Raw genomic sequence first — 130914 nt, 5'->3', positions numbered from 1 at the left:
TATTGTATAATAATACATAGTATTAAAGTGTAATGTTTAATACAATGTATAAGGTAATATATAGTTTCATAATTGTATAGTGAATATACAGCAGTGTGGTATACAGTTGGGTGGGTAGAATAATATATAGTGTAATATTACAATGTATAGTCTAAAATCATATTAGTTGCTGCGGCGCCATATTATTAACATTCCTTCCCTTTATTAATTCTAACCTTACTCCCTCCCTTTGATACTGCTAATCCTGCATAATGCATGGGCATAATGACTTTAAACCCCTCGCCAATCCTCCTACGCATTTCACAAGTAGTACTAATCGCATATCTGCATTTCCCATAAATATGCTAAATTCCTCTTGATATGCACTCTGCAGGGAATGGATTCTTTGCTCCGCTGCAAGCTTCCTATCACCACTCTCCCATTGACATATTTCGTTGCTTCCTCTTAGTACATTTCACACGACGGTTAATGGTATAGTGTATAGCATATTGTATAATAATAAATAGTATTAAAGTGTAATGTTTAATACAATGTATAAGGTAATATATAGTATCGTAATTTTATAGTGAATATATAGCAGTGTTGGTATACAGTTGGGTGGGTAGAATAAAACAGTGTAATATTACAATGTATAGTCTATAACCATATTAGTTGCTGTGGCGCCATATTATTAACATTCCTTCCCTTTATTAATTCTAACCTTACTCCCTCCCTTTGATACTGCTAATCCTGCATAATGCATGGTGTTGTATCTATGCCCTGTTTTCCGTTATTAATATTAAGAATAATTAAGAAAAAAATGTTTTTTTTTATCTATATATAAAATCGTTCATGTCTGTCTGTCTGTGTGTGTGGATTTCGGCCCATACGCACTTTCATTGGACGACGGTTGCCCCTGGCAACGGCTAGCCACGCCTTCGCCGCTTTCATTGGACCTGGCAACGGCTAGCGACGCCTTCGCCAAGGGCTGCAGTTTCATTGGACGGCGGTTGCCCCTGCCAACGGCTAGCCACGCCTTCGCCACTTTCATAAGCTCCGTATTTAATTAAATAATAGCCATTACACAGTATTGTTGGAGCGCTGAGGGGGGGGGGGGGGGAAGGCACGCCACCCGTACCCTGCCTCTTCCAAGCCGACAATTTTAGGCGAGGCCGCAGGCTTTGCACGCTACTAGGCCTCGACACCCACCACGCCACTCTGAGGTAAATTCATCAAAGTTTTTCCTACTCTTCACTACACCCCCACCACAATGTGTGCTATTAATATTACTTTTAAACCCAACGCGCCAACAATCGATTACTTTAATGTTCACTGTACAAATACTCATTAAGCTGGGTGAGCGTACTGCCAGTCTATCATGTACACTCTAGCCTGCTTATGAAGCTGAGTGCGTGTACTGGCAGTCTATAATGTGGACTCTTGCCTGGTTATTATAATCGATTCTTTATATGTTCTTTGTACAAACAGTCATTAAGCTGCTTGAGCGACCCCAGTTCGATTCCAACTCACGCCCACCACCGCTGACGATTATTTGAAACGGACCTGGCCCTCCCCTAGGTCCACTCAGCCTCAAACGCGTAACTGCTGTCGTGTGTGAACATCGTCACTGGGGAGACAAAGGCGGCCGGGCATCGTGGATCCAAGTCCCGGGCGAAGCCGGGTCATGTGTATGTGTGTTTATGTGTATGTCTGTGTGTCTCTATGTATGTGTGTATGTATGTGTATGTATGTGTTTGTGTGTATGTGTGTGTGTATGTATGTGGGTTTTTTTGTATGTCTTTATGTGTATGTCTGCGTGTCTCTATGTATGTGTGTATGTACGTGTGTGCATGTGTTTGTGTGTGTGTATGTATGTGTGTGTATGTGTGTGTATGTGTTTGTGTGTATGTGTGTGTATGTATGTATTTGTATGTGTTTGTGTGTTTACGCTCGCATTACACAAATGTGTTGCAGGTCTAAGGCGTTCCTCGCGCAGCATTGCCGCTTTATTATTGCAGTCGTTTACTGCCGTGCGCACCCTGAAAGTCGTGTGTGTCTGCAGCAAGCGCGTGTATGTGTTCCTATGGACGCGCGCGCGTGTGTTGTGTAGGGGGAACGGTAGTGTAGTGCTTAGCGTGCTGTCTGTGTCTGTGTGTGTGTGTCTGTGTGTGTGTGTGTGCGTGTGTGGTGTGTGGGGAGCGATAGTGTAGTGCTTAGCGTGCTGTCTGTGTGTCTGTGTGTGTGTGTGTCTGTCTGTGTCTGTCTGTGTGTGTCTGCGTGTGTCTGTGTGTGTGTCTGTGTGTGTGTCTGTGCGTGTGTGGTGTGTGAGGAGCGGTGGGTGTAGTGCTTAACGCTACGCTGCGCTACCAACCCGGCGAACCGAGTTCGATTCCCGCTCACGGCCACCACCGGTGACGATTATTTGAACCTCCCCTAGGTCCACTCAGCCTCAAACGAGTAACTGGTGTTACGTATTAACATCGGCACTGGGGAGACAAAGGCGGCCGGGCTTGGTGGATCCAAGTCCCGGGCGAAGCCGGGTCATGTGTATGTGTGTATGTGTTTATGTGTATGTCTGTGTGTCTGTATGCATGTGTGTATGTATGTGTGTGCATGTGTTTGTGTGTATGTATGTGTGTGTGTATGTATGTGGGTTTTTTTGTATGTGTTTATGTGTATGTCTGCGTGCCTGTATGTATGTGTGTATGTACGTCTGTGGATGTGTTTGTGTGTATGTATGTGTGTGTCTATGTATGTGTGTGTATGTGTTTCTGTGTTTGTATGTGTGTGTATGTATGTGTGTTATGTGTCTGTCTGTGTGTCTGCATGTATGTGTGTGTGTATTGTGTATGTGTTTGTGTGTGTTTGTGTGTTTACGCTCGCATTACACAAATGTGTAATGCGGGTCTAAGGCGTTCCTTACACAGCATTGCCGCTTTATTATTTCAGTCGTTTACTGCCGTACGCACCCTGAAAGTCGTGTGTGTCTGCAGCAAGCGCGTGTATGTGTACCTATGGACGCGCGCGCGTGTGTTGTGTAGGGGGAACGGTAGTGTAGTGCTTAGCGTGCTGCCTGTGTCTGTGTGTGTGTGTCTGTGTGTGTGTGTCTGTGTGTGTGTCTGTGTGTGTGTCTGTGTGTGTGCGTGTGTGGTGTGTGGGGAGCGGTAGTGTAGTGGTTAGCGTGCTGTCTGTGTGTCTGTGTGTCTCTGTCTGTGTGTGTCTGCGTGTGTCTGTGTGTGTGTCTGTGTGTGTGTCTGTGCGTGTGTGGTGTGTGAGGAGCGGTGGGTGTAGTGCTTAACGCTACGCTGCGCTACCAACCCGGCGAACCCAGTTCGATTCCCGCTCACGGCCACCACCGGTGACGATTATTTGAACCTCCCCTAGGTCGACTCTGCCTCAAACGAGTAACTGCTGTAGCGTATTAACATCGCCACTGGGGAGACAAAGGCGGCCGGCCGTGGTAGATACAAGTCCCGGGCGAAGCCGGGTAGTACAGCTAGTATCTATATATATTTTTTAATTAAATAATGAAAACAATCCACTACTCTTCACAAGCACACCAGGAATCTATGAAACATGGAGGGCCATTAAAACGGTAAGAATTCGGTCACAGAGAGGTCAAAGACATCCAGATGGACAAAAGATCGATGGACCAACCTCCCAAGACATCTGGAGATGCACAGATAAGGTGCAGAGTAAAGGATAACAACGGTTGCAACTCGCGTTTTCCTTAACGTTTTCCTTACCGAAAAGTAGAAACTTAACAAAAAGAATTAACCAACAAACAATAGGGGCTTTTTATTAGTAATTCCCTTATATTACTCGTATTCACCGCATACATATTATTTAGAATTATATGTTTTCTATCTATATGACCTTCCTAAAAACTAAAGAGTACGAATTCCAGAAAGCTTAAGTGGAAACTTAGTTACACTTAACCTCAGGACATTAAAATATAACTCAGAATAAAACACCAATCTCTGGAGAACTAAACTTGGCGAAGCCCTCAAAATAATGATGTAACGAGGATCATTACGAATATTCATTAAACATAGACGAATAATAACCACGATACTAAGACCGAGGGAACTCATAAGAAATATCAAGAATAAATGTAACACACAGGACCACATAAAGTATTGCATAAATCTCCTCGACCACCTTTGTCTTCCAACGGGGTCTGGCCTCGGGATGACCCACGCAGGACAAGCAAGGAGGGAGCCAAAAGGTCACAGGGGGGAGTCTGTGCTGACATTCCGAGGACATCTGTTTTTTTTGGTTTGTTGTTCCTCTCGCAAGAGATGCGCAGAGAGGGGAGTCAAGTTTTGAGTTTAAGCACAAGCGCACATCACGAATGAGCAGTCTGGTTCGAGTCGTGCTCAGTCTTGCAACTCAGCTTGCGACGCGGCGTTGCGATGGGGCTCGCAAGAGAGCTGGGGCAGATTGTGCCTCGAGGAGAGATGGGACGACGAGGGGTCGTTAAAGTGACAGTCTGAGTGCAGTCTGTTCGAGTCGCGCTTAGTCTCGCGACTCGGCTTGCGACGCAGCGTTGCGACGGGGCTCGCAAGGGAGCTGGGGCGCGTCGTGCCTCGAGAAGTGATGGAACGAGGAGGGGTCGTTCGAGTCGCAGAAGTCTGAGTTCAACCTGGGTCGAGGCTGGGTTTCAGCCGTGCTCCGGCTGGCGGAGCGTCGTGAGGGAGCAAACACCGATGCCGATAGCAGGTGTCGCTTCTCGCAGAACGAAGTTAAGTGCGAGTGAAGCTGGCAGCTGCACGAACAAAGGAAAGCACGGAGAAGAGAGAGTGACGAGTGACGACAAGCAATCAACCTGTAAAAGGGCGGAAATCGCCAAGCGTCGACCAAGCAAGCATCGAAAAGGACGAGCAGCAGCGGATGAGCAACAAGAGCCATCGTTCATCGCCAGAGCGCTCCAAGCCAGTGAGCGCGCACAGCCGCGTTGTCCAGAGCTCGAGCCAACACCGCCTGAAGGGCGAGTGTCTGTGTGAAGCGGGCAGCGATCAAGGAGAGAGCGACGACGAAATCATCGCGCACCACGACGGCGAGCATCGTGCCGACGCCACTCATCTAGCAGTAGAGAGAGAGAGAGCGCACGAGCAGCACGACTCGGACGTCACCGAGCGTCGTGCCGACTCGTGGAGGAGCTGCGCGCTATCCGACGACGGAATCATCGCGCATCACGCCGGCGAGCGTCGTGCCAACTCGTCGTCCAGCAGTGGAGAGTGAGAGCGCACGAGCAGAGACACGCCCGAGCGAGGGAGCAGCACGGTCTTGCTGCGGCCACGCCCATGCCAGAGAGAACCTGGCCGCTGTTTGTATATTCCCTTCCACACCCCACAAGCTAACGACACAACTCCCGGCTCTAAGAAAAATATAATTAATATTACAAGGGGACAACGCACACACAACACGCACACGAATAAGACTTTCAAAAAGTTATTTTTGCGTTTCAAAAAGGGTTGCCATTTCAAGGTGGTGCGTTCAATATCAACTGATCGTGCAAAGCAGTTGCTGCCGTCGAGTTACATGAATAAGAAAGGTTTTAGTCATTTATTTTCGTTAATTGTATAATCTTGCCCATAGATTTATTGACCTATGCTTTCGCCTTTGCATACTAGAGTGTCATGTGTTTGTTTAGAATTAAAATTGCTTAACACCAACTGTTCGAGTGTTTCTTTCCAAATCCATGCAAAACTGTTTTATTCCTAAGAACTGTATCCTGTGATGAGATATGAAACTGGAGACCTAAAATAACATAACACACACTAAGATAATCAGTAAATGTTTAATCAATGATAATCCTGTTATCCCGATTGATACAACTCTGGATAAACGAAACTAAGCTTAATTATCATAACTGCACACATTAACATAATCGCAAGCGTCCGCATAAATTACTACGATTATCTCCGCGATTATCATAATTTATGCATATAATTACACACATTAACATAATTTATGCGATTTGCGCATTTTTTGGAAAATTGTTAATTTTTATCATTTTTATCAAAATTTCATAATCCAACACATACAACAATGGGCATAATGACTTTAAACCCCTCGCCAAACCTCCTACGCATTTCACAAGTAGTACTAATCGCATATCTGCATTTCCCATAAATATGCCAAATTCCTCTTGATATGCAAATTATTTTGTCAAGGCGCTCTTCGCCCCTCCATCCCAGCATAAATAGTCGCTCCAAGCCTGGGGCGTGCCATTCAGACTCTGTCTTCTTGACAGACCTGTTCTCCACCTGAAGACGGCTGCTTGCGTTGTGGCCGAAACGTCGTGAGAATAATTTTATTATGTTTTATTTTTTTATTATTTTCCTTCCACGTGACTTTACCGAAAGAACCAAGACGATGAATCCCTGCAGTCACGAAAGCTTTAAATCGAAATTTAGCCTCTGCATCCGTCCACTTGGCGGAGCAGACAGCCGATTCAAAGCGCCAAGCGAATGCGCTCCAATCCCCTCCGACAGTAAATTCTTTAATAGTCGTCAGACGGTGGCTGCGAGTCCCCCCGCTGCTGTCACCCGAAGCGGGCGCCCCACGTGGCGGTGACAAGATGGAGGCTTCCCGCCAGTCAGTTGTGGCCGCGCCCAAGATAGCGTTATCCTGCCCCATGTCGGGGAAGGCGGGAAGCCTCGCAGAGGCCGCAATGGCGGATGTCTCGGCCCCACCCGAAGTTTCCCCCCGGAGAGTCCCGACACGTGGCTGTCCCGTCATCGTCGCTGGCGCGACCAGGGTGACCAAATCCAGCAAAACGGCCCGTAGCAAATCAATTTGCTCCACTACGAGCCGCCAGCCGTCCTTGGCGCCCGAAGATGCAGACAGCCCGGCTCCCGCGATGAGATCTTGAACACCTGTCGTGTCGCTCACCACCGTCCCGCCCGCACCCTCCGTGTTCGGGATCGCCACCGCTGGAGGAAGGTCCTCGTCGTCCTCTGAAGAAGAGGGAGGTTGATTTTTCTTCTTGAGATGTTTTGACATCTCGAAGCACTTCTGACCCCAATGTAATAAAAGGCTTCGTCACACACTGCTGGTCTCCATTGCTCTTTTATTTAGCTTCTTGCTCGCACCCCGCTGGTCCTGACAGCGGACCAGCGTCTCCTCACGCGCGCCCCACACGCGCTTCCTCGTCAGTCCTTCCACTCCCCCACTCCGCACACCGCTGGCCGACGGTGTGCCGAAGCTCCTCCAGCCACGTGGCTGATGGCGCGGATCCCCTCCGACCACCCAACGTGGTTCAGCTTCTTCACTCCAACAACTGACCTGGAACCCTTCCGGGCTCCCATCTATATCCCCTTTACCACGTGATCCTGTCTCCGCCCCTTCCAGACCGTCAGATCCGGCCTTCCCATAGCGCCCTGCTGGCTCCACCCCCATTCACCTCGCTTCCGATTGGACCCGAGATGAACGGCGGGCCCTCCCATATGCCCCCATACTGGGCTCCGCCCCCCAATACCCTGGGCCGTATGATTCGGCCAGAGCCCAGCAGCGAACCCCGTTTACGCTCGCATTACAAATTTCTGAAATTATAACACACGCGAGTCATTGGTGAATAATTATCACGTATGAATCTGCCAATATAAAATAACTACGATAAAATGTAAATCCATATGGTAACATAGAACAATATCAAAAAAACCTTTGTAAACTCATGGATCGTAAACAATGTGTGTTTCCAAGAGTAACCAGCGAGCGCGAACAAATTACGTCACGCGTGCAGAGCATCCGTTGCTTGTTTTGTTCGTTTGCAGTTACTAGATAATTAGGAATCATCACAAAATTGACAATTTATTAAAATATTGATGTTCATTATTCATGCATTTGTAGCACCGTAGATGGGCCGCACTTACCTGCAATGGTGGAGAGGGCCCATCAAGGACGGTACCTCGTACCGCCAGGGGAGGGGCTGCATTGCCCAGCCCAAGAGCGGGAGGGGCTGCGGGGGTTCCAGGAACCCACGCAGCCCCACCCCTCGATGGCAAGGTATATGAAGGGGAACCTCCCCAGTAGCTCAGGGCCAGTCGCAGACAGAAGCCAGAAGGCCAGCCAGCTTAGGACCCTGGATCCTGTCACCCCGCTGTCCTTGTAAAGGCCAGGCCGCTGTGCAGGCCAGTGGTGAAACTCTGAGACTCCCGGCCCGACGCCCTTGTAAGGGCAAGGTCCGAGGAAGCCAGTAGTCTAGACCCGCACCTTGGCTGGGTCGGGTCGGATAGCCTCCCCTAGGATATTCAGAGCCGGAGGACCTGGGAACGTAGACGAGGCTAGGCACGCTACGTAGATAGGCATAACCAGAAGACCCATGGGAGTAGGCTAGAGTAACTGTGTAATAAAGGTCATGGAAGCGACTTCTGGAATCCGGTCTTTATTTGTCTTTCGTTCACAACACTCCTATCTTACGCCTTCACGCTGCTGACAGACAGCGTGAGAGGGAGAGAGAGAGACACGCGCGGCCACGTGGCAGCCTGGACCCCGCTCCAGCGTGGCCTCACCCTCCGTTCATTTCAGATCTGACCACGTGTTGTCCGTCTCCACCCCTTTTAATACCCGGGTCACGTGGTACCTTTCCACCAATCCTGGTTAACCTCTATGGAATCTTTTAGACTCCATCGTGCGTTCCCAAGACCACGCCCCTGACTCATCCCCCCATTGGCTGTGGCTAAAGCCAGCAGATCCAATCCTCTACTTACAGATGTCACCTTCCCATTACGTTAGGGCCACGCCCCTAGACTTTCCCCCATTGGCTATGGGCCAGGACCGGTAGAGCCAATCATCGTAACGAGGTGCGTTCCATCAGCAACCTGGATATATCCTCACATTAAATCACCCCCCCCCCCCCCGGTGTAAAAAGTCAGCCGTCTCGGCTGGGAAAAGAGTGACAGCCCGAATCCCTTTGAATAACATCTTAGGGCGTCCATGACGCATTAGCAAAGTAAGGGGAGTAGGCGCCAACGCGCAGATGAATTAAAACATTAAAACAACCGACACACATTAGGGCGCCCCTGTAGCGTAGTAACACCAGGGCGACAGACCGCAAGGACAACAGTATTAGCGAAATGGGAGAGACTTCGACCGCGTACGCGACGCCGGACCCTCTCCTCCCCTCGCGCATGGTTGCCTCGCCGACTGTTCAGCAGGAGGTGGTTGCAGTGGAGAAGAAGAATTTTCGGTTTCCGTTGTGTCTGGGACAGGCCCCGCTGGAGGTGGAACGTCTGGGCTCTCGTCGTCCTTCAAAACCTGTGCGTCTGCGGGTGGTAGAACACAGCCCCGCTGGGGATTAATCGACGAGGCAAGTGGCACAATCGGCACGCCAGACCCCGGCAGGTCAACAAGTGGGGATGAAGGGCCAGCACGCAGGTCAACATAGGGCTTGAGCCGCGAGGAATGAACATACCAACGACGTTGGCCGTACTGGATGCGAACAATCTGGGGATTCCGAATGTCCACCAGCCTCACAGGCCCCCGCCAAGGCCTGTGCAGTTTAGGGGACGTACCCACTGGCATCTGAGGGTAATGGAGCCATGCCATATCGCCCACCGACCAAGGCATGTCAGTTCCCGATCGACGCGCACACCTCTCGTTCCTTGCCTGTGTACGGGCCGTTGCACATCTGGCGGCCTCTCGCGCCTCCGTAACCTGTTTAAGCGAGTCCCGCACGTGGTTAGGCAAGGAAGGGGATGGTTGTTTCCCTGCTGCACCAAGTTGCACATCAATCGGGGGTACATTCTCACGGCCAAACATCAGGAAAAATGGCGAATTTCCTGTGGACGCGTGCGGAACCATGCGGTATACCGCCAGGACGCCCGGTATGTGCAAGTCCCAATCGGTTTGTTTTTCACTCACCGTGTGACAAAGCATGGCCGAAAGGGTGCGGTTAAATCGTTCCACCATGCCATCCGTTTGCGGATGGTAAGTGGAAGTGCGGATTTTCTTTGTACCCAAGGCAGAGCACACATCTTTGAGCAATTTAGAGGAGAAGTTACGTCCTTGATCCGTGAGCAGCCCTTCAGGTGCTCACTTATCCATGACGTACCCATTCAAGAAAGCCTCAGTGATGGATGAGGCCGTTTGGTCAGGTAGAGGCCAGGCCATAGGCCAGCGAAAAAAGTATTCGACCCCGACCAAAAGGTATTTATTTCCACTAGCCGATGGAGGGAACGGGCCCAGGATATCCAGAGCAACCAGCTCATTAATACGGGACACCTCGATCGATCATAGGGGCGGGACATAATTTTGACAGGGCGGTTTCCGCTTCGCACAATCATGGCATCACCGGATAAAGTTAGTGACATCCGCTGTCATGCCTGGCCAAAAGAAATCCTGCTGCATCAGTTTGTCGGCGTGTAGCACCGCGGATCAGATCGTGGCGAAGGGATGTCGGCACAACCAGGCATGAACAGTCCGACAACCCATCCATACACATCAGTAATCCCGCCTGGCCCCGAAACAACTGCCATTTCCATCCTGCCAAATGAGATCTCGGTTTCCCGACCAATTCCCGCAGTGGAGCCAAAGAGGCATCAGCCTCTTGCTCGCGTAGCCACACCGAGTGCGGCAAATGCAGCATATTGTCGGCGCCAACGGGTACATCCTGGCCTTCATCCTTTGACATCGCCCCCATGACCGGACAGGGCGGGGTAGGCAGCACCGCACAGCGATGCATACTCGTCAGACAGGCGCAGGGAGGAGTCGCGGGCAACCTAAAGAGAGCGTCCGCGTTGCCATGGCGAGTACCCTTGCGGTACGTGATATTGAAGGAAAACTCCTGCAGCGATTCTAACCACCGAGCCAATTGACCGGACGGTTGTTCCAATTTCAAAGAATATTGCAAGGCAGCATGGTCAGTGCGCACGAGAATTTTCCTTCCATACAGGTACGGCAGGTACTGGCGAACAAAATGGACGATTGCCAGCAATTCCCATCGTGTCACGCAATTGCGCGTCTCGGCAGGAGACAGAACCCTGCTGCCGTATGCCACCACTCGCTCGACCCCGTCTTTCCGTTGCGACAAAACGGCCCCTATGCCGATGTCACTAGCATCCGTGTCAAGGATGAACGGCTGAGAAAAGTCTGGGTAGTCGAGTGTCGGAGCGGTGGCCAGGCGATCCCGGAGAGATTGAAAAGAGCGCTTCTCTTCCGGGCCCCATTTAAATCTCTGATTCTTCCCTCTCAGAACATGCAGCGGCTTAGCCAGCGTCGCGAAATTCTTAACAAATCGGCGATAGTAGGATGCGAACCCTATAAACCGCCGTATGTCGCCCACTGAAGTGGGCGTGGGCCACTCTCAGACACACGACGTTTTCTGAGGGTCCGTGGACACACTGTCAGAGCTGACAATGTGTCCCAGGTAGCGGACAGATTGTTGCAAAAGGTGGCACTTCTTTAGTTTCAATTTAAGGTCAGCCGACCGCATCCTCTGAAAGACAGTCTCCAGTCGTTGGAGGTGTTCTTCGAAGGTGCGACTGAATACGATGATATCGTCCAAATATATGAGGCACATTTCGCCACTGCAGCCCCGCTAGCACCAGTTCCATCAGGCATTGGAACGTCGCCGGTGCTGCATTCAAGCCCATAGGTAGGCGGTTAAACTCAAAGAGGCCCTGCGGCGTGCGGAATGCCGTTTTGGGTTTGGACGCGTCATCGAGGGGGAGCTGCCAAAACCCAGAAGACAGGTCGAGGGTAGAGAAGAAATTTGCCCCCGACAAAGCGTCCAACAAGTCGTCCATCCATGGCAAGGAGTATGCGTCTGCCACGGATATCTTATTCAATCGGCGGAAGTCTACAAAAAACCTCGTTCCGCCATCTTTTTAACCAACACCACCGGCGTGCCCCAAGGACTCTTGGACGGCGAAATTATATCGGCCGCCAACATGTCGTTCACCGCACCACGCACGTGTTCCCTTTCTGAAGGGCTCATGCGATGCGGGTGCATACAAATCGGTCCCGCCGCACCGGTGTCGATATGGTGCGACAAGAGCGAGGGGTATGGCCCAAATCCAAATCGTTTTTACTGAAAACGTCAGCATACTCCGACAATAGTGAATGCAAGGCGCTCCGCTGCATGGCCGACAAGGACGTATTTTCCCCGCACAATTCTGCGATCCATCGATCGTCCGAACGATCGGATCGTGGCACGCCAGCGGCCATTTTTGTGGGTTGGTCGCTCTCAAAGCTGGTGAAATCGGTAGTGGCGTGAGCCAACACCGAGCCAGCCGGGAGGACGACCCGGTCTGGGCCCCCATTTAACACTTGTATAAACGGGGCCTGACCAGGCTGAACGATAGTTTGAGCCGCCACTAGGGAAAAGGATTTTGCCACAGAGTTCGACGGGGACAACAACACGCCCGTCGCATCGTCCGCGGCTTCCAACCGCTTTCGGTAACGCAGCTGAATAAGCATTTGTGAGCCTGATGGTACCTTCTACCGTGACAGCAACAATCGCGTTAACAGCGTTTCCTGGGGGCGAACGGCCCAGCAGGGACGGCAGGAAGGACATTCTATGGCCCCTTGGCATTTCCAAGCAACCTTGATCGACGAGTATTTTAACGGGCATCCGACGAAGGAAATCGGTGCCCAATAAGCATGGGACGGCCAATGAACGCGAGATCAAAACTGGTCCCACTGCGGTGATATTCCCTATAGCAATGCGCACATCTACTCGCCCCAAAATACCCATGCTACCCCCATTTGCAGCAATGCATGAATCGTTAGCCGGTCGGATCCGCGACGTAGGAATGAACAGGAGATGAAAAATAACATCGGAAATGATGGTTGTAGACGCGCCGGTGTCCACCAAAATATGGACATCGATCCCATCGATAGTACCCCGTACCGTCGAAGACCCCGACGCGGCTGCCACCACCCTTCGAGCCAATTTTTTCCATTGTGTAACTGAGTGTGGCATCGACCCAGGTGACCCACAATTCCCTTCAGGAGTGCAAACATGGGTGCGAGTGGATGCGTGATATGTCAAGACCTGCCGGGTGTCCGATATGTGCCGACTTGCCCGAGGGTGCCGTGGATCCGCGTCCGGTGGAAGAGATGGAAGTCGGCCCAATGGGAGCTGAGGAGGTTGAAGTCGGCAGCGGCAATCCCGGGTGAAATGGCCTCGTCGGCCACACTGAAAATATGTGGCCGTCGCCGCCCGGCGGACGGCCGCCCCGGTCCCTGCTCGTGGACGTCCGGCCCCGTCACGCTGGTCACGCTGGTCGTGCGGCCGGCGTTTCGGGGCCCAGCGAGGAACGGCTTCCATCATCTCGTCGTCGCTGGAGTCGTTGGAGCCGTGGACGACACGACATGGGGCCCATCCCAACGGTGGCCCGTCTATCCCAGGATCTCCCGCCCATGCAGCCATCTGGTCCCAGCGTTTGAGGTTGAACTTGGCATCCAAACAGCGCGCCGCCCATCGAGACATTAGCGGTTCATGGCCGCACACCGGTAATGATATGTTAAGTTCCTGGGACAACTAAATCATTCTAGAAAGGATGAGAGGATCCAGGAGATCAGCTGACGAATCGGGGTAGGCGGCCATGGCAAGCGCCAACAGCACCCCTCGGTAGGCCAAGGGCGATTCATCCGCTCCTCGACACCGCTGCATGAATTTCCTGGTAGCCGCCATCGGCGGCTTGTAGAACTCCGCCATTTCCGCGAAAGCATCACGCAGCGTCTTTTTCTTACTCGCCGGGATGGAGCGGAAGACTGCCAAGGAGACGTCGTCCAATAGCGTGGGCAGAGCCTCCAGCGCTTCTGCCTCCGTCCATCGCACCGACCGAAAGGCTGACTCGAACCGCCACGTGAACACGCTCCAGTCGCCCCCGGCGACAATTTCTTTAACTTGAGGAAGGCGATGGCCGCGGTAAAATCCGAGGCCTCGGGCGTGTCAGATCCCGCTCCCCACGCAGCACGCGGCTCCGTCAAGATGGCGTCCGGCGGCCGCATGGCAGCAGCCCCGCCCAAGATGGCGTCCGGTGGCCCCCCAAGATGGAGGCCTCCCCCTCCGCGGCAGGAGTAATGATGGACGACGTTTCCCGCTGAAGATCTTGGTCATCGGCCCTTGGGTGAGTTTCACGCGGCCGACCGAGGGCCGCTGATGACGTGACCGCCGTTGCAAGATTTAGCAGGATCGCATGGAGCGACTCTATCCACTCCGCCACCCGACGCCACCCCTCGTCCACAGCCGGAGACGTCGCCTCGCCGGCCTGTCGTCGATGCGCGGCATCGGGGAGAGCGGCAGACGGTGGTAGAGGACCCGTGGCTCCCAGCAGCTCGTCCTCGTCCGCCTCGACATCTTCATCCGACGGAGGATCCGGTGGGTTTCTTTTCTTGAGGTGCTTGGGCATTTTATAATAATTGTCCAAACGGTCTCAAGAAGCACTTCTGTCACCAATGTAATAAAGGTCGTGGAAGCGACTTCTGGAATCCGGTCTTTATTTGTTTTTCGTTCACAAGACATCTATCTTACTCCTTCATGCTGCTGACAGACAGCGTGAAAGGGAGGGAGAAAGAGAGAGACACGCGCGGCCACGTGGAAGCCTGGACCCCGCTCCAGCGTGGCCTCACCCTCTGTTCGTTCCAGATCTGACCACGTGTTGTCCGTCTCCACCCCTTTTAATACCGGGGTCACGTGGTACCTTTCCACCAATCCTGGTTAACCTCTATGGAATCTTCTAGACTCCATCGTACGTTCCCAGGATCGCGCCCCTGACTTGTCCCCCCATTGGCTGTGGCTAAAGCCAGCAGATCCAATCCTCTACTTACAAATGTCACCTTCCCATTACGTCAGGGCCTCGCCCCTAGACTTCCCCCCATTGGCTATGGCCCAGGACCGGTAGAGCTAATCATCGTAATGAGATGTGATCCATCAGCAACCCGGATATATCCTCACATTACAACTGTATAAGAAGTCAGTGTCTGGAAGTATATGGTGTGTGGAAATAAAGACGTATCCTCTACAAATGTCTCTAGAACCCGTTACACATTCATTTCTCAGAGCCATGTTGGGTGAAGTAAGGGGGTATATTCGGTTGAAACAAAATTCAACAAAAGGGGGTTAGCCAGCAAAGAGGTTCACAGAACCACTGCACTAAACTCACGTTCCTAAATGTGGAGTGAAAACCCGCAGGACCCGGAGAAAAATACACGCGACTAAGGAGACACACACAAACTTCTAATATACAGCAGGCGTCAGGGTAGGGATTGGAAACGTTTGCTTTTTTTTCTGTAGCCCCGATGTGTAACAGTCTCTGGAAACTGAAGTCCAGTTGGAGTGACAACCGGTGCTCTTAAGATCAGACTAAAACATTTATTTTCTCTTATGGGCCACGCAGAAGCGGCCCTGCTCATTCTCGCGCGGCCAGAGCGCAATGAATATGTGATGCCGCCGCCACGAAGCCGTTCGGCAGGCACCAAATCCCCGACCTCGCCACCACCAAGCAACGGAGCCGACCCCGCGTCCCCCTCACCTCACCTCACATGAACACACCCGCACTCATTTCCCCCCCCCCCATAGAGCTCCGAGGGGAGGTCGCCTGGCCGACCGGTTTTTATCCGAGAGACCCTTATCGGGATTAATTCTCACGGTTTCCGGCGATCAGGGGATTGGATGACCTCCCCCGTGCTACGTGGCACCGCGGCGCTGCGGCCGGCCTTAATATGGTGTGGTCGCGGCGTGGGGCATTCGGCCACCGCGGTTGAAGCGCATCTCCCCCCACACACACTCCCACGGGTCGACGGGGCGAGCAGGGGAGGCACGGGACAGCATGAATAGGGGGGTCACAGGGGCTGTTGCGCATAGTCATGGAGGGTTGGGATAATTGCGCTTGAGCGCGCAGGCCCCATTGTTAGGGAGGGTAAGGGATTAAGTAGGATTTACGCCTTGCACGCAGCACACTGATTAGCATATCAACAGCGCCCAGAACCGCCGTGCGCGTGCCAGAGGATCGCGAGCCCATTGTTTAGCGCAGCATCCCCTTTGAGGTAGGGAGGATAAATAGAGGGGCGCAGAGGGAAAATAGCTCTCTTCTCTCCAGCGCCAGGCGACAGGACGCTCTCCAGTCCAGCGACCCGATCGTCCGTGAGACGCATCGAGGTGCGCTGCGAGCACGGGATCAACGAACCGCCGTGGGCATCCAGCAGGAAGTAAGTAGGTGAATTAGAATCATAGCAGATAAATCGGGAATAGGTATAAAGGTATCAGCGTAGGCCAGCCTCGTCGACTCACTGATTTAACATTAAATTACCAGGTATCAGATAATAAATCATTAATAGCGAAGCGTGGTCTCGCGTGATATTGTCGTGCAGTGTGAGCGTGTGGGTGCGCGTGTGTACACTGTGGTTCACCACGTGAGTGAGCTCTGCGTAGAGCGGCGCACGAGTGGGTGTCGCGTGTGTGCAGGTGTGTGCGCTCGTAGTGTGGGTGAAGGGGTCGGTGCGTCCGCAGGTCCCCGATCCGTCTGTCGCCGCCGGGACTCGCGCAGTGTGAGGGCAGCACCGTTCGCCCCCGACCCCCGTTTTAATAGCGCGTGATCCGTGGAGAGACAACGCAGCGTCTGCAGGTGAACGAGGGCGTGCGGCGAGCTATGCCTCTCACACGAGCTCGCGGAGGGACGGACCAGGGAGGGGAGCCGTCGGGCGATGAGCCCAGCGACGGCAGCAGCTGCTCGCAGAGCAGCGAGGGGTCGGCGCACGGCGGAGCCCCTGCCATAGGCACGGAGCAGGGAGGGACTCCGGGGACCAGCGGCCCCAACAACTTGGTGCCAGAAGTGGGACGAACCCTCACATCTTCACGGGAAGGTGGCGCGCTACTCCACGCAAAGGTAAGGCATGTGTTCACCGGCCAGGGGACCCCTACATGGAAAGCGTTTTCCCGTAATATCATAGGGGCTAAAGAGCTTAATGGCTGGTCGGACGCGCAGGCGTTGCGACATCTTACGTTAAACTTAGACGGGCGGGCAGCCGACTTTGTAGAGGCACTACCCGAAAGCGCGCAAACCCAACTAGAAGAACTAATGCGTAGATTAGACATGCGTTTCGGCATGCGCAACGTGATACGGGCGAAGACCGCCTTAGAGGCGCGCCGACGCCAAACTGGCGAGGACTTCCGAGACTACGCTGAGGACGTGCGATCACTAACCCGGATCGCCCGTCCAGAGTTCTCGAAGGAGGTCATTGACGCGCTAGCTGCAGACAAGCTACTCAGGTACCTAGCTCGCACCGCGTGGTGGCAGCCCAAAAAGAGTAGCGCAGGCCTCCCTTTCGATACCCTAGTCGAGCAAGCGCTGGAGTGTGAGGAGCTCTCCAGCGAACGCGCGCAGCTCCGAGGGTCGGGACAGGAGTACACCGTGGCGAGCCTGATCCCTGACGAGGAGGAGGATGAGGATGAGCCCGCCAGCCCCATGGGGAGACGGGCAAGAGAGGCCCAGAAACCCCGCGAGACAACCCCGGGTTGGGTAGCTGGGTTACAGACCGGCATGGGAGATATTGCTGGCCGAGTAGACCGAATGGACGGTAAGGTAACCCAAGTAGGGGAGAGGGTAACCCACGTAGGTGAGAGGGTAACCCAGGTACGCGAGGAAGCGAATAAAAATATGAAGACCCTCCAGTCTGAGATGGGGGAACTACGCTCGACCGTAGGGGGGCTGGCCGGGAGAGTAGCCCAATTAGAGTCCGATGTGGGACAACTGCGTACTGGGGGAGGGAGAGGGAGCGGACAGGGGACCCGCTACGGAGCCGCCCCCCCTCCCCGGGCATGTTATATGTGCGACCGCCGAGGACATCTAGTGAGAGACTGTCCTGAAATCACCCGAGCTAGGCAGACGCGGGGGTTAAACTCCAACGCCCCCTAGAAAGCGGACCAACTAGGGGTGCAATCGACGCGGTCCCGATACAAATAGACGATAATGAGAATAATGGCGAGCGAGTGATCTCCACACAGGTTCCAGCAACAACGCCCACAGAAACGGTGACTCCTGGCGACTGGCTGCGGGAGCTGGTGGCGGGGATCACGGGGGCCACGTCGCTGGTGGAAGGGGAGGTAAACGGAGTGCGTACCCGAATCCTGCTGGACACGGGGGCGGTGGCCTCGCTCGTGAGCGCAGCGCACTGCAGCGCGATCGGGGTCGACGTGCGTCACCTGCAGGCCCCGGACCGCGCGCTGCACACTGCGAGCGGAGCCGGAATGGGACTGCTGGGGAGAGCCACCCTAGAGGTCCGCATAGGCAGCCAGGTGTGCACGCAGGAGTTCTACGTGTCGAGTGCGTTGTGTCACGAGTGTATCGCAGGCACCGACCTCCTAGAACGGTTGGGACTCAACGTGCAACCCCGCCAGCGATGCGCCACCATGGAGAGCAACGGCGAGCGGATACCGTTCCTGGGACGAGAACCAACGCGCCGCCGCTTTGCACCTGTGGCCGCTATCCTGGCGACGACAGTCACCATCGGCCCGCTCACCGAGATGCTGGTGCCGGTGGCAACATCCCCCACCGACCCCGCGCTCCGACCATCAGGGGAGGTAATGCTAACTCCTCACCCGGAGTTGGCAAAACGGTATGGGGTTGTGGGATCCGCCACGTTGGTAAACGCAGATGGGGACCGATTGTTTATGCGGATGTTTAACCCCCACAATACCCCAGCGATACTGCGACGGCGCACCCCGATAGCCACAGTACACCCCCTGCACGCACGCCACTCTAACGACTCGGTGTTCGCACTCTGGGCTGAGGACCCCGGGCATCCTGAGGGTGACCAGGACCTGGCCTGGCGAGTCGGCCCGACTCCCCGAGCCGAGGTCGTTCCCCTGCTCGACGCGTTACATGTACCATGGGCGGATTTACCTAAGGGAGGGGCCGATCGGCTGCGCGAGTTACTGCGGGAGTATGCCGACGTATTCAGTGAACACGACTCGGACGTGGGTCGGACCGATCTTGTTAAGCACCAAATTGACACCGGTGCAGCCCGACCCATCAAACTCCCTGCGTACCGAGTGGGCGCACCCGAACGCGCCCAAATCAAAGAGGCAGTTGGGGACATGCTTCGCGATAACATAATTCAGCCCTCGGCGAGCCCCTGGTCAGCCCCGGTGGTACTAGTAACGAAAAAGGATGGGTCAACACGGTTCTGCGTCGATTACCGTAAACTAAATGCAGTCACGCTCGGCGATGCCTTCCCTATACCCCGCATCGACGACACCTTCGACAGCCTCGCCGGAGCGCGATATTTTTCCACCCTCGATCTCGCGTCCGGGTACTGGCAGGTGGAGATGGCGGAGGAGGATCGGCCGAAAACCGCATTCACCACCCCGATGGGGCTATTCGAGTTTCGAGTACTCCCGTTCGGACTCACCAATGCGCCCGCGACGTTCCAGCGGCTGATGGAGTTGGTGATGCGGGGCTTGCAATGGGAACAGTGCCTGATTTACTTGGACGATGTGATAGTGTTCAGTAGATCTTTGTCTGAGCATTGGTCCAGGCTTCGAGAGGTGTTCCAGCGACTGCGAGCGGCTCATCTCAAGCTCAAGCCACGTAAGTGTTACATCGCACAACGCGAGGTGGGGTACCTCGGGCATCGCGTCAGCGAGGCAGGCGTGCACACCGATCCGGAGAAGGTACGCGCCGTAGTGGAGTGGCCACGGCCAAGGAATCTGACGGAGATCAGATCATTTTTGGGGCTTGCCACCTATTATCGTCGATTTGTAAAGGGATTCAGCGAGATTGCACGCCCCCTCACCCAACTCACTTCCCCTAAGCACCCCTATCAGTGGACGGGGGCCTGCCAGACGGCCTTCACCACTCTCAAAGACCACCTCACCCACGCCCCCACCCTCGCTTTCCCCGATTTTACCACCGATTTTATTTTGGACACCGACGCCTGCAGCAGCGGGCTGGGCGCGGTGTTGTCACAGGTACAGGATGGGACGGAACGAGTCATCGCGTACGCCAGCCGGACCTTGAGTGGGGCCGAGCTGAACTATTGCGTGACCCGCCAAGAGTTGTACGCCGTGATTTTCGCATGTAAGCAGTTCCGGCCGTATTTGTACGGCAGGAGATGTCGCGTACGCACTGACCATTATGCTCTTCAGTTCCTTCTTACATTCAAGGAGCCGCGGGGGCAGATGGCCCGTTGGTTGGCGCAGTTGCAGGAGTACAACCTGCAAATCGAGTATCGGGCTGGCCGGACGCATGCAAACGCGGACGCCTTGTCGAGGCGGCCCACGGTGTACGCCGAGACAAGGGCGGAGGAGGCCTGCCCCTGTTTCACGGGGGGACGCTGCCGGCAGGCAACGGACCCCCGAGAGGCCGCGGCCACTGACCCCCCCCCAGCGAGAGAGAGTGCAGTGTGCGCCACAGAGACCCTCACAGGTGGCACCGAGGATCCCGTCGACCGCCCGGCAAGCGCGGGACCCGCGGCTCGGGACCCGATTGGACGGATCCAGGAGGACGTCGGCTGCGCCTTCCCGGGCCTGAACGACGAGCAGCTGAGACAGACCCAGCAGCGAGATCCGGATCTGGCGGCCGTGGAGGCGGCACTGCGGGAGGAAAAGAGCGCCCTACCAGGACCCTGGAGCGGTTTGTATGCCCGGTTGTGTGTGCAGAACGGAGTGGTACGGGAGTTAACCGAGGCCGGCCAGCCAGGGTGCATCTGTGTTCCTGCCCAGGTGCGACCCCAGCTGCTACGGCTGGTGCATGACCACCCACTCGGGGGCCACGATGGGGAACGACGCACTCGAGAGACCCTGCGTCGCCAGTATCTCTGGCCCAAATTGGCACAAGACGTGGCGGCCTGGGTACAGGGCTGCCGCGCCTGTCAGCAGTGCGGGCCGAAACCGGCACGATACCAGGTACCCCTAAGGCCGTTCCGCGTCAGCCGCACAAATCAGCTGGTCGGGATCGATCTACAGGGGCCATTCCCACGATCCCATCGAGGCAACCGGTATATTCTAGTCGCAGTAGAGTATTTCACCCGCTACCCCGTGGCAGTGGCCATCCCTGATAAAACGGCCTTGGTGGTGGCCCGGGCATTCGTAGAACATTACGTACTCAAGCACGGGATCCCGGAACGAGTCCTCACCGACCAGGGTAGCGAGTTCGAGGCCGAGCTGTTCCAGGCACTGTGCCGAGAATTCGGAATCCAGAAGGACCGAACCACAGCGTATCACCCCCAAGCGAACGGTATGGTAGAGCGCATGAATCAGACCCTAGCGGGGAAACTCAAACGTATGGCGGCCGCAAATCAACGGGATTGGGACGAACACCTCCCCTACGCCCTTTTCGCCTACGCCACCACCGTACACACGTCGACGGGACAAACCCCGTTTTTAATGATGTTCGGCCGTGAGTCTCGTTTACCCGCAGATCTGCTATTCGGCGTCCCTTCCCCCCAGCCGGAGGAGGGAAGCCGCCCCGTGGAACACCTGTTGGAGACCCTGCGAGAAGCCCGAGGCCGAGCATACCCGCAAGGGGAAGCCGCGCATCGGCGGCAGGAACAGGGCACCCGACCCCGCATGGAACCCCCCTTATTCCTGACAGGCGCTAAGGTGTGGCTACACACCCCTCGCGTCGGGGCCGGGCAGGTGGGGAAACTGACGACCTACTGGCGGGGACCCTGGACCGTGGTGCGGCAGATATCCCCCTGGACGGTACTAATTTACGGCGGGGAGAGGGGTCGAGAGACGGTGGTCAATGTCCGCCGCTTAAAACCATGGAAAGCGGCCCCGGCGAGAGAGGACTCCGTCACCCGAAAGCCCCGAAATCCCGGAGTACCCGCACCCCTCGTGTTGGGGGGCCTCGCACACTACATGGGCCCCGCCTGGTCCCCGAGACGCCCCGATCCAGTCCGGAGACGGCGCGGACGACGGCCACTAAACCCTTCCGCTGCTGAGTTTGTGCCCCAGCCCACAGGTGCCGGGGGACGGGGAGAGCCGCTGGAGTGGAGGAGGAGACCGCCGCAGGAGCTACAGAGGACGGAACCACCCGCCCCGAGGCCAGCCACCAGGTCCGGACGGATCCCCCGGACCCCGCAACGTTTCCTCGTGGGCGCGGCCCAAGCGAGGTGCTCCAGTCAACCCGGGACGGGGACTGGCACCTCGGGGGGCTATGTGATGCCGCCGCCACGAAGCCGTTCGGCAGGCACCAAATCCCCGACCTCGCCACCACCAAGCAACGGAGCCGACCCCGCGTCCCCCTCACCTCACCTCACATGAACACACCCGCACTCATTTCCCCCCCCCCCCATAGAGCTCCGAGGGGAGGTCGCCTGGCCGACCGGTTTTTATCCGAGAGACCCTTATCGGGATTAATTCTCACGGTTTCCGGCGATCAGGGGATTGGATGACCTCCCCCGTGCTACGTGGCACCGCGGCGCTGCGGCCGGCCTTAATATGGTGTGGTCGCGGCGTGGGGCATTCGGCCACCGCGGTTGAAGCGCATCTCCCCCCACACACACTCCCACGGGTCGACGGGGCGAGCAGGGGAGGCACGGGACAGCATGAATAGGGGGGTCACAGGGGCTGTTGCGCATAGTCATGGAGGGTTGGGATAATTGCGCTTGAGCGCGCAGGCCCCATTGTTAGGGAGGGTAAGGGATTAAGTAGGATTTACGCCTTGCACGCAGCACACTGATTAGCATATCAACAGCGCCCAGAACCGCCGTGCGCGTGCCAGAGGATCGCGAGCCCATTGTTTAGCGCAGCATCCCCTTTGAGGTAGGGAGGATAAATAGAGGGGCGCAGAGGGAAAATAGCTCTCTTCTCTCCAGCGCCAGGCGACAGGACGCTCTCCAGTCCAGCGACCCGATCGTCCGTGAGACGCATCGAGGTGCGCTGCGAGCACGGGATCAACGAACCGCCGTGGGCATCCAGCAGGAAGTAAGTAGGTGAATTAGAATCATAGCAGATAAATCGGGAATAGGTATAAAGGTATCAGCGTAGGCCAGCCTCGTCGACTCACTGATTTAACATTAAATTACCAGGTATCAGATAATAAATCATTAATAGCGAAGCGTGGTCTCGCGTGATATTGTCGTGCAGTGTGAGCGTGTGGGTGCGCGTGTGTACACTGTGGTTCACCACGTGAGTGAGCTCTGCGTAGAGCGGCGCACGAGTGGGTGTCGCGTGTGTGCAGGTGTGTGCGCTCGTAGTGTGGGTGAAGGGGTCGGTGCGTCCGCAGGTCCCCGATCCGTCTGTCGCCGCCGGGACTCGCGCAGTGTGAGGGCAGCGCCGTTCGCCCCCGACCCCCGTTTTAATAGCGCGTGATCCGTGGAGAGACAACGCAGCGTCTGCAGGTGAACGAGGGCGTGCGGCGAGCTATGCCTCTCACACGAGCTCGCGGAGGGACGGACCAGGGAGGGGAGCCGTCGGGCGATGAGCCCAGCGACGGCAGCAGCTGCTCGCAGAGCAGCGAGGGGTCGGCGCACGGCGGAGCCCCTGCCATAGGCACGGAGCAGGGAGGGACTCCGGGGACCAGCGGCCCCAACAAATAGTCGAGACGGAAGATATAGTAGTAGCAGCAGCACAGTGCTCACGCCGTGAGATGCGACGACTCGGAGATGGCTCGGTGAGTTTCACGTGTGACAGGCGTCTCAGTCTCACGCCGTGACAGATGGAGCTACTCACTTTAGGGGGGGGGGGTCACTGATTGGAAGTGATGGTCATTTCACTTCGCAGTGATGCGCGTAAAGTGCACCTGTGCCAGGTGCACAAACAAAGGCAAAGATCCCCCGTGTAGCCCTGACAGACTGTTGGGGCAAGTGCTGCTAGCAAGCACCCAAGACCGGTTAAGATAATCGTAATTATTCGCAAAGCGCTTTCTCCAACCATGGAGAAACTACCCCCTGAGAACCCGATCAAAACCATAGCGTTACCATACATAGCAGGTGTTACCATAAAGATTTCCAAAATCTTAAACAAACACAAGATCCAGGTTCGATTCAATACAATACACAAAATACGTGATTTAATCCCATCTGTGAAGGATGTCATTCCTGACATGCAATATCCTAGAGTCGACAAACTGAGTTGTACCTGCGGTAGCAGTTACATTGGGAAAATGAAATGACATGTCTCGGACCGTGTTCGCGAACACAAGGCAGATCTGAAACACGGCAGAACCAATACCTCTGCCGTAGTTGACCATTGTTATAACGCTGTGGGCTCGCATGATATTGTTTTTTCCGAGACCAAGGTACTCTGCAAACCTTCGGGCTACTATCAAAGGTTTGTTCATGAAGCCATCCAGATATATAAACATAGACATAAATTCAACCAAGAAGATGGATACAAATTGAGCAATCATTGCAAGGATGTTATTAACCAGGTAAAACCTTAACTCTTTATGGTTGTTCCATCATATCTGCCGGGTACTAGTCTAATTTTCCTAGTTAATTTCCCCCCGCATCCCCAGCGTTTGGCATTGCTGCTGCATTGGCATTGTTGCTTCATTGGCATTGTTGCTGCATTAGCATTGTTGCTGCATTGGCACTCGTGCACCGCCCGTGTTTCTGGTGTTTGTTGATACACTTGAGCTATGCCTGATGACGACCGCTTGTGTTGCGATTAAATCGTCGTGATTTATTTTATTTTATTTCTAACTACGTGACTTTACCGAAAGAACCAAAGAGTATGGATTCCTACAGTCACGAAAGCTTCAAATAAAGATTATACATATACAAGTATTTATTTTAAAGTGCACATTGCTTTAGAGTATTATTCCAGGGGAATTACGATACAGTATTTAATAGAACTGGGACCTTTTTGCCAGTATCAAAGCATGAAAAAATAAGAATCGATGTTACCCTTTCTAGCAATAAAATTGTTTGCATGTTCACCACAAGTGCGTGTGGTTAATGCAGACTTGCTTACTTGCAAACGGTATATATTAGTTGTTTGAACATCTTAACACCTGTTTTATTGCCAAAAAGGGTAAAACCTATTCTTATTTTTTCATAATTTAATAGAACTGTTCTCACCTGATGACAACTTCAGACTTCGTTACTTTAAAATATTTGCAAATAAACTTACTTGAAAATATCCCATCCTGTTTGCATATGTGAATCATGAGATTTCAGAAAGGTCATGGAGCTGTCAACTATCAATCCTCTCAGGGCCATAATAATAATGATACTAATTCATAACTAACACAATTTTGCCCACGCTCCGTCAGGGTGAGAGCGGCGAGACTGCGCCCGCAGCTACTCCAGCACCCGTACCGCCTCGTCCAGCGCCTCCTGGCGGGCACGCAGCAACCCCTGGAGCTCCATCACATGATGCTGGCACTCGAAGACACAAGCCAGTGGCACACACGCAGAATAAGAGACATGGGGATGCATTAGAGCGCCCGGTATACAGAGGTTGTGGGTTTGATCCCGACCCTGATATATGTTTATTTGGAGTTTGCATGGCTCTCTCTCCTTGGTCACGTGGATTTTTCTCCGGGTCCTCCGGTTTTTCCCTCCACATTTAGAATTATGCATTTAAAGTATTTGGCTGGTTTACATTTCCACGTGATAAGGCACTTCACATTGAGTTATCATTTGTGGTCACTAATAAAAAAAGAGCTATATAGCTCAGTGGGCCTTACCTGGTAAATGAATGAGTGAGTGGGTGAGTGGGTGGGTGAGTGGGTGGGTGAGTGAGTGGGTGGGTGGGTGAGTGGGTGGGTGGGTGAGTGGGTGGGTGAGTGAGTGGGTGAGTGAGTGGGTGTGCGGGTAGGTGAGTGAGTAGGTATATAAGTGGGTAGGCGAGTGAGTGCGTAGGTGAGTGGGTAGATGAGCGAGTGGGTAGGTGAGCAAGTGGATAGGTAAGTGGGTAGGTGAGTGGGTAGGTGAGTGAGTGGGTATGTCAGTGGGTAGGTGAGCGAGTGGGTACATAAGTGGGTAGGTGAGCAAGTGGGAGGGGTGATTCTCTGAGTGAGTAGTTTAGTGAGTGAGTGGCTGAATGTGTGAGTGGCTGAGTCAGTGAGTGGCTGAGTGAGGGAGTGGCTGAATGAGTGAATGGTTGAGTGAGTGAGTGGCTCAGTACATGAATGATTCGCTGAGTGAGTAGTTGAGTGAGTGAGGGGCTGAGTCAGTGAGGGAGTGTCTGAGTGAGAGAGTGGCTGAATGAGTGAATGGTTGAGTGAGTGAGTGGCTGAGTCAGTGAGTGAGTAGCTGGCACCTTAGCTGTGTTGTCCAGCGCGTCCTGCTGGTGCCGCCCTACTGCGGCGCGTCCCGCTACGTCAGGGTCAGAGCAGCGGGGTAGCTGGTCCAGTGACTGCGCCGTCTCACCCAGCCCCTCCTGGCGGTCACGCAGCACCCCCTAGAGCTCCGTCACGTGGCGCTGGCAATCGCAGACACGCATCGGTGGCACGCACGCAGAAGAGACATTGGGATGTCTCTTGGGTGGCGAGATGATAACTACCTCGCCTTAGTCGCATGGATTTTTCTTTGGCTCCTTCGGCTTTTCCCTCCACATTTAGAAATATGCATTGAGAATATTTGACTGCTTTACATTTCCACATGATATGCCACTTCATTTGGCTATCATTTGTGGCCAGGTCATTTTTGAAAAAGACCTATAGAGCTCAGTGGGCCTTACCTGGTAAAAAAAAAAAGTCGAATGGGTCGGGGAGTGAGTGCATAGGTAAGTGGGTAGGTGAGTGGGTAGGTGAGTTAGTGGGTAGCTGAATGGGTAGGTCAGTGAGTGGGTGGGTTAGTAGGTACGTCAGAGAGTGGGTAGGTGAGCAAATGGATAGGTGAGCGAGTGGGTAGATGAGCGAGTGGGTGGTTGAGTGAGTGAGTGGTTGAGTAGGTGAGTGGTTGAGTGTTTTAATGGATGAGTGAGTGGGTTAGTGAGCGAGTGGTTGATTGAGTGAGTGGTTGAGTGAGTAAGAGGTTATGTGAGTGAGAGGTTGAGTGTGTAAGTGAGTGGTTGAGTGAGTGACTGAGTCGTTAAGTGAGTACTTGAGTGAGTGAATGGTTGAGTGAGTCAGTGGTTGAGTGAGTGTTGAGTGAGTGAGTGCTTGGTTGAGTGAGTGGTTGAGTGAGTGATTGAGTGAGTGCTTGAGTCAGTGGTTCAGTGAGTGATTAAGTGAGTGGATGAGTGAGTGCATGGTTGAATAGTTGAGTGAGTGATTGGTTTGAGTGAGTGGTTGTGTGAGCGGTGGTTGAGTGAGCGAGTGGGTAGGTAAGCAGGTGGGTTGGTGAGCGAGTGGGTAGGTGAGCGAGTGCATAGGTGAGCAGGTGGGTGGGTGAGCGAGTTAGTAGGTTAGCAAGTATTTGAGTGAGTGAATGGTTGAGTAAGTGAGCGAGAGGTTGAGTGATTGAGCGAGTGAGTGAGTGGGTGGCTGAGTGAGGGAGTGGATGAATGAGTGAATGGTTGAGTTAGTGAGTGGCTCAGTGCGTGATTGATTCGCTGAGTGAGTAGTTGAGTGAGTAGCTGAGTCAGTGAGTGATTGGCTGAGTCAGTGAGTGGCTGAGTGAGAGAGTGGCTGAATGAGTGAATGGTTGAGTGAGGGAGTGAGTAGCTGAGTCAGTGAGTGAGTGGCGGGATACCTTAGCTGTGTTGTCCAGCGCGTCCTGCTGGTGCCGCCCCACTACGGCGCGTCCTGCTACGTCAGGGTCAGAGCAGCGGGGCAGCTGGCTCTGTCTGTCCCTTTGCACAGCAGAATGTCCGGGCTGCCTCCTCTGCGCGGGCCGAGGGTTCATCCAGCATCGACCGACCAAGGAGCGCAGCCACACCTAGCTCTTACGCTGGCCTCTCCACAGACTCCTATCCCCTTACCCCTGGCCCTAACTTCTACCCTTCTTCGTCCCTTGTCTCCCGCAATGACCCCATTGATGTCACGGGCTCCCACTTTTATCCCCTTGCGAGACATGACGTCATCCCGCCGGCAGGCGCGCATGATATCACATCCAGTGACGTCACCACACCTGGAAGCGAGCCCGACGTCATGTCCGCAACTAGTCCTCTACATTACCCCCCCCCCCCCCCCGTGAAAAAAAAACAGCCGACCCGGCTGCAACCATTACTAAAGCGGAGCCCGGTTTCGGACGGAAGGCGCAACAACCCAAAGAACGCATGTGCACGAAGGCTGAACCGGCTGCCAGAACCGGAACCCAACATAAGGACAGCACGGCACAACAACAACAAAAAAGAGAGTCCGAAGGCCTCCCTCGCACGGCAGCACCGAGCTGGTGCCGGGGGCTGGGGCCCGATGAACGGCCGTCCAGGCCATCACCAGAGCCGCATAGCCCTCGAGTGGGTATGCGCTGCTGGCCCGCTCCCTCGTGCGGCGTCAGGTGATGGGCACAGGTGGCTCGCCGGGGCCTCCGGTGGCCGAGGAGCCTTTGCAGGCGTCACTGGCGAGGGCTCTGGGGGCACACACACAGGCCGAATGTCGCTTCCGTCATCACGACCCGGGCGGTCAGGCGTGTCGGACGCATCACTCACCGGCCGCTCCGGAAGTGGGGATGGATCCACATAATGTTTGAGCCGGGAAGGGTGCACTATCCACTGCCGGCGACCGAACTGAATCTGAACGCACTGCGGCCGTTGGACCTCCACAACCTAAATGGGGCCCTGCCAAGGGCGATGTAATTTGGGAGATGTGCCAACGGGAACCTGGGGACAATGCAGCCACGCCTTCTGCTACTACACCGTAGTGTTATTATAACTAGTATAACTACTACTGTTACTAATACTGTCACTGTTACTATCACACGGAAGTGTTATTATAACTAGTATACCTATTACTGTTAATACCACACTGTAGTGTTATTATAACTAGTATAACAACTACTGTTACTAATACTGCTACTGTGACTATCACATGGTAGTGTAGTGTTGTACAGACGGACTCTTCAACGTCTTTTGTAGCACACACTTTTATTCGTCTTATGAACACAGTCCCTATGCACTGAGGGGTATACGGTCCCCTCACCCGTTACACTCAGAACGTACAAGCCTCCGCGCCCTACAGGCTACTTAATATCCCGTTCTTTCAATATCCTCTGACTGGACCTAGGGGAGGTCTCCCCGACCACTGGTTACTCTGAACCCTAGCCCTTATAAGGGCTGGAGGGCTTGGTCCAGGGTCCTAGGCTTCTTCCGCCATCTTGGGTCTTCGTGTAGTCGAACTCCCCCAGAGCTCTGAGCGCTCTGGCTTTATACTTGTTCGTGGCCGGGTTGTCCAATCCCCGGCCACCTTGTGGAACCCTGTGATTGGTCGTTCCCAATCTGCTTTTCGATCCCAATTCACCCTATCTGACCCTGACCCGTTTGGTCGCGCGGGAAAACCTTGTTTACGGTCAGCTCTCACAGCTTGTGAGACCCTGACCGTTAGTTTGAGCGGGAAAACCTTGTTAACGATTTGCTCTCCCAGTTTGTGAACATCGAGTAGTTAACGCTACTACATCACCCTCCCCTTCGAAAGCCTCAGCCGTCCTGGCTGTTAAAAGCAGAAAATCCCCATCAATGAATCAAAGTGTGTGTGCCACAACCAACAAGAACAGGAACACCCAACAAGAACAGGAACACCCACCATAAATACCCCCCCTATCAACAACGCAACATATGTACATGGTCAGAACCAATCACAAATAACGACATTCGCGACGCACAACGCATGCAGCATTCAGCTGCCGCAAAAAAAAAAGGGCAATCAAGAAAACCGACGCGATCTAGCCCGTGTGTATTTCGCGGGCCCGTCGTAGGGGATGGGTGCACTTTTCCGAGCTGCAGGCTGACCAGGCATCCTGGCAAAAATGTCAGCAGGGGCAGGAGGCCTCTCTGCGGAGACCCTCGGAGCAGACGGGTCGGGCAGCCTGGCAAACATGTTGGGCGGGTCAGGCATCCTGGCAAACATGTTGGGTGGGTCAGAAGGTCTCTTTGCAGAGACTCTTGGTGTAGATGGGTCAGGCATCCTGGCAAACATGTTAGGTGGGTCGGGCATCCTGGCAAACATGTTGGGTGGGCCCAGAGGCCTTTTTGCAGAGACTCGTGGCTCGCCCGGCTCCCTCAGTCCCGCATCATCTGCCGGAGGAATGACACGTCTGCGCTGTGGGTTAGGTACTAACGGGGCGACATCCTGCTCGTCGGGCATATCACACGCTCGGCCCTCATGTTTTGAGTGTGACGCAGAGCCGCGCGGAGCAACAAATGGCTTCAGACGAGAGGGGTGCACGAACCAGCGACGTCGTCCCCAACGGATTTTAACACATTGTGGGCGCATTATCTCGACCACCTCAACCGGACCCCGCCATGGTTTAAGGAGTTTAGCCGATGTGGACACCGGCACCTGGGGGCAATAAAGCCACGCCATATCACCTGGAGCCCACTAATGCACGGACGTGCGAGGGGCTTGCAACCTTGAATTAGCCCGCTGGCGGGAGGCGGAATTTTCGATCGCCGCATCACGAGCCTCAGACAACTTTTGCAGGTTGAACCGCAAATGGTCAGTGAGCTTCGATGACTGTGGAAGCTGCTCTATCCCAAGCCGCACATCAGCGGGGGGAATGGCCTCCCTGCCATACATTAGGAAAAATGGGGAGAACCCTGTCGCTGCATGTGGCGCCATGCGGTAAGCAGCGAGGACCCCTGGGATCTGCAGGTCCCAGTCTACGTGGGATTCGTCAACCTGATGGCATAGCATAGAGGTGAGGGTTCTATGCAACCACTCCACCATGCCATCTGTTTGGGGGTGATAGGGCGAAGTGCGCACCTTCTTAGTGCCCAACAAGCGGCATAGCTCACTCAGCAGGGTACTTGAAAAATTTCTTCCCTGATCGGTCAGCAACCGTTCTGGAGCGCCCTTGTCCAGCACATAGCCTTGAACAAAGGCGTCCACCACGGCTGCTGCCGACTGGTTGGGGAGGGCCCAGGCCATAGGCCACCGTGTAAAATACTCCACCCCAACCAGAAGGTACTTGTTACCACAAGGCGTTGTAGGGAAAGGCCCCAAAATGTCGAGAGCAACCAGCTCGTTCACACGGGATACCGTGATGGGCTGCAGCGGTGGGCATGCCGGCTTCGCTGGCGGTTTACGTTGCGCACATTGGGTGCAGCCCGTTAAAATATCAGTTACGTCGTGAAGCATGCCTGGCCAGTAAAATTGTAATCTTAGCAACCCAATGGTTTTATGCACACCCAGGTGCGACAATCGCTCGTGTGCCGCGCACACAGCCGAACACCGTAAAGCCGATGGCACTACAATTTTGTACTGGCAAGAATCAGCATCCCAATGCATGAGCAGACCGCGGCGCATGGCAAAAGAGTTCGATTTATTTGAACGTGAGGACGAATCACATGCGCGACGACGCAGAGGCAACAATGACGCATCGTTCATTTGGTGCCGACCCCATTCGTCCAACGTTATCCCCAGCAAGTCGTCACTTGCTGGTGGATTTTCGTGGTCCGCACCCGGCGCAGGATCGGAAGGAAGGGCAGCAGAAACCGTTTCAGGAGGTGCAACCGGGCGTACTATTTGCGGTTTGCACTGGCCGGAACCCGTGAAACAGGCGCATTGTTCTGACGGGTGGCGAGATAGCGTGTCCGCATTACTGTGCTGTGTACCCTTACGGTAAATCACCATAAAATTGTAGTCCTGGAGGACTTCAAGCCATCGGGAGAGCTGACCAGACGGTTGGTCAATGCGCAAAGCGTATTGTAACGCAGAGTGATCGGAGCGCACGGTAAACCGTTGACCGTACAGGTATGGCCTGTATTGTTGTATAAAGTAAACATTGGCCAGCAGCTCGCGTCGGGTTACGCAATAACGTTGCTCTGCAGGGGACAAAACCCTGCTTCCATAGGCAAACCACCCTCTCAACGCCATCAACGATTTGGGACAGCACCCCACCGATCCCGGTGTTACTGGCATCGGTGTCCAGAATAAACGGCTTTGCGAAATCGGGGTAAGCCAGGGGCGGTGCTGTTACAAGAGCGTTCCGTAAGAAGTCAAACGCGGCCTGTTCCGCGTCTCCCCAATGAAATTTCAGCCCTTTCGCTGTAAGAGTGTGTAGTGGCTTGGCGATTGTAGCGAAACCAGCCACAAAGCGTCGGTAGTACGACGCGAACCCGATAAAACTGCGAACATCCCCAGCAGAGGTGGGGGTAGGCCATTGGCTGATACATTTAGTCTTTTCAGGGTCTGTGGAAATATCCGAGTGGCTGACTATGTGGCCTAGATAGTGCACAGACTCACGCAGAAGGTGGCACTTCTGCAGTTAGAATTTTAGGTCTGCAGCTCGCATCTTTTCAAAAACAGCGCGTAACCGTTCAATGTGTTCGTTGAACGTGCGGCCAAAGATGATAACGTCATCAAGATAGATAAGGCATGAGTCCCACTGGAGCCCAGCGAGGACCAGCTCCATGAGCCTCTGAAACGTCGCTGGAGCCGAGTGGAGCCCCATGGGCAATCTATTAAACTCGAAAAGGCCCTGTGGTGTCCGAAAAGCAGTCTTTGGTTTTTGACGCTTCGTCGAGGGGAAGTTGCCAAAACCCCGACAGAAGGTCCAAAGTGGAAAAATAACGCGCCCCTGCCAGAGCATCCAATGACTCATCCATATGTGGAAGAGGATATGCGTCAGCCACGGAAATTTTATTTAGGCGCCGAAAATCTACACAGAATCGAAGACTGCCATCGTGCTTTTTGACCAGCACTATCGGCGCGCTCCAGGGGCTGTTGGAAGGAGAAATAATATCAGCCGCCAGTATGTCGTCAACTGCCCATTTAACATGCTGTTTCTCCGCAAGGCTGAGCCGAAACTGGTTTTGGCGGATAGGGGCAGCGTCACCAGTGTCAATGTGGTGACGAAGCAGCTTGGTGCAGCCAATATCAAATTGTAATTTGCTGAACACATCCGAGAATTCCCGCAAAAGAGCTCGCAATTTACTCTGCTGTGACATGGATAAATCGCCGGCATCTGCGCAAAGAGCGTCAATCCATCCCTCGTCTACGTTACGAGGGCGAGGCTGTTGACTGTTTGCTACGTGTCCAACAAACCCGGTCCCCAGGGGCGCCACCGTTGCATGAGCGAGCACTGTCCCCTGCGGAATGACGGTGTCGGACAGACCGACATTCAAAACTTGCATAAATGGCTCCCTGTCGCCCCCTACAAGAGTCTGTGCGGCCACCAACGATAGGCTCTTAACTGCTGTGTTGGAGGGTCCCAATAAAATGCCATTTACCGAGGCGGTGGGAGCGAACGGTTTCTTTAACCGCAAGGGTACGAGCATTTGTGCCCCTGGCGGAATGCGTACGGCGCAAGCCGCAAAAGCCTGCACGGAGGCATTTTCCGTCCGTGAATGCGTGGTTGCGGGTAAAAATGCCATCCGCCGGCCCGACGGAAGTTCAATACATCCCTGACCGATAAGAATTTTAATGGGCATTTTGGCAAGAAAATCGGTTCCCAGAAGGCATGGTACCGCAAGGGAAGAAGATACAAAAACAGGGCCGGCCAATTTAATATCACCAATGGCAATTTGCGCCAGAATTTGCCCGAGAATCCCCAGCGAACTTCCATTTGTGGCAAAAAAACGGAACGGAAACCTTTTCCAATGATCGACATCGCACGGGCAGTATGTTGTAAATTAACTCGGAGATGATAGTGGCCGATGCACCGGTATCGACAAGCACGCGCACTTCTACCCCCTCGATCGAACCAACAACCACCGAGGAACCCGCCGTCGCTGCAACCACTCTATGGGCCAGCTCTGACCACTGCCCGGGTCGTAGTGGTCGCGAAAAGTCGCCCGAACGCCGCGCATCATATGCCGTATTTCGAGCGAAGTCAATGGTGTGTTGTGGTGTGTATGAGGACCGAGCGTGAGGGGTGGCGCGACTCGCCTGGTTATGCTGCGCCGCCCTGGAAGCTCTGTAGTCCCGGTCTCGGGATCCGGAGAAGCGGCGGCGAGGTGCACGGCAGTCGGAAGAAACGTGGCCTCGGCACCACAGTTGAAGCACGTCACGTCTCCGCGGGGGAAGGCGTCCGATGCGATCCGGTGATCGCTGGAGCGTCGTGCTGAACGTCAAGAAGACTCGATCTGGAGAGCGAGCGTTTTCCCTGCTGGCAGGCCCCACTGTCGTAGCTGATGCGGTGATGGTCTCGTCCTGGTCAAGCATCAAGTGAGCATGAATGCTCCGGGCAGCTCGCAGTGAGGACATATCTTCATCATCCACAGCCTGGATGACAAGGCGCAGTCCCCTCGCCATCTCCAACAGCTTCTGTAGGACGAGTGCGTCGATAGCCTCATCGTCCATGCGGGGGTAAGCCGCTCTTGCCATGGCGAGTAGCGCGGTGCGGAACGCCAATGGCGACTCCCTTGGCTTGCACCGTCTCTCGTAGAACTGGTGGCGTGTGGCGGAAGAAGGTCCGTAGACATCAGACAGCCGCCGAAGTGCTGCTTGTAGTGTCGCCCTTTGTCGCTTGGGAATGGAGATGAGTGCAGCGAGAGAGTCGTCGTCCAAGGTGGCTGGCAGAGCACGAAGTGCTTGTGCATCCGACCAGCCCACCATCTCCTGGTGGCTGAGGAAGCGACACTGAAATGCTGCCCGGTCGCCCCCTGTGGACGAGAATTCGCGAAAGACAGGCAGTCGTTGCTGTAGAGCAGCTGTGTCGTCATCTTCATCAAGGTCGGACTCGGTTCCAAACGCAGCGATCGCCTGGTCGACAACATGTACTGTACGGCTTCACAGCCGTGATGACGCGGTGTTGATGGAGGGTCCTGCAGAGGCAGCGTCGCTCTCTGATGACGCGGTGTGTCGTGATTGGCCCCCGGAGGTCCCAGCATGCACTTGGCTTCCACCTCCACGTGACCCATCGGCGGGAAGGACGACCTCTTCCGGGTTTGCGATGGCGGAAACGTTTGCTGTCGGCCGTTCCTCTCCGCCCGCAGCCCCCAGGGTAAGTTGCTCCAGGATGGCTGCTGCAGCATGCAGCAGCTGGGCGAGACGGGCGTGAGCAGCCTGGGTGACATCGTTCGCGGCGGTCGGCTGCACTGCTGGTGGTGGGACGGCTGGAGACACGCCAGCGTCTTCAGTGCCGCCCTCAGCACCCATGGGTGAGTCGGAGCTTGCATCTTCGGGACTTCGCGTGCGGTTCGTTCGTCTTGTTTCCATCTTCTGATACCAAATGTAGTGTTGTACAGACGGACTCTTCAACGTCTTTTGTAGCACACACTTTTATTCGTCTTATGAACACAGTCCCTATGCACTGAGGGGTATACGGTCCCCTCACCCGTTACACTCAGAACGTACAAGCCTCCGCGCCCTACAGGCTACTTAATATCCCGTTCTTTCAATGTCCTCTGACTGGACCAAGTGGAGGTCTCCCCGACCACTGGTTACTCTGAACCCTAGCCCTTATAAGGGCTGGAGGGCTTGGTCCAGGGTCCTAGGCTTCTTCCGCCATCTTGGGTCTTCGTGTAGTCGAACTCCCCCAGAGCTCTGAGCGCTCTGGCTTTATACTTGTTCGTGGCCAGGTTGTCCAATCCCCGGCCACCTTGTGGAACCCTGATTGGTCGTTCCCAATCTGCTTTTCAATCCCAATTCACCCTATCTGACCCTGACCATTTGGTCGCGTGGGAAAACCTTGTTTACGGTCAGCTCTCACACCTTGTGAGACCCTGACCGTTAGTTTGAACGGGAAAACCTGTTAACGATTTGCTCTCCCAGTTTGTGAACATCGAGTAGTTGACTCTACTACAGTAGTGTTATTACTATTATTACTGTTACTAATAGTACTTATGTTACTACCACAATGTAGTATTATTACTGTGGTTTTTTTTGTGAGCACCGCTCCTTTGCCCTGAGTTGTTGTTGAAGGGCGACTGCCTTCAACTGCTCAGTAGCGTCTTTGACGAGCCTCCTCCATAGAGGTCGATCTTGACACCGCTGGGGCCGGTCTTCAGCAAGTCCACTCAGCTCCACATCCTCCCATAGTACTGCATCAGTCCATCTCTACTCCAGCCCGTTTCTTGCCCTTTAAACCTCTCTAACTGGACAAACAGAAACAGTTTGGGCATGAGATGGTTGGGGCATGAGGGCTACATGACCTAGTGAGTGCAGCGTTGCCTGCCGGAGGAGCTCATTGATGGGACTGTCGCGGTCTTTCACGGATTTGTGAGCTCTTCACACAATCCAGCCTAGTTAAACCAAGGATGGATCGTAGGCAGGCCAGCCTAAATGTTTCTAACCAGTGCAGATGTTCCATGAGGGGTCAACATTTCACAAGTATAAAGACGATCCAAAGCTTCGTGTGGAGTGACAGATCAGGTAGCTTCCACACAGCATTACACAGCCAATGAATAGATAATGCCGCCTCAGCTGTCAAACCGGAGCTGGTCTTGAGTGCACTGCCCAGATATGGGAAAACTTTCCACTTTCCACTCTACAAATGCTCCATTGTAAATAACACAACCGCCATTCGCCACTAAGTGGCGGTGACGTCACCACGACGCTTGTGCCCAAGCACACATGTGTTGGAGCTGCTGGCCCCCGCGGTCCCTCCTGACTGCTCAAATATGTGGGGGTCGTTGGCCCCCGGGGTCTCTCTCTCACGCATCCCCTATTCCGTTCGCGTTGCCACACCGCCCTAATACCCACTAGGGTGTCGCCGGCATTCGAACGCGACGCCCCTACTCATCCAGCCTCACGCAGCGCTCCCCCGCTGTGAGCATACGTACGCACAGCCACACACACACACGCAGCTCCGTGCACTCCAACTCAACACTGACTACTCACGTTATGATCGCGCACCTGTATCATACACGAAATGAACGCACGCGCACACACGCAGCTCCACACGCGACACCCACTCTCGCGCCGCTCTGCGCAGCGCTCCCACGAGGCGAGCCGCTATATACGCAGCACTACACACGTTCACACTGCTCAACGAGATCACACGAGGCCACGATCAGCTATTAATGATTTATTGTTTGCTACCTGGAACTGGTTGTTGAGTCAGTATGAATCGACGAGGCTGGCCTATTCTACTACCCCTGGACCTATTCCCTATTCATCGGCTATGATCCTAATTCACCTTCTTACTCACTGTTAGGTGTCCGTTGATCCCGTGCTCGCAGCGTACCTCGATGCGTCGCATGGACGTCCGGGTCGCTGGGCTGGAGAGCGTCTTGTGGTCTGATGCTGGAGTAAGAGAGAGATCTCCCCTTTGCGCCCCCTTTTTATCCTTCCTACATCAAAGGGATGTGGCTCCGAGTGTGGTGGCGGCCCCCTCCCAGTTTTTCTTTAACAATGGGCGCATGCCCGTCAGCGCGCGTGCGGCGGTTCCGGGCGCCCTTGCTATGCTAATCAGATGCGCTGCGTGTGTGGCGTTAATTCTAATTAATCCCTTTCTCATGCATGGCGCCTTGGTCATGCACATTATGCAGCGGCGTCCATCACAACGGCCTGCTGTGGAAGTTAAGCGCGGAGCCTCCGCATGTCTCCACCACCTGCCCCATCAATTGCGCACTATGCGCCCGAGTCGCCTCTTTGATTATTTGCAATTCCAGCTTTATCCTTTAATTTCCCTAACAATGGCCCCTACGCACTCGAGCCCGCTTTGGCACGCTAAACTATGCCGCCCCGTCCCTCCTCTGCCTGTCTCGTCGACCCGTGGGGGTGTGTGTGGGGGGATGCGTTTCAACCGCGGTGGCCGAATGCCCTTCGCCGCGACCATACCATCTTAAGGCCGGTCGCAGCGCCGCGGTGCAAAGTAGCGTCGGGGGAGATCGTCCAATTTCCTGGTCGCCGGAAACCGTGAAAGTTAATCCCGATAAGGGCTTCTCGGATAAAAACCGGTCGGCCGGGTGACCTCCCCTCGGAGCTCTATGGGGGGGGGGGAAATGCGTGCGGGTGTGTTTATGTGAGGTGAGGTGAGGGGGATGCGGGGTCGGCTCCGTCGCTTGGTGGTGGCGAGGTCGCAGATGGGGCGCCTGCTGAACGGCTTCGTGGCGGCGGCATCACACCACACATGTACACAGAATATTAGGTCAAGTGCGCACCTATCAAGGACGGCACTGCACACAAAGGGAGGTGGTGTGATCAGCACCATGGCCGGACGCCTTCGTCTCCCCCGTGCTGACGTCCACTAAACACCACAACAGGTTCTCGTATTCATCTGAATCTAAATAAGTTGGTAAATTTGTAAATTCGCAACTATTATAAGCCAGGTGAACACGAGGAGCGCACAGGGAGATGGGAAATCGGTTCTGATGTTTGCTGTCGCCATTCTTAACCGCGAGTTTGACTCGAACTCGGCTCGCCGAGTCAGTAGACCCCCGCCCGACCACCAGCCCACGGTCGGGCGGCGGTCATCGAGTAAATGACCCGACACGCATCATCCATTCTCCGCCTTTCTGGCCTTAGTGACGGAATATGGAGGTGCTTCGGGATACAAATTAAATGTAACTAAATCGGAGTTGATTCCCCAATCATCTGTGTCCCCCCAGTCCCTGGATGTCTTAGTGCCCTTCAAGTGGTCTCCAGCTCACATCAAATACCTGGGCGTGATGATTCCTTCCTCCTTGTCGTTGCTTTTCCAGAAGAATCCGCCCCCTTGCTCCAGTAGATCAGTGTTTCCCTGTCCACCTGGGTAGATGACTTTCTCATTTCATAACACGGTGCATCTAATTAAGAAGCTGAGTCTCTCTGAACTCCTTTATTACCAAAGGATGATTCCTTCCCGCATTATTTTTTGTATTGTGTGGCCCAAAAGTCAGAACACAGAGTTATTGTACAGGGTATGGGGTGGCCCCAAAGTCAGGACATAGAGGGTTATTGTATAGGGTGGCCCAAAAGGCAGGATACAAGGTTATTATTTTACAGGTTGTTGGACAGGATGGCTCAAAGTCAATACACATCGAGTTATTGTACAGGATGGCCCAAAGTCAGGACACGTAGAGTTATTGTATAGGGTGGCTCAAAAGTCAAAAGACAATTGGTTATTATACAGGGTCGCCCAAAAGTCAAGACAAGCCTCACACAGACACAAACTCACACTCAAACCCACTCATAGCCTCACACAGAGACCCATCGAAACACAGAGAGAATATACTTACACAAAGACACATAGACTCACAAAGAGACTCATATACTCACACAGAGACTCATAGACACAGTGACTCATCCACTCGCTCACCCACTTATTCACTGCTTTTGCGCCCACCCACTTACCAACTCAGGCTTACTCGCTCACTCGATCTCTCACCGACTCGCATATCCACTCAGCCACTCACGCACTAACTCACTTATAGACTATCTCAGAAATGCTCACTCACCCAATCATTCACCCACTCACTCATCTACTTGCTCAACCACACGCGTCCAGACTCACTCATGCCCAGACTCATTCGCTCCCAGACTTATTCGCTCCCAGACTCACTTGCTCCCAGACTCACTCGCCCACAGACTTGCTCAGAAGCTCACTCACCCACTAATTCAGAAACTAACTCAACCACCAAACCACCGACTCAAATAACTCCATCACTCATCCGCACAACCTCACTGACCTATTTCTTCATACATTCATTCAGCCACTCACTGGCCGACTCACTCACTCATCCACTCACTCAAACTCCTACTTCACTCAAAAACTCACATTCTCACCCACCCATTCACCCACTCATCCCATAACTCACTCATTAAAGTACTCACTTACTCACCCACGTTTTCAGCCACTCAATCGGAAACTCACTTACCCACTTGCTCAGAAACTCACTTACTCAGAAAAGTCGGACCTTCTCACTCACCCACTCACTCAATTACCCGCTCCTTCACTCAGAAAACGACTCAACCTCTCAGTCACTTACTCACTCATCCATTTGCTCAAGCAGTCACTCGCCCACTAAATATTTTTTTCATTATTCCCTCCGTCACTCAATCATTCAGCAACTCAGCCAATCATTAAATAATTATTTACTCACAAACTCAGTTAACCACCCACCCTCTCACTTAAAAAACTAAATTATCCAATCATTCACCTACCCACTCATCCACTCTACTCGCTCACTCCCTCACCCACTCATCCACTCACTCACGGGCTCACAAATTCACTCTGTCACTCACTCAGAAACTCACTCATCCATGTGTAACAACCCCAGAGGAGACCGTTGATCGCGCGGTTTCCACCACGCGGACAACTGCGGCTGTTGATCGCGCAGTTCCCGCCGCGACAATCCCCCTCCACGCTGTCCGTGGCTCCCCCTCTCGCCGCAGCCTTGCCCAACCGCAAGGTGAGCTGTGCGACTGCTGGCAATAGTTGGTCAGCCATCCCGTCACCTCGCTCCACCCCTCCATGCTTTGTAGCTGCTGTCGGTCGCCCCCCCACCCCCCTCCTCGTTCATGCCGCAGCTTCCTCTTCACCTACGGGGTTGTTGCCCCTAAGTCCCCGCCTCCCGGGGCTGACTGAAGGGGGGCCTCCTCCTCGTCCTCTCCTTCGTCAAAGGTCGTTTCGGGTGGGTCCTTCCCTCGGTCATACCGTGACATGATGGTACCACACTTCTGACACCAGTTGTAATGACCCCAGGATACATGTTTCTTGTCGATGATCTTCATTGAAGGCATGAACACTTGACAGGCGAAGACACCGGCGTCAGAAGCCCCGAGCCTCTTGTTTTCGACATCTTTTATCCTATGGATGGCCATCCCTTAACCCGTGACCACACCCCTCTCTAGAACCTTCTCGATGTCTCTTGGTCCCTGATCCACACCTGCTCCCTTCTGTCCTTCTTATAGACCACAGATCGTTCACCCTGTCTGTCCATTAACCTGTCATTACCCCTTGTGGCCCCTAGTCTCTTCCCATGCTAATTCACCTGTCATTACCCCCTGTGACCACTAGTCCCCTGTACTGTCTTTACATGTGTTGAGTAGTTCCGACGGACGTACTCGTAGACGGAGGTAAGTTAAGGGCTTCCGCCAGGGTTTATTAAAGCTTATCAATATTACACAGGGTACACAACTCCCAGGGGCTAGCGGTCCTACTCTGAGTCTGGGTCCCTGCCGGCGAGCTCCGATCTCTCTCGTGTCAGATCGTGGACTCTGCCGACTCCACTGAATGGAGAGAAGCACCTCTACGGCTACCACCGGCTTCTCCCCAGACTCCCTATTCGATCCCTCTCTCTACCCCTGGTTCCCTCTTCACCCTGTTTACTCTACCCGTTCCCACAGTGACCCCCGCTTACGTCACGGGGTATCCCTTAAGTACCCTAGGAGACGTGACGTCATGTGCACTGTCCAGCGCGCGTGACCCCACGTCCCGTGACGTCATCGCACTGGACAGAGCACACGACGCCACTACTCTCCTCTACTCCTCTACACATGCACCCATCCACCCAATCACAAAAAAACCCCAATTAACAACTCCCTCACCTACTCACTCATACACTCACTCAGCCACTCGCTCAACTACTCACACTCTCTCATCCACCCATCATCACTCATTCACCCATTCTTCTACTCAATAATTAACTCACAGACTCACTCACCCACAAATGCCCGCATAAAAAACCACCCACAAACACAAAGACACGCACACGAACACACACATACAAAGACCCCCGTATCGCCTTAACAGATTGTTGGGGGCAAGTGCTGTTAACGAGCACCTATGAATGCCAGCACGGAACACGAGATGGTGGGTGGCCAGCACCACGCACGGCCGCCTTTGTCTCACTAGTGGCAATGTTTTCACACCATTCCAGATACTCATTAAAGACTAGTGTTGACTGAGAGGGAATCAAACCCGGGTCACCAGTTTCGAAGCGCAGCACACTCACCGCTATACTACACTCACTCTCGCAAACTTACTTACTCTCACAAACTCAATTGCGCACACAAACTCACTCGCACACGCAAACTCCCTCATAAACTCACTCTCACAAACTCACTCGCACACAAAGACATACATTCCGTGTATGGGATTCACCGTATAGCGTGAAGAGACTGTTGTGGTAAGTGCTGTTAGAAATCACCTATGAAGACCGAATCGGCACACTAGGGAGTAGGTGGCTTTAGAGTTCAGTTTTATTCACTGGGTCTCCCGTAGGGTTCAGTGTTACTCACTGGCTCTCCCATAGGGTTCAGTGTTACTCACTGACGCTCCCATGGGTTCAGATTTACTCACTGACGCACCTATAGGGGTCAGTGTTACTGACACTCCAATAGGGTTCGGTATTACTCACTGACACTCCAATAGTGTTCAGTGTTACTCACTGGAGCTCCCATAGAGTTCAGAATTACTCACTGACGCTCCCTTAGGGTTCAGTGTTACTCACTGACACTCCTATAGGGTTCAGTGTTTCTCACTGACGCTCCCATAGGGTTCAGTGTTACTCACTGAGGCTCCCATAAGGTTCCCATAGGGTTCATTGTTCATCACTGGGTGTTCCATAGGGTTATTATCACATTATAAGTAGACGTAATTATTATTGTTATTAACAAGTTATAAGTAGAAGTTATTATTGTTATTATCAAGTTACAAGTAAATTTATTTTATGCTGTAAGTAGAAGTAATTATTGTTGTCACATTATAAATAGAGATGAGTATTATTGTTATCCCTTTATAAATTATTATTGTTCTTATCATTCGCCGGGTGTTAGTGGCACACTCCTGTAATCTAGCACTGTGGAAGGTAGAGAGGGTTGGTGGATCCCCGCACAGTGAATGTTGTGAAACCCTCTTCCCTTGGGCGTCTAGATGCCATAACCTGTCTCGCCAGAAGAAGACAGTACAGCAAGTGGGATGATCGCCATCTTCGCCTAAACGGTTTACAGTGTTTCTCCCTCGTAAGCGTGGAATTTCTCTGGTGCTCCGGTTTCCCCCCACTTGTGTAAGCGCTCGTCCTTCATTTGGCGAAATATCTTAAAATAAAAACTCAATTCAGGGCCTTACTATGACTCAGTGTGGCTTTCCTGGAGTAAGTCTATTATTCTAAAACATTACAGGAACTTAATATTCAATTCTGATTCCGCACCCCTCAATGCCCTTTTTAAGTTCAATTTGTGTATGTCTAATGACGTGATGACACCTACCTGCTGGTTAGTAAAGGGAAGCACGGGTAGAGGCACCGCTGAAACAACATCCAATCCGAGAGGTATCTGGGCCAAAGGTAATGGGTGGGGCTGGCCGGCATGCTCTGGGAACCCCCTCGAAGGTTCCACGATAGGGCATGGCCAGATGTGGAGCCTAGCCACACTTGCGGCGATATAAACGGGGGGGGGGGGGGGCGGAGGAGGACTCGGGGGTTCATGTGTGGAGTCTTGGGTCCGGACTGCGTCGCTGCTCACAGTCATCTCTCTCCGTCCGACCACGTGGAAGATCTCCTGCGGCCTTCTATCACCCACCCCAGCACGCCGCCAGCCAGTGGCGTGGCCGAGTGCAGATTTTGGAACCACGCTGAGTGATCGACCGTGTGTGTGTAGCCCGTAGAGATGCTAACATCCAGTGTTGTACTCAGAGTGAGAGATAAGCTGTTGTGCCTGTATATGAATAAAATAAGTACCCTCTACACGACGTGTCACGGAAGTCGCTCATTGCACATGTAAGACTCACACAAACATCCATACTCAGAAACCCATAGATTCCAACAGACATCCATCGACTCCAACACACAGACACAGACTTGCATAGCGCCTTATAGACTCACGCAGAGACCCATAGCCTCACACAGAGATCCATACATTCAAAGAGACCCAAAAACTCACATCGAAATCCATAGACTCGCACAGAGGCCAATAAAAAAAAATGTATAATAAAAAAAAGATTTATTTTGTACTGAAGGAATCTAACGAGCGATAAAGATCTTTTTCACAGATGTTCAGTCAGGCGGGTCAAAATGTAACAACAAAAATAGAATATAAAACACGACAGGAGAGGTAAACAAATTATATACAAATATACAAATGAAACTAAACAATGTGTTATGTTACCACAGACCCTTTAGACTCAAAGAAACCTAAACTCCGAAATTACTAACCCTCTAAACCTCTAGAATCGAAACCCATAAACCGGCGAAACCTCAAAACACCTAACCCTCTAAACCTATAACCCTCTAAACCCATAACCTAAACCATAAAACTCTACCCTTAACCCTCTCATCCTAAAAACCGTAACTTTCTAAAACCCTCAATCCCTAACCTTCTAAATCCCAAACCATATAAATCCCGACCCTCTTAAACACCTAACCTTCTAAACCCCTAACTCTCTAAACCCGTATTACCCTAAAATACTAACCCTCTCAACATCTAACTCTCTAAACCCTCTAAACACCTAACCCTCTAATCCCATAATATAGGGTTTTTGGGTTAAGTCAATGTAAATGTCAATGTGTTGTTACACCCGCCACCAGACGACAGCCAATTAATACATTTTATCACGTGACCAAAAAATGCCAATTTGTTTCTACTTTAGGACACCGGTGTGTTGGAGACTAACCCAAAAAAAACCTTTATTACGGATAATATTAAGTGTAGGTGTTAAACCCTCTGGCCGTCTAAAGCCTTCATCCTTTAAACCCTTAACCCTTGAAATTCCTCAAACCCATAACTTTCTAAATCCCTAATCCCCTAAACACCCCAAAATCTCTAAGCACCTAAACCCATAACCTTATAAATAACTAAACTCCTAACCCTCTAAACCACTAAACCTCTAACAATCGAAATCCATAAACCCTCTACACCTCTAAACACCTAACTTTCTATACCCCTAACCATCTAAACACCTCACCATCTAAAACCCTAACCCATAAACTCCCAAAACCCGACCTTCAAAACACCTAACCCTCTAAACCCCTAACCTTCTAAACCTTTAAAAACCAACCCTCTAAATACCTAACTATCTAAACCCCTAACCTTATAACCTAAATGTTGTGTCTATACCCTTTTTTTATTAAGAACAATAAAAAAAAGTATATATATTTTTTATTATATCTCTATTTTTTATTTATTAAATAATGAAAAAACCCACTTCTCCACCGGCTATACCAGGAATCTATGAAACATAAAGGACCATTAGGCCGGTGGGAGTTCGGTCACAGAGAGGTCAGAAACATCCAGATGGACAAAAAGATCGATGGACTAACTTCCCAAGACATCTTGAGATGCACGGAGGGGGTGCAGAGCAGAGAAAAAGAACTTTTGCAACTCGCGTTTTCCTTAAACGTTTTCCGTACCGAAAAGTAGAAACTTAACAAAAAGAATTAACCAACAAACAATAGGGGCTTTTTATTAGTAATTCCCTTGTATTACTCGTATTCACCGTATATATATTATTTTGTATTGTATGCTTCTATCTTCCTGACAAAAAATAATAATAATAATTACGAATTCCAACGGTTAAGGAAGCGTAAGTGGAAACTTAGTTGCACTTAACCTCTGGACATTAAAAGAAATATCAAGAATAAATGTAACACACAAGACCACATAAGGTATTGCATACATCTCCTCGACCACCTTTGTCTTCCAGCGGGGTCTGGCAAGCAAGGAGGGAGCAAAAAGGTCACAGGGGGGAGTCGGTGCCTGATATTCCAAAGACATCTGTTTTTTTTGTTTGTTTTCTCTCGCAAGGGATGCGCAGAGAGGGGAGTAACGTTTTGAATTAAGCACAAGCGCACATAGCGAATGAGCAGTCTGTCCGAGTCGCGCTCAGTCTCGCAACTCGGCTTGCGACGCGGCGTTGCGACGGGGCTCGCAAGGGAGCTGAGGCGCATCGTGCCTCGAGGAGAGATGGGACGACGAGGGGTCGTTATGGTAACAGCCTGAGTGCAGTCTGTCCAAGTCGCGCTCAGTCTTGCAACTCGGCGTGCGACACGGCGTTGCGACGGGGCTCGCAAGGGAGCTGTGGCAGTCGTGCCTCGAGGAGAGATGGGACGACGAGACATCGTTAAGGTGACAGTCTGAGTGCAGTCTGGTTCGAGTTGCGCTCAGTCTCGCAACTCGGCTTGCGACGCAGCGTTGCGACGGGGCTCGCAAGGGAGCTGGGGCGCGTCGTGCCTCAAGAAGTGATGGAACGAGGAGGGGTCGTTCGAGTCGCAGAAGTCTGAGTTCAACCTGGGTCGAGGCTGGGTTTCAGCCGTGCTCCGGCTGGCGGAGCGTCGTGAGGGAGCAAACACCGATGCCGATAGCAGGTGTCGCTTCTCGCAGAACGAAGTTAAGTGCGAGTGAAGCTGGCAGTTGCACGAACAAGGGAAGCACGGAGAAGAGAGAGTGACGAGTGACGACAAGCAATCAACCTGTAAAAGGGCGGAAATCGCCGAGCGTCGACCAAGCGAGCAAAGCAGAGAGCGCGAAGCAGTGGAGAAAGCCTGATCAAACGGCTGTGAGGAAGAGGACAGCGCCAACGCATGCGCCGTGTGTTTGAGGCACACAACCGACCAACGACCAGTGAGAACAGACCAGACGTCCAGAGCGACGGCGAGCATCGTGTCGACTCAACAATCAATCGAGCAGTGGAGAAGCCGGGGGCTGCCACCAAGAGAGAGAAAGCGCCATCGAATGCGCAGTGTGTTTGATACTCAGACCAACCAACACCCAGTGAGCACAGCCGCGTCGTCCAGAGCCACAAGCCAACACAGCCTGAAGCAAGGGCGAGTGTCCGTGTGAAGTTGGCAGCGATCAAGGAGAGAGCGACAGCTGCAGCACGACCCGGGCGTCACCGAGCGTCGTGCCAACTCGTCATCTAGCAGTAGAGGGAGAGAGAGCGCAAGAGCAGCACGACTCGGACGTCACCGAGCGTTGTGCCGACTCGTGGAGGAGCTGCGCGCTATCCGACGACGGAATCATCGCGCACCACGACGGCGAACATCGTGCAAACTCAATCGAGCAGTGGAGAGAGAGAGAGCGCACAAGCAGAGACACGCCCGAGCGAGGGAGCAGCACGGCTCGCTGCGGCCACGCCCAACCCAGAGAGAACCTCTGGCCGCTGTTTGTATCCTCCCACACCACACAAGCTAACGACACAACTCCCGATTCTAAGAATTAATTAATTTTACAAGGGGACAACGCACACACAGCACGCACACGAATAAGACTTTAAAAAAAATTATCTTTGCGTTTCAAAAAGGGTTGCCATTTCGAGGTGGTGCGTTCAATATCAACTGATCGTGCAAAGAAGTTGCTGCCGTCGAGTTACATGAATAAGAAATGTTTTAGTCATTCATTTTCGTTAATTGCATAATCTTGCCCATGAATTTATTGACGTATACTTGCTTTTGCATACTAGAGTGTTATGTGTTTGTTTAGAATTAAAATTGCTTAACACCAAGTCTCGAGTGCTTCTTTCCAAGTCCATGCAAAACTGTCTTATTCATAAGAGCTGTTACCTGCGATGAGATATGAAAATGGAGACCTAATATAACATAACACACACTAAGATAATCGAAAAATGTTTAATCAAAGATAATCGTGTTATACTGATTGATACAACTCTGGATAAACGAAACTAAGCTTAATTATCATAACTGCACACATTAACATAATCGCAAGCATCCGCATTAATTACTACGATTATCTCCGTGGTTATCATAATTTATGCATATAATTACACACACTAACATAATTTATGCGATTTGCGCATTTTTCGGAAATTATTTATATTTATTATTTTTATCAAAATTTCATAATCCAACACATTAACATAATGGGGTGGCGTCGTCCGGGATCTCTCGCAGACAGTGTTTTGCATGGATGAAGGAATGAATCACTACGTGTTAACTAGAATATCGTGATCGAACATTGCATGGTGATTGTAAACGGGCGTAAAACCAAAAAAAAAAACGCCCTCTGAGGTTAAAACCCAGAATAGCAGGTTGAAACAAAGACAGTGGAATTAAGATAATATCGTATCGAACCGATTGCATCCTGTGATAAATGGTGTTAGAGGTACGCACTCTGAATCGGAAAATAACAGAATAGCTCGAGTCAAACTGACTACACTCTGTGAGATAATTGTTTTATATGCACTCTGAAAGGAAATGTCAAAGTAACTCCTGCCATACTTGAGATGCTAGGATTAAGAATAATATTTGAATGGATTACGGGATACTGGGAGCTCGTATTAAAACGTACCGACCGATCTGTTACAAAGCAGTACAGTCAGAGAGACATATGTGAAGGGAGCTGTATCGATAACACGAACACACCCCGAGGGAAACTAAGTGACTGGATATAATGTAACAAAGGCGAACACGATGTAAAAACTGCAGGAAAGGCAGGACAGGACTCATTCCTTTTCACACAGGCATACAGAGAGGGATTGTGGAATGAGGAAAATTTTGGAAAGGAAACAGGAGAGAAATCGTCTCTAATAAACGAGGAGAAATGTCCTCACACCCTCGAGAGGGAGGAGAAATCAGTGCTCGCGACACCAGCGAAACTCACAGACGTTGATCCACAGAACAAATATGGAAGTAACATTAAATCACACTCTTGGGTACGTGGACAAAGTCCAGGGACTGATCGCACAAAAGTTAAAGTAAAGTCGCCAGGAGATACTTCACTAAGGGCAGAGGCAAAAACTGCAGGGAAATGGCAACACGAGCGACACAGCCTAGAGCGCTCACACAAAAAATTCACGCCGCTAAAACACGCCCGACACAGCACAGATCAAAGTGACAGATTGCCTGATGATAACTTGTTTAATGATGACGCTGACGGCGATCAACTTTCGGAATACCTATTCAACAGTAAAACCCTTAAATTGATGGACAAAGCTCTAGTCAGAATTCCCGATTTTGACCCACACAATCAGACCAGGGATATACACACACATATCGCAACAGTAGAAGAGGCAATGATTAGAGGGCTGATGAGACGGGATGAAAAAGCGAGTTTGTTGAAACGGAGCTTACATAGAGAATCTATACCATGGGTAAAGTCGCTACCATACCAGGTTAGAAATTATTTTAAACAACTGAGCCTGGCAGTGATTTGGAAGTTTGGAGAATATTCGACACTCACTGAGAGGTTTTATGCGGTAAAATCGATGACCCAGGGCATGGACCAAGACCCACGTGACTACCTTTTACAATTTAAAAGAGCGTATTACGCAGGCGATGTGAATCGATACCACAAAGGAGATAACATGTTCAAAATTATGTTTTTTGAATCCTTGAGCCCAGAGATTACAGAAAGGGTGAGAATGGTTTTGAATCCGGAAACCGCATCCTTACGCCGCATAGAGAGCAAGGCGTACATGGCATGGTTATACAGAGCTAAGAATCATAATTCGGATCCAAAACACAGGGAGAGGGATAAGGAACCCAGCCTCTCAGAGAGAAATAAAAATCACCGATCAGTCCCACAATGCAGGGAGGAGCCAACACGCACGCACCTATGGCAAAATAAACCAGAGAGAGGTTGGCACGAGAATGAGAGCGGCACAAAGCCGAACATTCAGGAGAATTGCAGAATGTGGAGACCAAGGGCAGAACCATATCAACACCCCATGCCACGACACACGCAAGGCCAAAGTTACACACAAAGATGGCGAGATAACCATCTAGCGGGAAGGTGGTACACAGACTGCGGAGGTACGGAGGCGAACATTCAGGAGAATCGCAGAATGTGGAGACCAAGGGCAGAATCATATCAGCAACCCATGCCCCGACATACGCAAGGTCAAAATTACACACAAAGATGGCGAGATAACCATCTAGCGGGAAAGTGGTACATAGACTGCGGAGGTACGGAGGCGAACATTCAGGGGAATCGCAGGATGGGAGGTCAAACACAATCGGTCCAATTCCGACCAATTTCTCCACCGGCTATACCAGGAAGGAATAGAGGAATAACACAGAATGCGGTCCAAATACATGATGAACCACCCACAGTGAGTGAGAGCGAGCGGCCCACACGCGCCCCACCCGCCGAGGTTTTGTTAAACCCTGAGCTCAATGGGAAATGCAAGCAGGCTGCAAGTGACAGGGCGGACAAATACCACCACGATCGGGAGACGTTAAATGCATACGATGCGGTAAGAAACGCGGACAGTGCTCCCGTAAATGACGCGCAGATCGAATACAAGGACAGGGCTGAATTGAAGTGTGATCGGACAGTAGATAACAGACAGCAGAGACAAAGAGGAAAACCAGAGCGCACAGGAAAAACAGTACCACACGTCGCAGGAGCGCGCGATGGTGGTGCAGAGAGAGAGAACACAGAGACACGCCCTGAGGAGTGCAGGCGTGAGCCTTTGAATGAAAAATATCCAAGGGAAACCAAAATTAAGGTGGATCGGAGTGCTAAAATGGAGATGAATGTTCATGACATATCGGGAATGGTGTTGGAATCTAACACACTCGTAAAAACAAAGAGGGCAACATTACGAGGCACAGAATTAAATGGACACGCTGACTCGGTAAATGTGGATGTAATCGCAGAGAGTGCGAGAGCCACGAACAAAGTGTCAAAGTTGGTTGTGTGCGCGAGTTCTGGTTATGTGCAACCCAATTTCACACCACACACTCCCACGACGCGAGAGAGTGAGAGGGGAAATTATAAAAACGAACCGGAAAACCGTGATCGAATGATCAAAGTGATAAGTGGTAAACCAGACACTCGGAGCTTGGAAAAATTATGGCGACGAGGTAACATGAGGAAGGTAACGCATACATGCGTTCGAAACCGCTACCTAGCGTTTCCCAGGATTTAACAAAAACTAAAAAATGTATATCCGCCGTAGTTGTGATGGATGAGAATCGATGTAACTTGTGGTATTGATGTTTAACGTTTTGTTGTATTTTCCTTGCTTATATCAAATGTAACCATGTGAAGATTGATACGTACGCGCGCACATTGTAAGGAATGCGTTATGGATTAGTACCGATGTTTAAAGTTTTGTTTTATTTTCTTTGCTTATTTTAAATGTAACCATGTTAAGATTGTGATACGTACGCGCGCACGTTGTAAGGAATGCGTTATGGATTAGTACCGATGTTTAACGTTTTGTTTTATTTTCTTTGCTTATTTCAAATGTAACCATGTTAAGATTGTGATACGTACGCGCGCGTTGTGAGAAATAACCGCCGAGAGTGAGGGCGGCTGATGGATTTATAACGAAAAAAAAAGGACATTTACTTGTTTAAAAAGACGCCAGTGGCCGAATCAACCACTGATAATTTTCAAAAGGGCGGATTGTTGTGTCTATACCCTTTTTTTATTAAGAACAATTCAAAAAAATAAAATTATATATATTTTTTTAATATATCTATATATTTTTTAAAATTAAATAATGAAAACAACCCACTTCTCCACCGGCTATACCAGGAATCTATGAAACATAAAGGACCATTAGGCCGGTGGGAGTTCGGTCACAGAGAGGTCAGAGACATCCAGATGGACAAAAAGATCGATGGACTAACCTCCCAAGACATCTTGAGATGCACGGAGGGGGTGCAGAGCAGAGAAAAACAACTTTTGCAACTCGCGTTTTCCTTAAACGTTTTCCGTACCGAAAAGTAGAAACTTAACAAAAAGAATTAACCAACAAACAATAGGGGCTTTTAATCAGTAATTCCCTTGTATTACTCGTATTCACCATATATATTATTTTGTATTGTATGTTTCTATCTACCTGACCAAAAAAAATAATAATAATTACGAATTCCAACAGTTAAGGAAGCGTAAGTGGAAACTTAGTTGCACTTAACCTCAGGACATTAAAAGAAATATCAAGAATAAATGTAACACACAAGACCACATAAGGTATTGCATACATCTCCTCGACCACCTTTGTCTTCCAGCGGGGTCTGGCAAGCAAGGAGGGAGCAAAAAGGTCACAGAGGGGAGTCGGTGCCTGACATTCCAAAGACATCTTGTTTTTTTTGTTTGTTTTCTCTCGCAAGGGATGCGCAGAGAGGGGAGTCACGTTTTGAGTTAAGCACAAGCGCACATAGCGAATGAGCAGTCTGTCCGAGTCACGCTCAGTCTCGCAACTCGGCTTGCGACGCGGCGTAGCGACGGGGCTCGCAAGGGAGCTGAGGCGCGTCGTGCCTCGAGGAGAGATGGGACGACGAGGGGTCGTTATGGTAACAGCCTGAGTGCAGTCTGTCCAAGTCGGGCTCAGTCTTGCAACTCGGCGTGCGACGCGGCGTTGCGACGGGGCTCGCAAGGGAGCTGGGGCGCGTCGTGCCTCGAGAAGTGATGGAACGAGGAGGGGTCGTTCGAGTCGCAGAAGCCTGAGTTCAACCTGGGTCGAGGCTGGGTTTCAGCCGTGCTCCGGCTGGCGGAGCGTCGTGAGGGAGCAAACACCGATGCCGATAGCAGGTGTCGCTTCTCGCAGAACGAAGTTAAGTGCGAGTGAAGCTGGCAGTTGCACGAACAAGGGAAGCACGGAGAAGAGAGAGTGACGAGTGACGACAAGCAATCATCCTGTAAAAGGGCGGAAATCGCCGAGCGTCGACCAAGCGAGCAAAGCAGAGAGCGCGAAGCAGTGGAGAAAGCCTGATTAAACGGCTGTGAGGAAGAGGACAGCGCCAACGCATGCGCCGTGTGTTTGAGGCACACAACCGACCAACGACCAGTGAGAACAGACCAGACGTCCAGAGCGACGGCGAGCATCGTGCCGACTCAACAATCAATCGAGCAGTGGAGAAGCCGGGGGCTGCCACCAAGAGAGAGAAAGCGCCATCGAATGCGCAGTGTGTTTGATACTCAGACCGACCAACACCCAGTGAGCACAGCCGCGTCGTCCAGAGCCACAAGCCAACACAGCCTGAAGCAAGGGCGAGTGTCCGTGTGAAGTTGGCAGCGATCAAGGAGAGAGCGACAGCTGCAGCACGACCCGGGCGTCACCGAGCGTCGTGCCAACTCGTCATCTAGCAGTAGAGGGAGAGAGAGCGCAAGAGCAGCACGACTCGGACGTCACCGAGCGTCGTGCCGACTCGTGGAGGAGCTGCGCGCTATCCGACGACAGAATCATCGCGCACCACGACGGCGAGCATCGTGCAAACTCAATCGAGCAGTGGAGAGAGAGAGAGAGCGCACAAGCAGAGACACGCCCGAGCGAGGGAGCAGCACGGCTCGCTGCGGCCACGCCCAACCCAGAGAGAACCTCTGGCCGCTGTTTGTATCCTCCCACACCACACAAGCTAACGACACAACTCCCGGCTCTAAGAATTAATTAATTTTACAAGGGGACAACGCACACACAGCACGCACACGAATAAGACTTTAAAAAAAATTATCTTTGCGTTTCAAAAAGGGTTGCCATTTCGAGGTGGTGCGTTCAATATCAACTGATCGTGCAAAGCAGTTGCTGCCGTCGAGTTACATGAATAAGAAATGTTTTAGTCATTCATTTTTGTTGAATTAAAATTGCTTAACACCAAGTCTCGAGTGCTTCTTTCCAAGTCCATGCAAAACTGTCTTATTCATAAGAGCTGTTACCTGCGATGAGATATGGAAATGGAGACCTAATATAACATAACACACACTAAGATAATCGATAAATGTTTAATCAATGATAATCGTGTTATCCTGATTGATACAACTCTGGATAAACGAAACTAAGCTTAATTATCATAACTGCACACATTAACATAATCGCAAGCATCCGCATAAATTACTACGATTATCTCCGTGGTTATCATAATTTATGCATATAATTACACACACTAACATAATTTATGCGATTTGCGCATTTTTTGGAAATAATTAATTTTTATTATTTTCATCAAAATTCCATAACCCAACACATACAACATAAATCCCCAATCTTCTAAATCCCAACCCATCTAAACTCCAACCCTCTAAACCAGGGGTCCCCAACACCCGGGCCGCAGACCGGTACTGGTCCGTGGCCTGTTCGGAACCGGGCCGCACAACAGGAGGTGAGCGGTGGGTGAGCGAGCGAAGCTTCATCTTTATTTACAGCCACTTCCCATCGCTCGTATTACCGTCTGAGCTCCGCCTTCTGTCAGATCAGCGGCGACAGATTCTCATCGGAGCGAGGGATCTAGGTTGTGCGCTCCTCATGAGAAGTCAGAATCCGACACTTATTTTAGTCTGCGAGTGGCCCGCCCATTTTATTTACCACTTCCGTCCGCACCTATTTCCTGCACTGCGCACTTGTCTCAGTCACAGTTTTGGTAAGCCCACAAGCTAACCCTAGCCAAAATGAGTAAAAAACAAATGTAGCTGGAGAGCTTATTTGAAAAGGGGGAAAGACCCAATGATGAATACCCCCCCCCCTCCCCGGTCCGTGAAAAAATTGTCTTCCACAAAACCGGTCGCTGGTGCAAAAAAGGTTGGGGACCGCTGCTCTAAACAACTCACCCTCCAAACCCCTAACCATCTAAACCCCTGTATTTCTCTAAAACCCTAACCCTCTAATACCATAATAAAGGTTTGTTGGGTTAGATTGTGTAAATATTAATTTGTCGTTAAACCTGCCACCATCCGACACAGCCAATTAGTAACTCTTGATTTTAAGCTTTTTGACTGCAGGAATCCATACTCTTTGGTTCTTTCGGTAAAGTCACGTAGTTAGAAATAAAATAAAACAAATCACGACGTTTCGATTGCAACACAAAGCGGTCGCCAACAGGCAAAGGAGTCAACCTCTAAAGGCAAACTGTTTATAAGGGTTTGAGGATGGGCACAGCCCAAGTGTATCAACAGCACCAGGAGCATGGGCGGTGCACGAGTGCCAATGCAGCAACAATGCTAATGCAGCAACAATCTAACTACGTGACTTTACCGAAAGAAAGTACAATTAGTAAAGTTTGACACATGAACAAAAAGTTAGTCATTCTTTGGTTTTTTCGGTAAAGTCACGTATAAAAATAAAATAATAAATGTATGCTATTATTTAATTTATTATTTTATTTTTATACGTGACTTTACCGAAAAAACCAAAGAATAATTCCTGCAGTCACGAAAGCTCCAAAATTAAGATTAAAAAGTTAGTCTCCAACACACCGGTGTGTGGGCCACATTAATCCAGGTACTTCACACACTCCACTAGGTACTCAGTTGAGGCTGAGTCGAACTAGAGGAGGCCCAAGACCAGTTCAGATAATCGTCACTGGTGTTGGCAATGAGCTGGAATCGAATTCAGTTTCTAGCACAGCAGGCTAACCGCTACACTATCGCTCCCCCATACATACAAGACCACGACTCTAAGGAAAGAGAGGGGGATCACGAGCGGATAGACGCCCTGTGGGAAATACCTCTATGCAGCGCGGGAGATGATCTTCGTGGCTGTCGGACCGGAATAATTCCCTGCCCGTCGCCAACTCCGCCACCGTGCAGCCCAGCGCCCACATACCCACTCCACATGTCAAGCTATAGCCCAGCAACAGCTCTGGAGCCAAATATTCCAGGATCCCACCAACATTCATAGCTGCACAATAATCACAAGAACAACAAACATATGTAAGTGTGTACACATTGTGTCCTAAACAGTATCATCATCACACACATAAACAGTAACATGTACAGACACTCAGATACTGACAGACAAACACACTCAGACAGACACAGACGAATACTTCCACAGACACAGAGATACCCATACACAATGACACCTACACAGACACCTACAACACAGACACCAACACAGACACCCAAATACTCACACACAGACACTCACACACCAAGGTGAGGTCACTCACGTTGACTTTCCACAAAAAAGCTTGTCCCAAAGTCCGTGACCCTCACAGTGCCAGTCACGGTGTCTTTGACTAAAACATTTTCCTGGAGGAGCGGTAGAATGAATTCAAACTCAGAGGTTATGCCGATATCATTCAGCCAACAGTGGATCAATCACGTACCACGACACCTGCTAAACAGGGGAAGTAGATGAGGCATAGCGCTGTCAACAAGCTTCAGTCAAGTGCAATATGCGCTGTTTTCTGACAGGTGTCACTGGGGGGTGCCCCTTTCAAATGCGTCAAGATTGGAGATGTGAGTAGAGGCGTATCACGTTCAAAGCATTCTCAGCCACCATCAAAGTAAAGGGGGGTGGGCTCTATTGACAACCGATTGCCATTACTCCAAGAGGAGAGCTGCATAGAGCTCACAGCTGGATGAGCGCCCATTAACGGGTTACAGACAAAAAGCCACGCACGAGAGTGCGCGGATTCCGTGACGCTTTCCACTGCACGTTTGTCTTCGGACGTTTTCAATTTGCAGATTGGAATTCGATAACGAGCAGTCGTCAGGCCAAAACGTGCATTTCGCACATTTTGAAAACTGTTCTTTTCGACTCCGGTTCGTGTCTCCCAAGGTTTGGGGCAACGCTGATTAACATTGCCGGTTTTCTCTCCGGTGAGTCCCCAAGAGCGACACGACTCTACACTTTAGTTTAATTCATACTGGATCATCTTCACCAGAGGTAGCGTGACCCTGCCTCCTTCCAGTGAGATGGGCAGAGCTAACGTATCGATCCTGTGACCAAAATGGCCGGTTTTCACTGTGGAACGAGTCCCCAATAAAGATACACCTCTGCACCAAAGTGAAAGCTGAACGCTGTGTCCACTCACAGGCTTGATGTCCGCGTGGACGATTTTCCTGGAATTGATGTGGCACAAGAACTTCAGGATGCCCCTGGTGTAGGTTTTCACCATCGCCATGTCCAACCGCCGGAGCCCCACATTTCTAATCACTTCATGAAGGCTCTCCCTGTGACAGAGGCAGAAGCAGCAACAAAAAACACAGCATCAGTGTCATCCCCTGCAATGCTGCACTGATTCTGATAATCATTCTTAGGTTCTTTCGGTAAAGTCACGTAGAAAAAAATTTAATTAAATAATAGAATACAACTTTTCGATTGCAACACAAGCAACCGTCATCAGGTAGAACTTCATTTTAGAGAGAGACAAAACACAGACACGGAGACACAGACAGACACACACGCAGAGAGAGACAACACAGACACACAGAGAACCAATGCCTCTCTGTCGAGGCCTTAATCTACCTGATGACGGTTGCTTGTGTTGCAATCGAAACGTCGTCTTCTATTATTTTATTTATTTTCTTTCTACATGACTTTATCGAAAGAACCAAAGAGTAATTCCTGCAGTCACGAAAGCTTAAAATCAATTATAATCACGTTAATATTGTACGTTCATGTGCACGTTCATGACCAATATTAAGAGTCATAGTTCCGTGTGGGTTGAGGTCGTCGATTTGCCGATAAACAAAATCAGTTGGCATATCTGCCCACTTGGCAACTTGATTTCATTGGCTTTGTTGCCGGGTGGTGGAGGGTTATCCATTGGGAGAAGATAAAAACTACACACAAAAAAGGATTCTCGCTGAGAGGCACAAGCATCACCACTGCCATGCAGCCACCCTGCTGATTGAGTGGAGGCATGGCTAGGTAAAAGTGGCAGGGCTAATGGGGAAAAGAGAAGTGGCCTCCAACGCACCCGTGACACATGGCAGCTTCACAGTATTACAATGCATGGGTGGCGTGGGCATCTCAGCTTGCCGCGGTGGCGAGATGACGTCTCTCATGGAGGAGGTCGTAGGTTTGATCTCGACCGTGACGCCTGTACAATTGGAGTTTGCATGTTCTCCTCGTGGGCTCATGGATTTTTATGTGGGTCCACTGGTTTTCCCCTCCACATTTAGAACGAACATGCTAATTTGTTAAGCTTTCATTTGTGGCCAGGTTACTTCTAAAAAATAACGAAAGTTTGTTCAGTTAGTTAACCACATTATTGGTGGAGGGGGGCGGGGGCAGGGGGCGGCACGCAGTACATACTTCAACAGCTCCAGGACGATACAGTGGTGTCCTCTGAAATAAAATCTGTTCAGGACTTTGATGACGTTGAAATATTCATCACTGCCCTCGCCCTGAAGTTCCAGAGCTATCTGGAGCTCCATCTTCTGGTATGTTTCTTGCTTGGAGCTGCACAGAGGAAGTACACAAATGAAAAACCTACACTTGCTTAAGGGATATCCAAAGCCAAATTCTATTCAGAATAAAATAATTAAATATGAATTCACCAGGTCTAACGGCACCATGAGTTCCAGTAGTACACTCGCCTACCATTGGTGAGGAGCTACCACAGAGGCAGCAGGAGCCGACGTAGAGTACCCAATAGGATTTGGAAGTGAAGAGCCATTCAAATCGGATTGGTCATTTGAGAAATCGAAATGCAAACGCATGTTAACACAATGCGTTTTCGCTTCAATGTGGCTCTTGCACAACGCGGAATGTGCCCGTAATAACACAAACGCGCCCATTGCAACACGGAATGCTTCTTGTTTTCAAATGAAACGCACTCGTTATAACGTGGAACATGCCTGTTAAAGCGCGGAACCCGCCCGTTATAACACGATTTGTGAGTAGTCGACAATTTCTTGAGCTGCAATGATACATTACTCGCAATGATAAAGTAACATGAGGGCATACCCTCAGTTATTGGTCTCGTCATCTCAAGGTGTATGTGTGCATTGTATATCGCCAAACATTATTATTACATTATTTCTGGGGAAATTGTTTTCACTCAATACTTTTTTGCTGGACGCGGAACTTTTCCGGAATGTATCTACAGCATTAAATGAGGAATTACCGTAATGTGCAGGTAATCTTTCAGCAATGGGATGTTTTGCCCCAATACTAATTTACACTGTGTGTGTGTGTGTATTTTAAGCTTGAGGGAGGAAAAATCTGAGAACCCAGAAGGAACTGATGCAGAACAGGGGTAGAACATGTAAACTCCATACAGGAGGGCACCCGAATCAGGAGTCAAACCCAGGCCCCCCTTCTCGCTTTGAGGCACGAGTGCCACCACTGCATCGCACGGCCGCCTGTGGCAATGAACTTAACGTCGGCCTGGTTACGGCATGGCTCTGAAGTCTTACCTCAATGGTGACACCAGGATCTTAATGGCCACCAGGGTGTTCCCTTTGTGATCAAGGCACTGGATCACCTGGCCTTGACCTCCTTCTCCAATCTTCTTTAGCACCTCATAGCGGTAGTGAAGGTGCTCATGCCGGAACTGCACAAAAGGTACAATCATTTAAAGTGATTAAAATAACAAAGTTTAAGAAGTGAGAATGTATATTCTTTAGGTCTTTAGGTAAAGTCACGTAGATAGGTTCAAAGAAAATAACAAAAAACAATCAAAGGGCTGCCAGGTGAAAATTAGCAATGCTACAAGGCGCATTTCCCCCCCCCCCCTCCAACCCAGCTTAAATAGACGCTCCAAGCGTGGTGGTGTTTCATTTAGACGCTGTCGCCTCGACAGACCTGGTCTTCACCTGAGGATGGCTGCTTGTGTTGTGGCCGAAACGTTGTGAGAATTATTTTATGTTTTATTTGTATTATTTTATTACTTCCCTTCTACGTGACTTTACCGAAAAAAACAAGAAGAAGAAGATGTTAATGAGAGATTAGCATGTTAATGAGAGATCGCAGAGCCGCAACCGAGGGGTCGGCATGTGAAGTGGCTGTGTTCCTGTGAATCCTGTGAAAGCGCAAGTTTGAATTGGGCATAAAGCACAAATAACATCCGAAGGTGGTAGGATGGGAACATAATAGCCAGTTATGACTTAAACTGGTTGATGACATCCTTCCAATGATTGATCGGTTGAAATTGTGTCTGTGTATGTATAAATGAATGTCTTCATGAACGAATCTTTGTTGATAGCCAGTGGGCTTGTAAAGTACCTTCGTCTTGGAGAAATACATTTCGTGTGAGCCCACCGTAATAAAACAATGATCAGCCACGGCTGAGGTATTGGTCCTACCGTGTTTCAGATCCCACCAAGTTTCAGATCTGCCTTATGTTCACAAACATAAGGCAGATCTGAAACCGTCAGGTTGGCTGCCCACCACTTGCATTCATATTGGCTGCTGACATTTGGGCTACGCCCATTTCAAACCCTTATAAACAGTTTGCCTTTGGAAGCCAAGCCCCCTTTTCCTGAAGACGACCAATTGTTTTGTGATCGAAACGTCGTAATTTTTGTTGTTATTTTATTTGAACCTATCTACGTGACTTTACCGAAAGACCCAAAGAATGTGAATTCCCGCAGTCACGAAAGCTTTAAGTCAAGATTTAAGTGAGAATGTAATTTTCTAAAATATTTTCTGTAATTATTACGTTTTTTTTATCTGTCATTGTGGAATGTTCTGATGTCTGCTGGCTCAAGTCACCGTAAAAAATACTATCTTCTTAGCTCAATGGGCTTTCCTCGTGAAGGATGCGATTTACACCGCTGATATCAGTCTTCTGCAAGTCCCTTCAGCTCCACATCCTCCCATACAGCATCAGTCCATATTTTCGACATCCCATGTCGTGCCCGTTTAGCCCCCTTTATGCGGCCAAAAAAACTGCTTGGGTATGCGGGCTACAAGACCCAGCCAACGCAGCCTTGCCTGCCGGAGGAGCTTTCAAGCATTTGTGAGCCCCTCACACAATCCAGCTAGGTTAAACCCAGGATGGATCGTAGGAACCACCACCAACACCACCACCAACACCACTAACACCACCACCAACAGCACCACCACCACCACCAACAAGAATATCACCACCATCAACACCATCACCAAAACCATCACCACCAACACCACCCGCATCAACACCACCTCATTCAACACCACCCCCATCAACACCACAACCAACACCATCCCCATCAACACCTACAACACCATCACCATCAACACCACCACCAACACTACTAACACCACCTCCATCAATACCACTACCAACACATCCTCTTTGGTCTTTTCGGTAAAGTCAAGAAGGTAGAAAACAAAATAAAATTAATAAATAAACACAACTAATTGTTTACATTTATTATATTTAGTTTTTTACCTACGTGACTTTACAGAAAAAAACCAAAGAGTATGAATCCTTGCAGTCACCAAAACTTCAAATCTAGAACCACCAACACAACCACCACCAACAACACAACAATCAACACCACCAACACCATCAACACAACCACCGCCAGCAACACAACAATCAACACCACGAACAACACCACCACCAACACAACCACCACCAACAACACAACAATCAACACCACAACCAACACCATCAACACCACCAACACCACCACTAACACAAAAGAAAAAAATCTCCCTTATAGCTGAAATAGACTGTTGGGGCAAGTGATGTTAGCCAGCATCACCTATGAGGGCCAGAACGGCACACGAGGGCGTGAGCAGCCAACACCACGCCCGGCGGCCTTTGTCTCCCTAGTGGCGATGTTTACACACCAGGTACTCATTTGAAGCTGAGTCGACCTAGAGGAGGCCCAGGACCGGTTCATATAATCGTCACTGGTGTTGGCCTTGAGCGGGAGTCCAACTCGGGGACACTGGGTTCATAGCGCGGCACCTTAACCACTACACACACACAGACTCACACACACACGGACACAAACATACGGACTCACACCACGCACACAGACTCAGGCACACAGACTCGCACCACACACACCACCCACCCACAGCTCGGATCCACTCTTCACCTTCGCCAGTCTCTTCCCCGCCTCTCTAACGGACAAACTGCCCAGCGAAAGTGCGTGGCGCGAGACGAGGGGGCGGTACCAGGTGACCACGCCCGCTGAGACGTAACAGCCCTGAGCTCCTCCCCCCCACCGGAGCTCCTCCCCCCCAAGCCCACCCCCTCACCCCCCTCGCCTCGCCCCCTCCCACCCGCCCCTCCCCCCGCCGAGGCCGGGGCGAGTGGAGGCGGCGCTGTGGATTGTGGGAGGCGAGCGGCCGATTTGGATTTCCGTTCACGGCCACCGTCGGTGGCTCGCGAGCTTCTGAAGCGGCGGCTCGCTGGCTGGGCCTCCTCTACGTCGACTCAGCCCGAAGAAGGTGAGAACCTTGCACGGTGTGGACACATCAGCAGTGGCGGTGGTGCGGGGAGGGGCAGAGGAGGCGTCTGGCTCACAGCCGTCACGCGTTCGGCGCCTGCTGAGTTCACGGCCCTGCTGCTGCTGATGATGAGGAGAGGCACTGCCAGATTGTGGCTGATGGGATGAGTTACATTTCGTTTTTTGTATCTCTGGAGGGACGGATTTGTTATCGTGACAGAAATGGCCTCCACTAGAGGCCGCGATGTAGAGTATTCGGTCTACTCTTCCACGCTGGGCGTACCAACACTTTAACCTTCCACACGCGGGGCGTGAGCTCACTGTACAGTACTTGCAATGCAGAGGTGTAGGTTCGAATCCATTTCACACTCAGCCAGCCACTCACCCACAGAGGGATAACGACCCTTCATGCAGTGGTTGTGTAGTATCTCCGTCAATGTTTTTGTTGTTTGGTTATGGTGGTTATGGTGGTTGTGGTTATAATCGTGACTTTAGTTTTGGTTGTGTCGAGTCTTGCTTCGTGATTACAGACTCAGACGGAGACCAGGGTAGAATGTTCAGGGCTGCTTGCCGTTTATTCACACCGACATCCGCACTCCTCTTCTGTCTCAAGTACCCCCTACTCCCTGACTCTCGCTCTCTTTCTCCTGACTCCCTCGACCTTCGCCCGCGCTACCCCGTACTCATCCACCCGTAGCCTCCTTTGTCTCTCCGGCCCAGGAGCCTTTCTCCCTGCTACCTGGCTCCTCTCTCACTCCACTTCCTCACTCTCCCCTTCCGTCTAGGTTCCCCTTTTATCCCCTTAGCCCGGCTCCTCCCTTTTACCTGGGGTCTTTCTACTTGCCCTCCTCTCTCTCTGCCTTCTGGCACTCCCCTTTCTGCGTGGACCCCTTCCCGCGGTTGCCCCTCGTTGGGTCCCCGCAGTACTCCTCTACAGTTGTTTAGGTGGTTGTAGTGGTGTTGGAGGTTACGCTTGTGGTGTAGGTGGTTATGTTGGTTGTTATGGTAATTGTGGCTCTAGTTGTGGTGCTTGTGGTGGTTTTGGTTGTGGTTATAATTGTGGTTGTGTAGGTTGTGGTTATATGTGCGGTTGTGGTGCTTGTGGTTATATTTGTTATAATTGTGTAGGTGGTGGTTGTAATGGTCATAGTTGTGGCCACACATACGCACAGTAGGTGTATGTATTTTGAACTTCTATCGCACCCTACCCAGCCAACCGTGCTAATTGGAGGTGTGGTTATAGTTGTGGTTATTTTATGGTTGTTTCGGTTATAGTTGTGGTGATTGTGGTTTGCGCAGGTGCTGGGATGAAGGATGCATTCCATGTCCTCTGCCCATGTGACTCCAACAGCGATGGCTCCAGCCAGCACTGCCACCCCTGTGTCGCGTTGGTTACATGACCTTGCCTCCCAGAATACCTTGCAGTCGTCATTGATTCTGGGCCATCTTTACCTCCTGCATCTCTAGAGGAGCTCTCGCTTCCTCTACGCACTCTACTCTTACCTCTGCTCTCTCTCCCCGTGTGTCCCTCCTCTCTCTCCCCGTGTCTCTGTGGGGGTCGCTGGCCCCCGAGATCCCTCCCTCGATAATGCTAACAGCCGGGCTAACATCATTACTCGCCCCCCCGCTGCTAGGCGAACCGCTGCTGGGTTCCTCACCCATGGGGTGGGAGCCGTCGCTCGATGATTCCTCTCCACCGCGGGTCCGCGTTAGTAGGCATGGCTAGTTAGTTACCGAGTAGTATTACGTCCCCTTCACACTACCACGATACTTCCCTTTCCTAATCGCGCATCTGTATCCTCCACATAGCGAACGTACGCCCACACCCACACACAGCTCCACACGCGACACCCTCTCTTGCGCCGCTCTGCGCAGCGCTTCCACGTGGCGAACCACTGTGTACACAGTACCACACGCATTCACACTTCTCAACGAGATCACACGAGGCCACGATCAGCTATTAATGATTTATTTTCGGCTACCTGGGAATTGATGTTAAATCAGTAAGAATCGACGAAGCTGGCCTATTCTACTACCCCTGTACCTATTCCCTATTTATCGGCTTATGATACTAATTCACCTTCTTACTCACGGTTAGGTGCCCACGGCTGTCCGTTGATCCCGTGCTCGCAGCGTACCTCAATGTGGCTCGCATGGACGTCCGGGTCGCTGGGCTGGAGAGCGTCTCGTGGCCTGATGCTGGAGCAAGAGAGAGCTCTACCCGTTTTCGCCCCCCCCCCCCCCCTTTATCATCCCTACATCAAAGAGATGCTGCTCCGCCTGTTGCGGTGCTCTCCCAGTTTTTCTTTAACAATGGGCGCGCGCCAGTCAGGGCGCGTGCGGCGGTTCCGGGCCCCTTTGCTATGCTAATAAGATGCGCTGCATGTTGCGGCGTTTATTCTAATTAATCCCTTTCTCATGCATGGTGCCTTGGTTATGCACATTATGCAGCGGCGTCCATCACAACGGCCTGCCGTGGGAAGTTATGCGCGGAGCCTCTGCTTATTTGTAATTCTAGCTTTTACCCTTTAACTTCCCTAATTTCCCTAATCTTGGTGCCCACGCGCTCAAGCGTAACCATCCCAACCATCAGCGACTACGCGCAAAAGCCCCTGCGGTCATGCTAACCATGCCGTCCCGTCCCTCCCCTGCCTGCCTCGTCGATACGTGTGTGGGCGTGGGGGGTGCGCTTCAACCGCAGTGGCCGAGTGGCCCCTCGCTGCGACCTTGCAATCTTAATGCCGGTCGCAGCGCCGCGAAGTAGCATCGGGGGAGGTCGTCCAATTCCCTGGTCACCGGAAACCATGAAAGTTATCCCGATAAGGGCTTCTCGGATTAAAACCGGTCGGCCAGGTGACTTCCCCTCGGAGCTCTATGGGGGGGGGGGGAATGCGTGCGGGTGTGTTCATGTGAGGTGAGGTGGGGGGACGCGGGGGTCGGCTCCTTCACTTGGTGGTGGCGAGGTCGGGGATGGGGCGCCCGCCGAGCGGCTTCGTGGCGGCGGCATCACATAGCCCCCCGAGGTGCCAGTCCCCGTCCAGGGTTGACTGGAGCACCTTGCTTGGGCCGCGCCTACGAGGAAACGCTGCGGGGTCCGGGGGATCCGTCCGGACCTTGTGGTTGGTCTCGGGGCGGGTGGCTCTGTCCTCTGTAGCTCCTGCGGCGGCCTCCTCCTCCACTCCAGCGGCTCTCCCCGTCCTCCGGCACCTGTGGGCTGGGGCACAAACTCAGCAGCGGAAAGGTTTAGGGGCCGTCGTCCCCGCCGTCTCCTGACTGGATCGGGGCGTCTCGGAATCGGAGGCCCGGCGGGGCCCATGTAGCGTGCGAGGCCCCCAAACATGGGGGGTGCGGGTGCCCCGGGATTCCGGGGCCTTCGGGTGACAGGGTTCTCTCTCGCCGGGGCCGCTTTCCATGGTTTTAAGCGGCGGACGTTGACCACTGTCTCTCGACCCCTCTCCCCGCCATAGATTAGTACCATCCAGGGGGAGATCTGCCGCACCACGGTCCAGGGTCCCCACCAGTAGGTCGTCAGTTTCCCCACCTGCCCAGCCCCGATGCGAGGGGTGTGTAGCCATACCTTAGCGCCGGTCAGGAATAAGGGGGGTTCCATGCGGGGTCGGGCGCCATGTTCTTGCCGCCGATGCGCGGCTTCCCCTTGCGGGCATGCTCGGCCTCGGGCTTCTCGCAGGGTCTTCATCAGGTGTTCCACGGGGCGGCTTCCCTCCTCCGGCTGCGGGGAAGGAACGCCGAACAGCAGGTCTGCGGGTAAACGAGACTCACGGCCGAACATCATTAAAAACGGGGTTTGTCCCGTCGACGTGTGTACGGTGGTGGCGTAGGCGAAAAGGGCGTAGGGGAGGTGTTCGTCCCAATCCCGTTGATTTGCGGCCGCCATACGTTTGAGTTTCCCCGCTAAGGTCTGATTCATGAGCTCCACCATACCGTTCGCTTGGGGGTGGTACGCTGTGGTTCGGTCCTTCTGGATTCCGAATTCTCGGCACAGTGCCTGGAACAGCTCGGCCTCGAACTCGCTACCCTGGTCGGTGAGGACTCGTTCTGGGATTCCATGCTTAAGTACGTAATGCTCCACGAATGCCCGGGCCACCACCAGGGCCGTTTTATCAGGGATGGCCACTGCCACGGGGTAGCGGGTGAAATACTCTACTGCGACTAGGATATACCGGTTGCCTCGATGGGATCGTGGGAATGGCCCCTGTAGGTCGATCCCGACCAGCTGGTTCGTGCGGCTGACGCGGAACGGCCTTAGGGGTACCTGATATCGTGCCGGCTTCGGCCCGCACTGCTGACAGGCGCGGCAGCCCTGTACCCAGGCGGCCACGTCTTGTGCCAATTTGGGCCAGAGATACTGGCGACGCAGGGTCTCTCGAGTGCGTCGTTCCCCATCGTGGCCCCCGAGTGGGTGGCTCATGCACCAGCCGTAGCAGCTGGGGTCGCACCTGGGCAGGAACACAGATGCACCCCGGCTGGCCGGCCTCGGTTAACTCCCGTACCACCCCGTTCTGCACACACAACCGGCCATACAAACCGCTCCAGGGTCCTGGTAGGGCGCTCTTTTTCTCCTGTAGTGCTGCCTCCACCGCCGCCAGATCTGGATCCCGCTGCTGGGTCTGCCTCAGCTGCTCATCGTTCAGGCCCGGGAAGGCGCAGCCGACGTCCTCCTGGATCTGTCCGATCGGGACGGGGTGATCCGCCGGGTCCCGAGCCGTGGGTTCCGCGCTTGCCGGGTGGTCGACGGGATCCTCGGTGCCACCTGTGAGGGTCTCTGTGGCGCACACTGCACTCTTCTCTCGCTGGGGGGGGGTCAGTGGCCGCGGCCTCTCGGGGGTCCGTTGCCTGCCGGCAGCGTCCCCCCGTGAAACACGGGCAGGCCTCCTCCGCCCTTGTCTCGGCGTACACCGTGGGCCGCCTCGACAAGGCGTCCGCGTTTGCATGCGTCCGGCCAGCCCGATATTCGATTTGCAGGTTGTACTCCTGCAACTGCGCCAGCCACCGGGCCATCTGCCCCCGCGGCTCCTTGAATGTAAGAAGAAACTGCAGAGCATAATGGTCAGTGCGTACACGACATTTCCTGGCGTACAAATACGGCCGGAACTGCTTACATGCGAAAATCACGGTGTACAACTCTTGGCGGGTCACGCAATAGTTCAGCTCGGCCCCACTCAAGGTCCGGCTGGCGTACGCGATGACTCGTTCCGTCCCATCCTGCACCTGTGACAACACCGCGCCCAGCCCGCTGCTACAGGCGTCGGTGTCCAAAATAAAATCGGTGGTAAAATCGGGGAAAGCGAGAGTGGGGGCGTGGGTGAGGTGGTCTTTGAGAGTGGTGAAGGCCGTCTGGCAGGCCCCCGTCCACTGATAGGGGTGCTTAGGGGAGGTGAGTTGGGTGAGGGGGCGTGCAATCTCGCTGAATCCCCGTACAAATCGACGATAATAGGTGGCAAGCCCCAAAAATGATCTGATCTCCGTCAAGATTCTTTGGCCGTGGCCACTCCACTACGGCGCGTACCTTCTCCGGATCGGTGCGCACGCCTGCCTCGCTGACGCGATGCCCGAGGTACCCCACCTCGCGTTGTGCGATGTAACACTTACGTGGCTTGAGCTTGAGATGAGCCGCTCGCAGTCGCTGGGACACCTCTCGTAACCTGGACCAGTGCTCAGACAAAGATCTACTGAAGACTATCACGTCATCCAAGTAAATCAGGCACTGTTCCCATTGCAAGCCCCGCATCACCAACTCCATCAGCCGCTGGAACGTCGCGGGCGCATTGGTGAGTCCGAACGGGAGTACTCGAAACTCGAATAGTCCCATCGGGGTGGTGAATGCGGTTTTCGGCCGATCCTCCCCCGCCATCTCCACCTGCCAGTACCCGGACGCGAGATCGAGGGTGGAAAAATATCACGCTCCGGCGAGGTTGTCAAAAGTGTCGTCGATGCGGGGTATGGGGAAGGCGTTGCCGAGCGTGACTGCGTTCAATTTACGGTAATCGACGCAGAACCGGGTTGACCCATCCTTTTTCGTTACTAGTACCACCGGGGCTGACCAGGGGCTCGCCGAGGGCTGAATTATGTTATCGCGAAGCATGTCCCCAACCGCCTCTTTGATCTGGGCGTGTTCGGGTGCGCCCACTCGGTACGCAGGGAGTTTGATGGGTCGGGCTGCACCGGTGTCAATTTGGTGCTTAACAAGGTCGGTCCGACCTACGTCCGAGTCATGTTCACTGAACACGTCGGCATACTCCTGCAGTAACTCGCGCAGCCGATCGGCCTCTCCCTCAAGTAAATCTGCCCATGGTACATGTAACGCGTCGAGCAGGGGAACGACCTCGGCTCGGGGAGTCGGGCCGACTCGCCAGGCCAGGTCCTGGTCACCCTCAGGACGACCGGGGTCCTCAGCCCAGAGTGCGAACACCGAGTCATCAGAGTGGCGTGCGTGCAGAGGGTGTACGGTGGCTATCAGGGTGCGCCGTCGCAGTATCGCTGGGGTACTGTGAGGGTTAAACATCCGCATAAACAATCGGTCCTCATCTGCGTTTACCAACGTGGCGGATCCCACAACCCCATACCGTTTTGCCAACTCCGGGTGAGGAGTTAGCATTACCTCCCCTGATGGTCGGAGCGCGGGGTCGGTGAGGGATGTTGCCACCGGCACCAGCATCTCGGTGAGCGGCCCGATGGTGACTGCCGTCGCCAGGGTAGCGGCCACAGGTGCGAAGTGGGGACGCGTCGGCTCTCGTCCCAGGAACGGAATCCGCTCGCCGTTGCTCTCCATGGTGGCGCATCGCTGGCGGGGTTGCACGTTGAGTCCCAGCTGTTCTAGGAGGTCGGTACCTGCAATACACTCGTGACACAACGCACTCGACACGTAGAACTCCTGGGTGCACACCTGGCTGCCTATGCGGACCTCTAGGGTGGCTCTCCCCAGCAACCCCATTCCGGCTCCGCTCGCCGTGTGCAGCACGCGGTCCGGGGCCTGCAGGTGACGCACGTCGACCCCGATCGCGCTGCAGTGCGCTGCGCTCACGAGCGAGGCCACCGCCCCCGTGTCCAGCAGGATTCGGGTACGCATTCCGTTTACCTCCCCTTCCACCAGCGACGTGGCCCCCGTGATCCCCGCCACCAGCTCCCGTAGCCAGTCGCCAGGAGTCACCGTTTCCGTGGGCGTTGTTGCTGGAACCTGTGTGGAGATCACTCGCTCGCCATTATTCTCATCGTCTATTTGTATCGGGACCGCGTCGATTGCACCCCTAGTTGGTCCACGCTCTAGGGGGCGTTGGAGTTTAACCCCCGCGTCTGCCTAGCTCGGGTGAGTTCAGGACAGTCTCTCATTAGATGCCCTCGGCGATCGCACATATAACATGTCCGGGGAGGGGGGGCGGCTCCGCAGTGGGCCCCCTGCCCACTCCCTCCCCCCCCATTACGCCGCTGTCCACCCTCCGCCTCTAGTCGGGCTACCCTTCCAGATAACCCTCCTACCGTGGCGCGTAGGTCCCCCATTTCGGATCGGATGGTCTCAACGGAGGATTGCAGTTTGGTCATATTTTTATTCGTTTCCTCGCGTACTTGGGTTACCTGGCCGGCTATATCTCCCATGCCGGTCTGTAACCCGGCTACCCACCCAGGGGTTGTTTCGCTGGGTCTCTGGGGCTTCCTTGCCCGTCCCCTTACTGCGATGGTGAGCTCCTCCTCCTCGTCGGAGAGTAGGCTCGCTACGGCGCACTCTCGTCCCCTACCTCGAGGCTGGGCGCGCTCACCCGAGTTTCTCGCATTTGCGCGCGCGCTCAACGAGGGTGTTGAAGGAGAGGCGTGCACCGTCTACATTTGGCTGCCACCACGGGGTGCGTGCCAAATATCGCTGGATTTTACCGGCGGCGAGGCCCTCAATTATCTTTTCCTCGTACTCCGGGTACGCGAGCTGGGTCAGCGTGCGTACATCCTTGGCGTAATCTCGCAGATCCTCGCCGGGTTGGCGGCAGCGTGCCTCTAAGGCCGCCTGCGCCTCCTCGTCATAGGTGCCGAAGCGCCGTTCGAGTTGGCACATTAATTCTTCCCACTGAGTTTGTGCGCTTGCGGGCAAAGCTTCCACAAAGTCAGCTGCCCGCCCATCTAAATGTAGCTCTAACTGCTGCAACGCCTCCTCATCTGACCACCCATTAACCTTTTTAGCCCCCCTGATGCTGCGGGCAAACGATTTCCATGATGGAATCCCTTTGCCCGTAAATGTGCATTTCACTTTAACCTGGGTTGGGGGGCCTCTCTCCCTTGGGGCTGCGGCGGATCGTCCCGTTTCTGACACCACTATGTGGGGGTCGCTGGCCCCCGAGATCCCTCCCTCGATAATGCTAACGGCCGGGCTAACATCATTACTCGCCACCCCGCTGCTAGGCGAACCGCTGCTGGGTTCCTCACCCATGGGGTGGGAGCCGTCGCTCGAGGATTCCCCTCCACCTCGGGTCCGCGTAGTAGGCATGGCTAGTTAGTTACCGAGTAGTATTACGTCCCCTTCACACTACCACGATACTTCCCTTTCCTAATCGCGCACCTGTATCCTCCCTCCACGTAGCGAACGTACGCCCACACCCACACACAGCTCCACACGCGACACCCTCTCTTGCGCCGCTCTGCGCAGCGCTCCCACATGGCGAACCACTGTGTACACAGTACCACACGCGTTCACACTTCTCAACGAGATCACACGAGGCCACGATCAGCTATTAATGATTTATTTTCGGCTACCTGGGAATTGATGTTAAATCAGTAAGAATCGACGAAGCTGGCCTATTCTACTACCCCTGGACCTATTCCCTATTTATCGGCTTATGATACTAATTCACCTTCTTACTCACGGTTAGGTGCCCACGGCGGTCCGTTGATCCCGTGCTCGCAGCGTACCTCGATGCGTCACATGGACGTCCGGGTCGCTGGGCTGGAGAGCGTCTCGTGGCCTGATGCTGGAGCAAGAGAGAGCTCTACCCGTTTTCGCCCCCCCCCTTTTATCGTCCCTACATCAAAGAGATGCTGCTCCGCCTGTTGCCGTGCTCTCCCAGTTTTTCTTTAACAATGGGCGCGCGCCAGTCAGGGCCCGTCCGGCGGTTCCGGGCGCCTTTGCTATGCTAATAAAATGTGCTGCGTGTTGTGGCGTTTATTCTAATTAATCCCTTTCTCATGCATGGTGCCTTAGTTATGCACATTATGCAGCGGCGTCCATCACAATGGCCTGCCGTGGGAAGTTATGCGCGGAGCTTCCGCGTACCTCTGCTTATTTGTAATTCTAGCTTTTACCCTTTAACTTCCCTAATTTCCCTAATCTTGGTGCCCACGCGCTCAAGCGTAACCATCCCAACCATCAGCGACTACGCGCAAGAGCCCCTGCGGTCATGCTAACCATGCCGTCCCGTCCCTCCCCTGCCTGCCTCGTCGATACGTGTGTGGGCGTGGGGGGTGCGCTTCAACCGCAGTGGCCGAGTGGCCCCTCGCTGCGACCTTGCAATCTTAATGCCGGTCGCAGCGCCGCGAAGTAGCATCAGGGAGGTCGTCCAATTTCCTGGTCACCGGAAACCGTGAAAGTTATCCCGATAAGGGCTTCTCGGATTAAAACCGGTCGGCCAGGTGACTTCTCCTCGGAGCTCTGTGGGGGGGGGGGGAAATGCGTGCGGGTGTGTTCATGTGAGGTGAGGTGGGGGTACGCGGGGGTCGGCTCCTTCACTTGGTGGTGGCGAGGTCGGGGATGGGGCGCCCGCCGAGTGGCTTCGTGGCGGCGGCATCACATCTCCATCCCCCCTCTTCTTTCTGGGTGGTCCAGGTTCAGGGGTCAGGAGTTTACTGGCTGCACTCCGACCTTTGACCTTGGCTGTCACCCGAGTGAGATTGTCGCACAGCAGTCAACCCATGGCACCTGGGTCTGTCCCATGACCTCCTCCTGCACCTAGCATGGCACAGCAGTTAACCCATGTCACCTGGTTTCTTGTTATGACATTACCGCCACATAGTGGTGAATGGCGGCCATTGTCGCTGTGAGTTTGTGGGCTTGTGTGTGAGTAATGGTGATTGAGTGTGTGACTATCATGTCGTGTATGTGTGAGTTGGATGGTAGGGGTGTGTTTATGAGGGTGAGTGTGTGTGGGTGGGTGAGTATCGTGGCGAGTATGTGAGTGATGGTATGTGACAGTGTGAGTTTGATGGTGATTGTATCATGGTGAGTGCAAGCAATACTGTGAGCTTGACTTATTTCCCCCCCTCCCTTTACCCACTCTTCCTCCCTCTCCCTCTCTCCCCCCACTCTCCCCCACCCCCTCTACCTCCCTCTCCTTCCTTGCCTCTCTCCCTCTCCTTTCTCCCGTAACTACATCGCCTGTTAGTAGTAATAATCAAATTTCAGAAGAAACATTGGCGCATATCTTGCAAAAATGTGATCGTAGCCATTATGCAAGAATTGCAAGACACGATACTATAGTGCAATTTCTTGCAACATCCGCACAAAAACTAAACTGGCAAATTATCAGAGAACCCATATCTAAAAACTATATATCCTGACAAAGAAATTAGAACAGAGGCATTAATTATATCCGCACGTGGGGGTTGGTGTGTTTTAAATAATATAGTGACAAAAAAGGTGGGATTGTCAAGTGCATGGGTGAAATTAGCGATGATCAAGGTCATGGAGGGTTCTGTAAAGATATGGCGCTCCTGGAGCAAAGGATAATTTAAGATAAAATTATTGGATCGTTAAGATGGCAATCTGCCTAGTCGCGGCCTACCCTTTCATGTATGCAGCAGAACCATCCATAAAACAAACCTCCGAATATTTTACCTTCCATATGGGTACCCGACCCAACCAACTTTCGGGGAACTAGAAGAAGAAATAGCCAAATGCCTCCTCATCTAATTAGTGACACGCATGAATGGATGAACGAGATTCCCACTGTCCCTATCTACTATCCAGCGAAACCACAGCCAAGGGAACGGGCTTGGCGGAATCAGCGGGGAAAGAAGACCCTGTTGAGCTTGACTCTAGCCTGGCACGGTGAAAAGGCATAAGAGGTGTAGGATAAGTGGGAGGTGCTCGTCCCTCGTGGCTCTGGGTGCCGGCGGTGAAATACCACTACTCTGATCGTTTTTTCACTTACCCGGTGAGGCGGGGAGGCGAGCCCCGCGGGGGGCTCTCGCTTCTGGCTCCAAGTGCCTCTGGCGCCTGAACACCGTTCGTGGTGCCGGGCACGACCCGCTCCGGGGACAGTGTCTGGTGGGGAGTTTGACTGGGGCGGTACACCTGTCAAACGGTAACGCAGGTGTCCTAAGGCGCGCTCAGGGAGGACAGAAACCTCCCGTGGAGCAGAAGGGCAAAAGCTCACTTGATCTTGATTTTCAGTACGAGTACAGACCGTGAAAGCGGGGCCTCACGATCCTTTTGACTTTTTGGGTTTTAAGCAAGAGGTGTCAGAAAAGTTACCACAGGGATAATTGGCTTGTGGCGGCCTAGCGTTCATAGCGACGTCGCTTTTTGATCCTTCGATGTCGGCTTTTCCTATCATTGTGAAGCAGAATTCACCAAGCGTTGGATTGTTCACCCACTAATAGGGAACGTGAGCTGGGTTTAGACCGTCGTGAGACAGGTTAGTTTTACCCTACTGATGCTGTGTCGTCGCAATAGTAATCCTGCTCAGTACAAGAGGAACCGCAGGTTCAGACATTTGGCGCGTGCGCTTGGCTGAGGAGCCAACGGTGCGACGCTACCATCTGAGGGATTATGACTGAACGCCTCTAAGTCCGAATCCCCCCTAGACGCGACGATACTGTTGCGCCCGGATCTTCGGTTGGCCTATCATAGCCGGGTGGACTCCTGCCCGGTGCGGAATGCCGTAGGACCCTGGATCGAGGTGCCGCCGCAAGCGTTCGGTGGCCCTCTCCTCAGTCGCTCGACAGCATGCTCGCGGGCAAGCTGGGTGCCAAATCATTCGTAAACGACCTGGTTCTTGCTCGGGGTTTCGTAAGTAGCAGAGCAGCTTCCTCGCTGCGATCTACTGAAAGTCAGCCCTTGAGACAAGGCTTTGTCCTGGTGCCACCCATGGGCACCGCGGCTCCTAAAAGGACCGTACGCACTCATGCGACTTCTTTTCGAGCGTCTTATTCCGACACTCCTGAAACAGCAGCGAGATACCGGTGGGGACTCGGCTGACTTTGTTAGGTGAGCCGCCTAGGTCGGTCGGTGTCTGACAAAGTGACATTTTTTAAACCTGCAATTCCTATGCTATTTTAATGTACGCGTCTGTCGGGGGGGTAGCAACGCATTTTGCCAGCCCGAGGGAATTCGATGCGAGAGAAACGAGGCCCCGTGACGCACAAGAGAGCAATCCCCGCCAATTCCTCCCATTTGATTGGGTCTATCAGTAAAAACTTTTTTTGACTTTCTTTTTTTTTACTTTCTTTTTTTTACTTACTTTTTTTGACTTTTTTTACTTTCTTTTTTTTACTTTCTTTTTTTACTTACTTTTTTTATTACTTTTTTTTACACTTTCTTTTTACATTTTTTTTACTCTTTTTTTTACTCTATTTTATACTTTTTTTTTACTTTTTTGTTACTTTTTTACTCTTTTACTCTTTTTACTTTTTTTTTACTTTTTCACTCTTTTTTTTACACTTTTTATTAAAAACTTTTTGTTACTCTTTTTTGTACTTTTTTACACTTTACTTCTTTTTTTTAGTGCACGTGCAAATCTGCTGGAAAAGCCTGCGGAAGTCTCGTGGCGTTCGTACGCTATTTGGCAACACTGAAAGGAGCGTTTTGCCAGCCCGAGGGAATTCGGTGCGAGAGAAACGATGCCCCGTGACACACAAGAGAGCAATCCCCGCCAATTTCTCCCATTTGATGGGGTCTATCAGTAAAAACTTTTTTTTACTTTTTTTTACTTTGTTTTACTTTGTTTTTTACTTTCTTTTTTTTAAACTCTTTTTTACACTATATAGTCGGTAGATAATACTGTAGGCCCAGTAAATACTACTATGGTCAGTAATTACTACAGTCACTAAATACTATGGTACAGTCAGTAGATACTACTGGCTCAGTAGATACTATGGTACAGTCAGTAGATACTACTGGCCCAGTAGATACTACGGTACAGTCAGTAGTTACTACTGGCTCAGTAGATACTACGGTACAGTCAGTAGATACTACTGGCCCAGTAGATACTACGGTACAGTCAGTAGATACTACTGGCTCAGTAGATACTACGGTACAGTCAGTAGATACTACTGGCTCAGTAGATACTACGGTACAGTCAGTAGATACTACTGGCTCAGTAGATACTACGGTACAGTCAGTAGATACTACTGGCTCAGTAGATACTACGGTACAGTCAGTAGATACTACTGGCTCAGTAGATACTACGGTACAGTCAGTAGATACTACTGGCTCAGTAGATACTACGGTACAGTCAGTAGATACTACTGGCTCAGTAGATACTACGGTACAGTCAGTAGATACTATTGGCTCAATAGATATTACAGTACAGTCAGTAGATACTACTGTAGTAGAGTTCATGACTCTTGGACGCCGGAGTTGGAGGCACACGGGTTTATTACACACAGCACGGTTGTGACATACAACACTAGAGGGGGTGTCGGCCCCCTCACCCAGCTAGCTGGGGATACACGCGCTAGCTACTTCTAGCCTGCCTTCTAGTCCTCCTCTAACGGGCTAGGGGAGGCTGTCTGGCCCGACACTGGTAAGTCGGGCCCGGTACCCTGAGTCCCAGACCAGCTCTGACAAGAGCACCGGCTCTGGACCTCGGGACCACGCCGCTGGCTCGGTCCTGTTCAGCCCTGATAAGGACGGCGAACCAGGGGAGTCCAGGGCTCTAGCTAAGACGTCTTCAGTCTTCACTGGTTAGCTTAACATGACTCCCGAGCCCTTTGATACATCCCCTTTTATACCCAACCCCTCGCTGAGGGGTGGGGCCCCGGGGGATCATAACGTCCGAATCAGCCCCCCCCAGGGTGCCTGGCGCGGACGTCGTAGAGAGCACCTCCCCGTGCACTCACGTAGCCCCGCCCACTGTGTTTGTTTGCCATAAGCTGCCATGCATAACGGGCTCTCTCTCTAACACCCCTACACTACTACAGAGTCAATAGATACTACTTCCTCTGTTGTATGTAGGGTGTGTAGGTATATATACCTACGAGGGGTAAAGATATTTTTTGAGGGGGGGGGGGGGATCCACAATTTTCAGAAACCTTTTACATCAACTATTTACCCCACACTTTCTACAACTTTTTGGACTTGTGCAAGCCTCTTATATATTTGTTGGTGGAGAAATGTACAAACGGCCTACTGGGCTTTGACAATACCTTAGTATCTGTGTATATATTAAGGTTTTACTTCCGCTAGTATACTATAAACGCATGTTTCTGACGTACTCAGAGGAAATCCCCCAAGGCTTTAAGAGGGGATAGCAAGCAATAGTCTGCACAGACCGGTTCATAAACCCACATAAGTCTTCTCACCTGGCTCGACTCCAGTTGATATATTTCAATTCCTCGTATTCCAGAATGAGATGCGCGCGTCCTGCTGGGTTCATTTCAGTCGAATCTTTGTAATGAAAAGTAGAAGGCCTCAAATGAATGTATTTTACATCAACACAGCCCCTCGCACTGACAGAAAAAACAATGCTGTCCGATTCGGTAAAAAAAATCTCCCAAGCAATCGAGCGGCGAGGGGGCAAAAGTGCAGGGAGAAGGCGCGACAAACCGAACGAAGGTAAATTACTGGAACAGCAATGGCACTGCGCTCAGGTCGTCGCAGCCTTAAATGAGTACCCGGTATGGTGTGGAAATACCAGCACTGGGGAGACAAAGGCAGCCGGGCCTGGTGTTTGCCACACGACTCCCCGTCCGCTGTGTGGGCCTTAAAAAGGTAACAAGACTTGCACCAACAATCTTTTAAAGGCTACCCGGGGTTATTTGCAGCCGCAACTGCCTGCTTAGCTCGGCACGTTCAGTAGCGCAGTACGAGAACCGCTCCACCACCGCTCGCCTATAGTAAAGATAATCAATTCTAATTGCATGGAACATAATTGCATGGATTCATACCCTTTGTTTTTTTCGGTAAAGTCACGTAGGTAAAAAAAATGAAAACAACTAAATTAAATCACGACATTTCAGAGGGAACACAAGCTTCCATCTTCAGATGGAATCGTTACCTACGTGACTTTACCGAAAAAACCAAAGAGTATGAATCCTTGCAGTCACGAAAGCTTCAAATCTAGAAATAATTGCATGGAACATGTTATTTCTGCTGCTTGAGTTGTTCGTGATTTTCCGTTATGGGTGGGGCCATCGTCAGAGAAAATAATTAGGGAGGCAGAGTCCTTGCATTAATTGTTAACAGCTTCAATTACTGTCGCTTTAAAGCTTAGCGATTTATAACGTTCCATCATCTCAATTACACGCGGTAACTGTGAATGGGTAGTGATGCTGTGATGGATGGGAAACGTGCGTAGAGTGGAGAATAGGGTAAGCAACTTGAAGGTTGGGAATAGCATGTGGCAGGGAAGTCTTGTGGGAAGGATCAGGTGGTGGAGGTTGAGATGGGTGGGACACGGGTGGAGGACGAGGGCCGAGCCGGGCATTGGAGTGGCACCCAAAGGTGAGTGATCATCAAGCAGTCATCCTCACTTACCTGCTTCCGCTCCTCCCCTACAACCCGTCTCTTCTCCCGAGACCAGGGCAACCTGCGGCTCTGGAGCCACATGCAGCTCTTTAGGGACAGCTTTGTAACGTTCACTTACTCATTCACCTACTCACTCACATCACTTACCCAAATACCAACCGACGCATGTGTAAACCCACCCACTAACTCACCCAGCCACTTCCTCCATGTCGAACCCACCCACTCCCTGACCGACTCACTCACCTGCCCACCCACCGACCCGACTCACTCAACAACCCACCCACCCAACCACTCATTCACTAAACCACTCACTCACTTACCCACCTATTCACCAACCCACCCACTCACTCACCAAACTACACACCTGATCACTAACTCACTCACCCACCCACTTACTCACCCACTACCTCACCCACCCATCTTCTCCTGCATTCAGCCAGCCACCCGCTCAATCATGTAGCCACTAGCCCACTCACACACTCGCCTACCCACCCACTTACTCACTAACGCACTAACTCACTTTACCAAACCACTAACTGACCCACTCACCCACCCACCCACCCATACACTCAATCACCTACCCATTCACTCACCTCACTCAACAACCGACCAACTCACCCACCCGCTCACCACCCACTACCCATACAATCACTCAACCACTCACTCACTGTCTCATTCAGTCACCCCACTCACTCAACCCATACACTCACTCAACAACCCACCCAATCACCCACTCACCCAATCCCTAACTCACCCAATCCCTAACTCACCCACTCACCTACTACCCACGCAATCACTCAACCACTCACTCATCATCTCATTCACTCACCCCACTCACTCAACAACTCACCCACCCATCACTCAACCACCCAATAATTCAACCACCCATTAAATCAACCATGCGATGGACACCTTACAGCCTAGGCAGTGCAGTTTGTTGCTGTGGAACTTTTAGTGTTATCTCCTTCATCTGTAGGAGTTTCTTCAGGTACTCCAGTTTACCGTCACGTGCATACCACACAACAACAAAGGAACTCGAAAAACTATTAAAAACGATGTTATTGTTTGATATCCCGTGTTTCATGAGTGTGGTATACAATTATTTACAGCCCCTTGTTAATCCACTGCTGGTTGAAGAAGGGCCCTTCTATGCTGTGTCAGTTATGGGCGCTGCTTGACCATACTTCACGCTGGCTAGAGTTGTTGAAGCGAGGGTTCAGGACCAGTTCAGAAAACATTCACTGCTGATGTGAGCAGTTTAGTTGGAAGCATATTATATTTTTTGCGACGTAGAATTGTCATTTATTACTTACTGTTAGTAGCTCAGCTTATTGGAGAGTATATTTAGTATACTGATGATACTATGTAGTTTATACTTTAGTTTTTTACGTGGTTGTTTAGTTACTGCAGCTACATACTATTAACATTCCTTCCCTTTATTAATGCTACCCCTATCCCCTCCCTTTGATGCTGCTAATCCTGCATAATGCACGGGCATAATATGACTTTGAAACCCCCCGCCCACCTACTACGAATTTCACAAGTAGTACTAATCACATACCTGCATTTCCCATAAAAATGCTAAATTCCTCGTGATATGCAAATTCTTTTGTCAAGGCACCCTTCCAACCCAGCTTAAATATACGCTCCAAGCGTGGTGGTGTTTCATTCAGACGCTGTCTCCCCGACAGACCTGGTCTTCACCTGAGAACGGCTGCTTGCGTTGTGGCCGAAACGTCGTGAGAATTATTTTATTATGTTTTATTTTTATTATTTTATTACTTCCCTTTTTCGTGACTTTACCGAAAGAACCAAGAAGATGACACTGGCATTATTTATGTAAATCATTGTTTTTTCAGACATTAAAAAAATATTACTATTTAAGGGAGCCGATTTAACTAAAATGTAAAAATTTTATTCGACCAGGTAAGGCCAACTGAGCTACATAACTCTTATTTAGAAGTGACCTGGCCACAAATTATAGCCCAATGAAGTAGCTTATTGAGTGTAAATTTATACCAGACAAATACTTTAAATGCATGTTTTTAAATGTGGAGGGAAAAACCGGAGGACCTGCAGTAAAATCCATGCGACCACGGCGAGAGAGACATGCAAACTCCAATATACAGCCATCAGGGTCTGGATCGAACCCACAGCCTCTTGTATACTAGGCGAGGTATTTAACATCTTGTCACCATCTCGATTATCGTAACCATCATCATACTCTTTAGATCTTTCGGTGAAGTCACGTAGGTATAAAATATAATAAATCACGATGTTTCGGGCGCAACACAAGCGTCCGTCATCAGGTGGGAAAGCATGGTCTGCTGCTGAGGCAGACTGTTGTAAAAGGTTTGCAATGGGTGTAGCCCAAGGGTCATAAAGAAGTGGTCGGGGCTAGTAATGTTAATGTGAAAAATTAGCATGTAACTGTAAGATAGGAGAGCTGCCTCCTCGACGAGGGCACGAAATTGATTTTTCCAAGACGGAGGTACTCTGCAAACCTACCGGCTACCTTCAGAGATTTGTTTATGAAGCCATCCAGATATATAAACACAGACACACTTCAACCGAGAGGATGGGTACAAACTGAGAAATCATTTGGAGGCCGTTATTAACCAGGTAAAGTATTAACTGACTGTGATGTTTCCATGTCAGCTGTTATTTCCAGCCCCCTCATACCGCCCCTGCCCCCCCCCCCCGCTCCCCCCACCATCGTGACCCCCCGCCCCCCCCTCGCGACCACCCTTGCCCCCCATTGCTCCCCCATAATCCCCCATGCCCCCGTACCCCCCCCTCGTGACCCCCCTTGCCCCCATGCCCCTCCCCCTCACAACCCCCCATGCCCCTCCCTCACGACTCCCTCCCCATGCCCCCCCAGCCCCCCCTCGTGACTCCCACCATGCCCCCCCTCGCGACCCCCCCATGACCCCCGCGCGCCCCCTCGCAACCCCCCCATGCCCCTCCTCACGACCCCCCTCATGCCCCCCCTGCCCCTTCCCTTCCTGACCCCCCATGCCCCCCCACCCTCCCCCTCGCGGTCCCCCTCATGCCCCTCCTGCGCCCTCCCTCGTGACCCCCATGCCGCCCCGCCACCCCCTCGCGACCCCCCTTGCCCCCCCATGCTCCCCCTCAACCCGCAATGCCCCCCTACCCTCCCCCACGCGACCCCCCCTGCCCCCTCACAATTCCAACCATGCCTCCCCATGCCCCTCCCTCACGACTCCCTCCCCATGCCCCCCCAGCCCCCCCCCCTCATGACTCCCACCATGCCCCCCCTCGCGACCCCCCCATGACCCCCGCGCGCCCCCTCGCGACCCCCCCCATGCCCCCCCTGCCCCTCCCCTTCGTGACCCCCCTTTGCCCCCCGCCCTCCCCCTCGCAGCCCCCTCATGCCCCCTGTGCCCCCCCTTGCCCCCCTCAAACCCCATGCCCCCCTACCCTCCCCCTCTCGACCCCCTTGCCCCCCCCTGGTGACTAACACCATGCCCAGCCTCGTGACCCACCCCATGCCCGCTCCTGCCCCCCTCGTGACCCCCCCATGCCCCCCACTCGCGACTCCCCCCATGCCCCCGCCCTCCCCACCATCGTGACCCCCCTTTTGCCCCCCATGCCCCCCGTCCCGCCGTCGCGACCCCACCCCCCTTTCCCCCCTTCCTGGCAACCCCCGCCCATGCCCCTCCCCCTCGCGACCCGCCCCCTCACCCCCCATGTCCCACCCCCCTCCCCCCGCTGCTACTTCCGCTTAGGCCTTGGCCGAGTGGAGGCGGCGCGCGCTGTGGATTGTGGGTGGCGAGCGGCTGATTTGAATTCCCGCTCACGGCCACTGTCAGTGGCTCGCGAAAGCTTCTGAAGCGGCGGCTCGCTGGGCCTCCTCTACGTTGACTCAGCCTGAAGGTGAGAACCTCGCGCGGTGTGTCCACATCAGCAGTGGCGGCGGCGGTGGGAGGAGACAGAGGAGGCGCCTGGCCCACAGCCGTCATGTTCTGCTGAGTTCACGGCGCAGCTTCAAGCAGAGCTCGGCCCTGCTGCTGCTGAGAGGCACTCCCAGACGGCCGCGTGGCTGGTGGGAATTATAGTTGTGGTTACATTATAGTTGTGGTTACAGTTGTTGGTCGTGGTTATTGTTGTGATTATAATTGTGTGGTTGTTATTGTGGTGGTTGTGCAGGTGGTGGCACACGAGTTAACCCATAGCACCAGGGTCTAGCCCTCCTCTTGCAGTCAACCCATGGTACCTGAGTCTGGCCCATGACCTCCTCCTGCACTTAGCCTGGCACAGCCGTCAAACCATGGCATCTGAGTTATTGTGGTGACGTCACCACCACATAATGGTGAATGGCGACTGTTGATGTGTGTGGGCTTGTGTGTGAGTATGATGGTGAATGTGTGAGTATGATGGTATCATGGTAAGTGTATCATGGTTAGTGAGTAATATTGAGTGTGAGTTTGACTAATTCTCCCCCCTCTCGCTGTCTCTGCTTTCCCCCCTAACTTCCTCGCCTGGTATACAGGAGTTTGGGTTCGATCCCGACCTTGATGCCTGCTGTATATTTGGAGTTTGCGTGTCTCTGTCTCTCCCCGTGGTCGCGTGGATTTTTCTCCGGGTCCTCCGGGTCCTCTTCCCTCCACATTTAGAAACATTCGTTTAAAGTTTTGACTTGACTGCAGGAATTAATATTCTTGGTTCTTTTGGTAAAGTCACGTAAATAGAAAAAAAAATATTTGTTTTAAATATATTTTTTAATAAAAATACAAAATAATATATATTGAAAATAATAAAAGCAATATATTATATTTATTTTATTAATATATATTTTTATGTTTTGGTTTTCTATTTACTTGACTTTTCCGAAAGAACCAAGAATATGAATATTCGTTTAAAGTATTTGGCTGCTGTAATTTACACGTGATGATGAACCACTTCGTTGAGCTATCATTGGTGCCAAGTCGCTTCTGAATAAGTAATATTTAAAAGTACTTTTTTTTTAAACTCGCTTTAATGAAATGTACCGTACGAGTAATGGCAGAACTCCACGACTCCAGGAAGTTGCCCCGAGGCTTGCCATAACGTAAGGGACCGTGGTGATTTACAGCCAACGTCAGTTGAGCGTGGACAATTAGACCCAAGCCGAATCATAACATATAAAAATGAATGTTTAAAAATACTTTTTTTATATAATCTAGTTTTGTCATCAGTATGACATAAGTATACCAAGTTTGCAGTCGATACCACATTGGGAAGTGGGTTAAAATTGAGTTACAAGATTTGAGGATACGACAACAACAGAGTCAGTTAAATAAAAGCGTGTAATAAAATGAGATGTTCAGCTCAGTGGACCTTACTTGGTAAAATGAAAATCGTTGAGATTTTAGTCTAGTTTTGTCTCTCCTTCCCGAGCACAACAACAAGCAGGAGCAGGGGGAGGAGCATTCTCCACTAAGTGGTGGTGACGACACCACGGCACTTGTGCCAGGATATGTGCACCACATATATCCATCACATAGAGACCCATAGAGTCATCACACATAGACCTATACACTCACCACGCACAGACCCTCAGACTTGCACAGAGAACCATAGACTCACCATAAAAACCCATATACTCATCAGACAGAGAACCACAGACTCAAACAGATCCACAGACTCGCACAGAGCCCTATAGACTCACCAAACAGACACATAGACTCACCAGACAGATACCCATAGACTCAATCGTACCCATACTCACATAGAGACCCACAGACTCGCCACACAGAGACCCATATAATCACCACACAGAGACCCATAGACTTACACAAAGGCGCATAGACTCATCACACAGAACCACAGACTCAAACACACCCACGGACTCGCAGAGTAAGACTCGCAGAGGTCTATGGGCTCATCACACAAACACATAGACTCACCACAGAGACCCGTAGACTCACCACATAGATTCTAGATTTGAAGCTTTCGTGACTGCAAGGATTCATTATCTTAGGTTTTTTTCGGTAAAGTCACGTAGGTAAAAAATTTAAATTAATAAAAGTAAAATAAAAATAAAAATCACGACGTTTCGGAGGCAACACAAGCTTCCGTCTTCACGTGGAACCGTCACAGCACGATAGCTGTATCAAGTGAGAGAAATTCCTCTCTCACTTGGTAGGCCCTGAATATTATTTTTGTGAGGTTCGTTGCGGCTGAAGCACGCTGTTAGGAATGGGCCTTTGTTGTGTAAACTAGGTGCGGATGATGTAAAGGTGCGTGTAAAAGGGACTGAGCCTTTTTGTTATGTAGAGATGATGCGGCTGAAATCGCTGCCAGGAAATGAGTCTTTGTTGTGTAGAATGATTGACTGAGCCTATTATTATGTAGAGGTGGTGCGGCTTACATCGCTGTCAGGAAATGAGTCTTTGTTGTGTAGAATGGTTGACTGAGCCTATTATTATGTACGGTGATGCGGCTTAACTTGCTGTCAGGAATAGAGTCTTTGTTGTGTAGAATGGTTGACAGCCTATTATTATGTAGAGGTGGTGCGGCTTAACTCGCTGCCAAGAAATGAGTCTTTGTTGTGTAGAATGGTTGACTGAGCCTATTATTATGTAGGGGTGGTGCAGCTGAAATCGCTGCCAGGTATGCTCCAAATATGGGAAGTTAAATATTTTTTGCATGATTATTAACATCTTTCCAATGATTACTAAGTTTGTACCCATCATCACGGTTGAAATTATGTCTGTGTTTGTATATTTGGATGGCCTCGTGTACAAACTTTTGATGGTAGCCAGGAGGCTTGCAGAGCAGCTTAGTCTCAGAAAAGACAATTTCATGAGAGCCCACAGCATTGTAGCAATGACTCTATGGTCTTCCCAAGATCCATAAAGAAGGCACCCCGCTACGACCCATCGTGTCGACGATCAACTCTCCTATGTACAAACTGGCCCGGTTTCTATCAGATACTCTGCTTCCCTTCACAGGCAAGACCTCTTCGGCAGTACTCAATTCAACCCAATTAGTCTCTATGGTCAAGGACATGGTACTATCTCCTGATGATATCCTCGTCAGTTTTGATGTAGTATCTCTGTTTACCAAGGTCCCAGTACCTGACACCCTAACAATAATTGAGGACTTGGTCCAACATGGATTGAATTCGGATGTACCTGCGCTGGTTAGGCATTGCCTCACCAACACATATTTTACTTGGTATGGGACCTTCTACAAACAGAATGAGGGTACCCCTATGGGCTCCCCCTTGTCACCAGTGATAGCCAACATGTTCATGGAAAAGTTTGAATCAGACGCCATCCAGACATCCACCCTGCGTCCTTCCCTGTGGAAGAGGTATGTGGATGACACTTTCGTCATTTGGCCACATGGCCTCCCAGCATTGAACCACTTCTTGGACCACATCAATTCCAGACACCCATCCATCAGATTCACCATGGAAGTGGAGAAAGATGGTAAACTACCATTCTTAGATATTCTGTTTGAGAGAAGACCTGACGAATCCTTGGGACATTCTGTCGACAGGAAAGCCACCCACACAGATTCCTACTTGAAACCCGATTCCCACCACCACCCATCTCAAAAGAATTCTCTCATCAAAACGCTATACCACAGAGCTCATGGCATTTCTGACCAACACCACCTGGCCAGTGAATTAAGACATGTACATCGGGCCCTCAGGATGAACGGATACTCTGACCGCACCATCCGCCAAGCTGTTTCTCCCACCATACAGAAACAGCCACAAGAAACTCCAATCAAAACTATCACGTTACCATACATATAAGGCGTGACCAAAAAGATCTCTAAATTTCTAAACAAACATAAGATTCAAGTCCGATTCAGTACAGTACATAAAATCCGTGACCTAATTCCATCTGTGAAAGATGTCATTCCTGACTTACAATACCCTGGAGTCTACAAACTGAGTTGCAGTTGTGGTGATTGCTACATTGGATAAACGAAACGTCATATCTCTGATCGTGTCCGCGAGCACAAGTCAGATCTGAAACACGGCAAAACTGATTCTTCCGCCATTGCCGATCATTGCTACAACGCTGTGGGCTCTCATTAAATTGTCTTTTCCGAGACTAAGGTGCTCTGCAAGCCTCCTGGCTACCATCAAAGGTTTGTACACGAGGCCATCCAAATATGCAAATACAGACATAATTTCAACCGTGATGATGGGTACAAACTTAGTAATCATTGGAAAGATGTTATTAATCATGCAAAAAATATTTAACTTCCCATATTTGGAGCATACCTGGCAGCGATTTCAGCCGCACCACACCCCAACATAATAATAGGCTCCGTCAACCATTCTACACTGTTGTATTTGTTGTGTTATGAAATTTTGATGAAAATAATAAAAATTAATAATTTTCCGAAAAATGCGCAAATCGCATTAATTATGTTAATGTGTGTATTAACGTGCATAAATTATGATAATGTGTGTAATTATATGCATAAATTATGATAATCGCGGAGATAATCGTAGTAATTTATGCGGACGCTTGCGATTATGTTAATGTGTGCAGTTGTGATAATTAGGCTTAGTTTCGTTTATCCAGAGTTATATCGATCAGGATAACACGATTATCATCGATTAAACGTTTACCGATTATCTTAGTGTGTTTATGTTATTTTAGGTCTCCAGTTTCAGATCTCATCACAGGATACAGTTATCAAGAATAAGATAGTTTTGCATGGACTTGGAAAGAAGCACTCGAACAGTTGGTGTTAAGCAATTTTAATTCTAAACAAGCACATGACACTCTCTTATGCGAAAGCAGGTATACGTCAATAAATTCATGGGCAAGATTATGCAATTAACGAAAATGAATGACTAAAAATACTTCTTCATTGGCGAGATCATGCAGTTAACGAAAATGAATGACTAAAACATTTCTTATTCATGTAACTCGACGGCAGCAACTGCTTTGCACGATCCGTTGATATTGAACGCACCACCTCGAAATGGCAAGCCTTTTTGAAACGCAAAGACAATTTTTTTTTAAGTCTTATTCGTGTGCGTGCTGTGTGTGCGTTGTCCCCTCGTAATATTAATTGTGTCGTTAGCTTGTGTGGTGTAGGAGGATACAAACAGCGGCCAGAAGTTTTCTCTGGGTTGGGCGTGGCCGCCGCGAGCCCCCGCTGCTCCCTCTCTCTTGCGTGTCTCTGCTTGTGCACTCTCTCTCTCTCCACTGCTGGATGACGAGTTGGCACGACGCTCGGTGACGCCCGGTGACGTCCGAGTCGTGCTGCTCTTGCGCTCTCTCTCTCTCTCCACTGCTGGATGACGAGTTGGCACGACGCTCGGTGACGCCCGGTGACGTCCGAGTCGTGCTGCTCTTGCGCTCTCTCTCTCTCCACTGCTGGATGACGAGTTGGCACGACGTTCGGTGACGCCCGGTGACGTCCGAGTCGTGCTGCTCTTGCGCTCTCTCTCTCTCCACTGCTGGATGACGAGTTGGCACGACGCTCGGTGACGCCCGGTGACGTCCGAGTCGTGCTGCTCTTGCGCTCTCTCTCTCTCCACTGCTGGATGACGAGTTGGCACGACGCTCGGTGACGCCCGGTGACGTCCGAGTCGTGCTGTTCTTGCGCTCTCTCTGCTTTGCACGCTTGGTCGACGCTTGGCGATCTCCGCCCTTTTACAGGTTGATTGCTTGTCGTCACTCGTCACTCTCTCTGCTCCGTGCTTCCCTTGTTCGTGCAGCTGCCAGCTTCACTCGCACTTAACTTCGTTCTGCGAGAAGCGACACCGGCTATCGGCATCGGTGTTTCGTTTCCTCACGACGCTCCGCCAGCCGGAGCACGGCTGAAACCCAGCCCCGACCCAGGTTGAACTCAGACTTCTGCGACTCGAACGACCCCTCCTCGTTCCATCTCTCCTCGAGGCAGGATCTGCCCCTGCTCTCTTGCGAGCCCCGTCGCAACGCTGAGCGCGACTCGGACAGACTGCTCTCAGACTGTCACTTTAACGATGTCTCGTCGTCCCATCTCTCCTCTCTGTGCATTCCTTGCGAGCGGGCGACAAAACACAAACAGAGCGAGAAAAAGCAGACACCCCCGCGACCCCTCCTCGCGACCTTTCCTAACCCTCCAAGCATTCATGGGCCATCTGTTTGTGCTGCGGGGAGACAAAGACGGCCGTGTTTAACTCAAAACGTGAGCACCCTCTCCTCTCTCCGCGTCTCTTGTGAGAGAAAACAAACAGAATAAAAAAACAGATATCTTTGGAATGTCAGGCACCGATTCCCCCCTGTGACCTTTTTGCTCCCTCCTTGCTTGCCAGACCCCGCTGGAAGACAAAGGTGGCTGAGGAGATGTTTGCAATACATTTATGTGGTCCTGTGTTACATTTATTCTTGAATTATATTTTATGAGTTCCTTCGGTCTTAGTATCTTATGTTGTATCCTAACCCTTCTTCCATAATTGAGATTAATAATATTTGATGATTTTTATATATTATCTTTTTACTTGTTTTTTTAATGAATGAAACACACCAAAAGCGCAGCAAACTGCAAAACACCAGGTGTTGTTAAGTAATGAACTGGAGGAGGGCTAGGATGGCAGAATTTGCAACCTTGCTTCAAGGAAAGATAAGGCCTGATGAACGGGCACATGTCACCCTGCAGGCGGCAGAGACAGTGGGAGTGTCAGCCAGACATAGTTAAGGCAAAAAGCCCAACCATCCTGCATGGTTTTAAAGTAACGTCAAAATTCGAAATTCAACAACAGAGTAGGCTAAATTATCGATCCTCGCGCTCGCTCAAATTGGAGACCAGGCTGCGAGCTACATAAATGAACCATTGCCCATTTGCTAATCCAATACTGAATGTTAATATTACTGAAGTCAAAACGAATTCTATGACCTCAGCACATGGGCAAATAATAGGGCAGTGTCGACTCAAAGGCAATGGAAGAAACAGAGGCGCCTTTGTCTAAATCACAACCACAGAAAGCCAGGAATCATCACTGATTGTGTGTTCAGGGATTCCGAGCTAGTTAGAACACGTGCACAGGGGGGGAGCTGATGTAAACAACCCTGCACGTCTGAACGTGAGGGGGCCTTTGACCTGAAAGTAAGAATAACACTCCCAGAGCAGAAGGTTGGATGACCACAGTGAGACGAGAATAAGAGTGGTGTATATCTCTCAAGGAGGCAGACCCAGCTGAACAACAAGGCTGCGGGGTCACCAGAAGTTCGCATTCGCCTAGTTAAGACAAAAAGCTCAATTATTCTGTATTGCTATTAAAGTAACGTTAAAGTCGGAATTTAACAACAGAGTAGGCTAAAGTTATTGATATTCACACCCACTCCAATTAAACCAGGTCACAAGTTACGCCTACTGAACCATCACCATCATTAAGTCAATATGAAATGCTATTTCCATACTTCAATACTTTCTATACAACTCGACCCGAAGCATATGACAATCAGAACCTTCCTAAGTCAAAATTGAATCGCACCCAGACAGGAGCGAATAGTCGATATAAGGTTGACGAGGGAAGGAAATTAAGAGCACGGCGAACTGCAAACGTAAGCAAAAAGCCGGGAACAACACCAGCCCAGCAACAGCGAGTGGGGCTTCGACAGGCCATAAAGTAGAATAATAACTCCCGGGGTCAGGGGACACAAGAAGAAGCAGGCAGACAAAAACCAGAACTGACTCCAAGGTTCAACCGCCCTCACCTACTCAGGAGGGACGGAAATTAATGAGGCCTTGAATTAACGGCAGGCAACAACAACGGCGAGCAGAGATAGGGTGGGGCAAAGACTGCGGACCATGGAATGCAACTTCGTGTCAGTAAAGCCCTGACAAACAAGTTAAGTTAAAGACATCACAATACATAGTATCGCACATAACATCAATGTTAACTCTATTCACCATAAACTATATTCCGCTTATATAACCATCCAGGCACCAAGGAATACGAATTCCTAGGATCAAGAAACTTACCCCTTAACCTAAGATATCGGAAATAAATTTATAGTAATAAGTATATGCATGAAAGACAAAAGTAAAACTTATGGAAAAGCCAGGATAACGGGATGAATCACAACCAGGTCGAATATAATACATAATAAAAAAAAAACGATGTTAAACCCAGGGTCGGAGAGAAAGGGAGATCCCGGCCGTCTTTGTATCCCCGCAGCGCGGGATAGGAGTGTGTGTACGCTCGGGGAAACACCTACACTTGGGTCGGGAACCACGATGGGAAACGACAGACCTTAGGTTACATACAGAATCATAACTGTGAAATAGTAAGGGACAAATGTTAACTTAAAACTTTTAACCATTTCTTTGTGCGCCGGGTCGGAGAGAGTGTTGCCCCTCCCTCCAGGTTGTGCAACACGAACAAAGACGCCTATGAGACGATTTGTAACGTCTGTGTTTTGGGTTCATGAAGAAGGCCAGACAAGAGATAATATTGCACCCAGACAGAGAGACGACTTCGAGGCAATTTGTAACATCTGATTGTTTGCTCGTGGGTTTTATGGAGGGAGTGTGACAACGAATATACCGTCAGTAATGCACACAAGGACACACGGACATACGGACAGACACATGGACACACCTGCCTACGGACAGATCCTGACACAGCAAAAATCGGAAGAAGCCCCGCCTTGTGGGCGGGATCCAGGGGGAATTTTCGGCATAAAGTAAAGGATCCTGAGCATTGGAAACCAGTGCGACGGGAGGGTCCACTCAGAAGCTCGACCGGGAGGGTCGACTCAGGAACGAGTGCGACGGGAGGGTCCACTCAGAAGCTCGACCGGGAGGGTCGACTCAGGAACGAGTGCGACCAGAGCGGGTCCACTCAGGAGTGCGACCAGAGAGTCGACTCAGGAGCGAGGGCGACCAGCGGGTCGACCCAGGAGCGAGCTCGACCGGGAGGGTCGACTCAGGAGCGAGCTGCGACCAGCGGGTCGGCTCGACTCATCTTCAGCTCGTCAATCTCTGCTGCCGCCGGAGATCTCCGCTGCCGCCGGTGGTGAGCGTCGCGACTTGGCGACGATCCAGCGCTGCACGCTACGAGCGAGTTGTGGGCGCCACCTACCGACCGGGTTCCGAACTGCGACAGCGTATCAACAGCCATCCGAGCCAATTCACCACGGTGACAGGGGAGCGCCTGATACGTATGACGCGCACCGCCCCCTCACCACACGACCACCAGGCGTCTGTTTGACATAAAGAATCGACTCCGAACACTGACTATTCAAGACAACTCTTACCACTCAAAAACACTCGAACCCATAAGCCATCCGTGGCTGGAAAGCATCACAACGAGACCGAAGGATAGCCCTCCGTCGTTTATAAGAGTATTCTTAATTTTTATCTTTAATATTTAGTGGGCTGTACTCTTAATCGCATAAATTCCCAACAGATCCATCAATACGAACTGATTCTTGGCACCTCCTTCCGCCGAGCCACGCTCACGTGGGGAGTGGTGGCCCACCGGATCCTTATCAGGTGATCTGGTCCCCAATTAGTAAACTTGGTATAAGATAACAATCTTCGGAAAAGGAGCACCGTCGCAGGCCCTTACTCCGAGCCGTTCTGAGATAACCTGCCGATGTATCTGTTGAGATTGGTGCCTTTAAGAATAATAACTGTTTTTGATTGTGTTTTTTTTTATCGCCGTATAATCTTTCAAGTATCTTTCAGTCATAATCGCCGCACGTACTCGCATCCTCTACAGAATATTCAACTGTTCCGTGACCCAAGGTGCTAACAACGTGATAAGGGTTGCGTATGATCAATAAGGAGTGCGGTACTGCGTGAACAATATTGAGTATAATCATTCATTAACGTTAAGGTTTTCTTAGCATAGTATTTGCATGTTTTAACGACTCTCTCTCTCACTAACAACCATCGCGTTATGCGGGATCCATGTGCCGTTGTCAAAGTGAAATCAGACAATCGTTGATGATACTGTATTGATGCCGTATTGACGTTCAGGGATTGAGAGTTCGCATACTATATCATAGTTAAGGTTGAATTAGTAATAAATTGATCAATACAGAAGTGGTTGTGTGATTCTTTCCTGAAATCTATGCATAAGATCTGCTTCTGCGTTGAGATTTGAACTTGGTGACCTTAATAAACACACTAATACATACTCAGTAAATGTTAAAGCGATAACGGGGTGAACCGGGGTCTGGTTATCATAACGACTTGCGTTATCATAATTACACCCACTCGCATAATTAATACGATTACCTCTCGAATTGGCATAATTAAAATGTGCGTAATTACATAAATTAACATATTTCCGGATAATTACACATTTGGCCAAATTTCATTTAATTATTATTATTTCCACTGAATATTCATAACCCACATATACAACATAATAATTTCACCCACGCACGCATACAACATAACAAATTTTCATACCCAACATATACAACATAATGGGGGCTCGTCTTCCGGGATCTCTCGCAGACAGTTTATGCATGAATTCAGGAACGAATCACTGATGTGTTAATCAAAGTGTTGTGAACTAACGTTGCCTTGTGATTGTAAACGGGGGTATACAAACAAACGCGCTCTGAAGGGAAATACCAGAGTAGCAGAGTATAACAAAGACAGCTGGGCTGAGATTATTTGCTCGAGTTGAACTGACGCATCCTGTGATACAATTGTTTATATGCACTCTGAAAAGAAATATTAAGGTAACTCTTGCCATACTTAAGATGCTAGGATTAAGAATAATATTTGAATGGGTTATGGGATACGGGGAGCTCGTATTTAAACGTACCGACCAATCTGTTACAAAGCAGTACAGTCAGAGAGACATATGGGAAGGGAGCTGTATCGATAACACGAACACACCTTGGGGGAAACTAATTGACTGGATAAAAAGTAACGAAGGCAAACACGATGCAAAAACTGCAGAGAAGGCAGGACAGGACTCATACCTTCTCACACAGGCATACAGACAGGGATTGTGGAATGAAGGAAAATTTGGAAAGGAAACGGGAGAGAAATCGTCTCTAATAAACGACGAGAAATGTCCTCACACCCTCGAGAGGGAGGAGAAATCAAAGCTCGCGACACCAGCGAAACTCACAGACGTTGAGCCACAGAATAAATATGGAAGTAACATCAAATCACTCTCTTGGGTACGTGGACAGAGTCCAGGGATTGATCGCACAAAAGTTAAAGTAAAATCGCCAGGACATGGTACACTAAGGGCAGAGGCAAAAACTGAAGGGAAATGGCAACACGAGCGACACGGCCCTGGGCGCGCACACAGAAAATGCACACCACTTAAACACAAGAGACACAGCACAGACCAAAGTGACAGATTGCCTGATGATAACTTGTTTGATGACGACGCTGTCAGCAATCAACTTTCGGAATACCTGTTCACCAGTAAAACCCTTAAGTTGATGGACAAGGCTCTAGTCAGAATTCCCGATTTTGACCCCCACAATAAGACTATGGATATCCACACACATATCGCGACAGTGGAAGAGGAGGCAATGATTAGAGGGCTGAGGAGACGGGATGAAAAAGCGAGTTTGTTGAAACGGACCTTACATAAAGAATCTATTCCATGGGTAAAGTCACTACCACACAAGGTTAGAAATGATTTTAAACAATTGAGCCTGGCAGTGATTCGGAAGTTTGGAGAATATTCGACACTCACTGAGGGGTTTTATGCTGTAAAATCGATGACCCAGGGCATGACCAAGATCCACGTGACTACCTCGTCCAATTTAAAAGAGCGTATTACGCAGGCGATGTGAATCAATACCACGAAGGGGATAAAATGTTCAAAATTATGTTTTTTGAATCCTTGAGCCCAGAGATTACAGAAAGGGTGAGAATGGTTTTGAATCCAGAAACCGCATCCTTACGCCGCATAGAGAGCAAGGCGTACATGGCATGGTTATACAGAGCTAAGAATCATAATTCGGATCCAGAACACAGGGAGAGGGATGAGGAACCCAGCCTCTCAGAGAGGAATAAAAATCACCGAGCAGTCCCACCATGCAGAGAGCAGCAGAAACGCACGCACACATGGCAAAATAAACCAGAGAGAGGTTGGCACGAGAATGAGAGCGGCACAAAGCCGAACATTCAGGAGAATCGCAGGAGGGGGAGGTTCAGAATAGAACCATACCAACACCCCATGCCCCGACATGCGCAAGGTCAAGATTACCCACAGGGATGGCGAAGTAACAATCCAGGAAAAATTTGGCACCCAAATGGGAAAAACACTGGGCCAAGGGTGCAGGAGAATCGTAGGAGGGAGAGGTTCAGAGCAGAACCATATCAACACCCCATCCCACGACACACGCAAGGTTCAAATTACGCACAGAGATGGGAAGATAACCACCTAGCGGGAAGGTGTTACACATACCGCGGAGGTATGGATGCGAACATTCACGAGAATCGCAGGATGGGAGGTCAAACACAATCGATCCAATTCCGACCAATTCCTCCACCGGCTATACCAGGAGGGAATAGAGGAATACACAGAATACGGTCCAAATACGTGATGAACCATCCACAGTGATTGAGAGCGGGCAGCCCATACGCGCCACACCCGCCGAGGTGTTAAACCCGGCGCTCAATGTGAAATACAGGCAGGCTGCAAGTGACAGGGCGGGCAAAAACGTGGACAGTGCTCCCGTAAATGACGCGCGGATCGAATACAAGGACAGGGTTGCATTGAAGCGTGATCGGACAGTACAAAAACAGACAGCAGGGACACGCCCTGAGGAGCGCAGGCATGAGCCTTTGAATGGAAAATATCCAAGGGAAACCAAAAATTATGTGGATCGGAGTGCTAAAATGGAGACGAATGTCCATGACGTACCGGGAATGGTGTTGAAATCCAACACACTAGTAAAAACAAAGAGGGCAACATTACGAGGGACAGAATTAAATCGACACACTGACTCGGCAAATGTGCATGTAATCGCAGAGAGAGCGAATGCCTCGAACCAAGTGTCAAAGTGGGTCGTGTGCGCGAATTCTGGTTATGTGCAGCACAATTTTTCACCACACACTCCCACGACACAGAGAGTCAGAGAGGAAACTACAAAAACGAACCCGAAAACCGTGATCGAATTATCGAAGTGATAAGTGGTGAACGAGGCAACATGAGGAAGGTAACGCATAAATGCGTTCGAAACCGCTACCTAGCGTTTCCCAGGATTTAACAAAAACAAAAATGAATATTCGTCGGAGTCATGATGTATCAGAACCGATGTAACGCAATATCGATGGTTAACGCTTGTTTAATTTTCTTTGCTCAATTCAAATAACCATGTTAAGTTGTGACACGTACGCGCGCGTTGTAAGGAATAGCAGCAAAACTTGAGGACAATCGATGGTTCATGATGGAAGAAGGGTATACATTTTTTTTAAAAATAACCCGTGGCCATTTGACCACTGGTCATTTTTAAAAGGGCGGTATGTTGTATCCTAACCCTTCTTCCATAATTGAGATTAATAATATTTGATGATTTTTATATATTATCTTTTTACTTGTTTTTTTAATGAATGAAACACACCAAAAGCGCAGCAAACTGCAAAACACCAGGTGTTGTTAAGTAATGAACTGGAGGAGGGCTAGGATGGCAGAATTTGCAACCTTGCTTCAAGGAAAGATAAGGCCTGATGAACGGGCACATGTCACCCGTGCAGGCGGCAGAGACAGTGGGAGTGTCAGCCAGACATAGTTAAGGCAAAAAGCCCAACCATCCTGCATGGTTTTAAAGTAACGTCAAAATTCGAAATTCAACAACAGAGTAGGCTAAAGTTATTGATATTCACACCCACTCCAATTAAACCAGGTCACAAGTTACGCCTACTGAACCATCACCATCATTAAGTCAATATGAAATGCTATTTCCATACTTCAATACTTTCTATACAACTCGACCCGAAGCATATGACAATCAGAACCTTCCTAAGTCAAAATTGAATCGCACCCAGACAGGAGCGAATAGTCGATATAAGGTTGACGAGGGAAGGAAATTAAGAGCACGGCGAACTGCAAACGTAAGCAAAAAGCCGGGAACAACACCAGCCCAGCAACAGCGAGTGGGGCTTCGACAGGCCATAAAGTAGAATAATAACTCCCGGGGTCAGGGGACACAAGAAGAAGCAGGCAGACAAAAACCAGAACTGACTCCAAGGTTCAACCGCCCTCACCTACTCAGGAGGGACGGAAATTAATGAGGCCTTGAATTAACGGCAGGCAACAACAACGGCGAGCAGAGATAGGGTGGGGCAAAGACTGCGGACTATGGAATGCAACTTCGTGTCAGTAAAGCCCTGACAAACAAGTTAAGTTAAAGACATCACAATACATAGTATCGCACATAACATCAATGTTAACTCTATTCACCATAAACTATATTCCGCTTATATAACCATCCAGGCACCAAGGAATACGAATTCCTAGGATCAAGAAACTTACCCCTTAACCTAAGATATCGGAAATAAATTTATAGTAATAAGTATATGCATGAAAGACAAAAGTAAAACTTATGGAAAAGCCAGGATAACGGGATGAATCACAACCAGGTCGAATATAATACATAATAAAAAAAAAACGATGTTAAACCCAGGGTCGGAGAGAAAGGGAGATCCCGGCCGTCTTTGTATCCCCGCAGCGCGGGATAGGAGTGTGTGTACGCTCGGGGAAACACCTACACTTGGGTCGGGAACCACGATGGGAAACGACAGACCTTAGGTTACATACAGAATCATAACTGTGAAATAGTAAGGGACAAATGTTAACTTAAAACTTTTTAACCATTTCTTTGTGCGCCGGGTCGGAGAGAGTGTTGCCCCTCCCTCCAGGTTGTGCAACACGAACAAAGACGCCTATGAGACGATTTGTAACGTCTGTGTTTTGGGTCATGAAGAAGGCCAGACAAGAGATAATATTGCACCCAGACAGAGAGACGACTTCGAGGCAATTTGTAACATCTGATTGTTTGCTCGTGGGTTTTATGGAGGGAGTGTGACAACGAATATACCGTCAGTAATGCACACAAGGACACACGGACATACGGACAGACACATGGACACACCTGCCTACGGACAGATCCTGACACAGCAAAAATCGGAAGAAGCCCCGCCTTGTGGGCGGGATCCAGGGGGAATTTTCGGCATAAAGTAAAGGATCCTGAGCATTGGAAACCAGTGCGACGGGAGGGTCCACTCAGAAGCTCGACCGGGAGGGTCGACTCAGGAACGAGTGCGACGGGAGGGTCCACTCAGAAGCTCGACCGGGAGGGTCGACTCAGGAACGAGTGCGACCAGAGCGGGTCCACTCAGGAGTGCGACCAGAGAGTCGACTCAGGAGCGAGGGCGACCAGCGGGTCGACCCAGGAGCGAGCTCGACCGGGAGGGTCGACTCAGGAGCGAGCTGCGACCAGCGGGTCGGCTCGACTCATCTTCAGCTCGTCAATCTCTGCTGCCGCCGGAGATCTCCGCTGCCGCCGGTGGTGAGCGTCGCGACTTGGCGACGATCCAGCGCTGCACGCTACGAGCGAGTTGTGGGCGCCACCTACCGACCGGGTTCCGAACTGCGACAGCGTATCAACAGCCATCCGAGCCAATTCACCACGGTGACAGGGGAGCGCCTGATACGTATGACGCGCACCGCCCCCTCACCACACGACCACCAGGCGTCTGTTTGACATAAAGAATCGACTCCGAACACTGACTATTCAAGACAACTCTTACCACTCAAAAACACTCGAACCCATAAGCCATCCGTGGCTGGAAAGCATCACAACGAGACCGAAGGATAGCCCTCCGTCGTTTATAAGAGTATTCTTAATTTTTATCTTTAATATTTAGTGGGCTGTACTCTTAATCGCATAAATTCCCAACAGATCCATCAATACGAACTGATTCTTGGCACCTCCTTCCGCCGAGCCACGCTCACGTGGGGAGTGGTGGCCCACCGGATCCTTATCAGGTGATCTGGTCCCCAATTAGTAAACTTGGTATAAGATAACAATCTTCGGAAAAGGAGCACCGTCGCAGGCCCTTACTCCGAGCCGTTCTGAGATAACCTGCCGATGTATCTGTTGAGATTGGTGCCTTTAAGAATAATAACTGTTTTTGATTGTGTTTTTTTTTATCGCCGTATAATCTTTCAAGTATCTTTCAGTCATAATCGCCGCACGTACTCGCATCCTCTACAGAATATTCAACTGTTCCGTGACCCAAGGTGCTAACAACGTGATAAGGGTTGCGTATGATCAATAAGGAGTGCGGTACTGCGTGAACAATATTGAGTATAATCATTCATTAACGTTAAGGTTTTCTTAGCATAGTATTTGCATGTTTTAACGACTCTCTCTCTCACTAACAACCATCGCGTTATGCGGGATCCATGTGCCGTTGTCAAAGTGAAATCAGACAATCGTTGATGATACTGTATTGATGCCGTATTGACGTTCAGGGATTGAGAGTTCGCATACTATATCATAGTTAAGGTTGAATTAGTAATAAATTGATCAATACAGAAGTGGTTGTGTGATTCTTTCCTGAAATCTATGCATAAGATCTGCTTCTGCGTTGAGATTTGAACTTGGTGACCTTAATAAACACACTAATACATACTCAGTAAATGTTAAAGCGATAACGGGGTGAACCGGGGTCTGGTTATCATAACGACTTGCGTTATCATAATTACACCCACTCGCATAATTAATACGATTACCTCTCGAATTGGCATAATTAAAATGTGCGTAATTACATAAATTAACATATTTCCGGATAATTACACATTTGGCCAAATTTCATTTAATTATTATTATTTCCACTGAATATTCATAACCCACATATACAACATAATAATTTCACCCACGCACGCATACAACATAACAAATTTTCATACCCAACATATACAACACTTGGTTATCATTCGTCTATGTTTAATGAATATTCGTAATGATCCTCGTCACATTATTATTTTGGGGCTTCGCCAAGTTTAGTTCTCCAGAGATTGGTGTTTTATTCTGAGTTATATTTTAATGTCCTGAGGTTAAGTGTAACTATGTTTCCACTTAAGCTTTCTGGAATTCGTACTCTTTAGTTTTTAGGAAGGTCATGTAGAGATAGGAAACATATAATTCTAAATAATATGTATGCGGTGAATACGAGTAATATAAGATAATTACTAATAAAAAAATCTTATGGTTTGTTGGTTAATTATCTTTGTTAAGTTTCTACTTTTCGGTAAGGAAAACGTTAAGAAAACACGAGTTGCAACCGTTATTTACTCTGCACCTTATCTGTACATCTCCAGATGTCTTGGGAGGCTAGTCCATACATCTTTTTGTCCATCTGGATGTCTATGACCTCTCTGTGACCGAATTCTTATCATTTTAACCGCCCTCCATGTTTCATGGATTCCTGGTGTGCTTGTGAGGAGAAGTGAGTTGTTTTCATTGTTTAATTTAAAAAAAAGATATATAGATAATATAAAAAATATATACATATAATAATTTTTTTGGGAATTGTTCTTAATAAAAAAAGGGTATAGACACAATAATCCGCCCTTTTGAAAATTATCAGGGGTCGATTTGGCCACTGGCGAATTTTCAAACAAAGTAAATGCCCTTTTTTTGTGTTATGAATCCATAAGCCGCCCTCACTCTCGGCGGTTATTCCTTACCACGCGCGTATGTATCACAATCTTAACATGGTTACATTTGAAATAAGCAAAGAAAATAAAACAAAACGTTCCTTCCAAAGCGCGCGCGTATGTATCACAATCTTAACATGGTTACATTTGAATTGAGCAAAGAAAATAAAACAAAACGTTAAACATCGATATTACGTTACATCGGTTCTCATACATCATAACTACGGCGGATATTATTTTTTTTGTTTTTGTTAAATCCTGGGAAACGCTAGGTAGCGGTTTCGAACGCATTTTTGCGTTATTTTCCTCCTGTTACATCCTTGCAATCTTTTTACCAAGTTCCGAGTGTCTGGTTTACCACTTATCACTTTGATCATTCGATCATGTTTTTCCGGTTCGTTTTTGTAATTTCCCCTCTCACTCTCTCGCGTCGTGGGAATGTGTGGTGTAAAATTGTGCTGCACATAATCAGAATTCGCGCACACAACCAACTTCTGTACTCCGTTATCAATGGCATTCGCTCTCTCTGCGATTACATGCACATTTGCCGAGTCAGCGTGTCGATTTAATTCCGTGCCTCGTAATGTTGCCCTTTTGTTTTTTCCGATTGGGTTGGATTTCAACACCATTCCCGATACGTCATGGACATTCGTCTCCATTCCAGCACTCCGATCCACCTTAATTTTGGTTTCCCTTGGATATTTTTCATTCAAAGGCTCACGCCTGCACTCCTCAGGGCGTGTCTCTGTGTTCGCTCTCTCTGCCCCACCATCGCGCGCTCTTGCGACGTCCTGGGTGGCTTTACCTTTTTCCGGGCGATCCAGTTTTCCTATCTGTCTGTTATCTACCGTCCGATCACGCTTCAATGCAGCCCTGTCGTTGTATTCGATCCGTGCGTCATTTACAAGAGCACTGCTCGTGTTTCCTACCGCATCGTATGCTTTTAATGTTTCCCTGTCGTGGCGGTATTTGTTCGCCCTGTCACTTGCAGCCTGCTTGCATTTCCCATTGAGCTCAGGGTTTAACAAAACCTCGGCGGGTTGGGCGCGTGTTGGCCGCTCGCTCTCACTCACTGTGGGTGGTTCATCACGTATTTGGACCGCATTCTGTGTTATTCCTCTATTCCCTCCTGGTATAGCCGGTAGAGAAATTGGTCGGAATTGGACCGATTGTGTTTGACCTCCCATCCTGCGATTCAACTGAATGTTCGCCTCCATACCTCCGCAGTCTCTGTACCACCTTCCCGCTAGATGGTTATCTTGCCATCTTTGCGTGTAATTTGGACCTTGCGTGTGTCGTGGCATGGGGTGTTGATATGGTTCTGCTCTGAACCTCTCCCTCCTGCGATTCTCGTACATTTTTGGCCCAGTGTTTCTCCCATTTGGGTGCCAAATTTTTCCTGGATCGTTACTTCGCCATCTTTGTGGGTAATTTTGACCTTGCGTATGTCGGGGCATGGGGTGTTGATATGATTCTGCCCTTGGCCTCCACATTCTGCGATTCTCCTGAATGTTCGGCTTTGTGCCGCTCTCATTCTCGTGCCAACCTCTCTCTGGTTTATTTTGCCACAGGTGCGTGCGTGTTTGCTCCTCCCTGCATTGTGGGACTGCTCGGTGATTTTTATTCCTCTCTGAGAGGCTGGGTTCCTTATCCCTCTCCCTGTGTTCTGGATCCGAATTATGATTCTTAGCTCTGTATAACCATGCCATGTACGCCTTGCTCTCTATGCGGCGTAAGGATGCGGTTTCTGGATTCAAAACCATTCTCACCCTTTCTGTAATCTCTGGGCTCAAGGATTCAAAAAACATAATTTTGAACATTTTATCTCCTTCGTGATTTCGATTCACATCGCCTGCGTAATACGCTCTTTTAAATTGTAAAAGGTAGTCACGTGGGTCTTGGTCCATGCCCTGGGTCATCGATTTTACCGCATAAAACCCCTCAGTAAATGTCGAATATTCTCCAAACTTCCGAATCACTGCCAGGCTCAGTTGTTTAAAATCATTTCTAACTTGGCATGGTAGTGACTTTACCCATGGTATAGATTCTTTATGTAAGCTCCGTTTCAACAAACTCGCTTTTTCATCCCGTCTCCTCAGCCCTCTAATCATTGCCTCCTCTTCTACTGTTGCGATATGTGTGTGTATATCCATGGATCAAAATCGGGAATTCTGACTAGAGCCTTGTCCATCAATTTAAGGGTTTTACAGTTGAATAAGTATTCCGAAAGTTGATCGCCGTCAGCGTCATCATCAAACAAGTTATCATCAGGCAATCTGTCACTTTCATCTGTGCTGTGTCGGGCGTGTTTCAGCGGCGTGCATTTTTTGTGTGTGCGCTCTGTGCCATGTCGCTCGTGTTGCCATTTCCCTTCAGTTTTTGCCTCTGCCCTTAGTGAAGCATGTCTTGGCGACTTTACTTTAACTTTTGTGCGATCAGTCCCTGGACTCTGTCCACGTACCCAAGAGTGTGATTTAATGTTACTTCCATATTTATTCTGTGGATCAACGTCTGTGAGTTTCGCTGGTGTCGCGAGCACTGATTTCTCCTCCCTCTCGAGGGTGTGAGGGCATTTCTCCTCGTTTATTAGAGACGATTTCTCTCCCGTTTCCTTTCCAAATTTTTCCTCATTCCACAATCCCTGTCTGTATGCCTGTGTAACGGGTTCCGGAGACACTTGTAGACGTAACTTCTTTATTACGATACAACACTCCCAACAGTCCAACTCTCCAACAGTCCTGATACTCTGTTACAGCCTAGGTACACAGCCTAGCTACACAGCCTAGCTACTCTACTCTGGCTATGCTCCGGACTCGCCCTCACAAGGTCGTAGAGTCGGGAGTTCCAGAGTCCCAGCGCTGGCTCTCGCAGCATCCCAGGGTCTTCAGATGGCTGGTCGTGGGTCTTGGGTCTTGAGTTACAACTGGGCCCCGATCGTCCAGGGAGCTCTCCTTTTATGCCTGGTCCAACGAGGGGTGGGGCCGTGTGCGCCACCAGACATCCCACAGAGCACACACAGCCCCCCCCCCCCGTTGGCGGCGCCCAGGGGATTAAGCGCCTGGGAACTCAACGCCTGGCGCCCAGAGGCTTAAGCGTCTGGACCCCCTGGGAACCCAGCGCCTGGCGCCCAAAGGCTTAAGCGTCTGGACTCGCCTGGGATCCCAGAGCCCCCAGCAGCCCCTCCCTTCTTATGTCACTACACCTGTGTGAGAAGGCATGAGTCCTGTCTTGCCTTCTCTGCAGTTTTTGCGTCGTGTTCACCTTCGTTACATTTTATCCAGTCAATTAGTTTCCCCCGAGGTGTGTTCGTGTTATCGATACAGCTCCCTTCCCATATGTCTCTCTGACTGTACTGCTTTGTAACAGATTGGTTGGTACGTTTTAATACGAGCTCCCAGTACCCTGTAACCCATTCAAAAATTATTCTTAATCCTAGCATCTCAAGTGGCAGGAGTTACTTTGACCTTTTCTTTCAGAGTGCATATAAAACAGTTATCTCACAGAGTGTGGTCAGTTTGACTCGAGCTATTCTGTTATTTTCTGATTCAGAGTGCGTACATCTAACACCATTTATCACAGGATGCAATCGGTTTGATACTATATTATCTTAATTCCACTGTCTTTGTTTCAACCTGCTATTCTGGGTTTTAACCTCAGAGGGCGTTTTTTTTTGTTTTGTTTTACGCCCGTTTACAATCACCATGCAATGTTCGATCACGATATTCTAGTTAACACGTAGTGATTCATTCCATCATCCATGCAAAACACTGTCTGCGAGAGATCCCGGACGAGCCACCCATTATGTTGTATGTGTTGGATTATGAAATTTTGATACAAATAATAAAAATTAATAATTTTCCAAAAAATGCGCAAATCGCATTATGTTAATGTGTGTATTAACATGCATAAATTATGATAATGTGTGTAATTATATGCATAAATTATGATAATCGCGGAGATAATCGTGGTAATTTATGCGGACGCTTGCGATTATGTTAATGTGTGCAGTTGTGATAATTAGGCTTAGTTTCGTTTATCCAGAGTTATATCAATCAGGATAACACGATTATCATGGATTAAACGTTTACCGATTATCTTAGTGTGTTTATGTTATTTTAGGTCTCCAGTTTCAGATCTCATCACAGGATACAGTTATCAAGAATAAGATAGTTTTGCATGGACTTGGAAAGAAGCACTCGAACAGTTGGTGTTAAGCAATTTTAATTCTAAACAAGCACATGACACTCTCTTATGCGAAAGCAGGTATACGTCAATAAATGCATGGGCAAGATTATGCAATTAACGAAAATGAATGACTAAAAATACTTCTTCATTGGCGAGATCATGCAGTTAACGAAAATGAATGACTAAAACATTTCTTATTCATGTAACTCGACGGCAGCAACTGCTTTGCACGATCCGTTGATATTGAACGCACCACCTCGAAATGGCAACCCTTTTTGAAACGCAAAGACAATTTTTTTTTAAGTCTTATTCATGTGCGTGCTGTGTGTGCGTTGTCCCCTCGTAATATTAATTGTGTCGTTAGCTTGTGTGGTGTAGGAGGATACAAACAGCGGCCAGAAGTTTTCTCTGGGTTGGGCGTGGCCGCCGCGAGCCCCCGCTGCTCCCTCTCTCTTGCGTGTCTCTGCTTGTGCGCTCTCTCTCTCCACTGGTGGATGACGAGTTGGCACGACGCTCGGTGACGCCCGGTGACGTCCGAGTCGTGCTGCTCTTGCGCTCTCTCTCCCTCTACTGCTAGATGACGAGTTGGCACGACGCTCGGTGATGCCCGGTGACGTCCGAGTCGTGCTGCTCTTGCGCTCTCTCTCTCTCCACTGCTGGATGACGAGTTGGCACGACGCTCGGTGACGCCCGGTGACGTCCGAGTCGTGCTGCTCTTGCGCTCTCTCTCTCTCCACTGCTGGATGACGAGTTGGCACGACGCTCGGTGATGCCCGGTGACGTCCGAGTCGTGCTGCTCCTGCGCTCTCTCTCTCTCCACTGCTGGATGACGAGTTGGCACGACGCTCGGTGACGCCCGGTGACGTCCGAGTCGTGCTGTTCTTGCGCTCTCTCTGCTTTGCACGCTTGGTCGACGCTTGGCGATCTCTGCCCTTTTACAGGTTGATTGCTTGTCGTCACTCGTCACTCTCTCTGCTCCGTGCTTCCCTTGTTCGTGCAGCTGCCAGCTTCACTCGCACTTAACTTTGTTCTGCGAGAAGCGACACCGGCTATCGGCATCGGTGTTTCGTTTCCTCACGACGCTCCGCCAGCCGGAGCACGGCTGAAACCCAGCCCCGACCCAGGTTGAACTCAGACTTCTGCGACTCGAACGACCCCTCCTCGTTCCATCTCTCCTCGAGGCACGATCTGCCCCCGCTCTCTTGCGAGCCCCGTCGCAACGCCGCGTCGCAAGCCGAGTTGCGAGACTGAGCGCGACTCGAACAGACTGCCCTCAGACTGTCACCATAATGACCCCTCGTCGTCCCATCTCTCCTCGAGGCACGACGCGCCTCCGCTCTCTTGCGAGCCCCGTCGCAACACCGCGTCGCAAGCCGAGTTGCGAGACTGAGCACGACTCAACCCAGACTGCTTGTTATGTGCGCCTGTGCCTAACTTAAAAACGTGACTCCCCTCTCTGTGCATTCCTTGCGAGCGGGCGACAAAACACAAACAGAGCGAGAAAAAGCAGACACCCCCGCGACCCCTCCTCGCGACCTTTCCTAACCCTCCAAGCATTCATGGGCCATCTGTTTGTGCTGCGGGGAGACAAAGACGGCCGTGTTTAACTCAAAACGTGAGCACCCTCTCCTCTCTCCGCGTCTCTTGCGAGAGAAAACAAACAGAATAAAAAAACAGATATCTTTGGAATGTCAGGCACCGATTCCCCCCTGTGACCTTTATGCTCCCTCCTTGCTTGCCAGACCCCGCTGGAAGACAAAGGTGGCTGAGGAGATGTTTGCAATACATTTATGTGGTCCTGTGTGTTACATTTATTCTTGAATTATATTTTATGAGTTCCTTCGGTCTTAGTATCGTGGTTATCATTCGTCTATGTTTAATGAATATTCGTAATGATCCTCGTCACATTATTATTTTGGGGCTTCGCCAAGTTTAGTTCTCCAGAGATTGGTGTTTTATTCTGAGTTATATTTTAATGTCCTGAGGTTAAGTGTAACTATGTTTCCACTTAAGCTTTCTGGAATTCGTACTCTTTAGTTTTTAGGAAGGGCATGTAGATAGGAAACATATAATTCTAAATAATATGTATGCGGTGAATAGAGTAATATAAGATAATTACTAATAAAAAAAACTTATGGTTTGTTGGTTAATTATCTTTGTTAAGTTTCTACTTTTCGGTAAGGAAAACGTTAAGAAAACGCGAGTTGCAACCGTTATTTACTCTGCACCTTATCTGTACATCTCCAGATGTCCTGGGAGGCTAGTCCATACATCTTTTTGTCCATCTGGATGTCTATGACCTCTCTGTGACCGAATTCTTATCATTTTAACCGCCCTCCATGTTTCATGGATTCCTGGTGTGCTTGTGAGGAGAAGTGAGTTGTTTTCATTGTTTAATTTAAAAAAAAGATATATAGATAATATAAAAAAATATATATAATAATTTTTTTTTGAATTGTTCTTAATAAAAAAAGGGTATAGACACAACAACACAACAAAGACTTTATGTACCCCTGTGCTGTTGAGATCGCCGCATGCCACCTCTGTGCTTGGTGGATTGCCATGCGTGTGTGGCCTGCGCTCACTTGCAGCGCTCGCTGGAAAAAACAAGACATCCATCATTGTTTCATGATTTCTACTTTTTTGCAATGTTTTTAATGCACAACTGGATTCAAGCTACTAACAGAGTGTAAGTCACCATCCACTTGAGAGGTGTGTGCGTTCCGTGTGGTCAACGAATCCTGGTTATTTCTTTGCTGTGAATTATTCATACTATGCAGTTTGCTTCACAACGAACGTTAAAGATCTCATGACGTCATTTGAAAAGAGGCCATTGTGTGCCAGCGTCAAGGTCCGATTTTGTCCAATTCGAAAAATGATCCAAAAATTATTCAACTGGGATAAGGTATAGCAATATCACTCACACTAGCGCAAGAATGCCTTACAACAGGGCCAGATTCTGAGTCACCTTGTGCCTCAGGGACAGCTGCCACTGGGGGAGCTCTTTCAATATTTGAGACCAGATGAGATGCAATTTGCTTATTTTGTGTGTAAAGAACTATGAGATGCTAACACTAAACTATTTTTCTTTTACCAGGTAAGGCACACTGAGCTATATAGCTCTTTTCCAGAAGCGACCTGGCCACAAATTATAGCTTAACGAAGTGGCTTATCATGCAGAAATTAATAGCAGTGAAATACTCTAAACGCGTGATGTTAATTCTAAATGTGGAAGAAAAAACAGGAGGACTCAGAGAAAATCCATGCGACCACAGGGAGAGAGAACATGCAAACTCCAAATATACAGGCGGCAGGGTCGGGATCGAACCCACGACCTCCTGCATACCAGGCGAGGGAAATAACATCTCCGAGTCACTGTGGCAACCCCAAAAAGAAGGGCAAAGACATATCATTGTCATTATGACTATCTGTGTGAGAGCTGTGCACGTTTCTGTGTGTGGTATGTGCTGCGCTGATTACCGCGAGGCAGTTGGTCTCCACTAGCTTCTGGCCCAAACCTTGTGTCACACGCTGGCGTGTTCTGCTCTGCAGGTGAGCCACCTTCTTGATCACGTGACTAATCTCAGAGCGGATTGCCATCACCTCCTTCTGACCTTGTGCAGCTTCTTCCAGCACGCGGGTGCACTCTGACATACGTGGGCACAGGGATTTTATCCACAGGTGCATTTCGGAGATTATGCAGAGAACATAATTTATATTGTGGTATTGTATTATTATTGTTTGCTTACCCAGCGTAGCCTCAGTCAGTCTCAAGATACTTTGTCTGGATGGTCCGACCAAGACTGTGGAGTCGGGGGTAATGTTGCTATGTATAATCCCAAGTGACTAATTTTCAGGTAATAATTCAGCATTGGGATGGTTAGTTAACGCCTCTTCTTACATTGCTTTGTTAGCTTACAGGATGAAACCAGATAACCTGGAGAAACCCCACACAGGACAGGGGTTGATCATAACTTCACACATAAAGGCATCAAAGTTGGGAATCAAACCCAGGTCCTTGCTGGGTTTACACAGCATACCCATAGTGCCTTTGTGTATAATACAAAATGTCACAATAACCAAATGTACTAACAGGGAAACCTCACTAGTGCGACCCCGTAGAATGCTGATTCTTTATAGCATTCCTTGTCCTGGAGAAAATGTTTACGAAAAAATGTAAGATCAAAACATCTATACTGTAAAGCACCTACAAATTTTTGTGAGAATACGCAGCAGTGCTGGCCGAGGAAATGTACCCACCCCCATCATTCTCTGATGCATGGCTCTCAGCCAACCAGACCCCACCCCCAGAGATTCGATTGGCTGCTACAAAATTCCACGTGATAAGCCACTTCATTAGGCTACAATTTGTGGCTAGGTCGCTTCTAAAAAAGATATATATAGCTCAGTGGGCCTTGTCTGGTAAAATAAAAAATAGTTGAGCTTAGTTTTATCACGATTTGTAGTCACAATTACATTTTTTAAAATCTATTTTTATTTTTTAAATGTCAATGTTAGTGAGATGAGAACTCACAAAAACAGGATAAAGTCTCTCAGGCTCCACCTAAAATAAACCTCACTGAGAATGACCGCGATTGGGAGTGCAGCAGCAGCTCCAACAACCTCGCCTCTCACCGCTGCCTTGTAGGGGTGCAGTAGAATGCACTCATGAGTACAGTACATCATACTTACTGATGTTATAATAAATTATTCTTATATTACTCATACAAAAGAAATAACGCTGTCGGGAACGCATCTGCATATATAGAATGGTATTATGACCCCATTTACCGCTTATTCGATGAGTGCTCACTTCTTCAGGAACGCATGTTCAGCGACAAGCGAGGTCTGCCTGTATGTATTTATTATGTACTAGCACTTGCCACACATTTGTGCAGGATATTACTTAAGTGACTGCAAATTATATGGATTCCTTGATGACACTCACTAGTAAATTCTAAATCAACAACAATATCATAACATCAACAATGTTGTGACATCTTCTTGGTTCTTTCGGTAAAGTCACGTAGAAGGGAAGTAATGAAATAATAAAAATAAAACATAATAAAATAAAATAATTCTCACGACGTTTCGGCTACAACGCAAGCAGCCGTCTTCAGGTGAAGAATGAGACACTACCAAGCTAGGAGCTTATATATAAGCTGGGTTGGAGGTGCAAGAAGAGCGCCTTAACAAAAAGAATGTGCATATGAAGAGGAATTTAGCATATTCATGGGAAATGCGTAGGAGGTGGGTGGGGTGGTTTCATAGTCATTATGCCCATGCATTATGCAGGATCAACAGCACCAAGGGGGGGTGCAGTAGCATTAACAAAGGAAAAGAATGTTAATAGTATGTAGCTGCAGTTACTAAACAACAACGTAGAAAACTAAAGTATAAACTACATAAAAAACTAAAGTATAAACTGCATAGCACCATCAGTATACTTACTATACTCTACAATAAGCTGAGTTACTAACAGCAAGTAATACATTACAATTCTACGTCGTAAAAATTATATAATATGCTTCCATCTAAACTTTATTCTCTTACATCACACGAGCATACACCATACTATATACTGCCATAGATAAACCCAACATTAAATTATATACTGTATTGCTATAAACCACCCTTATACATTTTAATATAACACTATGTATTATTCCACTCACCCTAATGTGTATCACACTGCTATATGTTTACTATACAATTACGATACTATATATTACTTTGTACATTGTATTAAGCATATAAATGTTATACTATTTGTTATTATACGCTGTACCATTGACCGTCGTGTCAATGGGTGAGTCGTGGGGGGGAAAACTTGCAGCGGAGCAAAGAATCCATTCCCTGCGGAGAATACAATGCCAGTGAGTGGAACGCGGTCTGAAAGTCACCGTAAACGTGAACACAATCAGTTAAGATCTGAAATGGTTTATTACGTCCTTCCAATGATTGCTAAGCCAGAATCCATCTTCTCGGTTAAAATTGTCTCTGTGTTTGTATATGTGGATCGCCTCATGAACAAATCTCTCATGATAGCCAGATGGTTTGCAGAGAACCTCTGTCTTGGAGAAGTCAATGTCATGTGAGCCCACTGAGTTGTAACAGTGATCTGCCACGGCTGAGGTGTTTGTCCTACCGTGTTTCAGGTCTGCTTTATGTTCACGGATGCGGTCCGAGACATGTCGTTTGGTTTCCCCAATGTAACTGCTACCACAGAGGCAACTTAGTTTCGAGACGCCAGGGTACTGTATGTCTGGAACCACATCTTTTACAGACGGTACCAGATCACGGATTTTATGTACTGTGTTGAATCGGACCTGGATCTTGTGTTTAATCAGGATTTTGGAGATCTTTTTTGTGACCCCAGCAATGTAGGGTAAGGTGATGGTCTTGAAAGGCTCCTCAACAGGATCCTTCTTGATGGTTGGAGTAATGGCTTTGCGGATTGTGTAGTCGGAGTAACCATTAGCCTTAAGAGCTTGGCAATGTGTTCCTGGTCGGAGATGCATTGGGCTCTATGATATAGAGTCTTGATGAGGGAATTCTTCTGGGATGGATGGTGGTGGGAATCCGGTTTTAGGTAAGCATCCGTATGGGTGGCTTTCCTGTAGACAGAGTGGCTCATTGAACCATCAGGTCTCCTTTTGATTAGGACATCCAAAAAGGGTAGCTTGCCATCTTTTTCGACTTCCATGGTGAATCTGATGGCTGGGTGTATGGAATTGATGTGGTCGAGAAATTGGTCTAGAGTAGGCCTGCCATGTGGCCAGATGACAAAAGTGTCGTCTACGTACCTCTTCCATAAGGTCGGGCGTAGAATGGCAGTCTGGATGGCGTCAGTCTCAAATTTCTCCATGAAGATGTTGGCTACAACCGGAGATAGGGGGGAGCCCATTGGGGTGCCCTCAGTTTGCTTGTAGAAAGTTCCATTCCAGGTGAAGTATGTATTGGTTAAGCAGTGGGTCACCAGGGGGGGTACCCCAGCATGCAGTCCTTGATGAACCAAGTCTTCAATGATTGCGATGGTGTCAGGTACAGGAACCTTGGTGAATAAGGAAACCACATCAAAACTGACAAGCAGGTCGTCTGGGGACAGGGCAATCCCCTTGATTGTCGATACCAGGTCAGTAGAGTTTAGTACCGCAGAGGTGGTTTTTCCAGTGAAAGGCCGTAGGATTTCAGACAAAAAACGAGCCAATTTATAGGTGGGGGAGTTGATAGTAGAGACAATGGGACGAAGAGGTGTATCTTCTTTATGTATCTTTGGCAAGCCGTATAATATTGGTGGTCTGGCTGCAGAAGGTTTCAACGAGAACTGTTTGGTCTGATCAATTAATGCGGTTGAATCAGAAATGATTTTGTTGGTTTTAGTGACGAGGCTGTTGGTGGGGTCTCTTTAGTTTTTTATGTAGTTTATACTTTAGTTTTCTACGTGGTTGTTTAGTAACTGCAGCTACATACTATTAACATTCCTTTCCTTTGTTAATGCTACTCCCTGCACCCCCCCTTGGTGCTGTTGATCCTGCATAATGCATGGGCATAATATGACTATGAAACCCCCCCCCCCACCCACCTCCTACGCATTTCCCATGAATATGCTAAATTCCTCTTCATATGCACATTCTTTTTGTTAAGGCGCTCTTCTTGCACCTCCAACCCAGCTTATATATAAGCTCCTAGCTTGGTAGTGTCTCATTCTTCACCTGAAGACGGCTGCTTGCGTTGTAGCCGAAACGTCGTGAGAATTATTTTATTTTATTATGTTTTATTTTTATTATTTTATTACTTCCCTTCTACGTGACTTTACCGAAAGAACCAAGAAGATGAATCCCTGCAGTCACGAAAGCTTTAAATCGAAAATGTTGTGACATTATCAACAGTAATAATGTTCATATCAACATCAACAACAATAATATATAAACATCAACAACATATTAAAACAAATATTGTTAATAGTAACAGTTGTACAACTATTTTACAACCACAAATAAAGCCACACTATAACTACAACCATCAACCACAACTACAGAGACATAACCACAATAGCCGCAATATAACCACAACTATATCCACAACCTGCATCTTAAAAACTATAGCCACATTGCAACCACAAGTATAACCACCACAGAATCACAACCACAGCAGCCAAAATATAACCACAACCACAATTTAAGCACAACCACACCAGGCACATTATAACCACAACACATTATAACCCCATTGAGACCACAACATAACCACAACTTTCTAAGCACAACCACATAACTTCAACATTACAACAACAGTTACATTACCAAAATCAAAACATAACCACCACATAAGTATAACTATAACTACCACATTACCACCAGAACTACAATATATCCAGAACAAAATATCCACAACATAACCACAACCCAAATAACCATAACCACAACCACATTATAACCACAACCATGATAACCTAACCAAAACCATAACCATATTCTAACAACAATAGGAGCATATAATCCCAACCAAAACTACATTTTAACCACAACCATAATAACCACATTATAATCACTAACAAATTATAAACACAACCATCACATTATAACCATCACCACGTTAAATAATCACAACCAGACACATGCTATCCACAACCATAAGCTTATTCAAAACACAACCATAACTAAATTATAACCACAAACACATAAACAAAAACGTAAACATATTTTAAGCACAACCATAACCACAACTACCACATTATAACCACAATAATGAGCACATTATAATCACGACCATAACCATATTCTAACCACAACCATAACCATATTATAATCACAGCCATAACCAGAACCATGGCGTGTGTGGTGGAAGAAGCGCTGACGAATTTCCATGCCAAATCTGGACAATCCCAACTCAACCTAAGCGCAAATGGAGAGGACACAGGCATTGACTAATAAATGTTTTACCTGTTTCAGCACATTCGTTAACAATAATAAAGAAATGTCACATTAATTTATAATGCATCTTCACAGACCTTTTATACAATTTCCTGGGAATGTCCTCGGCAAGGGAAATTGTTTATATTTTATGGATTTTGTTCTCCCACACAGCGTTTGGGAGTTCAAGAGCATGATAGATAAATGAACGGATATACAAATGTAAATTATATATATGTAGAAGTAATTGGCCCTTATTGGTCATATTGTGCTGTATTATATGGCTCCGGTCTCGCTCAACTCTTTGGACTCACAGGACTGTGTACTCCCTTGAATCACTGTGCGATGTTGTAAGTACTCTTGACGTATGACATTATGGCATGGCATGTGTGTCCTGTAACATTATTACTCCCAATACATGGTACTGTACTATTTGGTAGTGACATGGCCCAGCAGGACGTTTGGTGCTTGTTGCAGAGGTTCATGGTTTGAACCTAGCAGGCCACCCTGGTTGATACTGCGGTGTGCCTTCATGGTATATTACCACACACCATCTGCTTAATTTACAGTGGACGTTAAAAATCCTCTAATGTAACTCGAAATGAGTAGGCCATGTGCGCTGGCATCATAGTAAAACATATATTTATAAATTCCCAAAATTACGGAGTGAATTACTCCATTGGAAAATACATATCAAGAATCTCCCCGACTGACAATACGAATGCCTTCTTGCAGGCGAGGTGCTGAGTCACCTTGTGCTCCAGAGACTGCTGTCACTGGAGGGTACCCTTAAAGTATTTGAGATGAGATGTAAGGTGCTTCTCATGTATTAAAAGCTGTGAGACACCCCGGCATAAAGAAAGCTACTCTAAAGCAAATTATTATTACGACCTGTGCATAAACATCTGCATGTTCCATACCACGTGTATACCTGGGGACAGTGGGCCAATAGGATCTGGGCTCCATTTGGCAGAAGGAGTCGTATGACTTAGACGACTGGGTGTTGCGTGACCGATCAAGTCTAGCACACAAGACCTCTTAGAGATGCACGCCAGCAACCGCTTACGGCAAAGAGAGAAAAACAAGTTCAAAGAATAACACTGTAGTTATAAATGCAATGTCCATATGTATGTCTAACTTCTTTCGCACCGTACGTAGCCAACCGTGCTAATTGGAGGTGCAAACATGCAATATATACATTTACAAATAATGTAGTGCCCTCAAGTCGAATAGGTACTATCTTAGTAAACCTGCTCATCACCATTATCAGCCATGCCCAATCCACTGCCAGATGAATACCTCCCCATGCCACTGCCACCTCTCAGGATCCTGCACTGCAGGAATCCATCCAGCACCAGCACGCGAATTGATTATATCACTCCATCACTCCATCTCCTTGATCGCATTCCATTCCTTCAGTGCAACTCCATTGTGATTCTTAACCATCGCTCACTTACCCCTTCTCGTCAGGATTATATCCTGCCCGAGCCCAATTACTTTTTAAAATAACACTTTTCTTACTAGTTTTGATGTTAGTTAAAACTGTTAAACGAATTAAAAAAAATTACGACTGGAAGGAATGCAAAGTTCTGTGCTCAATTGCAAAAAAACACCATGGAATATCTGGCAATCCATTCAGGCAGCAGTAACTAGGCTTTTCCTCAACAAGAGCAGTGCATGTATAAGACGAGTGAGTTGTGTGCATGAACACAACGGGGTGGTGACATGGCCCAACAGGAGCGTGTCCGCCGCTTGTTTCAAAAGGTTTGCGGTTTGAATCTGGCAGGCCGCCCTGGTTACTCATTTGAGTTTATTAATCATATAAATAGTCTGATCTCCGATAACGCATAGTTTTCATAACGCGAATTTTATGTAATGCAATGAATATATTAGGGAACACATTTTTACAATGCGGAAGCGAATTGGAGATAACGCGATTGAGTGAATGGAACTACTTTGCACGAGTAGGAATAAGTGGTTGTACGGCTACCTCGGCGAAGCATTATCGCACAAGGCGGAATGCTGCTGGATGCTTCTAGATGCTATCCACGCACCTCAGTGTTTGTTCGGCCTGCGTACGCATCTCACGTGTTATCGCTGACTGTGCTTTATCCTATGTTATATTATCTATTATAATGCCATTTTTCTATAACACGGTGTTCTGCAGGAACGCAACTACCACGTTATAGGAAAATAGACTGTATACGCTATCTGCTTCACAGTGGACGTTAAATATCCCCTGAAACAATTTGAAATGAGGTCATTGTGTGCTGGCAAGTCATGGTTCAAATTTGGGAAATGACCCACAAATTACTCAATTGAGATACCCATAGGAACATCGCCCTCTACCGGCAGACTAATATCTTCTTGCTGGTCGGTGCGGAGTCCTCTTGTGCCACACGGGGACAGCTGCTGCTGGTGATGCCTTTTTCAATTTGCTGAGATGTGATGCAAATTGATTAAAAAAGGACTTGTGCCTTCCAAAAGGTATCTATTTGATGTTTGAATATCTTAACATCTGTTTTATTGCCAGAAAGGGTAAAACCTATTCTTATGTTTCATCATTGTTGATCCTGGTAAAAATGTCCTGTAGATATTAATGCTCGACCAGAGATATACGTGTTCTGATACTTGCATTGTCCTTGTAATGTGTACCTTTTGGTGTTCTCTGGTCTAAAACTGCTCAGACAAGGCCAATCAGTTTCAAGGACAAAGAATATATTATCAGAGCATGTTTGTTTGCATGTTTTGCCACAAGTATTTGTGGTTAATATAGACTTGATCCCTTGCAAAAGGTATCTATTTGGTGTTGGAATATCTAAAAACCTCCTGGTGTATTGCCAGAAAGGGTAAAACCTATGATTATTTTTCATTATTTTTCATTATTTTTGATACTGGGCAAAAAGGTCCCATAGATATGATGCAAGTTGCTTACTGCTTGTAAAGCGCTCTGAGTCACCCCGGTGTGAAGGGGGCACTCTATTAATAATAAACCAGTGTTGCAGTGTGCTACGCTGTACTGCTTGATGCGCTGACATACTTGCTGTAAGGCTTCAGTGCGCAGCAGCGTTTCTGCTAGGACACTCTCCAACTCTGCCAGCTGCTTCCGCTCAACACCAAGCAGCAGGTCCACTTCATCTGGACCCTACAGTCCCAGCCAGACCAAGAGAAGAGTTCATACAGTACATGCATTCAGTGAGCTCCCAGCACTCTGAGTACCAGTGTACATGGTAGGGTTGTTAAACAGTAACCAATAAGCCTGCAACCATTTTCAGAATCAAGTACCACTATGGGAACCTCATTTGCCAGTAAAAATATGATAATTGGTTTTTAACCCTTCTATCTGGCAACAAAAAAGGTGTCAGTTTTGTTGCCAGATAGAAGGGTAAAAAACCAATTATCAATCAAGTATCAGTTCTGAAAGTCAGGGAGTGGTTATCGTTTCCAGTCGGGTTATTGGTATGAAGAGATGGGCGCACCCAAACTTTACCCACCACACGCAGTCTGCCCTTGGACTGTGCTGTACAACATTTACATTACTGGCTGGGCAGAGGCAGTAGGGGGGGGGGAATTCGAGAGACTTGCACCGTTGTTTCAACTGCCATAGAAACAAACTGGTGACCTTAGGATCATCGCAAATCCAGTGTGCTAACCATTACACTGTGGCAAATCACCCACACGCTCACTCACCGAGCTACACGCTCACCTGTACACACATTCACTCAGGACCGCAGCTCACAACACTTCTCTTTCTGCTTCTTCTCTTTTACTGACCCCATGCATAAAACATCAAGGTGCCTTACAATGGGGGGGGGGGGGGGGGTAAGAAGTGGCTAAGTTAAAATTCGAGATGCTTTCTTAAAAGATAAATATTTTTAGGGGGGACCTGAAGGCCCAAACTGAACTAGACTCCCTGACCAACTTTGAGACAGAGTTCCAAAGTCCAATGGCCACCGAAGCAAAATCCCGGTCACCCATGGACCACTTTGAGCTTTCTTCTCGCGATACAGAGATCTAAATCAGCGATTCTGATGATGCAATTTACATGAAAGTGACGCTTCATAGTGGACGTTACAATTCCCGCTGATGGCATTACTACTATAATAGCCCAGAAATGTGTGTAATGCACGTGACGTCACTCCACATACCCCCTCCCCCTTCATTAATAATAAAATAATCATGAGCGGGTGGATTTTTACACTCGCGCGGAAGGCCGAGTGGAAAGATAGTTTTTTCGCAAAGTTGCTTCAAATATGACGTTTCTTTACAGAAAGTAAAAAATAAATATACGCAGCAGTGCTAAATCCGTACGTGACGTCACTGCAAAAGAGACACCCCCCCCTCATTCATAATCATGAGCGGGTGGATTTTTACATTCCCGCAGGTTGATTGGAAATAATTTGTTTTACGCAAATTAACTTTAAATTTGACGTTTCTTTATTGAAATGTAATCAAATCAATATTTATACGCAGCAACAAAGTGTATTTGGTGTCTTTATTTATTTCTTCAGCACTTGAAACAAAAGGTAAGTCTAATTTTTGCTTCTAAATTATTATAAAAGTAGCCTATAGCCCGTCCAAGGACGGGTGTATTGCAGTTAATCTGAAATATTCAATCCAAAATAAAGACCCGCTCATGATTATTAATGAGGGGGTGGGGCCAGGGTCCACATGAGTGACGTCATCATACCATGATTATTGATGAAGGGGGGGAGCTCCATGTGGAGTGACGGAATCCGCTCATGATTATTGATCAGGGGGGGAACTCCATGTGGAATGACATCATCCACTCTTGATTATTAATGAGGGGGTGGGTGGCGTGGTCCACATCAGTGACGTCATCCGCTCATGATTATTAATTAGGGTGTTTGTGTCCCGCGCGTGACGTCACTCCACATGCCGCACCCCCGTCATTAAGGTAGAGCAGAATTATTATTTGTTGCAAATTCGCTTTAAGTTTCACGTTTCTTTATTTAAAATAAATCTAATAAATAATTCTACGTGGCAACAAATTGGATTTGGGGTCTATATTTTTTCCTAAGATAAGTCTAATTTATGCTTCTACATTTTGGTTAAATAGACATTTCTCGGTGATTTTCCAGATATTGTATTGCAATCCAATTTATTTGCACCCCAGCGACCGAAAGCAGAAAATAATAAAGTATCAGAGCAGTGAATTAGAACAAATTGAAGGTCAGTTATATACAGTGCTACAGTGAAATGCAGTGAAGTGTTGTATGACATAATTTCGTGCAAGATTCACTGCCATTTAATTAACACAAGATACAATTATACTCTGCTAATTTTTTTCGTAAATATTACAGCTTCCGTCCTAGGATGGGCAAAGAATCTAGTTTGATAAGAGTAGGCCAATGTGTGTTGCTGTCATGGTTAAAATTTTCCAAATTCACAAATGACCGACAAATTCCTCAATTGGCATTCCACAAAGCAACATCACAACATGTAGCTACTGCAGACTACTGTATGTGCTGTACTGCGCCTTCGTGATAGCCTTGCGCTGTAAGCCTTGCGATTTTACACCTCCCCCTTTTATATCGTTTAGAAAATACGTTGCCACTTCATTATCAACACCACCGCTACCCGACTAGCGTTGCCTCAACCCACACTCATGTCGCTGACAGCATCGTCTGCCCTTTCTCGTAACCGTCGCCTCTCAACCTTCACCTCCACCTAACCCTGTACACAAACTACTTTGCATCGCGCATAAAGAAATGTTCTGTACTGTACTATGGAGTACAATATAGTAATTACGCATGATATTTTAGTGATTTTATTTTCATAATGTACTGCTAATAATGTTTTAATGTTTACTGCCGAAACTAGTATTGAGTGTAGTATTTTTAGTAATTGAATGTAATGTTGCGGATACGTCTAGGATGAAGATGCACGCATTAACACGGCTTCAGCATTGTTTAGTCCTCGTGGCAAAATTGCGTTGATTTACGTCATTTCGGTATTCGTTGTCGCACATTTAAGGAAAGCATCCTCGACAACTAAATTATTATTATTCAAGACTTACCACCTCACGTGTAGGTCGTCGCGATCGCATGCTAGAAGCTTGCACATTTGCCTGTTTCTCATTACGAACGTGTCCCAAGGCCTTGTTCAGATCACCTTGAGTGTGGGCCAAGGCAACTGCGTGCACGGACAGTGACCCACACTCGGTGCGGAGACGTGCCACCACCCCACGCACCTCGCGGCTGTACAGGTACATGTGGCGCACACTCACATTCACCTCCACCTGTCAGGACAGAAACAAGAGTTAGGGACAAGAACATTTTTATTATTGTTACACTTCCTGACCCAGAAAATCCTAAGTCTCAAGAATATTTTTAAAGAGGGTCATGCCATTTTTTTGGCAGCAGGAGGGGATGATGATTGCATGTGTCATCCGAATTCAGTAATTTTGCAAGTAATTTCCAGCATTGGGATAGATGAGCAATACATGTTCAATTGGAAGGGGTTTTTTTATTTTATGGGAGGAAATCCATGTGTAGTGAGTCCAACTGAGTTGCAGAAGTTCTTCTTCAGAGGCAACACAGTGCATCGCACGCCGTGCTCTGCTAGAGCCGGCATCACTCTGCAACACACACGATGCTGTCCGGCACCATACAGTGACATCCCCAATGTCACTCACTAAACATGTGTAGAGTAGTATGACGACATGACATCATGAGCGCTGTGAGGCGCAATGACGTCATGTCACGGGAAATACTTAAGGGGGACCCCGTGGCGAAAGCGGGGTCATTGTGGGAGCCCGGGATGGTGAGCGTCTTAAGAAGGTCTCTCCTGCTCGTGACCGGACGGTGTTGGCTGATCCCCCGTCCGGGTTCTACGAGTAGGAGAGCCGAAGATACAGCCAGGGGTAGGGCTCAGAGAAGTCTGCAAGAGCCGGTTAAGATTACGTGGGGTGCTGCTCTCCTCGGTCGGGTGGTGTTGGATAAGCCCCCATCCCAACTCGAGTGAGAGGCCAAGAGATAGCCCAGGCTAGGAATAGATAGAGCCTGACGTCCGCGTCAAGGACTGAGTGTAGGGACACCTACCTCTGGTGTGTTTTGTTACCTCTGTGTTAATAAACTGGTGCAAGCCCTTACTAAGAGTTCAGTCTACGAGTCGTCCATGTACAGCAGGTGGAGAACATACACACTCCTCAATTAAGCCCACAAATCAACTATGCATCATAACGCTGGCCGTGGAAACCTAAGTTTATGAATAAGATAATTGACGTGGCTCAGCGGTAGTGCATTTGCCACTTGTTGCAGAGGTTTGCGGTTCTATTCCGACAGGCCGTCCTGGTTAATACTAAGATGTACGAGCCGTAAAATAAACGCCATCGGCTTCACAGGGGACATCGAATATCCCGTTTAACACGTAGGCTTTCACGACGAATATCATCCATAAGAGGTTTGTTTTGTTAGATCGTGTAAATATATGTGTCGTTAAAATCCACCACCACCCGACACAGCCAACTAGTAAGGGTTGTAATGTAAACAGAACATGCCAATTTGTCACTAGTACAGCACACTGGTGTGTTGGAGAGCCAAGCCACAACATTTACAATCTGAGTACGATGTTTTGCCAGTATTACAACTAGCTTCATCAGGCGACAGACAGATTTGTGGAGAAGTCCACCTGTTTTGTTCCTTATATAGAGGCGTAGATGTGGTGACCACACTTCACGCTCTTGCGTAAAGTGGAGGCGGGGCGATTAATGAGTCAACGTACATTATGCATGTGCATTATACGAGCCCTTTAATCTTGTCCTTCCAGTCCATTGTGTGTATTAAAATAGCCGTATCAATGACAATACTAGATTCTATCAAAAAAATATATATATATTTTGAAACAATCTTTTTTATATGTTATGTTTCGGCTTGGGTCTAATTGTCAACGCTCAACTTACGTAGGCTGTAATTGACCACGGTCCCTTACATTATGGCAAGCCTCGGGGCCACTTCCTGGAGTTGGGGAGTTCTGCCATTACTCATACGGTACATTTCATTAAAGCGTGTTTAAAAAAAAGTATTTTAAAATATTACTTATTCAAAAGAAGTTTTAGCATCTGTATTATTAGTGCTGTTACCAATACCTCAATGAAGCCCTCATATATTGCTCATACATGTGCAATAATACAGGTCGACGACAAGCGACTGTGTTCATTCAGACGCTGTCTCCCCGACAGACCTGTTCTTCACCTGAGGACGGCTGCTTGCGTTGTGGCCGAAACGTCGTGAAAATTGTATTTTGATAATTGGTTCTTTACCCTTCTATCTGGCAACAAAACTGACACCTTTTTGCAAGGAGTCATGTTTGCATAGACCGCAATACCTGCAGTCATAATACAAACAAAAGAACATAACTCTGATAATGTGCACTGTCCTTGAAGTTGATTGGTCCACACCCGAGACAGCTTTCCTTCGAGCCTAGTCTCATATGGGTTGGACCAGATGACGCCAAAAGGCGCACAACTCAAGGACAATGCACCATCAGAGTATGAGAGCTCGGGGCAAGCATCTACACTATGGGGACCTCATTTGCCAGTAAAAATATGATAATTGGTTCTTTACCCTTCTATCTGGCAACAAAACTGACACCTTTTTGCAAGGAGTCATGTTTGCATAGACCGCAATACCTGCAGTCATAATACAAACAAAAGAACATAACTCTGTCCATGAGTTGTGCGCCTTTTGGCGTCATCTGGTCCAACCCATATGAGACTAGGCTCGAAGGAAAGCTGTCTCGGGTGTGGACCAATCAACTTCAAGGACAGTGCACATTATCAGAGTTATGTTCTTTTGTTTGTATTATGACTGCAGGTATTGCGGTCTATGCAAACATGACTCCTTGCAAAAAGGTGTCAGTTTTGTTGCCAGATAGAAGGGTAAAGAACCAATTATCATATTTTTACTGGCAAATGAGGTCCCCATAGTGTAGATGCTTGCCCCGAGCTCTCATACTCTGATGGTGCATTGTCCTTGAGTTGTGCGCCTTTTGGCGTCATCTGGTCCAACCCATATGAGACTAGGCTCGAAGGAAAGCTGTCTCGGGTGTGGACCAATCAACTTCAAGGACAGTGCACATTATCAGAGTTATGTTCTTTTGTTTGTATTATGACTGCAGGTATTGCGGTCTATGCAAACATGACTCCTTGCAAAAAGGTGTCAGTTTTGTTGCCAGATAGAAGGGTAAAGAACCAATTATCATATTTTTACTGGCAAATGAGGTCCCCATAGTGTAGATGCTTGCCCCGAGCTCTCATACTCTGATGGTGCATTGTCCTTGAGTTGTGCGCCTTTTGGCGTCATCTGGTCCAACCCATATGAGACTAGGCTCGAAGGAAAGCTGTCTCGGGTGTGGACCAATCAACTTCAAGGACAGTGCACATTATCAGAGTTATGTTCTTTTGTTTGTATTATGACTGCAGGTATTGCGGTCTATGCAAACATGACTCCTTGCAAAAAGGTGTCAGTTTTGTTGCCAGATAGAAGGGTAAAGAACCAATTATCATATTTTTACTGGCAAATGAGGTCCCCATAGTGTAGATGCTTGCCCCGAGCTCTCATACTCTGATGGTGCATTGTCCTTGAGTTGTGCGCCTTTTGGCGTCATCTGGTCCAACCCATATGAGACTAGGCTCGAAGGAAAGCTGTCTCGGGTGTGGACCAATCAACTTCAAGGACAGTGCACATTATCAGAGTTATGTTCTTTTGTTTGTATTATGACTGCAGGTATTGCGGTCTATGCAAACATGACTCCTTGCAAAAAGGTGTCAGTTTTGTTGCCAGATAGAAGGGTAAAGAACCAATTATCATATTTTTACTGGCAAATGAGGTCCCCATAGTGTAGATGCTTGCCCCGAGCTCTCATACTCTGATGGTGCATTGTCCTTGAGTTGTGCGCCTTTTGGCGTCATCTGGTCCAACCCATATGAGACTAGGCTCGAAGGAAAGCTGTCTCGGGTGTGGACCAATCAACTTCAAGGACAGTGCACATTATCAGAGTTATGTTCTTTTGTTTGTATTATGACTGCAGGTATTGCGGTCTATGCAAACATGACTCCTTGCAAAAAGGTGTCAGTTTTGTTGCCAGATAGAAGGGTAAAGAACCAATTATCATATTTTTACTGGCAAATGAGGTCCCCATAGTGTAGATGCTTGCCCCGAGCTCTCATACTCTGATGGTGCATTGTCCTTGAGTTGTGCGCCTTTTGGCGTCATCTGGTCCAACCCATATGAGACTAGGCTCGAAGGAAAGCTGTCTCGGGTGTGGACCAATCAACTTCAAGGACAGTGCACATTATCAGAGTTATGTTCTTTTGTTTGTATTATGACTGCAGGTATTGCGGTCTATGCAAACATGACTCCTTGCAAAAAGGTGTCAGTTTTGTTGCCAGATAGAAGGGTAAAGAACCAATTATCATATTTTTACTGGCAAATGAGGTCCCCATAGTGTAGATGCTTGCCCCGAGCTCTCATACTCTGATGGTGCATTGTCCTTGAGTTGTGCGCCTTTTGGCGTCATCTGGTCCAACCAATATGAGACTAGGCTCGAAGGAAAGCTGTCTCGGGTGTGGACCAATCAACTTCAAGGACAGTGCACATTATCAGAGTTATGTTCTTTTGTTTGTATTATGACTGCAGGTATTGCGGTCTATGCAAACATGACTCCTTGCAAAAAGGTGTCAGTTTTGTTGCCAGATAGAAGGGTAAAGAACCAATTATCATATTTTTACTGGCAAATGAGGTCCCCATAGTGTAAATTGTATTTTATTATGTTTTATTTTTATTATTTTATTATTTCCCTTCTACGTGACTTTACCGAAAGAACCAAGAAGAAGCGACTGTGTCTCCGTCTGTTTATTTCTTCGTTATATGGACAGCTCGCGTTCCGCTCTCTCGGACGTTCCGCGGCGCGTCGCGTGAGCTGGCGTCCCGCTTCCCCGCTCCCGCGCACCGCTGGCAGACGGCGCGCTGGGAGCCGTCTCCGCGTCGCCACGTGGCCGATGGCTCACGGAGACCCGCGACGTGGTCCAGCTTCCAGCTCTCACCAACTGACCTCGAGCCCCTTCCGGCTCTCCATTATATCCCCTTCCCGCGTCACCCAGACTCTGCCCTTCACCACACCCCTTGAGAACTTTCCAGATAATACCACCCCCTAGCGCCCGCGGGCTCCACCCTTGAACCCTTCCCCCGATGGCTCGTGTCGCCTGGATGGGTTAGGGGCTGGGGCGGCGAAGCCCCAGCCTACGCTCGCATTACACATGTAAGAATTAAAGCTGTTGGGAATGCATCCCCATATATACAATTGTCTAATGAACTCCTTTATGCGCCGATTTGATTAGTGGCCACTTCTCCAGCATACACATTTTGAGCGCTAAGCAAGGTCTGCCTGTACAATAATTTTCACTATTATTATTCAAGCACACAAATACCTCTCTAGACGTGGGCAGCATGGCTCGACCTCTGGTCTTGCTCCGTGAATTGCCGGCATTCTCGCAGACGCCCCATGCCTCACTGCATGCAGCTAAAGACATGGCTGTACTCTCCAATTGCTGTCAAATGAGAAGAGAGTTTAAGACACCATGAAGCACTTTTCTTGACACTGCAACACCACCACACCATCTTGACTAGTTTTACCGTGTCAATGACCACATATGCCAATGCAATTTATATACAGTGAGGGAACAAAGTATTTGATCCCCTGCTGATTTTGTATGTTTGCCCACTGACAAAGAAATGATCAGTCTATAATTTTAATGGTAGGTTTATTTGAACAGTGAAAGACAGAATAACAACAACAAAATCCAGAAAAAACGCATGTCAAAAATGTTATAAATTGATTTGCATTTCAATGAGGGAAATAAGTATTTGACCCCCTCTCAATCAGAAAGATTTCTGGATCCCAGGTGTCTTTTATATAGGTAACAAGCTGAGATTAGGAGCACACTCTTAAAGGGAGTGCTCCTAATCTGAGCTTGTTACCTGTATAAAAGACACCTGTTCACAGAAGCAATCAATCAATCAGATTCCAAACTCTCCACCATGGCCAAGACCAAAGAGCTCTCCAAGGATGTCAGGGACAAGATTATAGACCTACACAAGGCTGGAATGGGCTACAAGTCCATCGCCAAGCAGCTTGGTGAGAAGGTGACAACAGTTGGTGCGATTATTCGCAAATGTAAGAAACACAAAAGAGCTGTCAATCTCCCTCGGCCTGGGGCTCCATGCAAGATCTCACCTCGTGGAGTTGCAATGATCATGAGAACGGTGAGGAATCCGCCCATAAATACACGGGAGAATCTTGTCAATGATCTCAAGGCAACTGGGACCATAGACACCAAGAAAACAGTTGGTAACACAGTACGCCGTAAAGGACTGAAATCCTGCAGCGACCGCAAGATCCCTCTGCTCAAGAAAGCACATATACATGCCCGTCTGAAGTTTGTCAATGATTCAGAGGACAACTGGGTGAAAGTGTTGTGGTCAGATGAGACCAAAATGGAGCTCTTTGGCATCAACTCAACTCCTGTGTTTGGAGGAGGAGGAATGCTGCCTATGACCCCAAGAACACCATCCCCACCGTCAAACATGGAGGTGGAAACATTATGCTTTGGGGGTGTTTTTCTGCTAAGGGGACAGGACAACTTCACCGCATCAAAGGGACGATGGACGGGGCCATGTACAGTCAAATCTTGGGTGAGAACCTCCTTCCCTCAGCCAGGGCATTGAAAATGGGTCGTGGATGGGTATTCCAGCATGACAATGACCCAAAACACACGGCCAAGGTAACAAAGGAGTGGCTCAAGAAGAAGCACATTCAGGTCCTGGAGTGGCCTAGTCAGTCTCCAGACCGTAATCCAATAGAAAATCTGTGGAGGGAGCTGAAGGTTCGAGTTGCCAAACGTCAGCCTCGAAACCTTAATGACTTGGAGAAGATCTGCAAAGAGGAGTGGGACAAAATCCCTCCTGAGATATGTGCAAACCTGGTGGTCAACTACAAGAAACGTCTGACCTCTGTGATTGCCAACAAGGGTTTTGCCACCAAGTACTAAGTCATGTTTTTCAGAGGGGTCAAATACTTATTTCCCTCGTTGAAATGCAAATCAATTTATAAAATTTTTGACATGCGTTTTTTCTGGATTTTGTTGTTGTTATTCTGTCTCTCACTGTTCAAATAAACCTACCATAAAATTATAGACTGATCATTTCTTTGTCAGTGGGCAAACGTACAAAATCAGCAGGGGATCAAATACTTTTTTCCCTCACTGTATGTAAAACTGCTCAATTATTTACAACTAGCCTTTAGCCCGTCCAAGGACGGGTGTATTGCAGTTAATCTGAAACTTGCAAGCAAAAAGCAGACCGCGACGTGATATTCATTGCATTAATGCGTGTGCAATTTGTAAGGGCGCAGTGACACAGACCTATTTCATTTTAAGGTTATAATCCCTTGTTCATCATGACGTCCTTTTTACTTTGATGTCTCAATAGCATTACGGAGATTGCTTGACTTGAGGGTTTTGCCTTTGTAGTGAGGTTTGTAAGTTAACGCTGAGGAGGGGGGAGGAGGCACCTCGGCCCCCCATGTGGAGTGACGTCAGCCGCTAATTATTATGAATGGTGGGAGGTGTCCATTTGGAGGACGTCACCTTATGATTATTAATTAGGGGGGCTGTTCGATGTGGAGTGAGTGGCCAGAGGTGTGGACTCGAGTCATGTGACTTGGACTCGAGTCAGACTCGAGTCATGAATTTGATGACTTCAGACTCGACTCGACAAAATGTACAAAGACTTGCAACTTCGACTTGGACTTTAACATCAATGACTCGTGACTTCACTTGGACTTGCGCCTTTTGACTCGAGAAGACTTGCTACTTCCCATGAAAACTGGGGGAAAAAATGTTCACACGGCCGCGCCGCTCTCAGTTTATCTGCATTTGTGAAAAAAATGTGCACCACCTGTATGCATGCAGAGAGCACGCGCGCTGCCTGCACGACATCCAATCACTGTAGTCCCACGTTGTTTTGATTGGACAGCATCTAAGCAGGCACATTGCAAGACAACCAATGAAGCGCAACAAGCAACAATGCGCCAGTTGGCAAAATGATACCGAAGATAGTTTCGTTTGGCTATAAAAATTACGATGTAGTCGACAAAAAACGAGTTGCAATTTGCAAAACATGCGGGTCGAAGATTACAGACGGTGCTGCCACAACGTCTAACTTTGTTCGACACCTGAAGTTGCACAAAGAAAGGTAAGTTTTGAACGAATGCTAAGCACCTTATCGGATGTACCGTAACTTACTAGCTGCTGCATATTTACTGTATCAACGAGACAGTAAACGCACGTCTCCCTTGCTGGTTAATGCTTACAAAAATAGGGATTTTTGAACCCCGATTATATGAGGTACATGAGTGTAGCACACTCAGATGGAAAACCTCTTCAACATCATGTCAACGTCCGTTTTAAAGTATCATTTCTACCTTGCTGCTAGACGGATAAACACAAATGTATATCTCAGTCTCTCCAACACACATGAGACAAAAACAGGCCTTCCAGTTTTACTCTTTCAATCGTTCAGTTTCAGAGTGGCTGGTGTGCTGCCTCATTGAGGTCGTTTATGTAATTTTGGTTAATCACAACTAAGCTGAACTGTCGCTGAAGACATAAACTATCACAATTAAACAATGAATGAGGCAGCAGTAGACCTGCAATTGCTGTGTGATGCAGCAAGGCACCATGGAATCTGGTGTGCAGGAGAGAGTGAACTATAAAGCAGGGGTTCCCAAACTTTACCATGACAAGGCCCCCCATATACCAGTAGATTCCAGCCAAGGCCCCCCTGACATGGGCCGTGCCACACTCTTTTTTCTGTGCACCTCCTTTCACAACTCGATGGAGTTGGTGCATCCCTAAACCCATCCAAGTACAACAGGAAACATAGTAAGACATATACACTGTAAAGAGGAAAATGATGACACAGTCACAGAAGATCCACCATTAGCCTTCCCTTTTCATATCATGCCCAAACAGCAGGCAGCGCATGGACATAGCGTGCTACCGTAGTCTAGGTCTGTGAGGCAGCGCACCACTGGGATATATACAGTATATAATAAAATAATAACGATTATAGTAGTAATGTTCAGAGATGCAATAGATTATTATAGTGGAGTTCTTAACTAATGGGGATATTGTTTAGCTTATTTTTGGTTTAATTTGGTTTATTTTACTTATTTAATTTATTCAATTATTTTGTTTTGCTATACTTTTCATGCCAACTTGCCATGGCCCCCCTAGCACCCCCTCGCGGCACCCAGGGGTCCCCGTCCCCACTTTGAAAACCACTGCTATAAAGCATATGACTTCAGTTTCTTGAGGGAAAGGGCTTTCTTATGACTTTTGAAGCAGTGAAAATATTCTTAATATTGCATACACTGAAACTGAAATGTATTATCGTATACCGTAGTGTACAATAGACAATGAATATTAACACAACAACATTGATATGAGTAAAGAGTAGTTTCAAATACAACATGTGTGGCTATAAGGGATTTTCTGACATCTGTTTCATATTCTTTTCTGTTACAGGTATGAAGAATACCAGATGAACAAAAGCATCGTAGATGAACCACAACAGCCTTCAATCTCACAATTCCTGGACACTCGTGTAGGGCGTTACAGCATGAGCCACCCACAGCAGAAGGCCATCTCCAATGCGATACTGTCTGACTTGATTATTGATTGCAATTTTCCTCTATACACCGTAACCCGGCGATCATACAGACGCTCATTGGCCCGTTGCCTTGCCCTGGAATTTTCCTGCGCGGCCACCCTCGCCTCGACCAACTTCCGAATATTGAACTGAGCGTGTTCGGACAGTTTCGAGCGAGAAGCCGCAGACTGGACCCGCAATTGCACCTCCACGGGGGGGTCGACTTCCCTGCCGTACATTAAGTAGAAGGGCGAATAGCCCGTGGCCGCGTGAGGCGCTAACCTATATGCGGCCAGAACTCCGGGAATCCTCAGGTCCCAATCCAACTGTGTGTCGTCTACCTGATGACACAACATAGAGGTAATGGTCCGGTGTAGACGTTCGACCATACCATCGGTCTGCGGGTGGTAGGGGGAAGTCCGGACCTTCTGTGTGCACAAAAGGTCACAAACCTCCCGCAGAAGATTGGACGAAAAGTTCTTTCCCTGGTCGGTTAGCAGCCATTCCGGGGCACCCTTATCCAGGACGTAGCCCTGGAGAAACGCCTCCGCAATGGCTGCTGCCGACTGGTTGGGGAGGGGCCAGGCCATTGGCCAACGGGTGAAATATTCAACCCCAACCAGCAGGTACTTATTTCCCCGAGCGGTGACAGGGAAGGGACCCAGAATGTCAAGAGCCACCAACTCATTAACCCGGGACACCTGAATGGACTGAAGGGGTGGGCAAGCCGCCCTAGCCGGGTGTTTCCGCCGCGCACACTGTGTGCAACTATTCAAAAGGTTGGCGACATCGCGCGCCATTCCCGGCCAAAAAAAATCCAATTGCAGTGTAGCGAGCGTTTTGTGAATACCTAAATGCAGGACGCGTTCGTGCGCCGCCCACACGGCCCTGCCCCGCACAGCGGTGGGGACGACGATTCTGTAACGCCCCGAGCTGGCGTCCCATGACATGAGGAGACCCTCCCGCAACCTGACAGTACCTACCCTTTCCTGACAATCTCCCCCTCTCTCCGCACGACGGCGTAACCTGAGGAGGGAATTGTCTTCCATCTGGAACCGTCCCCATTCGTCCAGAGGCAGATCGAGGAGTGAGTCGCGAGTGACCAACACCTGCGAGTCCCCCTCGGCGACAGGTTCCCTATCGACCACCCCTGCTGCCGCTGCCAAGGGAGAAGCCGGAGCGGTACTCGTGGCCGATTTGCATCTCCCCGAGCCCATAAAACACGCGCACCCATCACCCGGAGGAAGGCGTGACAAGCCATCCGCGTTAAAATGTTGTGTCCCCTTCCGGTACACCACCGTGAACGTGTAGTCCTGTAGGACCTCAAGCCAACGTGACAGCTGGCCGGACGGCTGGTCTATTTTCAACGCATACTGTAGCGCGGCGTGATCGGAACGAACCGTAAAATGCCTACCGTACAGGTACGGTCGATATTGTTGAACAAACACGACAATAGCGAGCAGTTCACGGCGGGTGACGCAATAACGTTGCTCTGCCGGAGACATGACTCTACTGCCGTAGGCAACGACCTGTTCGACCCCGTTGACAACCTGCGAAAGCACCGCGCCGATGCCGGTATTGCTGGCATCGGTGTCCAGGATGAAGGGCAACGTGAAATCGGGATAGCACAAGGGAGGAGCTCGGACAAGGGCATCGCGAAGCGCCCTGAACGCCCTGTCTTCCTCTTCCCCCCAATGGAATTTAGCCCCCTTAGCCGTCAGAGCATGAAGGGGTTTGGCGATCGTCGCAAACCCCTCAACAAACCGGCGGTAATAGGACGCAAAGCCTATAAAGCTGCGGACTTCCCCCACAGACGTGGGCGTGGGCCACGACCTTACACAGTCAGTTTTAGCAGGATCGGTGGCTATACCCGTAGAACTGACAACGTGGCCGAGGTACCGCACCGATTCACGCAACAGGAAACATTTCTGAGGCTTAAATTTAAGATTAGCCGATCGCACTCTGAGAAATACAGCCCGCAGTCTGTCCAGATGTTCCTCAAACGTACGGCTGAAAATAATCACGTCGTCCAGATATATAAGACAAGAGTCCCACTGCAGGCCAGCTAGGACCAGTTCCATCAATCTCTGGAACGTCGCTGGAGCTGAGTGCAATCCCATGGGCAACCGGTTGAACTGATAAAGGCCCTGTGGCGTACGGAACGCGGTCTTAGGTTTGGAAGCGTCATCCAAGGGCAGTTGCCAAAACCCCGACAAAAGGTCCAAGGTTGAAAAATACCGTGCCCCCGCCAAGGCATCGAGCGACTCGTCCATAGCGAGGGAGTGGATACGCGTCCGCCAGCGAAACCTTGTTAAGCTTCCGAAAATCCACACAAAACCTCAAACTGCCATCATGTTTTTTAACAAGCACAATGGGCGCACCCCATGGGCTGTTGGAGGGAGCCACAATGTCTGCGGCAAGCATGTCATTCACTGCCAACCGGACATGTTCCTTCTCTGCCGGACTTAATCGGAACGGATTTTGCCGAATGGGAGCAGAATCCCCCGTATCAATGTGGTGTTTCAATAGATTAGTGCACCCAACATCGAATTTGTGTTTGCTAAAAACATCGGGAAAATCACGAAGCAACATGCGCAGCTTGAATCTTTGTGACTCTGAAAGATTTTCAGCCCCTGAACAGAGAGAATCCATCCATGCCTCATCGACACCCACCTGCGTCCCGGACGCCGGCGCCTCACCGACATGAGCTGCAACGGAGTCAGTGTGCAGCGGCAGCGACGCATGTGCAATGACAGCCCCTCGGTGCACGACCTTCGTCCGCAACCCCGCATTCAGCACCTGAATGAAGGGCTGTCCATCTCTAGGCACAAGCGTTTGTGCACCCACCAGGTCCAACCCTCGCTCGGTCGTATTTGAAGGAGACAACAAAACCCCCGACGTAGCGTCTGCCTCCAGTGGTTTGCGTAACTGAAGCGGTATCAGCATCTGCGCACCCGGCGGAATCCGCACGGTTTCAGACGCCATAGCCGGAACAGTCGTGCAAGCT

General features: G+C 49.5%; 1 protein-coding gene and 1 long non-coding RNA gene across 2 annotated transcripts; one reads left to right on the top strand and one right to left on the bottom strand.

Moving 5' to 3' along the window:
- Positions 1-53402: 53402 nt before the first annotated feature.
- LOC133356949 (dual specificity tyrosine-phosphorylation-regulated kinase 4-like) lies at positions 53403-61414 on the bottom strand. The gene is made up of 6 exons (XM_061574660.1): positions 61383-61414; positions 58788-58924; positions 57682-57828; positions 56456-56594; positions 55586-55667; positions 53403-55314 (listed from the first exon to the last, which is right to left on the bottom strand). Exons 3-6 carry the CDS (start codon positions 57801-57803, stop codon positions 55091-55093), a joined length of 567 nt encoding a protein of 188 aa, XP_061430644.1. The 5' UTR covers positions 57804-57828; positions 58788-58924; positions 61383-61414; the 3' UTR covers positions 53403-55090.
- Positions 61415-61634: 220 nt separating this feature from the next.
- On the top strand, positions 61635-123370 carry LOC133356927 (uncharacterized). Its single transcript, XR_009756914.1, has 4 exons — positions 61635-61761; positions 81192-81339; positions 118293-118402; positions 123074-123370. It is a non-coding gene; the product is annotated as an uncharacterized LOC133356927 (long non-coding RNA).
- The last annotated feature ends 7544 nt before the right edge of the window (positions 123371-130914 follow it).

This window comes from Lethenteron reissneri, chromosome 56, assembly GCF_015708825.2.
Source record: "Lethenteron reissneri isolate LAM-NWPU_2019-01 chromosome 56, ASM1570882v1, whole genome shotgun sequence".
Classification (NCBI taxonomy): domain Eukaryota; kingdom Metazoa; phylum Chordata; class Hyperoartia; order Petromyzontiformes; family Petromyzontidae; genus Lethenteron; species Lethenteron reissneri.
This window is presented reverse-complemented; position numbering and strand designations above follow the sequence as displayed.

What these genes read in the sequence shown, in the direction of transcription:
- LOC133356949 (XM_061574660.1), bottom strand. Translation starts at nt 57,803, where the DNA reads ATGGAGCTCCAGATAGCTCTGGAACTTCAGGGCGAGGGCAGTGATGAA. An exon ending in TCCACGCGGACATCAAGCCT is followed by an intron (nt 55,668 to 56,455) that starts GTGAGTGGACAC and finishes CCGCTCCTCCAG; the next exon opens with GAAAATGTTTTAGTCAAAGA. An exon ending in CTTTTTTGTGGAAAGTCAAC is followed by an intron (nt 55,315 to 55,585) that starts GTGAGTGACCTC and finishes ATTATTGTGCAG; the next exon opens with CTATGAATGTTGGTGGGATC.